The 144,179-nt window shown below is 47.4% G+C and overlaps 2 protein-coding genes across 4 annotated transcripts; one reads left to right on the plus strand and one right to left on the minus strand.

The window, feature by feature from the left end:
* Positions 1-4,286: 4,286 nt before the first annotated feature.
* AP3M2 (adaptor related protein complex 3 subunit mu 2) lies at positions 4,287-16,789 on the minus strand. Its single transcript, XM_044278993.1, has 9 exons — positions 16,687-16,789; positions 13,171-13,484; positions 11,554-11,725; positions 10,727-10,864; positions 8,450-8,535; positions 7,547-7,680; positions 6,527-6,734; positions 6,303-6,447; positions 4,287-5,211 (listed from the first exon to the last, which is right to left on the minus strand). Exons 2-9 carry the CDS (start codon positions 13,441-13,443, stop codon positions 5,111-5,113), a joined length of 1,257 nt encoding a protein of 418 aa, XP_044134928.1. The 5' UTR covers positions 13,444-13,484; positions 16,687-16,789; the 3' UTR covers positions 4,287-5,110.
* Positions 16,790-59,138: 42,349 nt separating this feature from the next.
* On the plus strand, positions 59,139-118,783 carry KAT6A (lysine acetyltransferase 6A). 3 transcript variants are annotated; one of them, XM_044278994.1, is made up of 17 exons: positions 59,139-59,232; positions 60,927-61,745; positions 82,866-82,974; positions 84,155-84,270; positions 84,371-84,452; positions 84,597-84,732; positions 85,449-85,738; positions 85,881-85,987; positions 87,963-88,078; positions 88,548-88,689; positions 91,537-91,698; positions 109,548-109,641; positions 109,791-110,022; positions 110,136-110,334; positions 111,049-111,573; positions 112,489-112,768; positions 112,851-118,783. In XM_044278994.1, the coding sequence occupies exons 2-17, from the start codon at positions 61,152-61,154 to the stop codon at positions 115,382-115,384; spliced, it is 5,718 nt and encodes a 1,905-aa protein (XP_044134929.1). In that variant the 5' UTR covers positions 59,139-59,232; positions 60,927-61,151; the 3' UTR covers positions 115,385-118,783. The 3 variants fall into 3 exon arrangements, with proteins under 3 accessions (XP_044134929.1, XP_044134930.1, XP_044134931.1); XM_044278995.1 differs by having other exon boundaries at positions 111,052-111,573; XM_044278996.1 differs by lacking the exon at positions 112,851-118,783 and having other exon boundaries at positions 111,856-112,617.
* Positions 118,784-144,179: the final 25,396 nt, after the last annotated feature.

The following is a 144,179-nucleotide window of genomic DNA, read 5'->3' on the forward strand; positions in this document are numbered from 1 at the left end:
ATGGAGATGGAACGGAGCCAAACTGATGCATTCTGAGCGGATCCTTTTCCATTCAGAATGCATTAGGGCAAAACTGATCCGTTTTGGACCACTTGTCAGAGCCTTGAACGGATCGCACAAACGGAAACCAAAACGCCAGTGTGAAAGTAGCCTAACTGCCTGTCTTGGGTAATTAGAATAAAAATAAAGCCACCCTAGTAATAATAGATAGCAACAGCAGGAAGCCAACTTGCTGATTGTTTCCAGATAGCAATACATAAAAATAAAAAAAGCATACTAAAAAGTATATGAAAAGAACAATGATTGGGTAAAGGGGTCGGGGTCAATATGGCCGTCTTCTAGCACGTAACCTGGTGTTACAATGAATATATATCAATGAATGTAGAGAGACCACTACTGGCATACATGTATACCTTGGTTACATGATCATCAGCTGATTGTATTACTTGACGTGATCCTGTTAGTTTTATATGTATGAGGTTTGTTTTATTGGTCACAAAACCTTGACAACCTCTTTATATGTACAGTATAAATTGGGGAGTTTTCTGTTTTTTCGGGCTAGCTCCCACTCATTTTATGACTTTCAGTGTTTTCAACACTGAGAAAAGTATTACAATCAATTGTAGTCTGTATTAATTAAAATAGCTAATAGATAGGTACCGTCTTCATATTTACTAGGTACAGTCACATGACATTCACACGTCGGTAAAAGTACACAGGACCATGCTGGACCATGTCTGACGTCAATAGACGCAAGGACTGGCACTGTGGTCCGGGCGATGTCAGATCTGGTGACAGTCATCTATAATGTATAGGCAGACAATGGCCCAGTTGTGAGCGGCGTATTACATTACTGCTCCTGTAGGACACAACAGCTGGATTTAAGCCCATGTGGGAGAATATTAGGTTCCTATTCGACAGCTGCTTCTACAAGATTCAGGCTTGACGATTGCGATGGACTGCTTATGGCGTATTCACACCTGCCTGATATTGTGGCCCTTTTTTTTTTAATGATAATAATTAGGGATGAGCGAATCGACTTCGGATGAAACATCCGAAGTCGATTCGCTCATCCCTGATAATAATCACATAACACTGGATTTTTGCTATAATCATGCAAAAACACTCTCTAGGTGTGTAATGTTTTCACCATATGAGTGAATGGAGATAATACCAATAAAGTTTTACTTGCTGTGAACTTGTGTGTACTGTCGTAACAGCTCGCTCCATAACGTGTGCCACTGCTCTTAGCTCTTTACACCTTCAATTACAACTAAAATGTAAAAAAAAAGGAGTAGCTTTGCAAATAGCTTTAATTATTTTTCTATGTTGTGTGTTTCCATGGTAACAGACAACAAAGAATATAATTGTAGTCTGATCCTTCAGTCACGTCACCTTCCACCTGTCCCCTAATCCTTTCTAAAATCCATTTGGTAGGTAAACAAGAAGTAGAGGACAGATAAAAGGCAACGTGACGGTAGGATCAGACTACACAGGGTTGGTTGTCTGTTACCATGGAAACATATAAGCCTGTCTAAGGGCTGCAGACATAACAGACCAAGTTCCTATTTTATTGAGACTTTCTGCAAAGTTGTTTTATTTTTTTAATTTAGATCTGCCTTCCATCAGAGGTATATGGCAGGAGATATATACACTGTACAGTCTTGGCCAAAAGTTTTGAGAATGACACAAATATTTGTTTTCACAGTTTGCTGCTTATCTGCTTTCAGATCTTTGTTTCAGTTGTTTCTGTGATGTAGTGAAATATAATTACACGCACTTCATACGTTTCAAAGGCTTTTATCGACAATTACATGACATTTATGCAAAGAGTCAGTATTTGCAGTGTTGGCCCTTCTTTTTCAGGACCTTTGCAATTCGACTGGGCATGCTCTCATCAACTTCTGGGCCAATTCCTGACTGATAGCAACCCATTCTTTCATAATCACTTCTTGGAGTTTGTCAGAATTAGTGGGTTTTTGTTTGTCCACCCGCCTCTTGAGGATTGACCACAAGTTCTCAATGGGATTAAGATCTGGGGAGTTTCCAGGCCATGGACCCAAAATGTCAACGTTTTGGTCCCCGAGCCACTTAGTTATCACTTTTGCCTTATGGCACGGTGCTCCATCGTGCTGGAAAATGCATTGTTCTTCACCAAACTGTTGTTGGATTGTTGGAAGAAGTTGCTGTTGGAGGGTGTTTTGGTACCATTCTTTATTCATGGCTGTGTTTTTGGGCAAAATTGTGAGTGAGCCCACTCCCTTGGATGAGAAGCAACCCCACACATGAATGGTCTCAGGATGCTTTACTGTTGGCATGACACAGGACTGATGGTAGCGCTCACCTTTTCTTCTCCGGACAAGCCTTTTTCCTGATGCCCCAAACAATCGGAAAGAGGGTTCATCGGAGAATATGACTTTGCCCCAGTCCTCATCAGTCCATTCACCATATTTTCTGCAGAAGATCAATCTGTCCCTGATGGTTTTTTTTGGAGAGAAGTGGCTTCTTTGCTGCCCTTCTTGACACCAGGCCATCTTCCAAAAGTCTTCGCCTCACTGTGCGTGCAGATGCGCTCACATCTGCCTGCTGCCATTCCTGAACAAGCTCTGCACTGGTGGCACTCCGATCCCGCAGCTGAATCCTCTTTAGGAGACTATCCTGGCGCTTGCTGGACTTTCTTGGATGCCCTGAAGCCTTCTTTTTTTTTTATAAAGTTACTTTTATAAAAAAAAAATCCATTCGTACAGATAGACATACATTAAATATACATTGACGTAAACAAGTAAAGACCCAACTTGGGCACATTAATACACAAAGTACAAACTTAGAAGAGTATAACCCCCCCCCCCCCCCTCCCTAACCTGCACCACACCACAATGTCAGCTCATTTTTCTCCTCCACACACCTTGAGAAACAACTACCTCTGTTTCCACTATACCCCGTTCATCCGTAACATCCCATTATCGTGTTACACTTGACCATAATCTAGGCATCCACCCCAGTTGCAAGGACAGAAGACGTCCAGTGGGTAGTCCTGGCGTTCTCAACCATGATCCCCATATAGACTCAAACTTCTTACTCATACCTCTTTTAAAGTATACCCCCCTTTCATATCTAATTATCACATTCATACGCGCAATAAATTCCTCCTTAGTTGGTACTGTAGTGCTTATCCAGTATTTGGCTATTCATTTCCTAGTTTGATACAGTGTTCTACTGATGCCAATATTGAGATCGGTTGTGAATTCGTCTTGTAACAAGCCCAATACACCCTGAAGCCTTCTTAACAAGAATTGAACCTCTTTCCTTGAAGTTCTTGATGATCCTATAAATTGTTGATTGAGGTGCAATCTTAGTAGCCACAATATCCTGCCTGTGAAGCCATTTTTATGCAACACAATGATGGCTGCACGTGTTTCTTTGCAGGTCACCATGGTTAACAATGGAAGAACAAAAATGATTTCAAGCATCCTTTTAACAGGTCAAGTCTGCCATTTTAACCCAATCAGCCTGACATAATGATCTCCAGCCTTGTGCTCGTCAACATTCTCACCTGAGTTAACAAGACGATTACTGAAATGATCTCAGCAGGTCCTTTAATGACAGCAATGAAATGCAGTGGAAAGGTTTTTGGGGGATTAAGTTAATTTTCATGGCAAAGAAGGACTATGCAATTCATCTGATCACTCTTCATAACATTCTGGAGTATATGCAAATTGCTATTATAAAAACTTAAGCAGGAACTTTTCCAATTTCCAATATTTATGTAATTCTCAAAACTTTTGGCCACGACTGTATGTGTATACACTGCAGCCTTCCATCATCAGAGGTATATGGCAGGAGATGTATACACTGTATCCTATACATCGCAGCCTTCCATCATCGGAGGTATATGGCAGAATATATATACACTGTGTGCCTATACATCGCAGCCTTCCATCATCGGAGGTATATGGCAGAATATATATACACTGTGTGCCTATACATCGCAGCCTTCCATCATCGGAGGTATATGGCAGAATATATATACACTGTGTGCCTATACATCACAGCCTTCCATCATCGGAGGTATATGGCAGGAGATATATACACTCTATGTCTATACATCGCAGCCTTCCATCAGAGGAATATATCAGGGTATCCTCCAACGTTAGCGACCAAATTGAGCCTTACTTCCAGTATACAGCACAGATGCAGGAATGAGATAAATCAGGATAGGCTCTTGATACCTGAGAGACAATAAACTACAGACAGACGTGACTATAATATAGTACCATACCACTCCATCCTGGCAAGAATAACTTTATTACACAAAGGAATTGGTGACTTGTTGAACAATTTATGATGCATCCAGTGGAATAAATCCTACAAACCTATGAAGAGTCCTGCATCGCCAACCCCACCATACAGGAATCCAAGCAACACTTCACCTCCAGCACCTTGTAGAGTATCAGTCCTGCAAAACTCACAATTATTAGCTGCTGTGCCATTTTTCATGCCGGATAATACTGTGCAAGTCTGGATCCAGTAGTCTCTTGTAAGCACTTGGAGGAGTGCAGCGTACTTTAGTAGTCTGAGAATCACACACACATAGGAGAACAATGGACCACAGTCCACTATACAGCAGGTATCTCCTCCTTATGTAAATGCCAGGATGCATGGGGTCAGCAGGAAGAATGGTACACGCCCCATGGAGGTAAACTACAGGCTTTGAACTATGAGGCTCCCTGTTCCTCAGGGGCGGGGTTAACCTGACCTCCTCCTCAAGGCTAGAGGTGAGGACCATATATGCATCTCTTTGACATTAAAATGGAAAGGAGAACACACCTCATTGGGGGCCCAATTTTGAATTCACCAAGTCCTCTCTTTTATTTGTATTCCCCTGGCAGTAGCTGGTGGTGTAAGAGGGGATTCATTTGGGGGCACCTCTCTTAAGACTTGGCTCTGATGATCTATATACAACACAGCACCGCTACTTGTCATCTACGTACATTCACTGCAAAGCACATCTCCTTTTTTACAAGAGTACAATGTGGTGGGAGCATTAGTCATATTGAAACACTTCACAGGCGTTGAGAGAAGCTCGCCGTCCACAGAATCACCTCTTCCTCTATGTTCTGACTTGGAATTTGCCGGCCTTGGTCATGTACTTGATTCCTTTGAAGGGTTTGTACTTTTCACCATACATGTCCAACCTGTTTACCTTCAAACCTACAGGGGGCAGCGTACAAAAAAAAACACCATTTATAAGACTGCTGTCAGCGTTTCATGATGGTCTATCAACAAATATTGACAATAAGGGGGTTATTTCATGAAAATCATTTATCACCAGTCCTACACCCCTTGCATCATGTCAAATGGTTATGTGGCGCGAAAGGTGGCAGGTCACCGTTGCAGCTAGCGATTGGCTGCAGTGGTGACAAAGCGGATGTTGACAGTGAAGACCCGGGCGAGGCAGCTCCTGACAGTAAATAAGTATGCTTCCTTTTGCATGTCTGCCCAGAAGGGGTGGGGGGCTAACTTACCCCCCCTAAAGGTGGCTAGCCCCCTTTAAAGGGGTTTTCCAATAATCAACATTTATGACCTATCCAAATGATAAATGTCTGATTGCTGGAGGCTGCATGGCTGGTTCCTCCACCAGTCGTTAGAACAGGGCTCCCGAAGTGTGGTTGTGTAGTGAGGAGTTTGAATGGAGTGGTGGTCAAGGATGTGACCCGCCGCTCTATTCAACGTCTATGGGAGTGACAGACACCTGACTACAATGCTCGGCAATCTCTATCAGTCCCACAGACTTTGAATGGAGTACCAGTGCACATGCTCGACCACCCTCCAATCTCTACCTTATTGTCGCGAGGACCTGAGTATCCTAGTGGTGGTAAATTTCAATTGTTGAATATGCCCTTTAAAAGGGTCTTGCAGACTGGGGATGCCAATCACTTACTCTAGTTGAGCTGAAGTCCCCTGGTACGGCCCCTACACAGTGGACTGGACCTTTGCTAATGGCTCCCTCCGCTGTGTGCTTTATAGTGCCGGTGGCTGCCAAAAAGGACTGATTGGTGGAGGGTGCTGGGTGTCGGACCCCCACTGATTTGATATTGGTGAGCTATCCTGAGAATAGATCATCTGTTTCTCCAGGCTGGGAAACCTCTTTAAGAATAAGCCGTCCTCAAGTACAGTAACACCAGGCATGGTGTGAAGCCTACGTAAGTCTGAACCCAGAGCAGAAGAAGCATACATCGTTTATGTTTTATGGGGATTGGCTGAGAACATTTTTTGGAGCTGTAGGGTCATCTGGCCTATACCTGAGATGGCTAGCTGCTGGATCTTGAAATTAAGGTTTAGTGTTGGATTCTCATCAGGCTTTGAGCAACCAGCTTGGAGGATCATAGTTCCCTTCAGACTTGGTAACTTCTGAGGATTAATCTTCCCCACGTCCCATGATAATAACTAGAAGAACATATGGAATAATGAGGTCAGCACTTCAGACATTATATCTTAATGTTCATGTATTGGCTGCACAACACACCTTGGTCACAGGATCAAAGACATATGATCCTTGGGATGACGTCAGCGTCATATTTAGGACACCTTTTGGCATCTGTCCAGTGACAGTCACACCCTCTACAGTCTTGCCCATACTCTGCTTGGGTCCCAGGGTCACCTCAAAACGTCCAGAGCTGCTTCCTTCCCGAAAACTGATCCCATGCTTCACATAAACTGGAATGGCCACCAAGCTGCAACGCAAGACCAGTTAAATACCATAGAATGAGCAGACCTTGCATGATATATGGGCACTAAATAAGTCATCAGCTGTAATGCATGGCTGGCAATCAGATTCATACTGCCTAAGCTGTGATGCATGGCTGGCCATCAGGTTCCTACTGCCTAAGCTGTGATGCATGGCTGACCATCAGGTTCCTACTGCCTAAGCTGTGATGCATGGCTGACCATCAGGTTCCTACTGCCTAAGCTGTGATGCATGGCTGACCATCAGGTTCCTACTGCCTAAGCTGTGATGCATGGCTGACCATCAGGTTCCTACTGCCTAAGCTGTGATGCATGGCTGACCATCAGGTTCCTACTGCCTAAGCTGTAATGTATGGCTGACCATCAGGTTCCTACTGCCTAAGCTGTAATGTATGGCTGACCATCAGGTTCCTACTGCCTAAGCTGTGATGCATGGCTGACCATCAGGTTCCTATTGCCTAAGCTGTAATGTATGGCTGACCATCAGGTTCCTACTGCCTAAGGCTGTGTCGCATGATACATCACCGTGTAGCCCTAACCTAAAGAATAATCAAGTGAGTAATTTTAAAGAGGTTTTCCCAAAAATTAAAACCATAGCTGCTTTCTTCCAGAAACAGCGCCACACCTGTCCACAGGTTGTGTCTGGTACTGCAGCTGATAAAGGTAAATGGGGCAGAGCTGCAATACCACATACAACCTGTGTACAGGCATGGAGCTGTTTTTGGAACAAACTTTACATAATTATAATGTCTGCCAAACATAGAAGATTGACGATTTTATTTCCTATGACGCTTCTTACTTCTGGGCGCTGACGTGGTAGGACAGCAGTCGGAAGTTTCCATCCGGAGGAATAAAGGACAAGATCCGTTCTGATTCCCAGCGCTTAAAACGCACACAAGGGTGGAAGCTCACGTCATCCAGGAGACGAGGATTCTGCAAGGTACAGACAGGATGTGACGGTAGTAAAGTATATAACGTGCGGCGGTATGCTTTGTGTACTCCTACCTGCTGCCTATGGAGATCGCATGCATCTGGACAACTCTACTAAGATTGCCCATAGTGGTAGGGTATGACCGGGCACCATGTAGCAAAACTGTACAAGGTTATTCCAGTAAGTCTCAGCCACCACTGGCCAGCACATCCAGGTGGGAAGAGGTTCTGACCATTCAAGTGAATAGGATTGAGCTGCAATACCAAGCACAGCGCCGTACATTGTATAGTGGCTGTGCCTGCTATTGCAGCTGTGACGAGGCTGCAGTTAAGCAACTGATCAACGTGGGTGCCAGGAGTCGGACGACCCCCTGCAGATAGGCCATCAATATCATATTCTTGGATAAACCCTTTAAGGCAGGGATCTCAAACTGCGGCCCTCCAGCTGTTGCAAAACTACAACTCCCAGCATGCCCGGACAGCCTACAGGTATCAGCCTACAGCAGGGCATTGTGGGAGTTGTAGTTTTGCAACAGCTGGAGGGCCGCAGTTTGAGATGCCTGCTTTAAGGGGTGAAATCAGCAGTGAAAATCAGTGGGATTTCCAACACCACCATGAGCATGCTGCGGAGAGATAGCTGCACAGAGATGCATGAGCGGGTCCACATCATCAGAATATCATGTCAGTGTTGCATCTGCTATCAAAAATTGTAATCTACATCCAGTATTGCAACTGGACGGATGTAAATTTGTGTCCCTTTAAATTGTCTTACCATAAAAGACAATGTTAAATCAGGCATCCCAGTCAGCTTCACACAGGCATCGATCACGCCCTGGATCTCAGCGGCCACTGTACAGCCTGTAAAAAAGGAAGAGGGTCAACCAGAAGATCTGCGCACCTAGACCTGATCTCTACCTGAGGCCTCCTTCCTACTAGTGATTATGATAGTCTACTTGCTTCGAATGTCACGTCAGAAATCTCTGAGCCGTGCCAAAGGGCCTCAAGCTCATAATACAGCCCATTTATTCTGGAAATCAATGATGGTGTGAGATTACAGACTTCCGCAACGTGATCTTTATCATATGTGAAAATAATAAATACCATCCGGGGGATTTCCAGAAAAAGGGGAGACCTCCCGGACTCCTGGATTAGCAATTACCTTCATAATTGTAAAAACTCTTTTTTTTTTTTTTTTTTTTAAACAGAGCTCCAAATCCTCTACATACACATGCCGTTAAATAATGAACTCCTGCCTGTCTGCAGCCGCCACTAGAGGGAGCTTACTGTCTACGGTTTTTATTACTGAGTTCAACGTTTTCTGTGACGTCCTAACCTCGCCCCCGGCCCATGTTCTACTCCTCCCTCATCTATTGGCGGATGCGCTGATGTTACGAGTCTGCTCTGCGCATGTACCGATAGATGAGGGAGAAATCTGTGCACAGGATCTGGCCTTAAAGAGGACTCCTCACCTCTCCTGACACGTCTGTTTTAGTGATTACTTGCATCCCCCCCATGTAATAATTCTGGAGCACCTATTATTATGACTCTATGCTGTGCCATCCCTTTATTATTCCCTCTAGAAGTTATGAATGGATTGCCAGCAGTTTGCAATGAAGATCCAGATGGGATTTACCAGTTGGGAGTGTGTCCCTGCACAATCTAACACTGATTGCATAGTGTCAGACTGTGCAGGGACACCCCCCCCCCCCAAGCTGGTAACACCCATCTGGACCTTCAGTGCAAACTGCTAGTAATTGATTCATAAATATTAGCAGGAATAATAGAGGAACAGCACACTATACAGATATAAAAATAGATGCTCCAGGATTGTTATTACATGGAGAATGTACTTAGTTAGGTCCTCTTTAAGAGAGAAGCACAATCCAACATAATAGTTATAATAAAATAGTATAACCCAGATAATGAGATATTATAATATTATTTCTATATTATAGACCTAACTATATATATTTCCCGCATGATTACTGTACCTCATTGCTGATCAGCCAGTTGTCACGGCCTTGGTTTTGTGCGCTGTGACACGTTTGCCGTACCTGCCGGTTGCCAGGGGCAACGCGTTGATGTCGGCTTGTATGTGCTTCTCTCCCCTTCTCCTGGTTCCTCCTCTGTAGGGGTTAACTACCTTGCTGGGTGTGGTCACTAGGTGCTTCTTATACCTGTGGCTTAAGGCCAGGAGTCAGTTGTACTCCAGCCTTGGTGTGTGTGCTGGAGTTCTGCTCCTTGTCTGGATGTTCCAGCTTCCAGTGTGAGGGCCACCTAGTGGGACATTGTTGTCTCCAGCGATGTCTTCCCATTCTATCCTCCATATTCCCCTACCTTACTTGTTTGGTGTGGATTTTTGTTCAGGGTGTGGTGTCTCGTCTTGTTGTTGTTACGTGTCTGGTCAGTTGGTGGTTTATGTCCGGCATGTATGCAAGTCGTACCCTGTTTGTTGTGCCTCCAGAAGGGGGCTCCATGGTTTCCCGGAGGGGTGAACCAAAAGTCAAGTCTGTGAGCTGTTGCTGGAGTGCTGGTTCCGGTGTGTCAGTATGTACTGCATCCGTCTGGTGTTTGGATTGCAGTACGTTTGTATTGGTTCCAGTTTACCTTTGGTGTGGTCTTCTGTTGTGCCGTCCAGCAGCTTTGGCAGGTAAGTTACCATGCCTTCCTGTGTTCTTGGTTCAGTGGCTATCCCCGCCACCGGATACTTACCTGCCACTCCACTTGGCTTCCTCTCCTTGCTGTTAGGCCTGCAGAGACTCCTGCTCTTCAGTGTCTTTGAAGAACAGGTAGTCTCTCCCCTGCTCCTATGTGTGGGATTATCAGGGCAACTTGGGGTCCTAGGTATCCTGGGTATGAGCCGTCCTCCCATCCAGGTCCGCTCATACAATGAAGAGTTAGGGTGAGGATTAGGGACGCTTTAGGAGGTGACCTGATTCTGGCATCCTGGCCTAGCTGCTTCCCCACGTACCCACCTTATCGTACGGTGGGGAGTTCCCCTACTCGCCAACACGACACCGGTATATGAGGGCGTCACCAATATAGTTACCTGATTTATCAATGATGGCATCTATTTCTTCTATTACATCGAAGTAGGCCTCATTGTTGGTATATTTCACCCCTGTCCTCCTCCATGGAACTACTGAGAGTTGTCCTGTGGGGAGCTGGTCACCCACATTTGAGCTGCCTGAAAAAACAGAAGATTGAACCCATAGCATTCAAAAATTAATCTAGACCCTGGCTTATTGGCATCCTGTTAAAGGGATTGTCCACTTTTTTTGGCACATGTACTTAAAGGCTATGTACCCTAAATTTGCATTTGACTAATTTCGGGCTAAAACAATATTTTTTAGTTCGTCTTTATTAAAACATATTCAGCCGTTCTGTCACAAACAGTTAACTGTTTGTCTAGCTATGTGAATCCTACTACTTTTACTTTCACTTTGCACCAGTCATCTAAAACCCCTCATCTTTAAATTATTAAGAGGTCAACACTAAGGGCTGTATTACACCAACAGATATCTGGCCGATTTATGTCCAATCAGAGCAACGGATGGTGGGTATGACAAAAAGATCGGTGTGTAAATGGCCATCTGACCAATGATTATCTGTTGGTGTAATACAGTTATTTAAGCCACATTCTTATCAGTAAGATAAGAATTGAGCTATAATGAATGTTTAGAAGATCAGAGATAAGGAGCCCTCAGCTGAGCTGCCTGACGGAACAGAGTAAAAATACAGAGCCTGCGACTAGAGAATCTCAAGGCTGTACAGAGAAAGGGGCTCAACAATTTTAATGAAGACCAATAGAAAAAAATAGCATAGTTTAAATAGCCTTTAAGACCCTATATAGTGATACAGTCCTGAGAGTGTTACCTGTAATGGTGTTTACCACACTTCGGAGGATGGTTGGGGGTTTGATCAGCTCCTTAAGAATATTAGATTCGGTGGCAAGTGGGAATCCATTATCCAGCATTTCCTCAAGAACCTCGTAGACCACCACAACGTTCTCTTTAATGACGGCTTCTGAGCATGACCCAAAGTAATCCTAGAGGATGAACAGGAATTCATATAGAGAACAAGTAAGGCCTTCTGGATTTCCATGGCTGATTGTACTATTGTGCCCCAAGATAGATAAACGTGTGTGTAGTCAAGGTCAAGGCCATATTACAGAGATTCCACAGAATGATTCATGGAGGGGTCTAGCTAGGGCACTGTAAGGCATTATATAGCTGTTAGTTGGGTACTGTGGTGGCACTATCTGCACACTGTATGGCGGTATTATTAGGGAACTGTATGGCATTATTATATAAAGCATCATAGAGCTTTGTTAATTAGGTACTGTGGTGGGACTATCTGCACACCGTATGGCGGTATTATTAGGACACTGCATGGCTTGATCATCTAAGGCATTATATTGGTTTATTAGTTTGGTACTGTGGTGACACTATCTATCTGCACACTGTATGGTGGTATTATTAGGGCGCTGTATGGCGTTAATATATAAGGCATCATAGAGCTTTGTTAATTAGGTACTGTGGTGGCACTATCTGCACAGCGTGTAGCGGTATTATTTTATCTGTTTGTGCCAATCCCCTATTATTCCTGCTAAAAGAATGAATTGCTATCAGTTTGTAGTGAAGGTCCAGATGGGGGTTACCAATGGGGGGGGGGGGGGTCCCTGCACAGTCTGACACTATGCAATCAGTGCTGCTGCCAGATGGTAAAAACCCATCTGGACCTTCATTGTAAACTGCTGGCAATTCATACATAACTTTTAGCAGGAATAATAAAGGAATGGCACAGCTTGTAGTCACAAGAATAGATGCCCCAGAATTGTTATTACATTGGGGATGCAAGTAGTTACTAAAATAGACATGTCAGAAGAGGTGAGGGGGTCCTCTTTTAAATCGGCAACCCCATTGAAATTCATTGGCCTGGTCCATTACATGCAATCTGCAAGGACAGTAGGAAGTAGTAGGTAGCAGTGGGCCCCATGACCCAATGGGCCCCTATGCGGGTAAACAGGATGTACACATGACATTGACATATTTTACACCTTTCACCTTTAGACGCACGTTGTTTCTTCTTAAGCCACACCTTCTTTGCGCTAAGAGACACTCCCTTGTCAAGCGGGATTGTTCTTCTTGGCGCATTTGCTTCATAAGGCAAGGGCTACACGGCGACTCTGGTCATCGTGGCCAGGATCACTGAGCAGGGGTGATCCCATAGAAATGAATGGGATCACCACGGCAGTCGCAGGAAATCCAGCCATGTTGGATTTTATTGTGACTGCCGTGGCGATCCCATTAGTTTCTATGGGATCACCGCTGCTCATCGATCCTGCCAGCGACATGTGTCGCCATATAGCCCTTGCCTAAACCAGTCTAACACTTACGTTATGCGTCAGAAATGCCCCAAAGATGTATATGCAGTCACATCAATAAATTTGTCCCACTGCGATTACAGCACGCGCCAGGGCGAAAATCTTACCTGAAACGTGTCCACTACGCGGTGAAGGAACTCAATCACAAACAGTGGCGGTACTTCAGTTTGGATGACAGCCACAAAAAAGATGCCATGCCGGTAAACACTGAGTAAGTAGTGGTGAGGTGTAGGGATGATCGGGGGCACATTTTCTGCCTCAGACGCCCTTTCCTGAGCCTCGAAAAAGTAGTCGCAGACAGAACGAGATACCACGCTCTTCCAGTGTTTCTCCAAGAAGATGTCCCCCGAAGGGTTAATGAGGAACAAGCTGTGAATCATGGCTGGTGACAGTCAATGACAAGATTGATATTTTCAGGACGCTAGAAAGGAAAGATAATACACTTTAGTATGATTTCGTTCAGGGTCCACCTGAAGGAATTCATATTATTAATAAAGTCTAATAGGTTTTGATTCAAAGAAATGGACCTTAGTGGCAAGCGATTAGCTCCAAAGGCAGCTCCAAATATTATTTTTCTCCAGAACCTTTGGGGCCTACTATGGCATCAGAGCCTGGGCCCATCAGAGGATCCTCTGGTATTATGGCGGGCCAGTCCAGTGCTGATTTCGTTCCAGCGTTTATAATTGTGCTGATTAGAGAGATTTGTCACCTGCAGCATAATGGCAGCACCCTTCCAGCCAAGAGAAAATGTACCATAAAAATCGCGCCATACAGCTTCAGTGGAGCTTGGGGAGGCGAGGGCCCAACACAAAGCTGGCCCTGTTCACTATGGGCTGTATAAAAATGAATGAAACTGACCTAAAGGTGCCCATACAATTTCAGAGCTAGGTGACAACCCTTCTAAGGCTTCATTCATGTGTTTGGTGTACATCAACATTCTTCTAGGTCAAGGATGCCCAACCTGCGGCCCTCCAGCTGTTGTTAAACTATAACTCCCACCATGCCTGGCTGTAGGCTTATATCTGTAGGCTGTCCGGGCATGATGGGAGTTGTAGTTTTGCAACAGCTGGAGGGCCACAGGTTGGACATCCCTGGTCTAGGTAAATTTGACTCTTTTATGCCTTGACCAGAAATGCCCAAATGCCACTAGGAACCACCCGTGTGTGGGTTGGGCTTACATAAATTCCTCCCCTTTTTCGGCCCTAGACTTCCAAATATGCTTGTATCCGTCTCTAAATATTAGGGACAATCCCTTCAAATGTGTGACTGTTGACAACTATGGGGGAGATTTATCAAACTGGTGTAAAGTTGAACTGATTTAGCAACCAATCAGATTCCTCCTTTCATTTTCCAAAGGAGCTTTGAAAAATGAAAGGTGGAATCTGATTAGTTGCCACTGGCAACTAAGCCAGTTCTACTATACACCAGTTTGATAAAGCTCCCACTATGTGTATATATATGTCAGGAAATGCTCCCTGGGTGTTCAACTAATGTATTGGCAGCCCGAAAAACTGTTTGGCATAGCTCAGTCGCTGGAATTTGGCACAGGCGCTGCCGAGCCCCATCAACATTATAGTGGAGGGAGATCACTACAACAACACTGCTCCCATTGAACTTGTGTATATAGAATAAATTCCACTAGCAATATGACCTGTATTATTAAGTATTCTAGATAGAGAACCTTAAAAGGGGTTGTCCCACAAAAAATATTCTACAGTTTTCAAACCAGCACCTGGATCTGAATCCTTTTGTAATTGCATGTAACTAAAAAATATTTAGTATAATTATTCACTGAAATCTGTCTGTACAGCACCACCTTCTACATTCTCTGTCCAGCTCACCGAGGTGGTCGCACATGCTCAGTTCCATCCTTCAACTGCCACCAGCTGCAGAAGAAAGGACATGCCCCCTAAGAAAGTGCACGCCCCCCTGAGCTGCCAGCTTGAAATAAATCTAGCAGAACAACTGCAGCAATGAATGGGGAGATCTCTGGATCCATGTGAGGCACAGGGCTAGTTTAGAAAGAGATTGTCATGTACTATATGATGTCTGATTTACATTAGTCATGGGACAAACCCTTTAAGGGCACATCCATATAGGACGTATCTGCCTCATGCTGCGGTTTCCCCGGCAAAAACTCGCCTCGTAAACACGTTCTTAGAAAATAAACCCGACATAAAATGTAAAAAACTAAATAAGTGCTCCTATACGTCTATGTAATTAGAGGAATTATTGCGAGACCATGACATCTAGGATACATGCATACCACCATAAGTGTCTTGCGGTCCACAAATCACGGATCCTGGTCCATTTCTTTTTAGTCCTGCAGAAATGTCCTATCCTTGTCTGCAAAAAGGACAAGAATGGCAGGCCGCAGAACGGACATACGGATGCGCAAAACACTGATCCGCAAAAAACACATAAGACGTCCTTTTGGCATCCGTATTGCATCCGTTTTTTTTGCGGATCCATTGTAACAATGCTTATCCTTGTGTGCAAAACAGACAAGAATAGGACATGCTCTATATATTTTGCGGGGCTACGGAACAAACATACGGATGCGGACAACACACGGTGTGCTGTTCACATTTTTTGTGGACCCATTGAAATGAATCGGTCCGCATCCAATCCACCCAAAAAACGGAACACACACAGAAACAAAATACGTTTGTGTGAATGTAGCCTAAGGGCTCATGCACATGACTGTATGTATTTTGCGGTCCGTAAAAAAACGTATACGCAAAAAGTAAAGATGATGTCTGTGTGCATTCCGTATTTTGCGGAACGGAACAGCTGGCCCCTAATAGAACATTTCTATCCTTGTCTGTAATGCGGACAATAATAGGGCATGTTCTATTTTTTTTTGCGGAACGGACATACAGACATACGCAAACGGAATGCACACGGAGTAACTTCCTGTTTTTTTTGCGGACCCATTGAAATGAATGGTTCCGCAAAAAAACACAACAGAATGGACATGGAAAGAAAATACGTTTGTGTGCATGAGCCCTTATGAAGAGCTCGTCTGCAGACATCCCTGGTCAGATGTGCACATCCTGGAAAGGCGTCTATGTGCACAGACCGCAAGTTCAACGATATTTGGAGATGTTACAGTCACGTGACTGGTTACGAAACTCTGACGGATGTCAGTGAATGTGCAGCATGCTCGGGTATATGGATCATTATAACCTATGCTTCTCTGTAGGTAGTCAAAATGAATGACCAAAATAAAAGTCAAAAAATAAATCATCCTTCGTGAACTACTACCCACCCCGGAAAATAGGAGATCGTTACAGATTCCACATCCTGGAAAACAACCATCCATTCACTAAGGCCTTTGTGTTGCTACCTAATGACCAGATGGTAACGAGAGGCCATAAGGTTGCGGATAATGGCTGGTCTGCACACTACAGAGGCGGATATAGGTCTATCTAGGGGTTCATGGGAACCATGTTGCTTGGAGAATGCAATAGTAATACAGGTCTATAGGAGCAGTGAATAGTCTTGTGTGAGATACCACAGTCTATTTCCACATATAACCCTCCCCCCCACCACTTCCCAATTGCTGCCCAATTTTGGGATGCTGCCAAGGTGCACTAGGTGGAGAAGACGTCCAGTCCTACCTTGCTCAGGTCTCCATTACATTGCATACATGCAGTGCAGCTCCTTCCTCTGGATCATATGATGCTTCCTTCCCTCTGGCCGCTCAGCTGACTCCCTCCTCCCTCAGTAGCAGCAGCATTGTGTGCACAGGGGAGGAGACTGCCAGGATCCTGTGTCATGTGCGCTCCTGCTCCAAAATGTCTGCACAATTATCTCATGGATGCAGTGACTGGAGCGCCTGCTAAGGCCCAGAGGGAAGACGCTGTGGCTCAGTGCAGATAATGGAAACTCCACCGATATGAAGGGAAATGAAAGGGGTTGTCTATGATATTATGTGTAAAAATGTAATACTTTATTTTCCTCACTTATATAGCTTTACTATATTCCGCAGCGCTTTACAGACATTAGCATCACGCTGTCCCTAATGGGGCTCACAATCTAGGGTCCCTATCAGTTTGTCTTTGGAGTGTGGGAGGAAACCCACCCAAACACGGGGAGAACATACAAACTCCATGCAGATGTTGTCCTCGGATTAGGACCCCAGCGCTGCAAGGCACCAGCACTAGCCACACTGAGCCACCTCCAGTCCTTACTTTTGACAATTTTTCTTCTTTTTAGATGCCGCTCGTCTCTTGGGCAATCAGCAGACTGTATAAGGCTTCTTTCACACTGGCGTTAGGTTTGTCCGGCAGGCTGTTCCATCACGCTGCGTTTTTTGTCCAGCCGCCTCTCAGCATGTTTGCCGCGCTGCGGCCGCATCTCCGACCTGTTCCCATTATAGTGAATGGGGCCGGAGTGGACTTCTGGCAGCACACGTGTGCTAGCGTTAGTACGGCCAATGTGAAAAACAAGATTTTTGTGAACTCGCCTGTAAAATCTCTTTCTCGCTTAGGTCATTGGGGGACACAGGACCGTGGGTATAGCTGTTTTCTGCCACTAGGAGGCAACACTAGGCTGAAAACTGTTAGCTCCTCCTCTGCCAGCTATACCCCCCTCTTCCCAGCCTGGAGAGAGCATATCAGTTTGTGCACTAGCAGTAGGAGAAGCAGAAAGTACACTGAAAAAACAAACTAGAAACGCATCCCACCGTAGGACCAAACTAGAACCGAGGCCCCAACCGGCAACCAACTGCCCCTACATGCCGCACTAAGAAAATTGGGTGGGTTGGGTGGGTGCTGTGTCCCCCAATTAACTAAGGGTACTTTCACATTAGCGTTTTTTTTTTTTTTTTTTCAGGCGCTGAGTTCCGTCCTAGGGGCTCAAATCCAGAAAAGAACTGATCAGTTTTATCCCCATGCATTCTGAATGGAGAGTAAGGCTACTTTCACACTTGCGGCAGGACGGATCCGACAGGCTGTTCACAATGTCAGATCCGTCCTGCGGCTATTTCGCCGTGCCCGAGGACCGCCGCTCCGTCCCCATTGACTATAATGGGGACGGGGACGGAGCTCCGGCGCAGCACGGCGGTGCACGGAGAAAGCCGCCGGACTAAAAAGCCTGACATGCAGTAATTTTAGTCCGGCGCCCTTTCTCTGTGCACCACCATGCTGCGCCGGAGCTCCGCCCCTGTCCCCATTATAGTCAATGGGGACGGAGCGGCGGTCCGCGGGCACGGCGAAATAGCCGCAGGACGGATCCGACATGGTGAACAGCCTTATCCGTTCAGGATGCATCAGGATGTCTTCAGTTCAGTCTTTTTTTACTGGTCAGGCTTTTCAGAAAACCGTAGCTTGTTGTATTTTTACCTCTGGCCAAAAATCCGGAACACTTTGACTGAATGCATGTTAAACCCCAAAAATGTGCAAAAAAAGTTAAAGTCCATAAATGGCGGATCCGTTTTTTCCAATGTAATTTTTTGATTGTGATCAGAATCCTGATCAGGATTCAAATGTAATCCGTTTTAACATGTTTTTCTGGATCCAGCGGGCAGTTCCGGTGATGGAATTTCCCGCCGGATTCAAACAACGCTTGTGTGAAAGTACCCTGAGCGAGAAAGAGATTTTACAGGTGAGTTCACAAAAATCTTGTTTTCTCGCTCGTATCATTGGGGGGAATCAGGACCGTGGGACGTCCTAAATCAGTCCATGGGGAGAGAAAACCAGAACCCCATGGACAACCACTCCCTCGCGGAAGTTACTACACTGCAGAGCCCAGAGCAGCATCCACCGAGGCCAGAGAATGCACCCAGTAAAATTTTGTGAACGTGTGCAAGGAGGACCAAGTCGCAGCCTTACACAATTGAGATGCAGATGCATGGTGGAAGTGAGCCCAAGAAGCCTTGTCTCGGGAGCGGTATGCCTCGGCAATCGCTGACCGAATCCACCTGGCAATCGTCACCTTGGAGGCCGCCAATCCTTTGAGAGGACCTTCAGGGACTACAAACAAAGAGTCTGTACGCCAAAAAGAATCAGAAACGGACAGGTAGATCCTCAAAGCCTACACCACATCAAGCCGATGGAGCATGCACTCTCTCGGATGAGACGGCTGCGGGCAGAACGAGGGGAGAACAATGTCCTCATTGACATGAAAGGCCGACACCACTTTCGGCTGAAAAGAAGGCACTGGGCGGAGCACTACTTTATCTTGGTGAAACACCAGAAAGGGCTCCTTGCAAGAAAGGACTGCCAGTTCCGAAACTCTCCTGATAGACGTGATGGCCACTAAAAAGTCCACTTTCCAGGAGAGCAAGCGAAGAGAGACTGCACTCAAAGGCTCGAACGGAGCGGCCTGGAGCGAGCCCAGGACCAGGTTCAAGTCCCAAAAATGCAATGGGGGACGATCAGGAGGCACTGTATGAGCCACCCCCTGCAGAAATATCTTGACAAGGCCTAACCCAGCTAGGGAACGCTGGAAAAATATGGACAGGGCTGAGACCTGTCCCTTCAAGAAACTAAGCGCGAGTCCAAATTCCAAACCAGACTGAAGAAACGCCAGAATAGGAGGAAGGGAGAACTGTCTGGGAGGGAGACTGTGTTCCTCACAGAAACGCAGGAAGGACTTCCAAGTCCTGTAATAGATTTTGGACGATGTGGGTTTTTCTGGCCTTAATCATCGTTCGAATGACCGTATCAGAGAAACCTCTCCGACTTAGAAGGAAGGTTTTAATAGCCACGCTGTCAAACGCAGCGTATCTAAACTCTGGTGGAAGACCGGACCCTGTGAAAGAAGATCGTACCTGAGTGGAAGGGGCCACGGTGTGTCCCCTAGAAGAAGAATGAGGTCGGAGTACCACGCTCGGCGAGGCCAGTCCGGGATGATCAGGATCGTCCGGATGCCCTCCATCCTGATTCTGTGTAGAATCAGAGGCAGAAGAGGAATGGGTGGGAAGACGTACAGGAGAGAAAAGCCGTTCCATGGCGACACAAGGGCGTCTACGTCATGCGCCTCGAGGTCTCTTGATCGAGAGAAGATTGTAATTGAGTCTGGACGCCATCAAGTCCACGTCCGGACGGCCCCAATGGAGACAGAGCGCCTCTAACACCTCCGGATGGAGGGACCACTCCCTGCCATCCAATTGTCCACTCCCGGGATGTAGACCGCTGAGATCACCAGAACCAGGGCTTCCGGTCGGACTTTTTGGATTCCTTCATTACCGCAAGGCTGCGGGTCCCCCCTTGGTGGTTGATATATTGTCCGACTGTACCCTGAGTGGACGGCCCTCCAGGAGAGGGGTCCAATGCGGAAGGCACAGATAAATAGCCCGGAGCTCCAAGATGTTGATGGGCAGTTTGGACTCCGATGGAGACCAAAGGCTGGCGTCGGTGGTGATGACCGTCCATATCACTGGGAGAAAGGACTTCCCCACTTCCAGGTGCGCAGGAGCGTTCCACCGTCTGAGTGCCTACCATACCTGTCGAGACAGGTGAATACTCCGATACAGGGATTTGTCCCAGGACGACAATATGGCAGGTTGAAATGACCGGGTGTGGAATTGTGCGTACAGGACCATCACACCCAGTATCCGCATACAATCGCGAACTGACGGGTTTCGGCGCTGGAGGAGCAGACGGACCAACCACTGAACATCCAGCCTCTTGTCCAGGGAGAGGCATACCAACGCCGCGCCCGAATCCAATATCATGCCGAGGAACCTGATGTGTGTGGAGGGACGCAGGGAAGACTTCTGCAGGTTTACCAGCCAGCCGAAGCGAGAGAGAGTGTTCAATGTGATCCGTAGACTTCCTTCGCACTGAGCGACTGTCGGAGCCTTGATCGGGATGTCGTCCAGATAAGGGAGCAGAGTAATGCTCCTGGATCGCAGAAGGGCAAGGAGGGGAGCGAGTACCTTCGTGAATACCCGCGGAGCTGTCGCCAAGCCGAAGGGCAGGGTGACAAACTGGTAATGGCACGACTGAATAGCGAAACGGAGAAAGCGTTGGTTTGCGGCTGCGATGGGGATGTGCAAGTACGCGTCCTGAATATCTATGGACGCTCGGAATTCCCCTTGAACCAACAAAGCAATCACAGCGCGAAGGGACTCCATTCTGAATCTTTGTACACTGATTACCACCTTAAGATCTAGAACAGGGCGGACAGCGCCCTCTTTTTTGGGAACCACAAACAGGTTTGAATAAAAACCCGTAAATTGTTCCTTCAAAGAAACCGGAGTTATCACACCCCGTGCGAAGAGGGACTGAACTGCCTGTAAGATTGCTGCAGCCCGAACTGGTTCCCTGGGGGGTTGTTAGAGGAAAAAACGGTTGGGAGGTGTGGATGTGAACTCGATTTTATAACCCGAGGTTACGACCTCGAGTGCCCATGCTTCCGAGATGTGAGCCCGCCAGGTCTCCTGAAAAAGGACCTTCATGTGGAAGACTGTTTGCCGGAAGAGGAACGTGGCGGCTGAGTGTCACGAGGGTGTCAAGAACCACGCCTGACTCCGTTATACCCGGGGTCAGGAAGTCGCAGCGGTTGGCTGTAAGATGGGGCTGTTTCTTTATGGTAGGTTTGGGTTTGCTTTGCAACCCTTTTTGGCTCACTCAGGGATCCGTAGTTCCTTCTCCTCAGCTGTTCCTTGTCCAGCACTCCCAACCTCCTTATATTCCCCTCTCCCACTTTTCTGGTTGCCAGATATAGAGCTTCCTGCCTGGACTTCTATACTGACCCACTGGAGCTCTGTTGCTGCGTTCTCTGGTTGTTGTTCCAGAACGTTACCCTCCGGATCCCTGTTGGGCCTTTGTAGTCTGCTGTTGTCGCCCACCTGGGATTATATGTTTGTCTGTATTGTCTGTCCTCTCCTTGGTGTTTTCCTCTTAGTGTCAGTGGTGCGGACTAGTGATCCCACTAGTGAATGCGATCCCACCTAGGGCTCATCTTAGGGAAAGCCAGGGTTTAGGCACGTGACCGGCGTACGGGTGAGGAACCCGTCTAGGGATGTCAGGGGAGTCAGGTGCCAGATGCAAGGTGCAGTGGCGGATTACAATAGGGACGTTCGGGCCGGCAGCCCCGGGCCCAGCACCGCTGGGGGGCCCAACGCTGACCCGAACGCCCACATACTGCGGCGGGCACGGGAGCGCATAGCTCCCTGTCCCGTCGCCGATCACCAGCATTCACCGCATAGGCCTCAGGCCTTCTAGGCCTGAGGCCTATCCGGTAGTGAAATCCCGGCGCAGGCGTGCGTGATGACGTCATCGCGCGCCTGTGTCGGGACGCAGCACTGTGACGCGCCTGACTCATCCCGCCCGCCTTCCTCTGCAAGCAAGCGCCTGGCCCTGGACATAGGTGAGTATTTATTTTTCCATTTTTTGTTCATTTTTTTATTTCATTTGCCTACTTGGGGGGGACACCGGAGGACCTATTAGGGAAGATAAATCGATTACATGGGGGGGAATGTGGGGGCTGTATGGGGCCAAATTATTATGGGAGGGAATACTATGTGGGGGCAAATTACTAGATGGGGCAGTGTGGGGCAAATTATTATGAGGGAATACTATGTGGGGGCAAATTACTATGTGGGGGCAAATTATTATGAGAGGGACTACTATGTGGGGGCAAATTACTAGATGGGGCAGTGTGGGGGAAACTATTGTGTGGGGGCAAATTGCTGTGTGGGGGCAAATTATTATGGGAATGACTACTATGTGGGGGCAAATTTCTATCTGGGGCAGTGTGGGGGAAACTATTGTGTGGGGGTAATTGCTATGTGGGGACTATGTGGGGGCAAATTACTATGTGGGGGAAACTATTGTGTGGGGTAATTTCTATGTGGGGACAGTGTGGGGTAATTTCTATGTGGGGACAGTGTGGGGTAATTGCTATGTGGGGGCAAATTACTATGTGGGGGCAGTGTGGGGAAAACTATTATGTGGAGGCAAATTATTATGAAAGGGAATACTATGTGGGGACAAATTACTATGTGGGGGCAAATTATTATGAGAGGGACTACTATGTGGGGGCAAATTACTAGATGGGGCAGTGTGGGGGCAAATTACTAGATGGGGCAGTGTGGGGGCATATTGCTATGTGGGGGCAGTGTGGGGAAATTGCTATGTGGGGACAAATTACTATGTGGGGGAAACTATTGTGTAGGGGAAATTGCAATGTGGGGACAGTGTGCGGTAATTTCTATGTGGGGACAGTGTGGGGTAATTTCTGTGTGGGGTAATTTCTATGTGGGGACAGTGTGGGGTAATTGCTATGTGGGAAAATTGCTATGTGGGTGCAAAATACTATGTGGGGGCAGTGTGGTGGAAATTACTATGTGGGGGTGGTGTGGAGGAAATTACTATGTGGGGGCAGTGTGGTGGAAATTACTATGTGGGGGCAGTGTGGTGGAAATTACTATGTGGGGGCAGTGTGGTGGAAATTACTAAGTGGGGGCAGTGTGGTGGAAATTACTATGTGGGGGCAGTGTGGTGGAAATTACTACGTGGGGGCAGTGTGGTGGAAATTACTACGTGGGGGCAGTGTGGGGCAAATTACTATGTGGGGGCAGTGTGGGGCAAATTACTATGTGGGGGCAGTGTGGGGCAAATTACTGTGTGGGGGCAAACTACTATATGGGGGCAGTTTGGGGGAAATTACTGTGTGGGGGCAAATTACTATGGGGGGATTACTATGTGGGGGCAGTGTGGTGGAAATTACTATATGGGGGTGTTGCTATAGGGGCAATTCTATTATTTCTGGGGACAGTATACAGGGATTATTGCCTGGAGCACAATAGAGGGTGGTATTATTACTGGGGGTCTCTAGGGGACATTATAGCTGCTGTGGACACTATAGGAACATTTGGGGTAATTTATCAAACTGGTGTAATGCAGAACTGGCTTAGTTGCCCATAGCAGCCAATCAGATTCCACCTTTCATATTTGACAGCTCTTTTGGAAATCCAGTTGTACTTTACACCAGTTTGATAAATTACCCCAATTATATCTATCAGGGTCACTATTTTTTCAGCAGTATAGTTCCTGGGGCATTGGGGAGCACAACGGGCACAGTATTGGGGGTGTCAGGATGACACTGTGGGGACACCAGGATGAGGAGGTTGATGGAAAAATTGAGAAATCTAACGTGTCTGTGTTACAAACTGTAGAGACGAGATGCGGCTAAAAGAATTTGCCATGGTGGTCTGGGTCAAATGGAGGAGAAGAGGAAATAGAAGGTCTACATGACAGGAGATGTCACTAGATGTAAGAGGTATGTGGTGCTGTATTCTCCTCCATGTCTTTTTTATTACAATTATATGTATTTTAAATTTGACGACCAAATTTTTCAGTTTAGGACCCAATTTGGGGTATTTTTTTTTTTGTCTGAAGATGTCATATGGCCTAAGAAGAGACTGTGGCGCTCATAAAGCACCGCAGCCTCTTCATACAAAAAAAATAAAAAAATAAACTAAAATGGAGGGGGGGGGGGGGGCAAGTTGGGTAGACAGCCCCGGGCCTATCATGCACTTAATCCGCCCCTGGCAAGGTGAGTCAGGGGTCACCACCTTTCCCTCTCCCTTGGGCAGGGCCTTCCCTTTTCCCTCCCTTTGCGTGACGCCGGTCATTACACTGAGCACGCGGGCGCTAGGCCGGTTGGGGTTTAAACTACGTTTTTTTTCCGCTGGTCCTGTGCGGGCGGCCTGGCAGACATGTTAGCCACCGGTCGGGTGCCAGAGAATCAGCGAAAGGACTGGGAACGGGAAGCTGAAGTCCTAGGACAAAATGTACGCTTTGTTTTTGGCTGTGGAAGATACCCGTTGCTTCCGAAATGATTTAGTCTAGTCGGGTACCAAAGAGTCGGGACCAGGCAAAAGGAAGGCCCGAAAGACATCGCTTAGTGGAGGAAACTGCCTCCCAAACTTTAAGCCAGAGTTCTAGGCGGAGAGATACAGCAAGGGCCGAGGAGCGCGCTACCATAGCCCCAGCGTCCAGGGCCGCCTCACAAAGGTACTTCCCTGTCTGAGAGATTTGAACCGCCAAGAGATTGGAGCTTAGCTGGGAGGAGATCCGCCGCCAAGTCCTGGTTCAAACGAAGGACCCATCCGAGACTGCCTTGGCTACCCAGGCAGAAGATAAATGGGCCGTAGTGCAAAACCACTGGCCGCAAAGACAGATTTGGCGAGAGACTCTATGTGACGGTCCACAGGGTCATGGAGAGAGGATCCATCGGCTACCGGAATAGCTGTATTTTTCGCAAGGCGACCAACCGGGGGATCCACCTTTTGGAGGAGAGGACCATTTCACCACGCACTCAGTGGGAAAAGGATAGAGCAGGTCCAGGCACTTTGGGACCAGAAAGCGCAGACCTGGCTGGTCCCATGCCTTGGCAACAACCACAGAGAAGTCATCGTGCAAGGGGAATGTCTTGGGGGCATGCTTCGAGCGCAGAAAAGACACCCCCTGGTGGCTGGGGGAGGGAAGGTCATCCTGCACGTGGAAAGTGTCACGGACGGCAGATACCAGGCTATCCACCATAAATGCAATTTGGGAAGACTGTTCCGGATTCACCTCCGAGTCCAAATCCGCAATCTTCCCCTCCGACATTGCATCTCCCAGGAGGGAGGATGCCTGTGATTGGGAACCGGAGGGGGTAGCGATATTCCTAGTTCCTACCAGAATGGCCGCCGAACCGAGGTCCTATGTTCCCCAGAGCTGCAGAGATCCGCGGAAGGAGGAAGGAGGAAACGTTCTGTCGCAGCGGGAAAACTAGCCCCTGCCCCCTCAGGATGCTGAGGAGCATGACTGGCGTGAAACTGACAAGCGCATCGCGCTGCAGCCTAGCCACACCCCCGCCATGTTTCGCGCTCTACGCCGCATAGGGATCCTGACAAGACGGTCGGGGGTGGTGAGGGCAGATAATGATGCGCTGAGACAAAAAAACAGTGCCCCCGTTGCCCTCAATAGCGTTGCCGCCAGGAACTAGCCCCGTCCCCCAGCTGGGCTCCAATTAAGACCGGACCCGCAAGTTAAACTCTGCATGCCAGCAGCGGTGTAATGGCGTCCGCCTGAAGTAGTAGAATCGCTACTCCCTCCTGATGACCCCCCACGATGCCTGCTGTCTAAATCTGGGACCAGGCAGAGGGTTGAGAGTGGAGAGGGAGGTGGGGAACGGGAGAAGGATATACTCGCCTGCTTTCATCTGTGTTCTTCACCCTTCCATCATAAACCAGCAGGGCCACCTCTACAGTCGCTGGCACACAAGTGGCAGGGGACTGGTGAGTGAAGGGCTTGGAGACCAGGTGGCCCTTGCGCTGGCGGGAAGCAGGGGAGCGAGGCTGCCCTGGTACACCTTTTCTTCTTGGAGGAGGCAGGGCGGTGGGACAACCGACACTGGCCAGCCTCCCCGGATAGACAGAATGGCAATGCGACTCTGTTCGCCGTCCAGATGTTAAATTGGAGAAAAATCAAAAAATCAAAGGAAGCCACCCTGCTAAGCAGGGAGGTCTGCCTCCTACGACACTAAGCTAAAAAATGATATGCTCTCTCCCGGCTGGAGGGGGTATAGCTGGCAGAGGAGGAGCTAACAGTTTTCAGCCTAGTGTCGCCTCCTAGTGGCAGCAGCAGCTATACCCAAGGTCCTGTGTCCCCCAATGATACGAGCGAGAAAAAGCCTTAAAGGGATTGTCTGTTTCCATCACATTATACACAGCTCATTTCCATGGTTACAATCACCCTGCAGGAGAGGCTGTGCTTGCACACTATAGTAAAAGGGAGCACGTGTAGGTATGCATGCACAGCAACTCTCATATCTGCACTGCAGGGTGGTCGTGACCCCTGGAAATGAGCAGTGTATAATATGAAGGAAAAATGAATCCAGCCAGCAAAGAAGGCAATATGGACAATCACAATACATTAGTAAGTGGCTTATATTAACTTTCCCTACATGATAAATGCCACTTGCAGAAGTGAGATGACGCCTTTAATGGCTTTTTTATGTCATTGGGGAATTATCAGAAAGGAGTGTTCCTGGGGAAATTATGGCATTAGGCATTTCTGGGGGGTGCAAGCAAAGATACATCTGGGGTCCGCCGTTGCACCAATAAGCTTGGCTCCCTTCAGCCCACCAGGGAATGTCCCCTCAGCCAGCTAAACCCCTCTCTCAGCTTAGCAGTGAAGCCTGGCCTCTTCTGCTACGGCTCTACACCTGGGAAGGGCCCCCTTCTTCCATTGTGCAGCTGAAGTGGGTGGCGGTATTGCACCCCTTAGTTTTTTTCTTTCTTTTCGCCAACCGCTTACGGCCAGCAGGGGGCCACCTGATCTTTGGGGCACCCAGCATCTTCCTGGTTTGCATGGTGGTGAGTCCACTACTGCCTAGTTCCTGTCACCTTCAGGGGTTATGATGAATTACAAGCAAACTCAGTCAAGACTTCAGGACGCTGCTTAGGCAAAACGACCGGTTTATACAACGATGGTTACAATTAGGGTTGAGCGAATCGGGTTCAGATTGCTGTATCCAAACTAAATTCTTTTAAAAACTACGTTAAGAATATCGGCTGCGTCCTACTGTAAAATGTATGGCCCCTATGGAGGTCTTTACGAAGTTTCAGCAAATATCGCAAAACTTACGTCATGTCACTGTTTATTCGCATAAACTACTGTATCAAATACAAGCATAGTTCAGCTTAGTATTTTGATGCAGTAGTTTATGCGAATAAATGAAGCAACACGTGATAGAGGTGAGACGAAGTAAGTTTTGCGATATTTGCTCAAACTGCAGAAAGACTTCCGGGAGGCAATACATTTTACAGTAGGACAGAGCCAGTATTCTTAACAAAGTATTTAAAAGAATCGGGTTTGGATACAGAAATTAGAACCTGATTCACTCAGTCCTAGTTACAAGACAAACATGATCAGAAACAAACAGGACATACGGGTAGATAACGGTGCAGTCCTAAACTCCACCCAACCACTGTCCCTATGTAGTGGTCAGAGGGGGAAGAGACCGCAGGTGTCACCACCAGACATCTGAGAAGCTCTGACAGACGTTCTTCAGAACCTCCTCCTTGAGGTTCCTTTTGTTTTGCTTTCGTTTTCTCATCTCGTTAGCCTCTCTCAGCTGTCATGTAGTTGCACTGATTGCATCCCTTTAAATCCCTTCCCATACTGCATCACTTTGCGGTTTATACAACTTCCTGGAGTGTGTGCATGCTGGATGCTACTACTGAGTCTTCTACAGATAAGTTTTGTTCATTCATTTGTGTTTTCCTGTTTGCTGGATCCCAGGTGACCCTGACTCCCTCCGTATCAAGTGTAGGGAGCCGGTGGTCGTGTCCCCTCACTATTATAGGGTGTTCAGGTGTCATACAGTCGAGGTACGTGGATATGCGATCATCTACCATTGAGATTTTTGCATAGGCTGAGCAGTTAGGGAGAGAGCCAGGTCTGTTGCAGGGCTCTCCCTTTGGTTCCTTAGTTTTGGATCCAGTCAGTCGGATCTTCATTTTGTCTCTTCTAGTTTTCTGTACACCTTCCGTGACAACAGGGCAGGGTTCAAATACAGTACAGCAGACAAGGAGGCTGAAGCAGATGCCGACTTTATTAAAGATAAACAAAATATAACGGCTGGAAAATCGGATTAACAGTATTGTGCTGATGCACCAGGGGCGCAATCGACAAATGACAGGAACAGTGATAACAAGTCTACATAAATTCACAGAAAGGATAACTGAAGTATGCATCCAAAAATCACGCTGCAACCAGCAAGCACATAAAAATACAGGCTACTCTCCTCTACTATTTTCCTGTCTGAACCCTGCTACTCAGGGCACGTTGCTACAGCGCACTGACTACAGTATCCTAAGATATATCACAGATTAGCACCGGTGCACACTCACAGTTCTGTGGGCAGCTGCTTGTCTTGGTCTGGTACGTGGAGGCAAGTATAGTCTGGATCCTGATCCAGTTGCTTGCTTGTCCCAGTGCAGTCTTTTTCTCTCTCTGTCTAGATTGCAGGCACAGGCATCCACATAGTTTGGCACTGACAGGATTATCTGTCCTATCACTGGTCTCTGAATTGAACAATGTCACTTCTCTCGGACACACTTTACAGTCTCTGTTGTTCTGTCCCACAGCAGCCTGGAAGAATCACTTTACAGTCTCTGTTCACATCAGACAGAAAAACACACTCCAGCCAGGAAGACACACACCAGACTCAGCCGGGAACTTGAAACTCCTCCTACATCCTCTGGCACAAACAACTTCATTTCTCTCTTACTCAGCGACACAGTGGCTTCTTGTGGCTGGAGGAAGTCATCACAGCCTGTGTGAAATCTAATCACTAGCAATGTAACTTGGTGTTTCTAGGGGCTGACTCTTACACCTACCTACTTGGACACTCTGTCCTAAATGACAGTATACTACATTGATGAACAATCGGGCTGACCACACAAGTCATGGCAGAAGTACAGAAATTCTGGTCACTACCAACTGGTGTACAAAGCGCAAAAACCGGTCGTGCGCCAAAATTATGACGCATGGCTGGATGGAAAAGCGGACCTGCAACACTTTATACATCTAAAGTCCATTAGTAAATGTGCCCCACTGATCTCGTAGACCAGGGGCAGGCAACCTCTGGCACTCCAGCTGTTGTGAAATTACAACTCCAAGCATGCATACTTCCTCTGCTCTTCTCAGAACTCTCACAGACATGAATAGAGCATGCTGGGATATGTAGTTTCACAACAGATGGAGTGCAGAAGGTTGCTGAACCCTGTGCTAGACACACCACCCACAGATCTACAGTTGCAAGAAAAAGTATGTGAACCCTTTGGAATGATATGGATTTCTGCACAAATTGGTCATAAAATGTGATCTGATCTTCATCTAAGTCACAACAATAGACAATCACAGTCTGCTTAAACTAATAACACACAAAGAGTTAAATGTTACCATGTTTTTATTGAACACACCATGTAAACATTCACAGTGCAGGTGGAAAAAGTATGTGAACCCCTAAACTAATGAAATCTCCAATAGATAATTGGAGTGATGTGTCAGCCAACTGGAGTCCAATCAATGAGATGAGATTGGAGGTGTTGGTTAAAGCTGCCCTGTTCTATAAAAACACACACTAGTTCTGGGTTTGCTTTTCACAAGAAGCATTGCCTGATGTGAATGATGCCTCGCACAAAAGAGCTCTCAGAAGACCTATGATTAAGAATTGTTGACTTGCATAAAGCTGGAAAGGGTTATAAAAGTATCTCCAAAAGCCTTGCTGTTCATCAGTCCACGGTAAGACAAATTGTCTATAAATGGAGAAAGTTCAGCACTGCTGCTACTCTCCCTAGGAGTGGCCATCCTGTAAAGATGACTGCAAGAGCACAGCGCAGACTGCTCAATGAGGTGAAGAAGAATCCTAGAGTGTCAGCTAAAGACTTACAAAAGTCTCTGGCATATGCTAACATCCCTGTGAGCGAATCTACTATACATAAAACACTAAACAAGAATGGATTTCATGGGAGGATACCACAGAGGAAGCCACTGCTGTCCAAAAAAAACATTGCTGCACGCTTACAGTTTGCACAAGAGCACCTGGATGTTCCACAGCAGGACTGGCAAAATATTCTGTTTACAGATGAAACCAAAGTTGAGTTGTTTGGAAGAAACACACAACACTATGTGTGGAGAAAAAGAGGCACAGCACACCAACATCAAAACCTCATCCCCACTGTGAAGTATGGTGGTGGGGGCATCATGGTTTGGGGCTGCTTTGCTGCATCAGGGCCTGAATGGATTGCTATCATCAAGGGAAAAATGAATTCCCAAGTTTATCAAGACATTTTGCAGGAGAACCTCTATTTTGCACTGAGAGATTCTTTTACTTCTGGCCTGATTCCCTGAGGAAGTACACCATGACACATCATCATCAGGCCCACTACCACTCCCATCCTCTGCTCCAGTTCCTCAGGGGCTCGCTGCATAAGTCCGTACTGATTCCATAAGGCTATGTTCCCATGTGGTGCAGTTGTGAATTTGCTTTTGGCAAACCTGCAGCATTGTACAGTGGCAGCACAGTAGAATTTGCACATAACTTAAAGTGGAGTACACAGCATATCAGCATATTATGTTGCGGATATCTACAGCGGATTTTACCCTCTGCAATGCAGAGGGTGAAACTTGGGGCAAATTTGCAGCACTTCTGCAACAATTTATTTTTCTGGGGGATTTTCCCCCCAGATTTGTGCAGCCAAAGAACTGTATTTGCCCCTATGACAGCCACAATGCTCCCTATGACAGCTACACTCAGGGACATAGCTAAAGGCTCATGAGTTAAATTTATTTTGCGCCCTCATGGAACTTCTCTTTGTGCTAGCCGCTCATACCTTTCAGCTGCGTCAGTTGAGTGTCAGCTAAAGACTTACAAAAGTCTCTGGCATATGCTAACATCCCTGTGAGCGAATCTACTATACATAAAACACTAAACAAGAATGGATTTCATGGGAGGATACCACAGAGGAAGCCATTGTTGTCCAAAAAAACATTGCTGTACGCTTACAGTTTGCACAAGAGCATCTGGATGTTCCACAGCAGTACTGGCAAAATATTCTGTTTACAGATGAAACCAAAGTTGAGTTGTTTGGAAGAAACACACAACACTATGTGTGGAGAAAAAGAGGCACAGCACACCAACATCAAAACCTCATCCAACTGTGAAGTATGGTGGTGGGGGCATCATGGTTTGGGGCTGCTTTGCTGCATCAGGGCCTGGACGGATTGCTATCATCGAGGGAAAAATGAATTCCCAAGTTTATCAATACATTTTGCAGGAGAACCTAAGGCCATCTGTCCACCAGCTGAAGCTCAACAGAAGATGGATGTTGCAACAGGACAACGACCCAAAGCATAGAAGTAAATCAACAACAGAATGGCTTAAACAGAAGAAAATACACCTTCTGGAGTGGCCCAGTCAGAGTCCTGACCTCAACCCGATTGAGATGCTGTGGCATGACCTCAAGAAAGCGATTCACACCAGACATCCCAAGAATATTGCTGAACTGAAGCAGTTCTGTAAAGAGGAATGGTCAAGAATTACTCCTGACCGTTGTGCACGTCTGATCTGCAACTACAGGAAACGTTTGGTTGAAGTCATTGCTGCCAAAGGAGGTTCAACCAGTTATTAAATCCAAGGGTTCACATACTTTTCCCACCTGCACTGTGAATGTTTACATGGTGTGTTCAATAAAAACATGGTAACATTTAACTCTTTAAGTGTTATTAGTTTAAGCAGACTGTGATTGTCTATTGTTGTGACTTAGATGAAGATCAGATCACATTTTATGACCAATTTGTGCAGAAATCCATATCATTCCAAAGGGTTCACATACTTTTTCTTGCAACTGTAAATAGCAGATTAAGGGCTCATGCACACTACAGTATGTTTGGTCCGCATTGTTTGCGGATCAGATGCAGACCCATTCATTTCAATGGGGCCGCAAAAGATGCATGTGGAAATTTGTTCCGCGGCCCCACAAAACAGATGGAGCACGTCCTATACTTGTCCGTTTGGCAGACAAAGATAGGACATTTCTTCAGAAGTTAAAAAATTAATGGTGGCGTGCCGGGGTCCGCAAAACACTTAGGGTTGTGTGCATGAGGCCTAAGGCTAGGTCTACACGACGACATTTGTCGCCCGTCTTATAGGGCACAACTACATTGCAACATTTGTTGTGCAACATTTTTTATAATGATAGTCTATGGTGTCGCAATGCGACATGAGACATGCTGCGACTACAACGCGTGCATGTTGCAGTGCGACACAATAGACTGCCATTATAAAAATTGTCGCGCGACACATGTTGCACTGTAGTTGTGCCCTATCTGTCGCGCGACAAATGTCGTCATGAAGACCAGGGAACTGTTCACACACAAAAGTCCAGAGCCGGCACAAGCAACCAGCACACATGTAACACGTCACAAGCGCGCAGGCATCCAGGCTACACGGCGGCGCGGTGTCACAGTGAATCGCACTGCGACAGTTCGCAATAATTGCCCTGTATAAAGGCGCCACTAATCACCAAATGAATGAGGAAACGCTCATCCATCCGGTGAAAGCATCAGTGATGTAAACACTAAAATCAACGTTTCATCGAATCATTGAACTATTGCCATTGTTCATCCCCATACAGATTCTGTGTTTCTGGGCAACAAATCCTAGTTCACACAGGACAATCTGCTGCCCAGAAGCAATAAATCTGTATGGGCAGGAGCGATCGAAGTAGTGATCACTCGTCTACATACACAGGAGATAAGAGCAGTTCATGCCTGATAATCACCCATTTAAAGGGACCTTTATTTACTGGAGTCAAGATCTAAGATAGAGACAGCAGTTTGCTGGATTTTGCCCAGTCATTACAGCTACAAGACAGGCATTGAACTTTTTGGTTCATACAAACTTTTTTGTTTTCTATGGTCATACTTTTGAAAAAAAAAAACATTACATCATGATGTCATGGTACATACTGAGACCTTACTGCATCCATGCTCTCATTGCTTCCGCATAGTATGATATTCCCTAGTCCAGTGGCCAGCAACCTCCGGCACTTCAGCTGTGGTAAAACTACGACTCCCAGCATGCACACTTGCCTGGTTGTTATCAGGACTCCCATAGAAGCGAATCGAGCATGCTGGGAGCTGTAGTTTCACTACAGCTGGAGTGCCGGAGGTTGCTGATCCCTGTCCTAGTCTATAATACAATATGTAGATGCACTGCGCAGAACCATTTTAGTCTCTAACATGTTGGAGCTACATGGACAATAGCGTCCTTTATTTCCCTTTATTAGCCAAAGCCTTCATGTGTGTCACTCTGATCTGGAAGACTGCCTGTGGACACTCATGTGTGTCATCCTGATCTGGAAGATTGCCTATGGACACCCATGTGTGAACTCTGATCTGGAAGATGGCCCATGGACACTCATGTGTGTCAGTCTGGTCTTTAAGATTTCCCATGGACGCTTATGTGTGTCACCCTGATCAGGAAGACTGCCCATGGACACCCATGAGTGTCACACTGATCTGAAAGACTGCCCATAGACAGCTATGTGTGTCACTTTGATCTGGAAGACTGCCCGTGGACACCCATAAGTGTCATTCGGGTCTGGAAGACTGCCTATGGACAGCTATGTGTGTCACTCTAATCTGGAAGACTGCCAATTGAAACCCATGTGTGTCACTCTGATCTGGAAGACTGCCTGTGGTCACTCATGTGTGTCACTCTTATCTGGAACATTGCCTGTGGACACCCATGAGTGTCACTCTGATCTGAAAGACTGCCCATAGACTGCCTACAAGACTGCCTGTGGACACTCATGTGTGTCATTCTGATCTGGAAGACTGCCTGTGGACAATATGTATGTCACTCATATCCTGAAGACTGCCCATGGACACCCATGTGTGTCACTCTGATCTTGAAGACTGCCCATGGACACCTATGTGTGTCATCCTGATCTGGAAGACTGCCCATTGACACCTATGTGTGTCATCCTGATCTGAAAGACTGCCCATGGACACTCATGTGTGTCATCCTGATCTAGAACATTGCCCGTGGACACCCATGTGTGTCATCCTGATCTGGAAGACTGCCCATGGACACCCATGTGTGTCATCCTGATCTGGAAGACTTCCCATGGACACCCATGTGTGTCATCCTGATCTGGAAGACTTCCCATGGATACCCATGTGTGTCACTTTGATCTGGAAGACTGCTTGTGGTCACTCATGTGTGTCACCCTTATCTGGTGGAACATTGCCCGTGGACACCCATGAGTGTCACTCTGATCTGAAAGACGGCCCATAGACAGCAACAGTATGTGTGTCATTCTGATCTGGAAGACTGCTTGTGGACACCCGTGTGTCTCTGTGTCAATCTGATCTGGAAGACTGCCTATAGACAGCTATGTGTGGCACTCTGATCTGGAAGACTGCGTGTGGACACCCACTTGTTTGAAAATTAGGATTTGCATTGTGGAGATATGAAGTGATCACAGCAAGTCTCATTGGGAGTCAAAGGCAGCTTCCAGCTCCATGAATTGGGCACCAGGCTGAAACATCCGGCATGATGGGCACAATACAAGATGCTTATGTGTTTAGACTTTATGTGATGTATGGTGTGCGTCCTATTTTCAACAGAAGTGTCGCAGGTACATGATTTGTTTCAAGTAGAACTCCTTACATTCTCCCACGGAGGCACAGAGCATAATGGTTGATAACTGAATGTGAGGCACCTTTTCTTAGGACGAGTTCAAACCATTTCCATTCACATCACTGTGGTAAGGTACTCTCAAGGGACTCGGCGCCTGGGTTTGCTCTCTCATTTCTTTTAGTTTGTTGTGCCAGTTAGAGCATTGCGCTGGCCCGCAGGGGAGGCGTGAGGTGGAGAGCATCATGGCTGTGGCAATAAGAGTGGTTGTAGTCCTCCAGTGCTGTCCAAGGCTTTGTATGAAGTGAATGGAGGTGCACCACCCTTCTTTCCCTCGGGGGAAACACACTGGATTTTGGGGTCTCCTGCCAGGTGGAGGCTTTTCTCAAAAGCTGTATACATTTTTTTCTCTCAAAGGCTGTATATAGGAGGTGGCTCTTATGATGGTGGTCTTCCCTGAGTCTCTCTCTAGGTTCTAACAATATTCCCGAAATGACCAAAGGCATGCAAACTCCCAATAATTCTCTGCTATGCCCAATTGCAGGGTCCCAGTCTATCTCAGTAGTGTGGTGGGGGCGCCAGAAGCAATTAACCCTAACCATGTGCAGTAAAGTCTAGAGCCGTATACATGCGGTACATTTATGATCCTCAACCTTCTGTTAAAATTCAATGCCTCCTCCTCTCAGAAATAAATCCTACGTAAGTCACATTTCTGGTAGTTTACACTCTCAGGAATGGTGTTTTCCCAGGGAACGCTGCCTATTTTGCAGCAGCACAAACCAAACAGGATTTCAGTCTAGCTGGACTCTAATATACAGATAGGAACCAGGCAAACACTTCTGGATCAATATTGTAAATGTAATTATGCAAATCTATATCTCAGATCAAAAAGAGGGACACGTAAGGTCCCAAGAGGGATAGAGGGACTACAGAGGGTCAAATGTAAGGACTGTCCCTCAACATCAGTTGAATACTGTGTACAGTTGTAAATACTTGTGGTGAGGGTGGCAGTATTTTGTGCTGCACTGCAGTATTTGGTTCTGCTGAGGCGGTAATTTGTGCTGCACCAGGTATTGCAGGCCCCGCTTACGTCTGTTGTCCCTGCCCACTTGTGTTGGCCCTATCTTCTGTCAGTTTGGATCCACTTACAACATGGGGCCACTTTTACTTTTTTTCTAGGACTACTTTAAGTTCCCGCTTAGCCCCTGCTCCCAGGCGCTCCATGTGGTCCAGGCCACACACTGACTTTTTCCTGTTTGCCACCTCTATATAGTCTATGGTACTACAGTGGCATCTAGTGGCAGCAAGTAGCACTGCAGGTGTACATTAGAGGCATAGGATTGCATTAGTCAGTGAGAAAAAAAAGCCACAGTGGGGGCACAGAGACATATATAGGGCATTGTAGAATTCTTAAAGGAGCAGAAATAGTCACTTAAACATACACTAACGCAGTGGACGAATAGTCAGGTACGTTAATGGACAGCCCAATGGCATAATGTTTGTTGCCATAACGAGACAGTGGTGCCTTATTCTTGTTTTTCCCAAAAGCAGACATCAAGCGACAGTTAGCCTGCCCCAATATACATTAGAACGGCTTTCTATGCTGCTGCGACTTCCAATTGTGGAGAAACCCCAGCCACACGTGGCAGCCAATGGCTGGTAATGGAGATATTGCCACTGGGCAGCTGGAGTGGATGGGTTTTCCGCCACACATGGCAGCCTCATCGAGAATGAAAAATGCATTTAGATTGTGAGTGCATCTCATCATAGTTGGCAATATCTGCCAAAATGTATCTAATAGGTATAGCAAGTGTATTTACAGTAACCCAGACCTGGGGGGTGTCTGCAAAGTTTGGTTTGTGATGTAATGTTTGTAATGTTATGCCGTGTTTGCACTGTACACCAGCGGGTGAGGTATAGTTGGCATCAGGGATGGGAATAATCACCACATTCCGCCCCTTTTGGTAGGAGTCGGCTGGTTCTAATTCCTGACTGTGAGCAGCGAGGAAGCATGTCTTAGGGACCAGAGAATTAGCTCATCCCTTAGACCACTACGCCAGAGAGACTGAAGGATCCAGAAACTAGAGATACCTGCAAAACTACTGAGTTTTCAGCCAGCACAGTGACCTGCAACCACAGATATCCAGACTTTGCTGCCGGTGAGGGACTACCGCTCAGACACCCATCACATAGATCCCATCCAGGCCAGGCCATCTTATAAAAGTCTGTACATTCACCAAGTGGACACCTACAGCCACAAAGTTATCCAGAAGGTCAGGAGAGAGACTTCAACAAGATAGCATACAAGAGCTGCCATCTTCTGTCACTTTGCCAGACACAATACCTTATCATCTGGGGAGAGAAATTGCACTGTTTACAACTACTGCTGGATGTACTACAACTCCTATTTTGCACTGAGAGATTATTTTACTTCTGGCCTGATTCCCTGAGGAAGTACACCATGACACATCATCATCAGGCCCACTACCACTCCCATCCTCTGCTCCAGTTCCTCAGGGGCTCGCTGCATAAGTCCATACTGATTCCATAAGGCTATGTTCCCATGTGGTGCAGTTGTGAATATGCTTTTGGCAAACCTGCAGCATTGTACAGTGGCAGCACAGTAGAATTTGCACCTAACTTAAAGTGGAGTACACAGCATATCAGCATATTATGTTGCGGATTTTACCCTGTGCAATGCAGAGGGTGAAACTTGGGGCAAATTTGCAGCACTTCTGCAACAATTTATTTTTCTGGGGGATTTTCCCCCCAGATTTGTGCAGCCAAAGAACTGTATTTGCCCCTATGACAGCTACACTCAGGGACATAGCTAAAGGCTCATGAGTTAAATTTATTTTGCGCCCTCATGGAACTTCTCTTTGTGCTAGCCGCTCATACCTTTCAGCTGCATCACAGTCAATGTCTCTTCTATGCCTTTGTGACCAATTAGTGATCTGGGTGACAGGCAGGGAAGGGGTTAATGACAGTACACATGGTGGTCTAGGGCATACCTCCAAACGTTTGAAAAGCACAAAGATGGACAATATGTCAGGGAAATGTTTTCATACTAGGCCACGCCTCCAACTCCGCCCAGAACATAACTATACTATACACACCCAGTCCCCTAATGCCTCCACATAGTAATGATTCCTCCTTTATGCCACCACACACTAGTTATGCCCACATTATGTCCTGTCACAGTAGTTATGCCCAGATATGCCCCCTTCACAATAGTTATGCCCAGATATGTACCCCATCACAGTAGTTATGCCCATATATGTACCCCTTAATAGTAGTTCTGCCCAAACACAGTATGTATCCCGTTCACAGTAATGTCCAGATATGTTCCCCCTTCACAGTAGTCATGCCCAGATATGTGCCCTCTTCACAATAGGTATGCCCAGATATGTGCCCCATTATGGTAAGACATGTGCCCCCTCACAGTAGTTATGGCCAGCAGTGTGCCCCTCACAGTAGTTATGGCCAGATATGTGCCCCTTCACAGTAATGCCCAGATATGTGTCCTCTTCGCAGTAGTTATGGCAGAATATCTGCTCCCTTCACAGTAGTTATGCCCAGATATGTGCCCTCTTCACAGTACTTATGGCAGAATATCTGCTCCCTTCACAGTAGTTATGCCCAGATATGTGCCCTCTTCACAGTACTTATGCCCAGATATGTGCCCTCTTCACAGTACTTATGGCAGAATATGTGCCCCCTTCACAGTATGTATGGCCAGATATGTGCCCCTTCACAGTAGTTATGGCAGAATATGTGCCCCCCTCACAGTAGTTATGACCAAATATGTCCCCCTTCACAGTAGTTATGGCCAAATATGTGCCCCCTCACAGTAGTTATGGCCATATATGTGCCCCCTCACAGTAGTTATGGCCAGATATGTGCCCCCTCACAGTAGTTATGGCCAGATATGTGCCCCTTCACAGTAGTTAAGGCCAGATAGGTGCCCCCTCACAGTAGTTATGGATAGATATGTCCCCCTCACAGTAGTTAAGGCCAGATAGGTGCCCCCTCACAGTAGTTATGGGCACATATGTGCCCCCTCACAGTAGTTATGGCCAGATATGTGCCCCCTCACAGTAGTTATGGCCAGATATGTGCCCCCTCACAGTAGTTATGGCCAGAAATGTGCCCCGGTACTGAAGCCGACTTTGGATTCCTGTTTTTAAATGTTTTTTAAAGTCATAGAATTGCAGCCTGATGTTATTCACCGAAGTCTCATGCGACTTGAATTTTGCCTCGATGAAGCACCTACATTTTATTGCCGTACAGAGACAGGTCGCCGTACAGCATGAAGACAAAGTTTTGGAATGAATCGACTTCGGATCCTGGATCCAAAGCTCGATTTGCTCACCCCTAATTAATGCACTTAATTGATCCTTATAGTATAGGGTGTTGATATATTTCCTATTGGGCCTAATTTGTGCAAGGGTCAAGTTTCGGTTCTTTATTAACAATAAATATTAATGAGTATGAGCAAAAAAGAAAGGAAGATTAGTGTCATATGGCTCGTTACAGAATGTATTAGATATACATGTGCTGGACGTGATAGAAAATTATAATTGCATCAAGAATTACAAAGTATATCAAGAGGAGTAGCTTCCCTTATGCATATTAATGTCGTCATGCATAGGAATAATAATGTACTGATGTCGTTGTGTGCACGAATAATGATGTATCGATGATGACATGTCTGTGAACCATTGATGTCTATGTTCTGCAGTAGACTATGGCATTCTGAGCTATGGTAACGATATGCCTGTGTCATCCTGGGTATAAAAATCTATTGTTTGAGAAAAACGTCACCATACCATCCGACCATCCCTTCATTCCAGACCAGACCATTCTACCACTCCATTTTACACTTTGCGGTCCAGCAGTCTGCCTGCCTTTTCCATCTGCTCTGTAATCCGCTGTAATGCCGTTTGTCTCGAATAAACATATAAGTTCATTCCCAAGAAGAATTGTATCAAGAATCTACTTCCAAAAAGTTATAGTAACCCCTTTACTGCCATAGACTGCTAGTTGTACTGACAATAAAACCTTATTGCCCTAGACCACTGTCATTAACCCCCTTCACTGCCCTAGACCACCATGTGTATGTGGACTGTCATTAACCCCCTTCACTGCCCTAGACCACCAGGTATTCTGACATTAAAGGGAGTCTGTCACCTAATCTGAGCCCTTTAGACCGCTCAGATCAGGTTACAGACTCCTGTGCCCTCATTACAATGGTACCTTTATTTGTTCTGTCCCTCGCCCAGATCTTCAAATAAAGACTTTTAAAACGTATGCTAATGAGGTCTGGCAAGTGCCCAGGGGCGGCGTTACTGCAGCAAGTGCCCAGGACCCTCGGCGATGTGTCCATTAAACCACACCTCTTTCACCCCTCTGGCCCGCCCTTGTTTCCTATTATTACCTCCTTCTCTCCCTCCCAGATCTTGCATCTGCGCCCCCGGCGCATGCGCAGTCCAACTGCCTGTTCCTCTGCCCATAATGGGCACAGCAGTGCGCAGGTGCGGGACAAGTGTGGAGTAGCGCAGGCACGAGATCTGGGAGGGAGAGGTGGAGGAGACAAGGGCGGGTCACATAGGGAGTCACTTACTAATCTAAAATACGCCTAAATTAGGTGTATTTCTGGCGCTGCTATCTGCGACTTTTCCCCGCTCATGCCAGGTGTAAAATTGGCTTTGCGGCGCGGGCGATCTGGCAGGCCCGTCTCATTCATAATTTTTTACGCCTGTTTTAAGGTGTTTTACATGTAGAACTGGCACTGGACTGCACCTCTTCATAACTTCGGCAGAACCACCACCAGCTATGGGGTTTATCAAGATCGGAGTCTAAAATGCCGGCCTTAATAAACATGCCCTGCAGTTTTTTTGTGACATTTTTAGAAAGGTATTTTTACTTGTGTTTTTGCAGCGTTTTTTCTTTTTAAACACCAGCTTCAGTTGTTAGCTGAAAGCCTATAGGAATTAAGAGAAAGTGTTTTTTTACGCTTTTTAACATGTTTTTGGAAACAGACGATTTCTAATGGCATATGTACACAGGCCTGCAATGATACGGTCCCAGTAGCTATTACTCATGCACAAGTCCATGATCGGCCCAGGAAACACAGTCTGTCTATCGGCCGACCGCAGCTACCCTCACCCGAACTGACTGTATCATAGCAATTTATGATACAGTCAGTTTATATCTGATGGCGGGACTATTGCAGTGCCCTCACATCGTCATGGGAGTAACGTACAATAGACCCGCGATCAGATATAACTTACTATGATCCAGTCAGTTCGGTTCAGGGGAGCCACCGTCATCTGACACATGGACAGTGTTTCCTTGGCCGATCACAGTCATGTGCATGAGCCCTAAGGATGAGATCTGTAAAATGTCATCCACTTCCCTGATTAGGGTTGTTTCGATACCAAAATTTTGATTCGGTTTCGATACCATAAAAAAGTATTGCGATACTCGATACCATTCGATACCACACGGAAAAAATAAAATGCCAAAAAAATCCGTCCTGCATTCCGCATTTTATGGAACGTCTGGCCCATAATCGAACAGTCCTATCCTATTTTTTGGGAGGACAAGGTGGCGAATCACGCAGTTTTTCTTTTATTTTTTTTATTTTACGCCGTTCACTGCATAGGAGATATTTTTTAATATTTTTATAGTTTCGACTTTTCGAACGTGGCGATATGTAATATTTTTTTTATTGTTTATATATTTTATATGTAAAATTGGGAAAGGGGGTGATCTATACTTTCTGTGGGTTCTTTTATCCTTTTTTTTTTTTTTCAGTTTATTTAATAACTATTCCCCCCCCCCCCCCCTTAGTGTCTAGAACCTGGGATCTTTTACTCCCTTGTCCTATTCACCATAATAGATCTCTAGTAGGGTGAATAGGACTTCACACTCTCCCTGCTGCCTTGTGCATAGTACACACAGCAGCAGGGAGATCACCATGGCAGCCAGGGCTTCAGTAGCGTCCTGACTGCCATGGTAACCGATCGGAGCCCCAGGATTACACTGCTGGGGCTCTGATCAGAAGCTGCCACTGCACCCCCAATGAGAGGAGGTGAGGGGACTCTGTAGCCACTGCCACCAATGATTTTAATACTGGGGAGGGGGGGGGGGCACACTGCACCACCAATGTTTTTAATACTGGGGACGGGGGGAGGGCGCAGTGCTAATTAACGTTTAATATACAACTACAGCCAATGTTTCAAATACTGGGGACGGGGGGGGGGGGGGGGGGGGGAGGTCGCACTGCGCCACCATTGATAAGTGATGTTTAATACAAATACAGCCGGAGGCAGAAACACATTGCCGACACCTTGCCTCTGACAGGGCGCTGCGATCCACGGCAGTTAACCCCTCAGGTGCGGCACTTGAGGGGTTAATTGCCGCCAGTCACAGCGCCATGTCAGAGGCAGGGTGCCGGCAATGTGTTTCTGCCACCGGCTGTATTTGCATTAAACATAACTTATCATTGGTGGCGCAGTGCGACCTCCCCCCCCGTCCCCAGTATTTAAAACATTGGTGGCGCAGTGGCCACAGCCCCTCCCCTCCTCCTCCCCTCTGCGCTCTCATTGGTGGCAGCGGCACAGGGGGGAGGGAGAGATTGCTTCCTTCTCCCCTGTGCTGCTGAGGGAACATGGCCGCGCTGAGAGCAGCGTGCGCCATGTTCTCTGATACAGCCTAGTATCGATAAAAGGCAAATCCCGGTATTATATCGATACCGGGCTAAAAGTATCGATTGGGTATCAAAAGTTTGATACCCGAAACAACCCTATCCCTGATACCATACAGTAAATGCTGTATCTCGTGGAAACATAATCTAAAAGTCACTAGAAAGAGCAGTTTTCCAAATGAAGGCTATCCCATGTCTCAAATTGCTAAGAAACTAAAGATATCTCACAGAGGATAAGCCGTCTGTTTGGCTGACAACTATTCTTTCCGACTACCCCATATACATTTACGTTCTGATTCAGCTGAGCATGCATGTGTATGGAGAGGAGAATAAACCACAGCCAGGACCTTCTGGTGGCGGCTTATCTTTCTTGTGAACTAAAGGATCATGAATGTTGAAATCCAACACATCTGTCCTTTTTTCCAGTGATATCTGCGGTCGGTAAAATTGGTTAAGCCGATAGTCATCTAATGTGTGTCCTGAGGTTAGGTCATCAATCTTAAAAGCCCGAAGAACCCCTTTAACTAGATGTCTAGGCGGAGAATTTTTTTTGCAATAGGTTCCCTACAAAAGTATACTATGCATATAATACACAATCCTAACAATTCCACATATATCGTATGTTAATTGTAGCATACACGGCCATGTAAATAGTGCATACAGTGCCCATATAATGCATAAGCCAGCAGGTTAGTAGGGTAAATAGTTAAAAACTATGCATATAGTAGTAGTAATGCTGTGGACGTTGTATATAGGGTTATGCACATGGTTGGTTGATAGGCTAGACCCGGTGAATGCCCATAGGTCCTAAATACCGCCCTCGGTCTCTATTCTATTGTCCATAAATCAGTAGAAGTATCAGACTGCTGTGATCAGTGATATACACATCTGATATGCCTTTTATATCACCGCGAGCACTTGTACGATATATTTAAATAACTGCATTCATACTTCCGCCAAGCGTTCGCTCACATTATTGCCATGGTAGCAAGTTCTTCTAAGGTAATCGTCAAAGTCTTTGACCAAAGTCTCTATAGACACTCCTGTGTGGTATTGTATGGATATTGCTCAATTAGAGAGGATCTCAGGAGGTTGTAAGATAACGATTTGCTGGTCTCTAATTAGAATGATAAACAAAATAATAAAATGGTAGCAACACGAGGACCAGGGGTGTTACCACAAAGGAAAGGTATCACAATCCACAGGATAGTTGATAAATGTTTGATCACTGCTGGGACCTAGAACATGTCTCCGTCAGCTCTACAGACCTTGAATGGAACAACAGCGAGCATGCTCGTCCCTAAGAATGGCGCGGCGGATGAGCATGCACACTGCTGCTCCATTCAAAGTCTATGGGACTGGCGGAGACAGATCCTAAAATAGAGCAATTTGGCAAAGTATGGACAGGACTAAGTTGGGTTATAAGATCCGCAACACACAGGGAAACACAGTGCCACAGGTCTAGGAGAATGGGGAGGATGAATGTGGGTTAAGAGTTACATTTGCGGCACTGTGATCGGGCTGGCACAGTATTTTTGCCTGTGATATCGCCAATGGACTGCTCCCACTATCAGCAACCACTAAGACTGGAGAAATCTTGAATACCGATCGTTTATCCCTTTTGATGCTGTATTTAATAGCTATACCAGCATCTGCAGGGAGGGATGACTAGGACTTCCTGGCGCTTGCGATTTTCCATTGTTTTAAGTTTTTTACTCCCTGTCTTCTTGGAGCCATAACTATTTTCCATTCACATAGCCGTATGAGGTAATTGATCACAGTGGGGTTATAGGAGAAGGCTGTCGTGGCCTGGTATCCCATCATGAAGGTTGGAGGTGGTGGCAGTCCCAGGATCAGTGGCTCCGGTTGGGCTGTGGCTTCTCTTGGATTCGGAGGCCTCCCTCCGCGGTCTCCTGGGGACAGCGCACGCGGCCTGCCGCTGCTGGATCCTCCTGCCAGCACTCAGCTGCTGGCATAGGGACCAGAGGCTTGGTCAACAGGGTCACCTTAAGAGAGCTGGGCGTGGGCCATCACCTCCTGTGGCACCATGGGGCTCAGCTGGGCAGAAGGACAGCTCTTCCTGGGCGGCGGCGTGGACGCTCCAGCTGCCTCTGCCATACCAGCCGGCCCGGCGGACACCTTGGCCTTTTTTTTCCGGGTTCCGATGTACTTGCGCGAGTCTCACTTCTTCAGAGGTGACTTCTACTTCAGGGTCACTGTCCCACACCATCTCTCCCCAGTTAGGCTTGAGAGAACGCGCCATCTTGTCTTCCTCTTGCTGGCTGGGACACACTGGGAAGGGGGGCGGATTCTTGAGGGTGGAGTCTTCACTCTCTGCACTTAGACAGGGCGGTTCCCGGTGGGCAGGGCTGTCATTTCCCGTTCTTGTGGTACAAAAAGAACATACGCCATCACTGGCAAAGATGGCGGATTAACCCCTTGGCTGCCAACACACAATCCGGCGCCTGTTAATCTGAAACAAATGCAGCAAAGTCATTTTTCATGGGGTTTTCTGTCACATCTGTAGGCTTGTAGCATAAAGAAACAAAAGTAAATCCTGTTTGTGATGCGAAAAATTGCAACGGGTGCCTCCCCCCAGGGCCCTCCTATAACGCGTCCCAGGTGTAGGAATGGTAACACATGGACTACTCATTGTGAATCCATGTTAGTTCATACCAATAGATTATTATTAAAGTGTAATAAGAAATAACAGGAGGACTGTCTATAAACAGCTTTACCCTCCAGCTGTTGGGGAACGTCACCCTGTACATATCAGCTCTTCTTAATTTCAAGAGACATCCCCAGCTTTTCTATATTTGCCCCAGGACAAAGGCTTCTTTTTGAAAATCTCTCCACTTCTATGATTTCCCACAGATTCTAAATTCATAAGGTGACAATTCCTTAAAGGGATTTTCCAGGTATACCATGGTGTTTAACAGATAAGCTCATGGAGTTACTTACCTCACATACATGCTTTTTTTTAATGTTTTCTAGACTCTCCTGACCAGTTTTCACCATGTAAACCCAATCCCTATGGTTTGTTTCCATCCCATATGTAGCACTTCCTGTTGCTGTATCCAACCAAACCCATAATGCACTTCTCCTTCCTCTGCCAAAGCTCCAGCACCACCCCCAACAATGCCCAGCTAGTTTATAGCTCCTCCCACCAGCTAGTTATATTGACACTCCCCTATCACTGCCCCTAACAACATGGAGCTAGTTTATAGCTCCTCCCACCCAGCTAGTGACAGACACTCCCCTATCACTGCCCTGCCCATGGACATAACATCGCAGGAAGTAAGAAAGAGCTGCATGGACATGGTCATGTGACCACAGCCTATATCAAGAGATAGGAGCAATAAAAGGAATGGAGAATGGAGAGGAAGCCGGGTATGTCCAACGCTCTCCATTCACTTCAATAGTGTTTTCCAAAAATAGTCAAGCCCTATAAGCCCAATTTGGGAACGTCTTCTGGCATGTGACTGTCTGATTTAACATGGGTTCCCATTAAGACTTTTAAATATGCTTTTATACTATTTTGAATGATGCTTTTGTTGATAGGTATTCTCTATCGTAATCAGACTGGGTGGGTAGACAGCCACAGGAATTTTTACTTTTGCACCAATGTATGTACCAGTTAAAACTACAGCTTGTATCACGAAAACAAGCCCTCACATTGCTCCATCCATGGAAAACTAAACAATGTATGGCTCTCAGAATATGGCAACTCAAAAACAATCGTTAATTTCTAACGATAATTTGTTTTCCCTTAGTCCTAACAGCAGCACAGATGGGGTTAACTGCCCCTGTGGACTGGTAGGACCGGCGGAATTTTAATGAGCCCAAGAACCAATAAACGATCTTCAGCTCCCTGAAAGGGAGGAGATCACCCCCCAGCCCACCGTGTCTTTAACAAGTATGATGTAAGTTAGGGAGGGATATTTGTGTGCTGCTGTTAGGACTAAGGGAAAACAAATTATCGTTAGAAATTAACGATTCCCTTACGTCCTACCAGCAGCACAGATGGGGAGATAGCAAGATAAAACCCCTAGGGAGGGTCCTCATGCCTGGCAGAAGTAAGAACTGTCTGCCCGAAAGCCGAAAACTCTGCCATCCTAGCATCTATCCTATAATGGGAGATGAAGGTTGACTCAGAGCTCCAGGAGGCCGCCTTACAGATCAACTCTAAGGGGAGAAGGCTTCTTTCCGCAACCGAGGTGGAGACCGCCCTAGTAGAATGGGCTCTCACAAACTCGGGAGGATCTAAGGTTTGGGAGACAAAAGCTTCCTTAATGGCCTCCTTGATCCAGCGACTAATGGTGGCTTTAGACGCTTTACGGCCTTTAGACTTACCGGCAAACAGGATAAGGAGATTCTCATCTATCCTGAACTCTCTGGATCTATCCACATAGATCTGGAGGCATCTAGAAATATCCAGCGGATCTCTAGCTGGAGTATCAGAGGAGGAGGCTGTAAACAAAACTGGTAAGGAGATTACCTGGTTGATATTCTGAAAAGTAGGCACCTTAGGTCTGAAGTATGGTAAGAACTTCAGGAGTACTCTGTCCTGTAAGAAAATAATATATGGATGAATTGCAGAGAAAGCCTGCAATTCAGAGACTCTTTTGGCTGAGGCTATAGCCAGAAGAAAGACCATCTTTAGAGTTAAATATTTGAAATCAACCTCCTCCAAAGGCTCGAAGGGGGGAGATGCTAGACCCCTGAGCACTACTGAAAGATCCCACTGGGGAATGGGTTTCAGTATAGTAGGCTTTAGTCTTTCCGCTCCCTTCAAGAAGCGTTTGATGAGTGGGTCCCGAGAGTATGGCCTGTTGAGACAGGCCGAGATGGCACAAATTTGTACCTTCAAGGTAGCTGGAGATAGGCCTCTATCTAATCCGTCCTGAAGGAAATGTAGTATCGCAGGAAGGGGCGGATCTGCAGACGCCACCTGTTTGGAATCACACCATGCCACGAAGATTCTCATGATCCTGGAGTAGGCCTTGTTTGTAGACTCTGCTCGGGAATGCGACAAAGTTCTCAGGACCGACTCGGAAAGCCCTTCTATGTTGGGAAGGGGCTGATCAATCTCCAGGCTGTCAGGTTGAACCTGTGCAGATCTGGGCAGAGGTGAGTGTCCCACGACACCAGGGTCTGCTCCGGGGGGAGTCTCCAGTATTGTCCCCGACTCATCTGAATGAGCTGGGTAAACCAGGATCTTTTGGGCCAAAACGGTATGATGGCTATTACCGAGGCCTGATCCTGACGGATTTTCATCAATACCCTCGGTATCATGGAAAAAGGAGGGAAGATGTAAGCCAGCCTGAACCTCCACGGTATCGACAGAGCATCTATCGCCAGGGGGTTGTCTTCCCGGTACAGGGAACAGAACCTCAGCACCTTGGCGTTGAACCTGGTTGCCATGAGGTCCACCTCTGGCATACCCCAACTGTGAACTAGCTGCCTGAAGACCTCCGGATGCAGAGACCACTCCATGGTCGGTAATCCTCGACTTAAGCGGTCTGCTATCATATTGAGGGAACCTCGGATATGAACGGCAGATAGATGGGAAAGGTTCAGCTCTGCCCACCGAAGAATCACCCCGATCTCTGATAGAAGGGGTAATGACCTTGTGCCTCCCTGCTTGTTTATATAAAGAACCGCAGTCATATTGTCTGACTGGACTTTCACCGCTTTGCCCCGAATCTGAGGGGCGAAGTGAAGGAGGGCTAGCCGGATAGCTCGCATCTCGCGAAGATTGGAGGAAAGATGCCGCTCCAGGGGGGACCAAGATCCCTGCACTTGGGATCCGTCCAGGTGAGCGCCCCAGCCTACAAGGGACGCGTCTGTAGTCAATATGACCCAAACTGGTTGGGTCATAGACTTCCCTGCTGGCAGTCGAAACCACCATCTGAGGGAATTCCGGGTTTGACCGGACAGGGAGCACAGGGAATCTAGCCCCGCAGGGCTGCCGTTCCATAAGTGTAAGACCTCCGACTGAAGAGGACGGAGGTGCCATAGCGCCCAAGGGACTGCGTCCGCAGCCGCTGACATGAGCCCCACCATCTTCATGAGAGTCCGAATAGAGACTCGACGAGGGACATGAAGGACCTTTGCCAGGTCCTGAATCCGCGCTTTCCTTTCTTGAGTCAACCGGAGGGACATCTCCACAGAGTCGACCACGAATCCTAAATAATGGATTGAAGATGATGGGCTCACATTCGACTTCTGCCAGTTGATGATCCAGCCTAGGCGGAGAAGAAAGGAGATTGTGACCTGAAGATGGTGGGTAAGGATCGGAACTGAAGAGGCTATGAAAAGCCAATCGTCCAGATAAGGAATAATAGTCAGCCCTTGAAGTCTCAATGCTGCCACCACCGATACCACCACCTTGGTGAAGATAAGGGGGGCAGAAGAGATTCCGAAGGGGAGCGCGGTGAACTGAAAGTGCCTGCGAACCCCTGAAATCTGGACCGCGATCCTGAGAAATTTCCGGAAGGCGGAATGGATCGGAATGTGAAGATAAGCATCTTTGAGGTCCAGAGTAGCCATGACATCCCCGAGGTTGAGGATATGGGTGACTGACCTTATGGTTTCCATGCGAAACCTTGTTTTCCTTATAAATCGATTGAGAAATCTCAAATCGATGATAATCCAGAGGTCTCCCGTCTTTTTGGGAACCAGGAACACTGGTGAGTAAATGCCTAGGCCTCTCTCCCCTGCCGTCACCTCCTCTAGGGCTCCCTTGGAGATATAGTCCTGGATGTAAGATTCCAGGACCACTTGTTTGGCCGGCCCGAAGTTTCGTGTAGCGACGAATCTCTCTGGGGGGAGAGAGAGAAAGTCTACCCGGTACCCGACGGAGACTAAGTTCAGAACCCAAGGGTCTGCGATCAACTGACTCCAAGAGTCTTTGAAATGGGAGAGACGGCCCCCCACGGGCGTTTGGGGGAGTGGTATGGGAAAGTCTAGAGGAGACACTGCAGGGACAGCAGGGCTTATCCAAGAGCCTCGACGAGGCCCATAGTCAGGAGGGTTTTGCCTCCTTAGCGGGTTTACGGGAGCGCCTCGAATACTTACGAGACGGTCCCCCCAATCTTTGCGCCTAGATTGCTGCCCCGGGCGTCCTTCGCGCTTGTTTCCCTGCCTGGGGCGTCCCCGAAAGGGCTGCTGGGGGAGGCTCTTCCCCTTTTTGTCGGAGAGCCCCTCCATTATTCTATCCAATTCGGACCCAAACAGCCTGTCTGGTTCGAAGGGGAGCCCACAAAGATTAAACTTGGACGCGTTGTCCGCGACCCAAGGTTTCAGCCAGAGTGGTCTGCGGGCAGCCGAAACTAAGGCCATGGTTTTGGCGGCCAGCTTCAACTGCATCTGGGTGGAGTCGACTAAGAAATCCATCGCCAGGTTGGCTGACTTGAAAGCTGCTAAGATGTCATCCCTGGATACGCTCTGGTCCACATCTGTCTGGATCTGATTGAGCCTAGAGCGTAGATAGGTGGCCACTTCAGTGGCCGCAATCGAAGTTGATGCGGAGGCAGCGGCCGCCGCATAACTCCTTCTGAGGGTGCACTCTGCCCTCCGATCTAGAGGGTCCTGCAGACTAGACCCATCATCTGCAGGGACTAGAGTGCGCCGGGACAACTTGGCTATCGCCATGTCCACCTTGGGAATGGAACCCCACGATTCCACCAAGGGTCTAGCCATCGGGTACATAAGTTTGAATTTTCTAGTGAGAACTGGGCCTTTCTCAGGCTTTCGCCATTCTGTGCGCATCACAGAAAGAAGGGTCTCATCCGCTCTGAAGACACGCTGTGTCCGTACGGCGGGATCGGAGGACTCCCCAATGTCAACATCATGGTCCCCCGACCTGATGGACTTAAGTAACTTCTGCGTCTTTTCTGGAGGGAAAAAGCAAGAAGTGATCTCTTCTTCCTCAGAAGAAGACCCCACCGAACAGGGGGTGGGTCTTTCGGGTGGTGCGACTGGAGCGCCCACATCCATGGGAGTCTGAGAGGGTCCTGGTAACCTCTCATTCAATAAGCGCACCACTCCCTTAATGGAATCATCCACGTATGTTTTCGTCCACTGAAACATCTCCTGCATCGTGGGTTCCGTGGACGCCGTGCGACAACTCTCACACCTAGAGTAGGGACAGCCGTCGTCTAAGGGCGTGTTACAATCAAAGCACGCCAAATGCTTCCTCTTGGCCCCAGATTTTCGCTGATCCGGATCCTTGGGGGAAGCCATAGTCTGTAATTGGAAACAAAAAAGACAGGTCATAACACCTACAAAAAAATTGGAGGTGGAGAAAACGAGACCTTAAGGGGGCCCACAGCACTAGAGATATATAGAGCTGCAGAAGAGGAACACACAAACCCACGCTAGCAATATAAGGATATCACAAAGGCACAGGGAACTCTGGAGCTAGCTTGTCAAAGCAATGCAACCAGAGCACTGAATAACAGGCTCTGGGCGCTTAAAAGGAAGAAGCCCTGCCCCCTGGGCGGGTCCCAAATCGTAAGTATCCTAAGATATAAGAGAGCTAACCAAACTAGCTCAGCCTGCTTTGGATAGCTGCCCCGGGTCATCCTGGATCACAGGATATCTATCGGAAAGTAATTCTTATAAAGAGGGTGAGGATAGGACCTCAGCCGCGCTGCGAAAAAACCGGAAGTGACGCAGCGCAGCTAGTGCGCGTCACTTCCGGAAGATGGCGGCGCCCATAGCGCCACGCGTGTGTGGCGATGGAGGAACGGGAGACCAGGAGAAACTGAAAAGGAGAGGGGAGGGGGACACCCCGCTCCCCGCAGTCCCCAGGTATAGAAAAATCGCCGCGATCCGCCTGAAAATAAAGGCAAAAAAGAGAGCCATGTAAAAAAACGGGGCGATCCTTTACATTAGAAAGAAAAAAGAAACCCCTAACTCTCAGCTCCAAAAAGGAGCGATACGCCAGTCCAACCTGTCCAAAGGACAGAAAAAAACACGGTGGGCTGGGGGGTGATCTCCTCCCTTTCAGGGAGCTGAAGATCGTTTATTGGTTCTTGGGCTCATTAAAATTCCGCCGGTCCTACCAGTCCACAGGGGCAGTTAACCCCATCTGTGCTGCTGGTAGGACGTAAGGGAAGTAATTTAAAAAAAAAAGTGTATTGATGTACAAAAGTAGTAAAACATTAGCTGTGTACATCTTTGGAGGCAATTTTTGTTTATAATTGCATATTATATTGCATTTTTGGCTAAAAATATATTTTTTAATTGCTCTTTATTAAAAATATTGAGTCGTTCTGTCACAAAGGGCTGTTTTTCTAGCTGTGTGACTGGTACTTTCACTTTCTGCTGGTCATCTAATAAACCTTATCTCTAAACCACTAAAAGGTCATAAACACTTATTTAAGCCAAATTCTAATCAGTAAGATAAAGACTGAGCTATAATGAGTGTTTATAGGATCAGAGAGCAGAGATAAGGAGCCCGTCAGCTCCTGGTCTGACGGAAAAGACAGAAAAGCCAAAGGCTGCTTCTAGAGCATATCAGCTCTGTACTGAAAAAAGGACTTCATATTTTTTAATAAAGACCAATTTAAAAAATTATTTTTAGCTCAAAATGAGTACAATGGAATAATTTAAAAAAAATTGCCCCCAAAGGTGTACATAGCCTTTAAAAACAAAACTGTTAAAATGTACTATTGCAGTGAAAAAGCAGCTCCACAGGACAATTTACATGTGAATTTATATCCACAGTGTCGGGATGAGATTTGTTTAAACCTCATCCGCTTTGCTGCTACTGTAATATGATGCCTATTATCTGCCCACAAAACCTGATGGAAAATCTGCAGTGTAACTGCTACATGTGAACATAACATAATGAGGGAAATAAGGGTAAACAGTAAATCAATATATAACAGTGTCTACTTTCACACTCGCGTTTTGGCTTTCCGTTTGTGAAGTCCGTTCAGGGCTCTCACAACACGCGGTCCAAAACGGATCAGTTTTGCCCTAATGCATTCTGAATGGAAAAGGATCCGCTCAGAATGCATCAGTTTGCCTCCATTCCGCTCTGGAGACGGACACCAAAACGCTGCCTGCAGTCTGATGAAACTGAGCCAAACTGAGCACAATCTGGCACAATAGAAAACGGATCCGTCTTGGCTATGTTACAGATAATACAAACAGATCCGTTCTGAACGGATGCACGCGGTTGTGTTATCCGAAAGGATCCGTCCATGACGGATCCGCACAAAGCGCGAGTGTGAAAGTAGCCTCAATGGGAAAAAAAACTGTAAAAAGAGTTATATTTTTAATATTTTGCAATTTGTTTTTACATATATAACCTGGCTGCAAAGAAAAACAAGAAAACTATATAAGGCCACTTTCACACTTGCGGCAGGACGGATCCGACAGGCTGTTCACCATTTCGGATCCGTCCTGCGGCTATTTCGCCGTGCCCACGGACCGCCGCTCCGTCCCCATTGACTATAATGGGGACGGGGCGGAGCTCCGGCGCAGCACGGCGTTGCACGGAGAAAGCCGCCGGACTGAAAAGCCTGACATGCAGTAATTTTAGTCCGGCGGGCTTTCTCCGAAATAGCCGCAGGACGGATCCGACATGGTGAACAGCCTGTCTGATCCGTCCTGCCGCAAGTGTGAAAGTAGCCTAACAAAAAATAAACAAAAAATACTGGAATTCTGAGAGGCAAAAAATAATAATACTGGACTGATTTTGTTAGTTATCATTTTTATTGCCACCAATCTGGCTCTATGTAATTTAGAAAATGAATAGCGTTGGTGAATAAAAATCACACTTATTTTACTTTTTTGGAGTGCCGTGGATTAATAATTTTCAGCATTTTTGGAGATTGGATCGCTTTAACATCCGCTGGCACCCATTTGTCTTTGTACTTGCGGTGCGGTTCACACTCTTATTTTTGCTGTCTATGTAATTTAGGATAGTTTCAGGCTGCGGGCCGCAGTTTTTGTCCGCCCGATTCTAGTAATGTTTGCTGGGTTGTGAACGGATCTCCACCGGTCCCCATTATAGTTTAATGGGACCCGACATACCGGATCCAGAGAACACCTGTCGGATCTCACAACGCTAGTTTGATACTAGCCTTATTAAGGCCTCATGCACACGACCGTTGTGTGCATCCGTGGCCGTTGTGCCGTTTTCCGTTTTTTTTTTCGCGGACCCATTGACTTTCAATGGGTCCGTGGAAAAATCGGAAAATGCACCGTTTTGCAGCCGAGACCGTGATCCGTGTTTCCTGTCCGTCAAAAAAATATGACCTGTCCTATTTTTTTGACGGACAACGGTTCACGGACCCATTCAAGTCAATGGGTCCGTGAAAGAACACGGATGCACACAAGATTGGCACCCGTGTCCGTGATCCGTGGCCGTAGGTTACTTTCATACAGACGGATCCGAAGATCCGTCTGCATAAAACTTTGATGTGTTTTGGGGGGGTAAAAAAAACAGCAATTCCGCCATTGTCTTTTCAATATTTTTTTTTTTTTTTACACCATGTACAATAAATGGTAACTATATCCTATAGGTCCTTACAATTATATTAATACCAAATATGTAATTTTTTTTTTAGTACCTCTGCATAATTGAAGCATGAAAAAAAATGGTGTCACCTTTTCTGCGACCTAGCCGTATAAGGAATAAAAAAAACTGCATTTTTTATGTTTTCCTGCTATTTAGTATTTTTTGTGATTTAACTATTTTAAAACAATATACCATAAATGAAATAAAAGGGTTTATTTAATAGTTGGGGAAGTGAGTTTTTTTTAAAATTATTATTAAGCTTCTTTTCCAACTCATGCACACGAACGTATTTTCTTTCTGTGTCAGTTCAGTTTTTTTTGCGGACCGTATGAGGAACCATTCATTTCAATAGGTCCGCAAAAAAAACGGAAGTTACTCCATGTGCATTCCATTTCCGTATTTCCGTTCAGCAAAAAAAGAAAACATGTCCTATTATTGTCCGCATCACGAACAAGGATAGGACTGTTCAATTAGGGGCCAGCTGTTCTGTTCCGCAAAATACGCAATGCACACGGACGTCATCCATATTTTTTGCGGACTGCAAAATACATACGGTCGTGTGCATGAGGCCTTAATTTCACTTATTCTCCCTACTAGGGGGACTTACAACTACGCAGTTTGATTGGTTACTTCATGCTTTGTCAAGCTGCTTTCACATGTAGGATTTTGCGGGTGTTTTTCTGCACTTTTAAATTTTTTATGGTGTTTTGCTTTTTTTTTTGTAAAAACACAACATCCATTTGTTAGCTGAAAGTCTATGGGAAATATGAGAAGCAGGACACACAAGCATTTTATTCTTCCTTTATTCTTATTCTTGTTCATTGGGTGTTTTTATTGTCTTTCTAGTCTCTTTTCAAAAGGGCAATATGCTGGAGCTCTGGACCTTTTTTAATAATTTTCACATCACCTTCTCTCTGAGGAAAAACTGCCATGTAGAAGACCATAGTGGACAAACATATTGTTTGCGAAAAACCACCAGGGCAAACACGGCAAGAACACTGGTATTCAAAATAAAAATACTGGGGGGACATTTATCAAAACTGGTGTAAAGGAAAACTGGCTAAGTTGCCCATAGCAACCAATCAGATTCCACCTTTCATTTTTCAGAGCTCCTTTGGAAAATGAAAGGTGGGATCTGATTGGTTGCTACGGGAAACTAAGCCAGTTCTCCTTTACACCAGTTTTGATAAATCTCCCCCGTTGTGTGTGTATAAGTGGGCTGACTCGGGTAGACTCTGTGGGGGAGATTTATTAAAACTGGTGTAAAGTAGAACTGGCTTAGTTGCCCATAGCAACCAAATAGGTTCCACCTTTCATTTTCCAAAGGAGCTCTGAGAAATGAAAGGTGGAATCTGATTGGTTGCTATGGGCAACTAATACAGTTTTCCTTTACACCTTTTTTGAAAAATCTCCCTGTGTCTCTGTCAAGCTCCTTACATGCATACTTACCAACGTTTTAGGCTACGTCTACACGACGACATTTGTCGCGCAGGGCACAACTAGACTGCAACATTTGTTACGCGACATTTTGTTGCACCAATGTCGCGCAACAATTTTTATAAAGGCAGTCTATGGTGTCGCACTTCAACATGCAATATGATGTGACTGCGACGCAAGTCGCAGAAAAATCCATCTCAAATGGATTTTCTGCGACTGTTGCGTCGCAGTCGCAGCATGTTGCAGTGCGACACCATAGACTGCCATTATAAAAATTGTTGCGCGACATTAGTGCAACAAAATGTCGCACGACAAATGTCGTCGTGTAGACGTAGCCTCAGGTGGTAAAATCGGGGCATGTAAGCCATGCCCGGGAACAACAATTTATGGGCGGGATTTGCATTAGCTCCATCCATTTTTAGCCTGGGACGCCTGGGACTGTCTCTAAAAATCAGGGACAGTTTCGCCAAATTCGGGACAGTTGGCAACTATGTACATGCCGTAGTGGGTATTCCCCCTGGCATCTTAGGAGGCTAAATGCCTGGGATCAAAGCTTCTGTACCCACAACACCAGGGAGTAATATTCAGTCCTACTGCAGGTACATGAACGTAAGGGCTCATTCAGACCACCATATGTGTTTTGCGATCTGCAAATTGCAGATCCGCCAAACACGGATAGCGGCTGTGTGCATTCCGCATTTTGCAGAGCACACAGAGCCAGCCCTATATTAGAAATGCCTATTCTTGCGTTGACAAGAATAGTTCATGCTCTATCTTTTTTACGGATGCGAACAACACACGGTGTTCTGTCCGCACCTTTTGCGGCCCCATTGAAATGAACGGGTCCGCATCTGTTCCGCAAAATTGCAGAATGGATGCTGACATACAAATATGATCATCTGAATGAGCCCTAATGAGGATATAATACGCCTTTTGCTTTAAGGGATTAATGGGGTCATTCACCTTAAATCCCCTGCTGCTGCAGTCCCTGTGGTCCCACCTTGCCCCCTGGTCTCTGTGTGGCAGCTGTGATGCCCGTATGTACGGCACATGATCACTCATGGGATTATTTTGCAGCTGCTCAATTTAGTTTTTCTTTAAAAGCTATTCTACCCCTTTAAAACAATAAGCAGGGGGCTGTATTTACCCGCCGCACAACCAGCTATACAGAGGCAGCAGGTGGCACCACTGAGTTCACCCGGGAGGATATTTAGCAGGCACCACAGATGGAGGCACAGATGCTTTCACTCTCGGTTCACAGCTGGCAATGGGCTGCCCCTGCATCAGTCAGTCTGACTGTCGATCCTCTTCAGGATCACTGACCGCAGTGACGACGACAAGTCGCCAAGATTTTTTTTCCCCTTGAATAGTAACATAAAAACATAAAAAAGTTAAATCAAAGAGCTGTATAAAGCAATCAAAAAATTAATTTTTCTTTAAAAATTTTTTCATTATCAATTTAAAACGTATCGGAAAATCCTAAGCTCCTCCCTACGTTGGTCATCAATTCAGTTTTTTCGCGCTGGAGGCTGCATTTCTCAGCTGCTTGTCCGCTTTCACACGCACGACCGTGCCTGTTTTGCGGACCGCCAACCACGGATCAGCAAAACATATCTACCGGCCATATGCACTCTGGATCCCATTGACTTCAATGGGTCTGCGATCCGAAAGATGCGGCCAAAAATAGGCTTCCATAACTTTACAGGTCCGTGTCTCCGCAATGAAAAAGAAAGACGTGCCCTATCTTCAGTCGCATCTTGCGTATAGCGGACCCGCATCTTGCATATCGCGATGCGGAGTGCACGCGGCTGGTGTTAATGTTTTGTGGATCCCCGGACGGGCACGGACGTCCAATCGTCGTGTAAATGTGACCTAACCCCATACACCCTGGGATATAACAAGCGCGGGGTCTAATACAAGCTATCCAGACTATAATGAGGTCCCTTTTTTGGGCGACAAAAAAGTCCCGCATGCACCCCTTTTTGGCGGAATCGGTGATGGAGGTGCCTGAACTGAGCCTCCAATGCAGATGTGAACACGCCATTATGCACGAGTGGCACATGATCCACGTCACTTGTGCTGCGTCTTGATTGGCTGTAGAGGGAAGACGGATGTTCTACGCAGAGCGCCGGGGGGAGGAGCCTGACAAAATATACCAGAAGCTGCGGCAATAATGGTGTCAGGCGGGTGCAAGCGGTTGTTTTGCGCTAATAGGAGCACTAATTAACGCTTATAGCTGAGAAATAATAATCATCTTTATTTATATAGCGCCACCATATTCCACGGCGCACGTAGAAACCAACATGGACATCGCAGGATCACAGGCTAATATGTTCGCAGGAGCTTACAATCTATGGTGCCTGACTGCGCCAGGAATTGCTGACAACTGACAACCAGAACCATAGCCAGCCATTATATAACTGACAGGGGGTGCTGTTACTTGTAGTGCCCCCTGAACATGCACAGGCTCCCTGTAATGGAATCTAATCATGATAATAGGCTTAGCACAGCTCAGCCCATCATGGAAGCTAACGTTGGAAGATGGATGACCGCTTCTGTAAACGTGCCGAGCCGACAACTACGGCTTCCTGACTATTCCATGCACAGATATGCAAATGCATCCTAATATTAATAAATAACAATGCATATGCATGAAGGGAGGGGTTATGTAGGGTAACGCCACAAAGCGCGGGGCACGGGAAGGGTTAACAAGATGGACGTCCTTTGTTATGCCCACAACCAGCATGGCGTCTCGGCAGCGCTGCCCTTCCTCGGTCACGTGGTCTTCGCCCGCTACCCCAAGCGCCTTTTCCCTGGCTGCACTCTCTGCGCTATTCCACTCACGTCCGCCCCTCCCTCTCTGACTCACTGAATCCCTCCAACAACAACCGTACCGCCCCGCCTACGAATGACGTCATGCAGCCAATCCGACACCGGCTTCGGCCGCTGTTCCCTCACTGGTTCTCCCCCTGACCTACTCTACTCGCGGCTCCTCCCACCCAATTGCAGAGACCCGGTTTCCATGTCTGAGGCAACGCCCACAGAGTGACATCCACACAACATCTCCGCCCCTTGTTCCGGCTCTTCCACACACCCCCGCCTCTATCCGTCTGCGCTCTTCCGGCTTCTTCCCTGCGCCCCCGCCGCGCTCTTCCATTCACCTTTGAACCCGCCCTCCGCGCTCCTCTAATCACCGAAGCGTCCTCCCTCCGCGCTGTTCCAGGCTTCGCCTTACCTCCCCGGGTTTCACTTTTCAAGATGGCCGCCGCATCAGCCCGGGGTGTCTCCGCGCTCCGTCGCTGCTGCCTCCTGGGACTCCCGGTAAGAGAACAGCCCTATCTCGTTTTCTTTCTCTTTCTCCCTGACCGTTGCTTCTCCCTGTATCCCAGGGAATCTCCGTGTAACCGCCCGACTCCACCCAGAGCCGCCTTCCGACCTCTTGGCAGGCCCTGGCCTAAGGCCTACGCCGCCTGAGCGAGCCGGGGACTCGCGTAGAAGTCTCGGCCGGCCTGGTGCACGGGGGGCCGGTGTGGTTTCCAGCTTCAGACTATGGGGGGATGGGGGATTGCCGGGTGACACCCGGATGCCGGTGAGTGTGCGGCTGTCAGCAGGGAGCCTCTGATGGCACTGTGCACTGTATGGCTCAGACCTGACCATGTAGGACTGGCACTACAAGTGTCAGCATGCCCTGCGGGTACTGGTACTGTGCCCCTTACCACCTGCCTGTCCTGTGGGTACTGGTACTGTGCCCCTTACCACCTGCTGCTGCTGTTGTGTCTGGGGGGAGAGGAACTGTTTTGGACATGGCGTATTTGTAGCATTTCTCCTCTTTTTAGTTGCGATATTTGGCGCCTTCTACCGCACTGGTGGTTTTTATAAACTTTTACGTCTTGGCTTATATGTGGCTCCTGAGATTTGTTATGGCAGCTGCTCGCTGTCACTTACCGGCGGGTATCTGCCTGCACCTGTATAGGATTGGGGGAGCAGCCAATCACAGGGAAGCTGAACCCTCTGCTATTGGCGATGGTGCGGTCATGTGCTTTTCTGTCACCCGCTCCTCGGTTGTGGTGCTGTCTGCGTATCGTTTCTGTCACCCCTGCGGAGAAGCAGCTTCCTTATGGCGTTTCCTTTTGCAGCACTTGTTTTTGTTTTGTTTTTTGCGTACAGTCGTGGCACCAGGAAACCGTGCAAAATGTCTTGGGTTTGCGGAGAGAGCCATCTCCCCATACATGTTCATGTAACCGTCGGTAGTATCGGCGGTGGGTTCTCATTGGATCCCGTGCCTGGCTTTGGCTGCAGTATCTCTAGGAGGCAGAATATGAAATGACAAGTGAAATACGCTCATCTGTTTGACAGCTGTTCTTTTAGACCCCCCTGCACACATGCATACTCGGCTTGGCAGAGTGTGCATGTGTGTGCGCCTATCTCATTGGAGCAAGCGGCTGCCGGACGACGCTGAATGAAAGCATCTGCTTGCTCGATCCTTCTTTCGCTGCCGCATACACGTAAGGTAGTCAGAGGGTTTGGTCGCCGTCTATACTTGTGTAGGGGCGACGTATTGGCTCAGTTTACACGTTACCGACCCCTCGTGTGCAGTAGTGATGCCCCTCTGCTCCTGATAATGGGATAGATTGTGGCAACGACACGGATTGTATTAAATTGCACCCCAAATGTCCGCCCGTCTCCTGATGCATTGTCTGTGCGCGGTTCTTCTCACACTAACGTTTCCATTGGGAAGATTTCATGACGGTTGTCTCTATAGGCACCCATTCATCACCCATAGGCACCCATGCAAAAATAAAGGGGGGTAAGGGTATGCCAACCTGACTGAGACCAAAGAACAAAGGCCTCGGTCAGGTGAAAGTTGACATAGGAGCTGGGAGCTGAGCCTAAGAAAGACGAATGGCGCCAGATGTGGTAGGTAGTCGCTGACCATTTGTATCGGCAGTCTGCACGTGTTGTTGCGTCTCCCTCTATGCGGTCTGGTCTCACCGTCTTGTGTTTTCTCCTCGTAGGTTTGATCATCTCGACGTCGCTCCTGCTCAACGCCTGCAGCCGTTTGTGTCTCCCGCTAGGACTCTCCTAAGGTTATCGTCACTCCATACCAAGACTGGTGGACTTTGGTGAGGTTGGCTTGAGAGGAGCTTGGTGTGTGCTATGGTGAGCCAGCCTCCGGGCAGCGCCAGCCTCCTTTCCTCCCTCCAGGACCAAGGATAATCCTCTATGGATATACAGTCATCATGGTGAAGCTGGCTAATCCTTTGTATACGCAATGGATCCTGGAGGCCATCAGGAAGGTGAAGAAACAGAAGCAGCGCCCCTCGGAGGAGCGCGTCTGCAACGCCGTGTCCACTTCGCACGGCCTGGATCGCCACACTGTCTTGGAGCAGCTGGAGCTCAGTGTTAAAGATGGAACAGTACTTAAGGTTACCAACAAGGGGCAGAACTCCTACAAAGACCCTGATAACCCAGGCCGCCTGGCACTACCTAAGACTGTCAGGAACTCGGGGCGGCCCGAGGGTTTGGACTGGCAGTGGCTCTTGAGGAAGGCACTAGAGGGTCTCTCCGAGCCTGGGGGCTCTTCTCTGAAGAGCATTGAACGCTTTCTGCGTAGTCAGAGGGATGTGGTGGCAACCTATGGGGGCAATACAAGTCCAACTTCAGCTTTCCACCAGCAGTTACGACTTGCTATCAAGCGGGCTCTGGGCCATGGGAGAATTATAAAGGAGGGCGCTTTTTACTTGCTGAATTCCAAGCTAATGGAGGTCAAACTAGGATGGGAATCATTGGCCTCGCTGCCGCCAGTGTGTTTACTGCCTCATGAAAAAGACAAGGTGAGTGATACTTGTCGGCTGCAGCCTGTGGACGCCTGGTGTCGTAGGACCCGTTCAGAGTGACCGCAGGGGCCAGGTCTACGGTGGGGGTGAAGGGGACTCTATCTGTTCCTATTCACCGGATGCATTGGTTCAGTGTGTAAACAGGAGCTGTGCTTCTTCTAAACTCTAAAATGGTCTGTCCTTAAAGGGGTTGTTAAGGACTAGAAAAACATGGCTGCTTTCTTCCGAACGCAGCACCGCACCAGTCCACCGGTTGTGTGGTTGCAGTGCAGCTCAGCCCTGGTCACTTGAATAGAGCTGAGCTACAATGCCAGACACAACCCACGGACAGGTGCTGCTCCGTTTTTGGAGGAAAGCAGCCATATTTTTTGCATTCATGACCAGCCCCTTTAGGGTACATTTACACGTTCAGGATTCATGTGCGGAGAATCCTTACTGAAATCCGCAGGTGTTTGCAGGCAAATCTGTGCGGTCAATCCGCATCAATTGGTGTGGATTTGCTTGCAGATTTTACTAAGTGAACGAAGAAAATCTGTTCAGTTAAAATAAATTGACATGCTGCAGATTTTAAAATCCGCACGGAAAAAAATCTGCATCGTGTGCATTTAGAATTTCAAATTCTCATAGAATACAATGTACATGACCTACGGTGCGGATTTTCCGCACGCAAATCTGCACGCAATCCTGATCGTGTGCACTTAGCCTTGAAGTTTGTGCCACTTTTCCTTCATTGACTTCCACGAGGAAAGCCCCAAGGAAAGACTACTGCGTGTGCTTTTCATCATGCAGCATTGCACACGCAGTTTTCAGTACAAGCATTTGTGTGACTTAAAAAAAATAAAAAATAATTCCTAAAAGAAAATACAGGTAACTTGCAACATCTAGACATACCCTTCAAGTACTGGCAGGCTGAGTCCATCTTTGCAAGCAATTTTTATGGTTCCGTTGCCTCGAAAATGTGTAATGAATCAACTCCAGAAATAGGGGCAATATGAAAGAAAAAAGAATAACTCCATGTGTGTCTCCGTGGCAACAGGCTACAAACAGACCTTGTGTAGTCTAATCCCTCAGTCTTCCCAGCACCTTCCATTTGCCCACTTCATTTTCAGCTGGCAGATGTGTTAGCACGAAGATGGCAAAGGTGAACGTACACGTTCCGGGTGTGTCCATGTGCGACTGAAATGCTGCAGTTATTCTTAAAAGGGTTATCCAAGTACAAATGCCACCTGTCCCTCCTATAGCTGATACCTGCGTGGTCCACGGCACCTGTGTTCCTCTGGATCCCTGCACGGCCACCGCTGCATCTCCCCGTCGAATGGATAAAAACATCTGGTTATTCAATCATGGCTGCTATTAAGGCTGGCCATGGATGTTTTGATCCACACGCTGGGTAGATTCAGCAGTGGTCGTGCAGGATCTGAAGCGACGCATGTGTAAGTATTGTCTATAGGAGGGGCCCTGGCATTGAAGGGGGTATTGGTACTATTGGATAGCCCCTTTAAGTGCCCGCACACGTAGCATTTCTCCTGGAATATTTTTTTTGGGGTGTGGAAATGCTGATGTAATGCAGGTTTCATCCTTAGCAAATCCTCACTTTTCAGTCACTTGTGAACATCCACTTATTATTGGGGGTCATCTGGGCAGGGGAGCGATCTTATGTCATCCAGCACAGGTTTTATTTTTTTTTTTATATCCTATGTCTACATGTGACTGAAACGTTGAGGATTCTCATGCGGAAGATCCACAGCATTGTACCACACCAGCAAAATGAGGGTATTTTAAGAAATCTCATCCACAAGCTGCTTAAAAAATTAAGCGTGGCATAGATTGACGTGCGAATATAAGGTCAGCACCATGTCAATTTATGCCGCGGATCTCCAAGATCTCCGGATCTTTTTACGCTGTATTTTCAATCATGTGCAGCTGGAGCATTAAATGGGTTTTCCAGGATTTTTTTTAACTGATGACCTATCCTCTGGACAGCTCCTCAGTGTCTGATCGGTGGGGTTCCGGCACTGCGCTGCGGCCTACTCACAGCTCACCAACCACAGCACCGTACATTGTATGGCGGCTGCGGTTGGTATTGCGCTCAGCCCCATTTACTTCTAAGGAGCTGAGCTGCTCCTAGGCCACGTGACTGATGTACGTGACGTCACTGGCCTAGGGAAAGCTGAGAGAAGACAGGAGCTCAAACAGCTGATCGATTGGGGTCCTGGGTGTCGCACCCTCACCAGATACTGATGACCTATACAGAGGATAGGTCATCAGTATAAAAATCTCAGAAAACCCCTTTAATGTATTATTTTTGTTTGTTTGTTTTAAAGGGACATTTCAGGGTTTTATTGTTGATGACTTATCCTCAGGCTAGATCATGATGATCTTTGTGATCAGCGAGGGGTCCGACACCCGCACCCCAGCTCCATCCGCTGTTTGGTAACTTCGTGGCCGGAATACACAGCTCCATCCATTGAGCAGTGGACGCAGCTGTGTAGTTTGGGCACCGACTTCTGGCATCGGAGCTACTGCAAATCGGCTATCCTGAGGCCAGGCCATCAGTAATAAAGTTCTGGAATGCCCCTTTAATTGTTTAAAAAAAAAAAAAGGGAAATTACTCAGCTTTATAGCTCTGGGTATTTGCCATGAGGTAGAGGATGGATGTATTTTTTTATATATGGTCAAATTTGCCACTGAAGTGATCAGGTGGACTCCTAGAATCAGTGTTTCATCCTGGATGCTTGGAGGACTATTGGCCGGTGGATGCGTGCATCCAGATTGAGTTCTGCGGGGAGCACGGAGAGAGCCTGTGCACCTGGCCTCTCGCGTGCGTTATTTCTCAGCGGGGAAGTAGTGCAGCAGGCAGTAAAGGAAGGCTGTATTCATGTCGTGTGCGCAGACACGGGTGAGTCATCCTTTCTGCTCCGTTCTAGGAACAGAAAAACAAAGGAAACCAGCGGTGCCAGATCCGTCAAGTGATGGAGCCGTGCTGCGTCCGATTCCTGACTATAATGGGGTTCGTCAGGTTTCTGTCAGGGAGCCCAGCATTTTACTAGACAGAACAGCTCAGCGCGCTACGCCGTTTTTCTCTTCTAATGGTATCTGTGACCGAGGTCCCTTACTAAGCCTCCGACGCAAATGTGAACGTACCCGAACATGCAGCTGTTGATAAGTCCAAGGCAAATGGAGCTGCTTGAGGAGGAGCGGTCGCCTCTCCTGACATGTCACTTACAACGTGACCGCTCTGTAGCCGTTCTCTCAGAACTCTGGTTTACGCCGTTCCTCTGTTACTCTTTTTGTAATTGTATTGAAATTGGAAGCGCAGAAGATGCAGCGGTTTTCAGAGCGCTGTACGGATCCATAGAAAGTATGGCATGTAGGATCCGTACTCTGCCGAGCTGATGCAGAGCCCTCTGTACGTCTCGCACTTTGACTGAAGGTTTAGGTCCCCTTTAAATGTTTTAGCCCACAGTACATCGATGTGGGTGATGGGTCGGTTCTTTGCCGCTGCCCCCCTCTGTGATACGTGGACTAGTTGTGGTTGTACGTATCAGAAGGCAGCACGTTGTAGGATATCCCTTAATCTTGCACTTGGGTTTCACTCGTGACGTAACGTAGAAAGTCTGGTCCTATCGGTACACCACCAAAACATGGAGTACATGGTGTGCACTGAACGTGTGGATGGATGGCGTGTGTTGTGGGGTTGATCTCCTGTGAACTGCCAGCGCCGCTTCTCCTATCATCCACCAGTAAGGAGCAGAGCAACATCTTACAGAGTCCATGTTCCAGGAATTCACAGACTGAACATAACCCTGTTCATGGGATTATAATAGAATTAGGTCATAACATACGGGGGTATCACAGTGAAACCGTAAATTCTAAAACATGACTTTTAATATATTCAATTAAAATATTTTGACCCTTTTGATACATAAATAAACAATAAACAAAAAACAAAAATTAAAGCATAAGCTACAAATCACTTGTTTCCAATATAGCAGGAAAACAAGTGGATAATCTATAGGGACAATCACCCTAGTGTTGCCCTTTAAATGTTAAGGCCCTGCCTATGAACGGAATGGCCGCCCTGGTAAGGGCGATCCCGTGTCTCGTGCCTCCTATATACCCCTGCAAGACCCTATTACGGGTGGCGGGTAGAGCTAGTCCTAATGGAAGGCTGTTGCTGATCTACAGGTTGCCAAAAACAAAAAAGGGTTAATTAGAATAGAGGAACACCCAAAACCCATATAATGGGAGTAGAATTTAGAAAAAGCAGTAGATAGTTATGACTGAAAAAGACGTCCCGACGCGTTTCGCCCAGTTGATGTTGGGCTCCACAGGGGACCAAAAACCAAAGAAATGCAGAGTGTCCAAAACCACAAATAAACAATAAAAAAAAACAACACAGATGACACATATGTGACCACAATAAGTGTAGCTTAAACTTAAGGTCACCAATTGTATCTAGATGTCTATAAATATATAAGACCCCTAGTCCTTGATATAGGATACTATTTGGGTCTTAGTGTATCAGACTCCAGCTATATGAAGAGAAAGTAATATAGGAATGGTAATGTTGATCCAATCGTCAGGTTATTACCATATCATCATAACACGCCCTCCCACTTCGAGGGCGTGTAAAAATCAACATACTGTACAGTAGACAGTCAGTACACAATGGCCGCAACAATCTCTGTAAAGAGAATATATATATATATATATATAATACAGTAGAACCAATGGTCTGAAGTGTCTATTCTCTGATGATACAGAGGTACTTGCGTATCCAGGTAGGTCACCAACGCTGTTCAGTCACTATGGAGGATGTCCACACAGATAGGAAACTGTAGGTGCTAAGGCTCGAATGTCCCGGCGTGACCGCTGTCTGGATGGAGACGCAGCACTTCAGACCATTGGTTCTACTGTATTATATATATATATATTCTCTTTACAGAGATTGTTGCGGCCATTGTGTACTGACTGTCTACTGTACAGTATGTTGATTTTTACACGCCCTCGAAGTGGGAGGGCGTGTTATGATGATATGGTAATAACCTGACGATTGGATCAACATTACCATTCCTATATTACTTTCTCTTCATATAGCTGGAGTCTGATACACTAAGACCCAAATAGTATCCTATATCAAGGACTAGGGGTCTTATATATTTATAGACATCTAGATACAATTGGTGACCTTAAGTTTAAGCTACACTTATTGTGGTCACATATGTGTCATCTGTGTTGTTTTTTTTGATTGTTTATTTGTGGTTTTGGACACTCTGCATTTCTTTGGTTTTTGGTCCCCTGAGGAGCCCAACATCAACTGGGCGAAACGCGTCGGGACGTCTTTTTCAGTCATAACTATCTACTGCTTTTTCTAAATTCTACTCCCATTATATGGGTTTTGGGTGTTCCTCTATTCTAATTAACCCTTTTTTGTTTTTGGCAACCTGTAGATCAGCAACAGCCTTCCATTAGGACTAGCTCTACCCGCCACCCGTAATAGGGTCTTGCAGGGGTATATAGGAGGCACGAGACACGGGATCGCCCTTACCAGGGCGGCCATTCCGTTCATAGGCAGGGCCTTAACATTTAAAGGGCAACACTAGGGTGATTGTCCCTATAGATTATCCACTTGTTTTCCTGCTATATTGGAAACAAGTGATTTGTAGCTTATGCTTTAATTTTTGTTTTTTGTTTATTGTTTATTTATGTATCAAAAGGGTCAAAATATTTTAATTGAATATATTAAAAGTCATGTTTTAGAATTTACAGAGTCCATGTTCCTCCTGGTGGTCTTCACACACATCCTTACAGTGCACACCTATGATCGTCTTCCTACCAGGTTCTTCTCCAATAAAACTCCTGTGGCCCTACGTGTTTTTGGAGAGGTCGGCTGATGGTCAAATGTGTATCGGGGGTTCCTGACTCTCCCCGATGGGTAATATTGGGAAGAGGAGGATGATGTTGAATTTTAACACTCGGTCCTTTTGTTCTGGCAGCAGCTTTACCTCTCTTACCTCTGAAAAAACATGCATCCTCTGCTGAGCATGTATGTATACGGGCTAGCTAGGAGAGACAGCTGTCTGCCAGACAGCTATTAAAAATTGTATTTTTAAAGGGTTATTAAGTGGTCTTTAAAAGGGTATTCTGGTTAGTGAAAGTTATCCCCCTATCCACAGGATAGGGGATAACTAGTAGATCTGTGCGGGTCCTTCCCCATACCCAGTGGAGCCCCTCTGAAATGGAAGGAGTGGCTGGTCAGAAATGTGCGCCAGCGAGCCGCTCAGTGTATTTCAGAGTGGCTCCACTGGATACGGGGGATTGTGGAGGGTCCCAGCGGTAGGACCTCCACCGATCTAATACTGATCCCCATCCTGTGGATAGCTGTTGGAAGATTAGCTCTTGGTAAAGGCCATGATGCTGCGGAGAGCGCTGCGGCCCCTTCTCAGCTCACCAAGCACGGCGCCCTCCATTGTGTAGTGGCTGTGCCTGGTATCGCAGCTTAACTCCATTCACTTGAATGGGAGTGATCTGCACATAGTCCCGTGACCAATGAATGCGACGTCGCTCGCCGAAGAAGAGGCCAACATCTGATCGGCGGGGCTGCCGGGAATCAAACCCCCACCGATCAGATATTGATGACCTTTCCTGAGGATAGACCACCAGGATATAAATCCCGTAAAACTCTTTTAAATTCGATTGATAGTCCTTGAATATAATGTTGGACAGCCCACCTTCGGCTCCCCTGCTGTGTCCACATCCTTTTCACTGTTTTCCAGGCACCTACTTTTAGTGTCGACTGTACCCGGGAATGCGGTAATATAAGGTACAGCCGATATTTAAAAGTACGGAGCTGTGCCTGGTAAATAATGAAGGGGGTGCAGCATTTGTTAGGAGGGCCACAGCGCTTTCAAATAGCTGATCAGTAGGGGTGCGGAAAGTGCAGTCTAAGCATATGCCATCACTGTTTGGAAAACCCCTTTATTTGTTGCTGAGGATGATTCTGATGGGTTCTGTTAGACCAGCATCTACAGGACTGTCCTGGCCCACAAGCCTGGGGGGAGTGGGACTGTAAGGGATGTAGATGTACAGCATATCCACAAACACCTTTACATAAGGTGATCTTGTAGATCTAGAATTAATTGACCAGGCTAAACTGCTGTGTCAGCACTAGGTAGGGGCTGAGGTGAGCAGGAAAAACATACCTTTTGTGGAGCTTTTATAATCAGGAGTAGTGTGAATATAAAGTTTTGTTCTGCCCCAAGAGGCGGAGCTTCACTGTGAGATGCTCTCTGCATTGAGCTGCGTCTCAGCCCTGCCCCTCTACTCTGAATGAAAGCTGTGGTGTTCTCCTGGTTGGATGTTTCTGCCAACACTCGGAGTAGAGGGGACCTGACAGAATAAAACTTTATATTCACACTACTCCTGATAATGAAAGGTTTCTACTGCTTACCTAGTGCTGACAGTAGTTTAGCACGGTCAGAACTGCTGACAGAGTGGTGACTGATGCCCTGTAAGTACCACTATATACAAGTCTGTTTCACTTTGGCCTCCTGGCTTTTAGTCTGTTATCTAATTACCAGATGTAGTAGGTCTGGGTCGACCTGACTTTCGCCTTCAGTGGGACTTGTCCATTTCTGCGGAGGAGTCGTCTCCTGGGCAGATGTGTGCACAGACATCCAGCATTTTGGAGCTGATAGGAGGGTAAATAGGCTTTGGAAATCTAAACAGTTGGGGCTGGGGTGCTGGTTGGGCCTCCTTCCTCCTCCTTCGTGCATTGCTTCCTTCCAGTCTCCTCCAGAGATGTGATAATGAGAGGCATATGACGATTTGGGTGGGGCATCGAATATTGCTCGGAGTTTTTGGCATTTGGATACTTCCCCGCCCCCTCCCCCCTCTCTCTCTCTTGGCAAACAGTTTACTATGAATTTCCCACCAATATTTTTATAGACTGAGGCGCCAACATTTTACTTTAAGGCTGGGTTTTCCATGTTCAGATGTTTTGTTTTTTTTTGTTTCTGAAGCCAAAACCAGGGGTGGATCATGAGTGAAAGACGCATAAACGAAGAGTCCTCTCCTCTATTGGAACCTACTCCTGGCTTTAAAAATTGCAAAAATCAACCTGAATGTAGAACCCCAGCCAGAGGCTCCATGCACGCGGACAAAGACGGCACTGGGGATGAGCGAATCCATTTCGGATGAAACATCCGAACAACAAAGTGGTACCTTGGAGCCAAAATGTTTTTTCACACTGCAAATTAATTTATGAAGTTATTACGTGAGGTCTTGCGAGACTTCGCAAAGCAATAACTTCAGCTCATCGGAGCCAATACATTGTAATACTGTACGGAGCTCTTGCTCCGTACAGTATTAGGCTACATGCACTCGACCGTATGTGTTTTGGATCCATTGTAATAGTGCCTATCCTTGTCCGCAAAATGGACAAGAATTGGACATGTTCTACAGAACGGACATACTGATGCGGATAGCACACGGTGTGCTGTCTGCATTTTTTTTGCGGACCCGTTGAAATGATTGGGTCCGCATCCTATCCGCTAAAAAACGGAACGGTAACAAAATACGTTTGTGTTCATGAGGCCTTAGAACGAAGTTTTATGCAAATTGACTTTGGAAGTTTCATCTGAAGTCGATTCGCTCATCCCTGGACCAGAGATTTCTGCAGGAGTAAAAAAAAAACTAAAAAAAAACCGCATGCACCCGTCCAATATTCGTGCTCTGCAGATCTGCGCAAAACATTTACGGCCATGTGCATGAGCTCTTAAGGTGTCTGTACATGGTATGGTCCATGCCGAAGGGATTGGCACGTGGTTGAATGTAGTTACCAGTGCAGCCTGGCAGTTACTGGTAATCCGCCTATCTGACAGGTGAAGTGAATGGGACTGATTGTCTCGGGGCCGACACCTGTGAAAGGGGAATAAGTTAGGCACAAAGTGAGCGACTATCACAGTTTGACGAGACGACTGGATCAGAGCTTTTGCTAAGGCCTCATGCACAGGCCCATATCCATTTTGTAGTCTGCAAATCCCTGATCCGTGGACTTGCCCGGCATGAAACCGCTTTGATCGTGATGTATAAGGCCTTTTTCACACGAGCTTGTCCGGATAAGGTCCAGATGCGTTGCGGCAAACCCGTGCGAGTAGGTACGCAATTGCAGTCAGTTTTGACTGCGATTGCGTTCCGTTTTTATCGCTCTGGTGCAATGTGTTTTGCACGCGCGTGATAAAAAACTGAATGTGGTACCCAGACCCGAACTTCTGTGAAGTACAAACCTTTGCGTTCAAGGTTGTGTAGATTGTATTATTTCCCCTTATAACATGGTTTATAAGGAAAAATAATGGCATTCTGAATACAGAAATCATAGTACAATAGGGCTGGAGGGGTTAAAAAAAAAAAAAAAAAAAAATATATATATATATATATATATATATATATATATATATATATATATATATGCTCATCACATGGGCCATCACATGATCCATCACCATGGTAAAAGATCATGTGATGAGCGCAGTGACGTCATCAAAAGTCCTTTTCCTCAAAGAAGAAGACAGAAGAGAAGCCAGGCTGCGCGAACAAGTGGATTAAGGGGATATAGATATAGATATATATATATATCTATATCCCCTTAATCCACTTGTTCGCGCAGCCTGGCTTCTCTTCTGTCTTCTTCTTTGAGGAAAAGGACTTTTGATGACGTCACTGCGCTCATCACATGGTCCATCACATGATCTTTTACCATGGTGATGGATCATGTGATGAGTATGTATGTGTGTGTGTGTGTGTGTGTATATATTGTACTATGCATTCTGTATTCAGAATGCTATTATTTTCCATTATAACCATGTTATAAGGAGAAATAATAATGATCGGGTCCCCATCCCGATCGTCTCCTAGCAACCATGCGTGACAATCGCACCGCATCTGCACTTTCTTGCGGATGCTTGCGATTTATACGCAGCCCCATTCACTTCTATGGGGTCTGCGTTGCGTGAAAATGAACAATATAGAGCATGCTGCAATTTTCACGCAACGCACAAGTGATGCGTGAAAATCACTGCTGCACATGCTGTGGTCATGCTCGGCACTGGAGGGTTTTTGGCCCACGGTGCTGCACCCCATTAATTCGCTGGATGTGACTTCATTTGTCTGTATATTGGGGTATGTGGAGGACTTGCCAATCACTGAACCCGGGAAGATGGCAGTGGCCAGAATGTTGTATATGGCTCGTAAGCTGATTGCTCTATGTTGGCTGGATGAGGGTAGTCCTAGTAAAACCGAATTTATAGCCAAGATTAATTGGTTACTTAATCTGGAACGAGGGGTCTATAGGAAGAGGGGTGCCATGGCCAAATTTGAAAAGCTCTGGACTCCTTGGATTGATGCCCCCGGGCTGGCGTCCAGGGAACTTCAGAGATACCGTCTAGGATTAGTGTGAGGGTACGATCGCTTATTATACATATATGGCTCGGTTATTGGCGATTTCTTACAGGAGGCATGGAATGTTTCTACGCTATGTAATGTAAAGTGGGGAGGTTATGTATATTCCAATTATAAGATCACAGCTTTTCTTACAATATTTTGTGGGATTGTTGTAGGGATGGGGCCTGTGCTTGTGTAATTATCATGCGGTTGTGATGGTGTAACCGAATGATGGAGGGCATCACAATGATGGTTTGTGGGGAGAGGGTATGTGGGGGTTGGGGCCTTATGTTTGTATTATTAAAATGCTAATAAAAAAATTACTTAATTTAAAAAAATCACCGCTCATGTGCACAGCCCCATAGAAATGAATGGGTCCGGATTCAGTGTGGGTGCAATGCGTTCACCTCACGCATTGCACCCGCGCGGAAAACTCGCCCGTGTGAAAGGGGCCCAATGGTATTCACCCGATGGGCCGACACCTTTGCCGACCCAGGAGCGAAGTGGGTCTGTAAGAATCACATAGCGTAGGATCTTCACCTGGTGCAGGAATCGCAGCTATTCTAGATGAAACGCCCTACGTTGGGTCCCACAGATATATCTCCGTCTCCATAGGCCAAGCAACACGGCCATGTTGTATGTGGCTGACTTAAAGACCCCGTGATGCCTGGTTCTCCCAGTAAGTGAGGGTGTCGGAGGTGGCACGCACCTAGAGCTCAGGGTTATGTTTCTGTTGATGCTTATGGTTGGTTCCTGAAGATTGTATCCCTGGCCCCCATGTGGTTTTGCACTCCAGAAGTAAACCCTCAGCACTCTTAAAGGGGTATCCCTGCTTGGTCACCTTTCTGCCTCGATGTGGTTGCTGTTTCTTGATGGACCGTGGATATGGTTTTTGTATAAATGCCCCTATAAAAATAGAGTGAACCACAAAGTCCTCTCTCCTGAAGCAAGGACAGACAGTGTGATACGCAAGCGCTTCTCTCTCCTTGTTTAAGTAACCGGCAGGGGTCTGTGCACCCGGACCCCCACCTATCAAAACTCGCTGTGAACAATCAAAAGTATTTTAAAGTACAGAGACGCTTTAAAGCCTGCCGCACATTCAAGATGGCTGTCCCAACTCTGCTGTAATTGTGCACACTCAGCGAGCTGAGCCGAGCATGCATGTTTATACCGGGGGGAGTGCTGCTGCAAGACTCCTGGAAGCAGCATATCCCCATGGAAAAAACGAATAAATAATATAACTGCACGTTCCTTCTTTCTCCTGACATCTACCAGCAGAGGGTAGTTGGGAGGTCCCAATGCACATAAGTTACTTAGCCAATTCAGCAGAAATCGGGTTCAGGTTGCTTTTGTTTCAAGTGTACGGAGATTCTCTGTCCCTGGCGGTAAAGGTGGCCGTACGTGAGACGGCTGTCGCTCGTCTGTCCGTCGGCTATCTCTCCTGATCCATACGTCTGCATGCTTGGCCTAGCACAGTATGCATCTGTAGTGAGGGGGGCAGAGCTTAAATGTAGGTGTATTAAATTTTGCTGCTGTCGTGCACCTTATCAGGTCACCCGATAAATGTTGTTCTTCGGGGATTAACTTTTTGTCTGGTTGTAAACGCTACCTTTTCCATAGTGCAGTGCAGCAGAGATTTTGGTGTGATGCCCCCTGCTGGTGTTCTAACTGGAGATCAGCAGATATGCCCCCATGGGAGTATTATGTATGTATTTGGTGACTGGAACTGAGCCAAAAGTTTTCTGCACGTTTCGTGTGGCTATGGGGTTGCAGTGAAATGGGCGTAGCACCAGCGCGGTGGCGTTTAGCGACTTGCCTACAGCGGCTGGAATGTAAAGGCTGTGCGCTATTCCAAGAAGGTAATTTCTAGCTTTGCAGTCAGGAGGTGCTAGCAGTACGGAGGATATTTATATCCTCTGCTTGCTGTGTGGGTGTCCTAGAGAAGCCATGCCAAACGCTTCCTGTTTCCAGTGTGTGACGCTTCGCACTAATCCTCGCACTGCGGATGGCGACATTATGTAGCTGGACCACCTCCACACAGCAGCGGCTTTCAAATGCCTAGCATTCCTTTTATTTAAAGGGGACTTCCTCTGTGTCATGGTCACAGGGTCAGCTCTGCAGCTTCCAGGTTCAAGATCTTCCCCGTGTAATATTTCATGTCTTCCTGAAAACAGAAAAAAGTCAATGTCTAGTGTTCATTCAGCTGACTATTAAGATGGTAGAGTCTTGCACCAACCTAGATTTGTGAAATGCTAAAATTGTCTCCCCGCAGCCACCACTAGAGGGAGCCTACTGTATACTGCCTTATCGTCGCGCTTCAGTGTATGGAGAGCTCTCGGTTAGCTCCCTCTAGTGGAAGAGCTCTTTCAGTATGGCGAGGCCATTTGTGTTTGGTAGGACTACTACAGCTTGGTCGCATTCACACAGGTAAAATCCCACCCGGTCGGTCTGGTTTTGTCCCCCAGATTGTTGGTGGATGCCACTCATTAATGAATGCAGTGTCTAATGAGCGACCCCACTGGTGTAGGCATTGGTATTGTGTGCAGGAAGCACGGGAGGGCATGGTAGGAACTTAAGATCCTTCTCAGTTTGGATGGTTATGGAAGGTATCTAGGCTGAACTGGCCATGGCCAGTTTATTATCCTGAGGATTTGGTGTTGAAGATTTAGGGTTGTGGTGATGAGTTCTGGTCCTTTCCCTGTCCGGCTGGGAGGCAGGAACCTTCACTTTTATGAAGATCAAAAAGAAGAAGCCAAACCCTAAATGTGGAGTCTGGCTTCTCAGATTTCCACCATCCAGTAGTCCCATTCAAAATGTGCAGGTTTTGCGCTTGGATATATCTGTGTACCACAGAGAGAGGCTGTCCGATACAATTTTGATGGTGCTATATAGCTCCGACCATGGGGCCCACACAGGACAGCTGACTGTGGGGGTGCACTCCGTCTATCGTGAAGAAAGGGCATCACTTAAAGGCTACACCTTCGGGGCAGTTGTGTCTAATTCCTTTGCGGGTATAAATCATTTTTGCAATTGGTCTTCGGCAGTTTTTGTGATACGGGGTCGAATTTCAGATTGTCACTTTTCTGTTTGCTCCGAGTCCTGTCAGTTGATGGCTCTGATCTCCTGACCACTCATTAGAATATTGCTAATGAGTGTTTAATGCGGTCAGGTATATAAGAGCTCGCAGGACTAGAAGCAACAGAAAGTGACAGTCTACAAATAGACCGAAATGTAACCCCTGTATCACAAAAACTGCTGGCAATGTTCAATAAAGACCAATTAAAAACCTTTTTATTTTTTTTTAAAGCTTGAAATGAGTAGAATGCAATTATGAAATAAAAAGTAAATAAATAAAAAAAATCCCCCTGCCTAATCTCTGAGCCCATTGACTTTGATGGGACTTGTCAGCTATCTTATGTATATGGGGTTGACCCAAATTCCCCTTATGACAGATGGTGAGGGATAAAAGACTTGAGCTTTTAGATATCAACAGGCCTGACTTTTGTTCTCAGGTGAGGTAAGTTGTTGCCAGACTCCTCAGGACATGCATGCTCGGCGAGTGCTTTTATTGGGGGGGGGGGGGGGGTCGGGGGTCGAGAGGTGTAATTGTCAGCCAAGAATCAACTCCTTGGCAACAGTGTTGCCCGTTTATCGTATGTCTATAGTCCCTTAACATCCCTCGTAGAGGTTGTACATCAACCCTCTTGGTGAGACAGAGGACACTGATCAGAGTGTGATGTCTCCGGCGGCCGGGGATCTCTCGGCTGATAAACAAGCGTCTCGTATTCCTGGCTCAGGTTCTCGCCTCTTCTCTCTGCAGATGGAGGACATCTGCTGCGAGTGGTGACACTTAACCAGGGAGCGGGGGACAGCTGGGAGCCTGGCCAGACCTTAAAGCGGCATTGTACCCCGGCAAGACATGGCCGCTAACGACTGCTGTAGATGTCACGTCTTGGGCTGTTTCATCCTACATTTATATTTATTTCCCCACATGTTCATATCCGTTCATCCATTTTTAATGGGAATGCAGTGACTGCTGTGTGGTCTGTGCGAGGAATTACGGAGCCGCATCCCGATAGTACTCCACGTTTGAACGGAGGGGAGGGTGTCGGCACCGGGGGAAGTCTCTGACCTTCCTGTTAGGAATTCCGTCCAGCACTATGCAGTCCGCCTGATAGCGGGGAACAATGGATCAATGTAAGGAAACCCAGAATGTGATAAGACCTGGCTTACTGGTCCTATCAGGGCTCCGAGTGGAGTTTTACGTTTTTATTAGTTGTTTTGAAGCCCCTTGCTTTAACCCCTTAGTGACCACACACACTTTAAAAATAAAAATAAATCTCATTCAAAGAGCTGTAACTTTTTTTTTATATCAATGTACTTATTTTTTTGCAGGACGTTATAGTTTTTAATGCACCATTTTTCGGTACATGATTGATTAACCCTTTCACGCCCAGTGCCGTATGGCGCTGTGCAGGTGTTTAAAGATGGCGCCCGCTGGGGGTGGCATAGCCACGGTTGGCCGCCTGCTTCTTTTAGCAGACACCCGCGGCTCATTTCCGCAACCGGCAGTAATGCTGATCGCGGACATTTAACCCCTCAGATGCCATGGTCAATCCTGACTACGGCATCTGAGCACGCTGAAACCGAAAGTGCGCACTTTTGGTTGTGCTCCGGCTCCCCCGTGTGACGATCAGAGGAGCCGGAGCGTGTATGCAGCAGCCCCTGTCTTTATGAATGACAGGAGGCCGCTGCATAGTATTTTTACTATGGAGCCCTTGCCTGTAATAGGGCTCCATAGGAAAGTAGTGAAATCATCATGGATTCCAATGCTAGTGCATTGGCATCTATGATAGCAATCGGATGATTGCATCTCATAGTTCCTTATGGAAACTAAAAAAGTGTAAAAATAAATAAATAAATAAACAAAATTTTTTTTTTTACAAAATAAACATTTTTTTAATTTTTTATTTTTTTTATTTTTTTTATTAATTTTTTGAAATTTCACCCCATTTGGATTTTTTTTTTCCCCACTTCCCACTACATCATGCAATATTAGGCTACTTTCACACTAGCGTTCGGGTGTCCGCTTGTGAGTTCCATTTGAAGGCTCTCAACAAGCGGCCCTGAACGCATCCGTACGGCCCCAATGCATTCTGAGTGGATGCGGATCCGCTTAGAATGCATCAGTCTGGCAGCGTTTGGCCTCCGCTCAGCAGGCGGACACCTGAACGCTGCTTGCAGCGTTCGGGTGTCCGCCTGGCCGTGCGGAGCCAAACGGTTACGTCTAGACTTACAATGTAAGTCAATGGGGACGGATCCGTTTGAAGATGACACAATATGGCTCAATTTCAAACGGATCCGTCGCCCATTGACTTTCAATGTAAAGTCTGGATGGATCTGAACAGATTTGGATCTGGATGGATCTGAACAGATCCCATCGTCTGCATTATAGGAGTGTATCCGTCTGTGCAGACACCAGACGGATCCCCTCCGAACGCAAGTGTGAAAGTAGCCTTAAATTGTGGCGTTGGAAAGTACAACTTGTCCCGCAAAAAACAAGCCCTCATATGGTTATCTGAACAGACAAAAAAAAAATAAAATTGTTATGGCTCTGGGAAGGCACGGGAGCGCACAACGAAAGCACAAAAAAAAAACAACCTCTGCTCCTGAAACCGCCAGTTGTTCAGCTAAAACCCCCTTTGTTTACGTCAGTCAAAAGGCGTATTTGTGGTCACTAAGGGGTTAAAGTGGTATTCCGGTTGTAATAAGTTATCCGCTATCCACAGCGCTTGAAAACGGGGACCCCCTACCCTGCATGAAATGAATGGAGCTGCAGGTGGAGCCTGCACACTGCCACTCCATTCCTCTCTATGGGACTGGTGGAAATGGCTGAGTGCTTGTATTCGGGTATCACTGTTAGTCCCATAGAGGGGAGTGTAGCAGCCGTGTGCATCCTCAATGGGAGGGGGAAGCGGGGTCTCTGTCGATTGTTTGGAGTTTCATTAGTCTAATCAATGTCCCCTTCCCTTTTGAATATGGGAGAACTTGTTAAAAAAAAAACTGAATACCGTTGTGTGGAGCTGTGCTAGGTCCAGTGTTTACCTCTGGGATGTTTGGACATTTTGCACTTCCGTTATCCAGTACTGTTTTTGCAGTTTTGGCATGTACAAATTAGGGATCAACCGATATACATTTTTTTTAGAGCCGATACCGATAATCTGTGAACTTTCAGGCCGATAGCCGATAATTTATACCGTTATATATTCTTAGAATTTTCATTTGTGAAAATAAAAAAATAAAAAATTCCTACACATCTGCTGAAAATGAATGTTTATTGTTAATATGTAGTTTTATTTTTTGTAACTTTCTTTCTTTTTCTTTTAAACTTAATACATATATATATATATATTTTTTTTTTACACTAACTTTTAGCCCCCTTAGGGGCTAGAACCCTTGTCCTATTCACCCTGATAGATCTCTATCAGGGTGAATAGGACATCGCACTCTCCCTGCTGCTCTGTGCTTTGTGCACACAGCAGCATAGAGCTTACCATGGCAGCCAGGGCTTCAGTAGCGTCCTGGCTGCCATGGTAACCGATCGGAGCCCCAGGCTTACACTGCTGGGGCTCCGATCGGAACTGCCACTGAGGAGGAGGGGACCCTGTGGCCACTGCCACCAATGTATTTAATACTGGGGTTTGGTGGGGCGCACTGCGCCACCAATGAAGATAACTCTCTCATTAATTCATATACAGGAGGCGGGAGTTGGCTGCAGAATCGCATAGCCGGCTCCCGACCTCTGACAAGTAGCTGTGCTCCGCGGCAGTTAAACCCTCAGGTGCGACACCTAAGGGGTTAACTACCGCGGATCGCAGCTACTTGTCATAGAGGCCGGGAGCCGGCTACGTGATTCTGCAGCCAGCTCCCGCCTCCTGTTGATTGAGTCAACATCATTGGTGGTGCAGTGGCCACAGCCCCTCCCCTCTGCGCTCTCATTGGAGGCAGCAGCACAGGGGGAGGGAGACACTGTTTCCTTCTCCCCTGTGCTGCTGAGGGAACACGGAGAGCGCTGAGAGCAGCGCGATCCTTCTTCACCATACGTTATCGGTATATCGGCAAAATAGATACAGATAACGTTCAAAATCCTTCATATCGGCCGATTAATATCGGTAAAACAGATAATCAGTTGATCCCTAGCAAAATACAACCTAAATTACAAAATAATAAACCTAACCCCTCATACCTATACGTTATCTGAAATTAGACACCCGGCAGATAGTCAGAATGGCGCTCAGCACTGTATACACACACAGACGCCTTCATGCAACTTTGCGTCAGAGTGTAATGTGATAGAAAAATTGCATAAACGTTGACATTAGGTGGTAAAAGTATAACTCAAGCGAAACAGATCTCCTAAAAATAAATGTTAAATGTGCGCAGAGCTCGTACATACCATTTAGGCCTAAAGTTCCGTGCACTTACCTTCATAAAAATCGCAATGAAAAAATCTGCTTTTAGGATGGAAATTTTAAAATACACGAATTACCACCCTTGAAAATTAAGGGGGGCCCTCCAAAACATATATTTCATAAAAGCACCTGATGATGGCAGATTGTTGGCAACCATCTCCACCTTCATGTAACTTTGCGGCAAACAGAAATGATAATAAAATTAATGCATCAATACAAGAATTTGCACAAAAAAAAAAGCGTAAATATAGTATATTAAGGTGTGCAGATCTCGTATCTTACACAAACCTATTCATCAACAAGCGCTTGTGCCCTGAAACACACCGGCCGTGTAATATGTTACCATCTTCTACATGTGAGCTGTATCCGTCAGATTGTTCTAGGAGCGCAAAACATACTGGAGGGCATTTGTCATAGCTGGTCTGTGATCTCCCTTGCGATGCCGGGAGATTCACGTCATTTATGACGAGGTGCTCCTCCGGCAGTCCGTGCGCTGACATAGATTTCAGTCTTTTTAAGCCACAAAAATAGAGTAAAAAGATAAATGTGCCGCTCCGCCTCCTCCACACCCTCGCCACGGAACGTACGCCCCATAATAGAGCAGTTCTGTCCTTGTCCGTAATGCAGACATGTTCTATTTTTCTGCGGGGCCACAGAACGGACGTACGGATGCAGACAGTACACGGTTTGCTGTCTGCATCTTTTGCAGCCCCGTGAAAGTGAATGGGTCTGACCTGCAAAAAATGCGTATCAGATGCGGACAAATACTAGGGCCGCATGCATGAGCCCTTAGAGACAGAATATCTGCTCTGATCTTCGTGCGGATTTCTCTCCGTTTCAACACCCAAATTCACGCCAAATATTGCACATGTTACGCCTGGCTTTTGGTTCGGTTTTGCGCCAATCTCACTCTTTTGTATTGCAAAATGTGAACTCCAAACTAAGAATCTGCACGAAAAAAAATAATAATTGAAACGTGTACGTGAGATTTGTCATCTCATTCACTTTGCCAGTGCTGTATTAAGCCAAAAATCAGAGCGGAAATCTTATCTAAGTTCAGTTCAAGAACGCGGCAAGGCGTCCCGGCGCGGTGGTTGTAGTAACTGCCGTTGCATCCAAACATCACTGGTAATGGGGTGGGGGAGCTGATCGTGGAATGGTAGTGACTCGCTGGAGCAGACACCTTGTGTGACTGGTACATAAGATGACGCTTTAGGCTACTTTCACACTCGCGTTTGGTGTTGAACCGTCATGGACGGATCCGTTCACATAATGCAACCGTCTGCATCCGTTCAGAACCGATCCGATTGTATTATCTGTAACGTAGCCAAGACGGATCCATAATGAACTCCATTGAAAGTCAATGGGAGACGGATCCGTTTTCTATTGTGCCAGATTGTGTCATTAAAAAAAGGGATCCCTGGGGACGGATCCCCCCTTTTTATTTTTTTTAGGACACAATCTGGCATAATAGAAAACTGATCCGTCTCTCGCAGTTTGGCTCAGTTTTGTCAGATTGAACGGAGGAAAACTGATGCTTTCTGAGCCGATCGTTATCCATTCAGAATGCATTAGGGCAAAACTGATCCGTTTTGGACCGCTGGTGAGAGCCCTGAACGGATCTCACAAACGGAAAGCCAAAACGCCAGTGTGAAAGTAGACTAATCTAAAGGCGCATTTAGACGCTGCAAGGAGCAGCCGATTATTGAGAAGGAAGCGTTCCTTCCCGACAGTCGGCTGCTCATTAAGTGGAGGCGAAGCTCTGTATTTACATAGAGCAATCTCCTCCACAGTATGCAGTTGAGGGATCACTAATGCATCGCTCCTCCCCATACAAAATCATTGCTCCTGGGCAGCGGAGCGCTGTTTAGACACCACAACCTGCCCGCGAATGAGGATTGAGGTGCCAGAGTCCGAAACGGTGAACATTTAACCCGATGAACGAGCGGTTCACTCGTGGGCAAGGCATGGGCGCTGTGGTAACAGCCTGACATGAACTGGATTGCAGAGAGCCGCATGCATAGACGCCCACCTCTGTTACTCATCACTCCTTTCTGGAGTGCCAAGTGGGGGTCAAGAGACCCCATTCTTCTGATATATGGGGTACCCCGAGTACTTGCTCCAGAGGTGTGTGCAGATGGACAGGGGTCTTCTTCAGGGGTCAGCCTCTATACTCCCTGCCTGTATACTGTGTAACAAAGCCAGTAAGCAGATGTTGCATAGCTCATTATCTGTGGTCCCCAACTCCATCCTTTAAAAGGGGTTATTCCATTAATGAATTTAATTTTTTTTATCAGACATCGTTGTAAAACTACAAATCCCATCATGCCCTGCTGTAGGCAGACTGGGCATACTGGGAGTTGTAGTTTTACAACAGCTGGAGAGCCGCAGTTTGCCCATCCCTGATACAGTACATGACAATCTCTTTCTAACACAGCCAGAACCACCCCTGTGCCTTTTATGGATCCAGAGATCTCCCATTCATTGCTCCAATTGTTCTGCCTGATTTATATCAAGTTGGCAGATAAGTGGACGTGTCCTTTCTGCAGCAGCTCTCTTCCTAACACAGCTGGGGACTGAGCATGTGCGACCACCTCAACGAGGCGGACAGAGAAAAAAGAAAAAGACCAAACAGCAGGTGGCGCTATACTCATGCATTTTATGGAATAACTCAGTGGCTATACTACATTTTTAATTACATGCATTTACAAAAAAAACTGCAGAATATTTTTCATGGGACAACCCTTTTAAATCAGCAGAATCATTCCTAACCTGCTCTGAAAGAAGCCTGCAGCCTAACAGTGTATTATCTGCATAGTATTATATAACCATGGGGAGCCTGGAGGCTGTATACACAAAACGGTTTTTATTTTAATGTAATGTTTGCTTTACACGTCATTTTAGGTGCAGTTGAGCAGTAAAAAGTCCTTGACTTTTGTGCAGAGTCCGTGTCCTAGCTGTAATGGGGAGCCATGCAGTGATGGTCACTATAGTCTGACCTTCTCGGGCCGCTCCTTTTTGTGACCATTTAAGCCAGCGAAGAAGCTGAACTATATAGCTGTATGGTGCCTGGATGTACTACAGGTGCCAAAATCATACCCTGCTGTATTCCCGTTTATGTCCATAAGGTGGCGCTTGACCAAGGAAATTTTTTTACTTCTGCATGTTTTGACCTTCTTTTTGCTTCTCTTGTCTCCTGCAGCCGGTCGCTGAGCCCATCCCAATATGCAGTTTTTGTCTAGGAACAAAAGAGCATAATCGAGAAAAGAAACCAGAGGAACTCATATCATGTGCGGACTGCGGAAACAGCGGTAAGTCGCACATACGGGACCACTAAGTGTCTGCCCTTGGTGAATGTCTCCTGCTACCTTTTCCCGATTCTTCCTAAGCGAATCCAGTGCTCTGTTCCTGCTGAGGCCACTTTCACACATGTTTTTGTCTGATCCGGCAGGGATCAGCAAAAACGCTTCCGTCATGATCATACAACCGTCTGCATCCGTTATGAACGGATCCGGTTGTATTATCTGTAACATAGCCAAGACTGATCCGTCATGAACTGCATTCAAAGTCAGAGAAACTGCATCCGTCCCCGTTGACTTGCATTGTGGGTCATGCCGTTTTGCTCCGCATCCCATGACTGAAGGGAAACCACAGCTTGCTGCGGTTTGCTCTCCGGTCTGGGAACGCAAAGTAACTGAATGCATTTTGGAGCACTCCGTTCTGTTCAGTTCCGTTTTGTCCCCATTGACTATGAATGGGGACAAAACAGAAGCGTTTTTCTCCGGTATTGAGACCCTCTTCCAGGTCTCAATACCGGAAAAGAGAAACTCTAGTGTGAAAGTAGCCTAATGCAGTCCGTCGCCAGCCATCGAAACTGCAGGGGTGTAAGAGTCACAGATGTCAGATTGCCCCCGGACTGACCCTGTAGTTGCCCTATAGCAAGCCAGGTGCATGTTTTCCATGGGCTGACTCCTTCAATGGTGAGGTCTGTTGTAGGGTAGTGTTAATATGTATTTCCGTTGTCAAATATTTGCCAAAAACTTCAGAACCTAAAATCCTATCCTGAAGTGTCGTATCCTGTTTTGCCACTAGGTGGCTCCCTGATGTAGGGAAAGAAGCTTCATGCTGGAGACTTTGATCTTCAGGGAAAGCAAGAAGTCGCAGCTCTTTAACCCACAGAATGGCTATGCGTTGGCATCTGTCAGAGATTCGTATAGGGAAGTCGCTCCGATATACGCTTCCAGCGTGCACTGCACATGTAGTGTGCCTAGAACCGTATCATGCATGTCATGACAGGTCTGTCAGGTTTCTGCCATCATTAGGTCCAGTTTGTCCATGCTTGGCAGTGCCTCACTTGGCATCCCACATCCCTGAGTGTTACAGGATACTGTGTGCAAGTCTATAGGAGCACTCTGGCAATTTAGATGCTGTTTTATGCACTTTTATGATCAGTATATCTAACCCTTGTGTTTTTTTTATTTTTTTCCATAGGTCACCCGTCCTGTCTCAAGTTCTCTCCAGAGCTGACAATACGTGTTAAAGCCCTGCGCTGGCAGTGTATTGAATGCAAGACCTGCAGTTCGTGCCGAGATCAGGGCAAAAATGCTGTAAGTCTGTCTATACTATAAATATGGGCTGGGGCCGTGAAACCGGCAGAGGGGAAAATGGCACAGTTCTGCATTATTTTATTTTTTGTATATTTCTTAGGACAATATGCTATTCTGTGACTCGTGTGACCGAGGGTTTCACATGGAATGCTGTGAGCCGCCTCTTACAAGAATGCCGAAAGGTAGGACCGCCTGTAGCGATAGGGGTGCAGATGAAGCCATCTGGACCCAGCCCCATTGTGATTGACCCCCTCCTCCACATTAGAAGACAAGTAAAAAACGGGAGACCTTCATTATGTCCTGTGTCACCCTGTTCTCTACCGCAGGCATGTGGATATGTCAGATTTGTCGACCTCGGAAGAAAGGTAGAAAGTTACTTCACAAGAAGGCCGCGCAGATCCGCCGACGTTACACTAACCCCATAGGGCGCCCCAAGAATCGTTTAAAGAAACAAAGTGCAACGTAAGTGTCCAGCGCACACCAGAGGCAAAGTGATTAATCTTTGCGAACCATTGGTTTCACATTTATATATATATATATATATATATATATATATATTCGTTATTATAATTTTATTTTTTCTTTTATTTATACATCGGTCACATGGCTTAGGTGCAGATCAGCCCTGCTGTCCCTACAAAGTGTTTTTTTTTTTTTTTTTAAATATCACTCTTACGCCCGCTGTGCCCCCCTGCAGTTTTCTCGCTCAGTATGTTAATACTGAGCATCGGCACATGGAGGAGACACCAGGGTTTCTCCATGGGCATCTCCTTCTCCATGGCTGTGCCGCGATCCAATCACAGCGGAGAGCGTCACAACCAGGGAGAAAAACCCGCCTTCTCCCTGGCTGTGTCGCTTTCCGCTATGTGCTTCATGCACACAATTAAATCTATATTTTAGTCCACAAACAATGGACCCACAAAATACAGATGGCCTCTGTGTGCATTCAGCATTTTTGTCTCGCTCCCTTCAATAGAATAGGCTATTCTCATCCACAATACGGATCAGTGTAGGACATGTTGTATAATTGCTGGAGCAGCCACACAGATCCACAGAAAAAACTCAGCGAACGGGTCAGTGTGCTATCTGCAAAAAAAGGTGAACAACACGTGAAAAATGCAGTGCACATGAGGCCTTGATGTCATTGCCCCCTTCCCCCCCCCTTTTTTTTATTAAAGGACTAAAAACCCTTTTGGAAAAGGCCGTGGCAGCCAAGGCAGAGGGAGGAAGCGCAAGATGTCGTCTTGTACGTCCTCGTCATCAGACGAAGATGGCAGGAGCTCCGAGCCCTCGCATCGCTCCTCCGGTGCCCTTCCGTTCAACAAGAAGACAAAAGGTCTTATCGATGGGCTGACAAAGTTCTTCACCCCCTCTCCTGATGGACGCAAGGCACGGCCAGAATCCTTGGACTACTCCTTACAGCGTTCACGCAAGAGAGGACCACGGAAGTCCGGACAGGCAGATTGGGGTAAGAAGTTGGGGAAAGTCTGCTAGGATTGGGGTGGGTTGGGGTGATGGGGGCATAATCAAGAACTTGTGGGCCAAGATTATATACAGTCTTGGATACTGGCTTCTCTTCAACATTAACCCTTTGCTTTCATTATGAACAGACAATCACGACGGTTGGGATAACAGAGGGGATGGGGATGATCATTTAGCAATGGTTTCAGATAAAGAAATAGAGCTCTTTGAAGACATCCAGCAGCAGGCACTGCAGGTAAGTGCTTCCTCTTCGCTGACGCCTCTCTGATGCTCTGTGGTGTAGGGTGACACACAGGCTGTAGGGCTGATTCCAGTAGAAGCCAATTGAGATGTCAGTATGCTTTTAGAGTGTGGGAGGAAACTCTTACAATACAGGAGGCATGCACACACCTTGCAGGTGACGCTCTGGACACCAGTGCTAATTACTAAACCTCTGCGCTGCCCTCTGCATCAGCTATCTTTCATGTATATATTCTGCTTCTTACAGGAGTTGTGGAGCGATACTTGCCCCCAGAGCTTCACTGGCATAAAGGGGTTGTCCGAGATGATTCAAAATCTTGGACAAACCCTCCAGTAGCCTATAGTAAAAAATCATGTGATACTCGGCCTTTCTGCCGTGACGCTATATGGTATCTGGCAAGCAGCCAATTGCTGTCCTCAGTGTTAGACCTACATTTAGTAAACAAGCAGCGTCAGGAGGAGCGAACCGGCTCTGGAGGAAGGAGTGACTATTGCGTGATTTATTAATTTGATGTCTGAGATTTGTAATCCTCTCTGACAACCCCCTTTAAGAAGATTTCACACTATTGAGGTCTAGCCTGCTATGGCCATGACAGGTCAGCCACATGGGAATCTTTTATAGGTTATAAAAAAAATATATAAAAAAAATGGTTAAGGGTACTTTCACACTAGCGTTATTCTTTTCCGGTATTAAAAATACGGTAAAGGGGCTTAATACCGGGGAAAAAACTGATCAATTTTGTCCCAATGCATTCTGAATGGTAAGCAATCCGTTCAGTATGCATCAGGATGTCTTCCGTTCCGTCCCTTGTACGGTTTTTGACCGGACAAAATACTGCAGCAAATCCCGGAACACCAGCGCACTTGCCGTAACCGGCATTAATTTCCATTGAAATGTATTAATGCCAGATCTGTTACCAAGTGTTCCGGTCTGCGCATGCACACTTTCTAGCTTTGAAAATATTTATTACCGGATCCGTTATTCAGGATGATACCGGAAAGATGGATCCGGTATTTCAATGCATAAGTCTAATGGATCCAGATCTGGAAAAAAAAGATATCAGTTTGCATATGGATTTCCGGATCCGTCAGGCAGTTCTGGCAACGGAACTGCCTGCGGATTCTTATAATGCTAGTGTGAAAGTACCCTTAATAACGTGTGTTGCTGGCACGGAGAAGTTAAAATGTTACTTGTTAATGTGTAGCTCTAGTGGCAGTAAAGTTGTGACGCCTCATACACTGCTACCATAACTCCCAGCATGTCAGGTTGTCGGCTGCCGCAGTACTATGGGCACTTGGTCAGTTTCCTGGTATCCAGTTGGTTAACTGCAGTGTCCCTGCGGCTGATCACAGCTGTGCTTATACCCACAGGAGAATTGAGTACTGCTATCACCTAGGCACAGGCTGGAAGGGGAAGGAGCAGGGAGGAGAGTGCCCAGGGGAAGGAAAGAGACAAACAAGTGCAATGATCAGAGAACTAAAAAGGGGAGGGAAGGGAAAGCGCCTTAGGTGCCCTCGCCCCCACGTCCACTTATTACAGAGCTATGTGTAAGCAGCTCTATTGGAGTCCTGGGACCACTTTGACCCTGGGCATTCAGCTGGAGGAAGGTTTGGGCATAGAAGTCAGTTCCCAGTGTGTCATCACTCAGGTTAGTGAAGTCTTTTCGTCTTCTGACTATTCTCAGTGCTGCTCAGCGGGCATAGTTCATGGGCAAAATGAAATTACAAGCCAAGTAACTGATAGAGAATCCATAGCCGCAGCTTTTGTGTGACTCCTTACACCCCATACGCTTGCAGGGAGTTCTTTCACTATCCAGCTTTGCAGTCGGACAATATCACAGTGACATACGCTTTGAAGGTGTTTTTTTTGTTGTATTCCACACCCTTTTAGTACCTTAGAATGTCGATGTCTTGTGAGCTTTTCTTTGTCTTCAGTCTCTGACTTGTCTTTTCCCTGGTTACTTTTGCAGAAAGTTGGTGTCAATGGCCCCCCGGACCCACAGGTTCGCTGCCCGTCAGTCATAGAATTTGGAAAATATGAAATTCAAACATGGTACTCCTCTCCATATCCACAAGAGTACACAAGGTGAGTGCAGCTTAGCCGGTTATGGGCGGCGATGGCGTCTACCTCTGGGAATGAGTTTTAACTCTCTTCTTGGTTGCTAGTACGCGTCTTATCGCTCTTTCCTGGAGCAGGAACTGGTCCATTCTACTCAAAAGAAGCCTCAAAACCTCTGCGCTTGTACACCTCATTTAAAGGAGTTGTGCTAAGTTAAGTGTGTAGTCTAGCCTGGCTTCTGGGATCCTACAGCCTGTCCTTTACCATCCCATTCGCCCTCTATGAGACTGCAGCTGAATGAGTAAATGACTGTTTAGCCAAGAATGTGCACAACCTGCTGCTATATTCCTAGAATGTTTGGACCCCAGATAGGGGATACATTTTGTAAAATGGTTCAAGCCTTTTCGGTTTTGATGCCTGATGACATTTTGAAGATGGTGATGAGTAGCTGTAAAGACATGCAGTATGTGACCACTCTCATCAATACTCTTTTCAGGCTTCCCAAGTTGTACCTATGTGAATTTTGCCTCCGTTACATGAAAAGTCAAACCATGCTGCAACAGCACAAGAAAAAATGTGGCTGGTTCCATCCGCCTGCCAACGAAATCTACCGCAAGGACCACCTTTCCGTCTTTGAGGTAAGTAGCCCTGTGGAGCTCTCATATTATTTGCAGCCATATGATCCTTGATCACTGTTTTACCTGTCTGACGTTAGGCCACTCTTTTCAACTCCCAAGTCAGAGATACAGCTGTTCTGTGCACGCTTCATAATACGTTCTTTAGCGACTTTGCGAGTCGCACGACCATAGACTGCCTTACTACATAATGGCAGTAAATGGGGTTGCAACGTGCAAGTTACTGTGATGCCATAATTGTACAAAAAATAATGTATTGAGTGGGAAAATGCTTGAAAAAAATACCACCTCCAGAGCATGTGGTAATATGGAAAAACAGAATGCCAAGGGATCAAACCCAAAAATAAAAATGACCTTTCAAAAAAACTTGTTGTTTGTAGGGGTGTTATTCCTGGCTGTGAAGTCCAGGAGGCGGTCCTATCAGTGACTGACAGCCTTCCCTCTATGACCGTGTATACAGAGAGAGCTGTCAGTCACTAATAGGACCGCCTCCTGGACTTCACAACCCAGAATGAGCAGGAATATAAATGTATACATTACAAATTTTACTGAATCTTTTCCCATAGAACTATATATCAATCTGCTCAGCTCCTCCTGCTCTGACATGCTGCCTGCAGCTCAGACACAATGTTCAGCGCGACAGATTCCCTTTAAATGTAAACGCTGAGTAATAAGGGTTTATTCATACGTCCTATTCCTGTTGCAGTGTTTTTAGCAGTTTTCTGAAATCGCAATTAAGAGCACGACTTGTAAATATATAACACTACTGCTTATTGGGGTTTTAGCAATACAACTTAAGGGCCCTTAACACAGGCTGAGAATCGCAGAGATTATTGCTAACCAGAGTTCATAGTAAATCTCATTAGCGATGATCGGGAGCTGTTAATGTACCACCGATCTGATGAACAATCGCACTCGTTCATCGGGTAATCCGATTGTGTGCGCGCAAAAATGATCGTTTACCAGCAGCAGGTTGCGCTATGTAAAGACCATCTGCTGCCGGCAAACGAGTCCTTATGGGGAAGAGCGATGGCATTAGTGATCACTGCTCCCCATACTGTGGAGGAGATCACCATGTAAATACATCGGTCTTCTCCGCTGGCGATCAGCAGATTCCTTCCCGACTATCTGCTGTAATATCGTCCGGTGTAAAGGAACCTTTTATATAGCAGACCGCTGTTCCTCCCCACTCCCCATTTATCTGCACACTTGCCTGAACGTGCATGTGTTTCCAATAGGGAGAGCGGAATAAGCTGCGGCCAGGCACCTTTTGATGGCAGCTTATATTCCTGAATGGGCATGTTGAAATCCAGCATATGACATATGCCTTTAGGGGCGTAGGAGGATCAGGATACCCTCATACACATTCGATGGATGGTCTTGCCGACATTCAGATAATGTGTATGGCCTACTTAAAGGGGTTCTCTGGGCAGTTCAGCCAATCTGTAGTTGGTGCTAACCTGTGGAAGGAAGATGGTATTTACAGGTCCCTTGCTCCACCGATGCTGCCATTTCTGCCGTGATGATTCAGGATTGGACGCCTCTTTTCCTGTTCAGCTGCATTTACTACTTTGCAACTAAACAGTAAAAGGTGTCCCATCCAGCAGGGTCCCTGGTGAAAGACCACTGGCAGAGAAATGGTGGAGCAAGGGTCCTATAAGTACTATCTAAAACAGTGGTGCCCAACCATTTCTCGTCTGAGGGCCGCACTAGACATGGTATAAATTTTGCGGGGCAGAACCAGGTAGCTTTGCCAGAGAGAAATGCAAACACTGTGAAGGGGGCACGTGGGAGCATTACTACTGTAAAGGGGTCACGTTAGCATTACTACTGTGAAGGGGCAAATATCTGGACATTTCTACTATGAAGGCGACACATGTGAGCATTAGTACTGTGAAGGGGGCACTTTCTCTACTGCCAGCCACAGCGCAGACCACCGCTACCAGTGTCACAATTCCAACCAAGACCAATGAACACCACTCATGTGGTTCCCTTCTTACCCCTCAAAGACATGTACTGCTGGACTCCCTGCCACATAGATACCACTGGCACTTCAGGATATCCCAACTCTCCTTACTAAGGTACTAGCGCCAGCCACACTCACAGGGGGCAGCCCTCCTGAAACCACAAAGACCATTGCCGCCTGTGCCCGCCATTAAGAGTCAGTCCTTCCTTCCTCCGTACAGTCCGTTCACAAGGACCAGCACAGCGCACGAATACAGACACAGCACTTCCCCAACATAGAGAATTGTGAGCCCTCCACAGCACAGTAGGAGCCCAGCACTGCCCTTACAAACAACTACCCACGGGAACGACAGCGGTGAGACACGCAAACAACACTGTACAGTCACAGAGCTTATTACACTTACATTCCTTCCCTGATTTGCCTCCAGGATCAGAATGGTACTGCAGCCGCCCAGGCGTGTACCACCTTCAACTGTGTGCAAGCTCCTCCTTTAGACACTGCGCATGTGGCCCGCGGGCTTTAGGTTGGGCATCACTGATCTAAAATATCTTCCTTCCACAGCTTAGTACCAACTATGGATTAGTTGAAATGCTTGGAGCAGTACTATGTAAAACCTCTTCCCTCCACAGGTTTATACCAAGTACGGATTAGCTGAAGAGCCCAGAGGACCCCTTTTAAGGCATTATTACTGAGGATTTCTAGGTCGGGATCCTGATGTTGCAAGAAAATGACAAACGTGCCTTTTGTTCTAGATATAATTGGGGGTCTCAATGAGACCTTGACGCTATACTATTCTTGTATGGAGCGCATTCCCAGTTTGGCTGAGCGAGTGATTTTTGGGTGTAGTGCAGTGCGTTGTGTGATTTCATTCTTTTTGTCTTCAGGTGGATGGAAAAGTGAGCACCATCTACTGCCAAAATCTCTGTCTTCTGGCCAAGCTCTTCCTGGACCACAAGACCCTGTATTACGACGTCGAGCCCTTCCTCTTCTACGTGCTAACGCAGAATGACGCTAAAGGATGTCACCTGGTCGGCTATTTCTCCAAAGTGAGTAGAAGATGCCGGCCGCTGAGCTCCTCTCTCCGGGGTTGTAGCTTCTGATTTGTAAAAGATTACACGTGTGTAGCTTTCTTCTGATGCCATACCGACCGAAAAGAGTGACATGTGCTCGTGTCACGTTGACCTCCTCACGTGCTGTTCTGTAGCACACGGTGATCTGATAACGGACCTCTGCAAAATTGTTTTAAAGGAATTTTCAAATTTTTAGATGAAAGTGTACCTAAACTTATACTTTATTAAAACTTATTCTAAATGTCATAAAATGAATATTTGTAATATACTTTATTTTTATTATTTTTTTTCCTTACAAAATGGGCACCAGAAATTCTTGTCGGCAGTATATGGCTGTATAGTTTCCCTTGTGGTGCCGCAGCAAGCGACGTGCAGGCAAGGAGCACACATTGCTGCTCCCGCCTGCGCTTACTCGGCTCTGCTGAAAACCTTGCATGCCACATCGGCACAGGCTTTTAGCAGAGCGGAGTGAGCACAGGCAGAAGCTCCATAGCACATCGGTAGACCGCTCCTGCCCATACATCGCTGACTGCGCCTTTACAATGGAATCCATACATTGTGTATGAGTGTGTGAATTCCAAAGCACTATAGACATCTGAATTTCAGGTCCCTATTTTGTAAGGAAAACTTAAAAGTATACTATAGATAATTAGGTTTTAATGAAGTGCATTTGAAAGTTTAGGTGCAAGTTAAAATCGGCGGTGTTGCTTTTCCATGCATGTCTCCTCCAAAGGTATTGTACCTCTGGAGGGGCATAGTGACTGCTGCTCTAATCTGTCAGCGTGGAAAGGCTATTGCAAGTTATTCCTAAGGCTGCCGGCTTTCAAGGTTGGACTGCTGTGTCTTTAAATGTACAGCTGTAGTCTTCTGTTAACCCCTTCAGGGCCCTTTCATTTTTCACCTTAAGGCTTATGCACACGAGCGTATGCCCTCCGAGACACACGAGCCAGATGTCCCAGAGCGGCATACATCGTGCACACGGGAGCGCACAGCATCATAGGTTACTATGATACTGTGCTCTTCGGGCCGCCAGCGGGACTATTGTCCTGCACTCATATGAACACGGACCGTACGTCTCGGAGGGCATACGGTCGTGTGCCATGAGCCATAAGGACCAGGCCATTTTTTGCAAATATATGACGTGTCAGTTTACGTGGTAATAACTTTAAAATGCTTTTACTTATCCAAACCATTCTGAGACTGTTTTCTCGTCATGTATTGTACCGTACTTCATGACAGTGGTAAATTTTAGTCAAAATATTTCATTTTTCTTTATAAAATAAAATACCAAATTCTCAATTTTCAAAATTTCTATTTCTCTGCTTTTAAAACAGTGATACCTCCTTATATAGTTATTACTTTACTTTCCCCATATGTCTACTTCATGTTTGGATCATTTTGTAAATTACATTTTATTTTTTGGGGACGTTAGAAGTTTAGAAGCAAATCCACTTTTTAAGGACCAGTTCAGGTCTGAAGTCACTTTGTGAGGCTTACATAATAGAAACCACCCAAACATGACCCCATTTTAGAAACTACACCCCTCATGGTATTTAAAACTGATTTTGCAAACTTTGTAACCGTTTAGGTCAGGCATGGCCAACCTGAGGCTCTCCAGCTGTTGCAAGACTACAACTCCCACCATGCCCTGCTGTAGGCTGATAGCTGTAGGTAGCCTGGGCATGCTGGGAGTTGTAGTTTTGCAACAGCTGGAGAGCCTCAGGTTGGCCATCCCTGCTTTAGGTGTTCCTCAAGAATTAAAGGAAAATGGAGAGGATAGTTCAGAATTTCACATTTTTGGCAGACTTTCCATTTCAATCCAGTTACAAAGCGAGGGTTAACAGCCAAACAAAACTCAATATTTATTGCCCTGATTCTGTAGTTTACAGAAACACCCCATATGGGGTCGTAAACTGCTGTATAGGCACACGGCAGGGCGCAGAAGGAAAGGAACGCCATATGGTTTTTGGAGGGCAGATTTCACTGGGATATGCCATGTCCCATTTGAAGATCCCCTGATGCACCACTAGAGTAGAAACTCAAAAAATAAAGCCCCGATTTTGGAAACTACGGGATAAGGTGGCAGTTTTGTTGGTACTATTTTAAGGTACAGATGATTTTGTGTTGCTCTACATTACACTTTTTGTGAGGCAAGGTAACAAAAAAATAGCTGTTTTGGCACCGTTTTTTTTTTTTTTGTTATTTACAATGTTCATCTGGCAGGTTAGATCATGTGATATTTTTATAGAGCAAACTATACCAAATATGACATTATATTTTTTTTTGAGTCTCCATATTCTGAAAGCCATAGTTTATTTTTTTTATTGTCTTAGGTAGGGGCTCGTTTTTTGGTATGAGATGACTGTTTGGTACTATTTTAGGCTGCATATGACTTTTTGATCCCTTGGTATTACACTTTTTGTGATGTAAGGTGACGAAAAAATAGCATTTTTGACACCTTTTTAAAATTTGTTTTCTCGCCCAGTTTCCTTGGGGGACACAGAAGACCTTGGGTATAGCTCATCTCCATAGGAGGCGTGACACTAAGTGAAGACTGTTAAGCCCCTCCTCCACAGCTATACCCTCAGCCTGGAGAGAGAGACTGCCAGTTTTTTGCTTAGTGTCCAAGGAGGCAAGACACTCCCTGCTCTGCAGGGCTCTTTTCTCCTTGTTTAAATTTTTGATTTTTACTTTTTTCTTTTCTTTTTGTTCCAGATCATCAGGGACAACAGAGACGCACTAGACCTCTCTGTTTCTCCCGGGGTTGAGCTGCGCCAGTGCCGGTCATCCGCACTGCTGCCTCCCCCACAGAAGGCAAGGTGGACCAGGGCAGCCCAGCTCCCCTGCATCCCGCCAGCGCAAGGGTCGCCCGCACGCACGCCAAGTCCCTCTCCAGCGTCCTGCCACTACGGTGCCAGTAGCTGAAGGGGCGACCCTGCTGGAACGGACGGAGGGTGAAGACGGCTGTGGTAAGAGAGAGGCTTCTCCAGCCCTACGTCCCCCTCCCTGGCCTCCTGCGTGCTGGACTCCCATGCTGGTCCCGGCTGGACCTACGCTGACCCCTGGTGCCGTAGGTGAACAGCCATGTTTCTGACTCCTGGGCTGTCGCTCATTTCTAGCTGTTGCCTAATAATTATATAGCCCCACACCACCACTATACTGGTGACCGCAGGGCGACAATACAATGCCCCTCCATAGGGGATTGCACAGGGGTGAGCATGGCATTGCTGTGGAGGAAATAGAGCCAGAGACCTGCTCCTAGCTGCCCCTAACACAGGGGTTATGCCGACTCTCCCCCTTGCCGGTCGCAGTTCAGTACAGGGGGCCGGCGCTAGCTGCCCCTGTCTCTCCTCTACGGGGGCCTGTCCATTGGGGCAGGGGGCGCAGTGCTGGACTCCAGGGTCTCCCTCCTTACCGGTGTGCTAGGGCCAAAGGGCCGCTCCAGACGCTGCCGGACGCAGGACCTCGCGGCCTGCATGTGGAACGCGATGATCCGACAGGCCCCGGCCGACTGCTGATGCATCGGGTCGGCCGGGTGCCGCGATCTTTGACCCAGGCTTTGGCCTGCTGTTCCGGGCTTCTGCCTCTGCCGGCCCGCGGGGTGGGCACCCGCGGCCGTTGGTACATGGGTCAGCCGGCTCCCTCCAGGTCTCGGCTCGCCGTCGCTGCCTCTTGGCCGGCCGGGCGCCGCAAAACTCTAGGCCCCGGCTTTGGGACCTACTAGGCTGCAACATCCCGGCCTCGGTTGGAGGGGGCGGGAACGTCTCGCGGCGCGAATTCTTCCCGCCCGCACGTCCCCCGCCCCCCAGGGGATCGCAGCGCCGCCCCCCCCTGGTCGGATCTTTGTTAACCTGTTGGGTGCCGGCCGTCTCCAAGGGCCGGCTCCCATCTGGAGGACCCCCTCTATGTTCTGGTGGGCTTCCTAATAAGCCTGTACAAGGCTGTGTCCCTGTATGGAGGACTTCCATGGCGGAGTTACTAAATAACGGAATGGCTGCGCAGGACGCTGCAGCATGATACAGTAGTGCTTGCTGCATGCTGTGCCCCCCTTCCGTAGGCGACATGTCGCGCTCCCCGGCTGTGGTGCTGGCCGGCTGCAAGTCTCCTTTTTAGGCGGACCCTTGCCATCTCCCGGGATACGGCGCTAGCCGAGTGTAGGCGCCCCTCTTCCGCCCGTTCTATGGCAGGGCGTCACCTTCCAGTATGGTGCTGGCCATGGGCATGAACCCCTGCCTCAGTGGAATTCTGCGCTCTCTGGCCGCAGGCTGGCCATGTGCATAGCCCCCTTCTATAGGTGGAATACTACATTCACCGGATCGGTGCTGACCATGGCACGACACCCCCCTTCCTTAGGGGAACGCTGCACTCACTGGATTTAATGCTGGACAGGTGCATGTCCCCCTTCTGGGGCGGAATAATTGCACTCTCACCGGATTCGGTGCTGGCCATGTGCACGACCCCCCTCCTTAGGGGAACGCGGCACTCTCACTGAATTCCCTGCCGGCCATGTGTGTAACCCCCTTCTTAGGCGGAACGCTGCACTCTCACTGGGTTCGCTGTCGGCCATGTGTATGAAACCCTTCTATAGGAGGAATTCCAAATTCTCGCCAGATGCGGTGCTGGCCATGTGCACGTCCCCCTTCCATAAGCGGAACACTGCACTCTTACTGGATTTACTGCCGGCCATGTGCATGACTCCCTTTCATAAGCGGAATGCTGCACTCTTATTGGTTTTTGCTGCCGGCCTTGGGCATGCCTCCTTCTCTCAGGAGGCATACATACACTCTTACTGGCTTCTCTCGCGGTAGGTTGCTGGCCACGTGCCTGACCCTCTTCCATGGTTGGGTGCTTGCACTCTCACCGGATCCGCTGCCGGCTATATGCATGGCCCCCTTCCGTGGGCGGTGTTCCGCACTCTCGCTGGATTGCTGCCGGCGTGGCCATGCCTCCTCTCCTCAGGCGACATTCATGCACTTTCACTGACTGGGTGTCATTGTGCCAGCACGTTGCCGGCCAGGTGCATGACCCCCATCCATGGCGGATGCTCGCGCTCTCCTGGGATGCCATGTGCACCCCTCCCCCTTTTTGGGAGGATCACTGCACTTTCACCAAATACGTTGCGGGCCGTGAGCATGGCTCTAACAGGGGTGCGCTGCTTGCACTCCCTTTAGAAATGGTGCTGGCCTTGTGCATGACCACTTCTCATTCCATGGGCGAAATTTTGTACGCTCACGAGATTCACGGCTGTCCTTGTGTATGCTGTACTGGACGTTCCCCCTTCTTGGGCGGAGTAGTTGCACTCTCACGAAATTCGGTGTTGGGTGGATTATTGCACAATCATTTAATGCTAGGATAATCAGGTGCATGCCCCCCCTTTTCAGGGCCTTTGCACTCTTGCCATCAGAGTTGCCAGGTACCTTTCCCCCCTTTTTTTTTTTCCGGGCGGGCTACTTGCGTTCCTTCGCATGCCGGTGCTGGTCTTGTGCATAGCTCCTTTTCAGGTTGCACTTTACACTTCCGTGGATACTGTGGGACGCTGTGGCTGTGCGCTCTGTGCGTTGTTTGGGCCGTGTATGCCTTCTCCTCCCGTGGGTGGGTTGGCCTTCTCGCTGCCTGCAGGGTTGCTAGTACGTATGCCTCCCTTCTTCCTGCGACATACGTTTTTCTCTCTGGGGTGGGGTTGCTTGTCGCAAGCTTTGCACTCTTCTCTGTGGAGATCTTCTGTCCACTTGTGAGCCTAAGGTGTTGTTGTCCAACACGCAACAATGAATGCTCAATGTATTCACAGCTGTATATCTTGTATATACGTAGACGAGCTCTGCTGGCTCGCTACTGCACTGAGCTGAGTGGTACCCATTCTCCGGTGTGGTCCCGTTGTTGTCGGCACCCACCATGTTCGTTGGCCTTTCCACCTGGGGAGTGTTCGGGGTTCCTTGATGCGTACCCATTCGTCATCTCGTGACATTGTTTCCCTACGCAACCGGTCGGGGTCGAGAGTGTTGTCTGCAGTGCCGCTCGACCTCTACGTTGGCTCTGGCGGGACTACCTTGCCTACTACCATTTCCTCCTCTCGGATGCAGTGTGGTGTGGGTCCTTCCTATTGGCGCCCTTTTCGCTCCAGTCTGTTGCTACCAGGTTCACACTGCTCCTCTCGGGTAGATCGCCCAACTCTTCTTGGGTGCTTGATTATCCAGGTCCTGGGGACCTCCACTTTGGTTTCTTCAGGGTATTCGCCTGCTGCGAGGCGGTGTGCAGGTCGTCTCACAGAGTAGAGGGGATTCGACTCTGCCTTTCCTCGCCGGCTCGGTTTTTGGGCTTCTGCTCTGGGTTTGTCGCTCCAATGTGGCTTCTGCCCCGGCCAGGCCTCAGAGGCTGTTCCGTCGTTGCCCCCCCCCTCCTCTGGGGTGAGCATGGTTGTTCAATTGGATGGTTCCGGTGTTACTTGCGGTCTCGTACCATCTCCCTCGTTCTCGCTGGTAGTGCTAGCTGTTTGCCGGGCCTACCGCGTTTTGTCCTCCCACTGGGTGCAGATTGCTTTTCCGTCTGGGCGTATGGTCCTGTGGGACTTACTTTCTCGGTGACTTGGGAGGACTGCCCTTCGGTCAAGGTTGTCCTTGGATCTCCCACACGGGGCTGTAGAACTCCTTCTTTGGTGGCTACATCGACTTAGATTTGGCCTGTCTTGTCTGGGCGTCTGTCTGATGCTGGGCAGACCCTTCTGGGTTCTTCCGTCTGTCCTTCTGCTCCCCCACGCCGGTTGGATGCGGGGCTGTGTTGTTCGGGGGCCGACAGGACCGTGGTTTCCGATCCTTCGGCCGTGTTGCTGGTCTGCGCCTGATCGCTTTGGGTTTTCTCCCGCTTGCTGGGTGATTCCTGCGAGCACGCTAGTGTTCGCTCCCGACTGCTTAGTCCAGGTTTGGTTGTCGGACTTAGGGTTCTTACCTGGGGGTTTGTGGGTAGCGGGGCATTCCCCCACTCTGCCTTTCTCGCCCTTGGTTCTGTCTTTCTCTAGTCCAGCCTGACCCTGGGACTGGGACTCTGTTACTTGAAGTGTCAAGTGTCGGCGCTGTCCTTCCCCTTCCAGCGTTTCCTGGGCCTTGTCATGACCTTCTTCCACAGAGTGGCTCTTTGGTTCCTCCTTCTCGTTTCCTGGTTCCACCCTGGGACCTACATACTGAACTCTCGGCGCTCCAATCTTTCCCTTGGAGCCGTTGCGGAAGTTCTCCCTACTCCTTCTGTCCTGTACAGTTGTGTTTCTGTTGTCATCATGTCTGACGGGTGCCTGATTGGCGGCCCTTCGTGTTCTGTGCCTTCTGTCCTTTTCCAGGACGGGGCTGTTCTCCGTCCTGTCCCTTCCTTCCTTCTGACGGTGGTATCTGCCTTCTTGTCAACGAGGCTTTCGTCCTTTTCTTCCCATCGCCGGGAACGGTCGCTTATCGTTTGGAGGTTGTGGGGCCTTGCAGTTGTTTGCTTGGAGATCTCCGACTCTGGTCGGCGTTCGGTCTCTTGTGTTTCCAGGAGGTCAGTGCAAAGGTTGATGGCCTCCAGGGTGGCTTCCTCCGCTTTCTCAGAGTGGCCTTTGCTGTGGTTATCGCACCAATGGCAGGGTTCTGCTTTCGTTGTCACCGTTCATTTCACCAGAGCGGTCGGTGCCTCCTGGGGCGGAGGCGTTAGGTTTCGGCCATTCATTTGTGCAAGGCGGTCACTTTTTCCTTGCGCACCTTACCGAGTTCTACAGGGTGCATACTCGGGCTTCGGCGTATGCTGCCTTGGGCCGCCTGGTCTGCAGGCGGTGGTTTCTTGATTCCTTCGGGTGCTTCGCCTTGGTGCTGTGGTCCCTCCCCTCTTGGACTGCTATTGAACGTCCCAAGGTCTTCTGTGTCCCCCAAGGAAACTGGGCGAGAAAACGAGATTTTTGTATAACTTACCAGTAAAATCTCTTTCTCGCTCTTTCCTTGGGGGACACAGCACCCACCCATTCTTGTTTTTTCCTTACACGGTTTCCGAGTTTTTTACCCGTTGGGTAGTTGGCTTCTTGGTTCCACTTTTGGACTTTGCCTTTTTTCACTACTTGGACACGCAACTGGCAGTCTCTCTCTCCAGGCTGAGGGTATAGCTGTGGAGGAGGGGCTTAACAGTCTTCACTTAGTGTCACGCCTCCTATGGAGATGAGCTATACCCAAGGTCTTCTGTGTCCCCCAAGGAAAGAGCGAGAAAGAGATTTTACTGGTAAGTTATACAAAAATCTCGTTTTTATGGTGTTCACCTGAGGGGTTAGGTCATGTGATATTTTTATACAGCAGGTTCTTACTGACTCGGCAATACCTAAGGCTACTTTCACACTAGCGTTCGATCGGATCCGTTCTGAACGGATCCGATCATATTAATGCAGACGGTGGCTCCGTTCAGAACGGATCCGTCTGCATTATATTGGCAAAAAAAAAGGCTAAGTGTGAAATTAGCCTGAGCGGATCCGTCCAGACTTCTACATTGAAAGTCAATGGTGGACGGATCCGTTTGAAGATTGAGCCATATGGTGACATCTTTAAACGGATCCGTCCCCATTGACTTACATTGTAAGTCTAGACGGATCCGCACGGCCAGGCGGACACCCGAACGCTGCAAGCAGCGTTCAGGTGTCCGCCTGCTGAGCGGAGCGGAGGCTGAACGCCGCCAGACTGATGCAGTCTGAGCGGATCCGCATCCATTCAGACTGCATCAGGGCTGGACGGAAGCGTTCGGGTCCGCTCGTGAGCCCCTTCAAACGGAGCTCACGAGCGGACAGCCGAACGCTAGTGTGAAACTAGCCTAATATGTATACTTTTTTTATTTATTTAAGTTTTACACAATAACAGCATTTTTGATACAAAAAAAAAGTTTTTAGTGTCTCCCTATTCGGAGAGCCATTTATTTTTTATTTTTTGGGGGGGCCATTGTCTTGTAGGGTCTCTTTTTTTGCTGGATGAGATGACTGTTTGGCACTACTTTGGGGTGCATATGACTTTTGATAGCTTGGTATTACACTTTTTGTGGTCTAAGGTGACAAAAAATAGTTTGTGTTTTTTTGCAGTTTTTATTTTATTTTTTACGGTGTTCACCTGAGGGGTTAGGTTATGTGATATTTTTATAGAGCCGTCATATCGGACACAGCAATACCAAACATGTGTTTTTTTTTTTTTTTTTTTTTTTTTTTTTTTTTTTTTTTCGTTCCACTCTGGGACTACAATCTTTTGGGGGTCTGATCTCCCTTACAATGCATGACAATACTTCTAAGTGTAATACACTTACAGCTTCCTGCCTGTGGGATCCAGGGGGCTGGATCTCACAGGCTCTCACAGAAAGCAGCCACGATGCTTAAGGAAGGCATCGGGCTGCTATCTGGTCCCGGCAGGATACTTCACGTGCCGCAGTCAGTGCTGACTGCAGCAGTGAAAACACCGATGCCAGCGCATCCCATAGGAATTAATAGAGGGCGGCAACGCATGCGTGATGCTGGCTCTGTTCTAAATATACTTATCAGATATTGGGGGCATTTTATAGCGATATGCCACCAAGTCCAATTAAGTAGGAAAAAAGTCTTAGGGCTTATGCACACAACCGTGTTCACGTAAGAACTGGACCTTGATACAAAACGTATCTAAATAATTTCTGTTCCTGGAGCCCCTGCCAAGTAGCTCTCATACTAGATGATGTATTAGGAAATTGCTCATGCAGTTCCTCCCTTTTCCTGGAGAATATTCTTAGGAATTAGTCCGCACGCTGCAGCCGTAAACTGGCTGACAGAGGACGGAGAAGGTCTGCAGTAGGTGGTGATGTAAAGGGACACCAACCAAAGACACTTGTGGGAAATCTACTAGGAGAAGATGTGGAGAGCAAGCAGAACATGTTTCTTCCGTAGAATACAGGTCCTTCTCAAAAAATTAGCATATTGTGATAAAGTTCATTATTTTCTGTAATGTACTGATAAACATTAGACTTTCATATATTTTAGATTCATTACACACAACTGAAGTAGTTCAAGCCTTTTATTGTTTTAATATTGATGATTTTGGCATACAGCTCATGAAAACCCAAATTTCCTATCTCAAAAAATTAGCATATTTCATCCGACCAATAAAAGAAAAGTGTTTTTAATACAAAAAAAGTCAACCTTCAAATAATTATGTTCAGTTATGCCCTCAATACTTGGTCGGGAATCCTTTTGCAGAAATGACTGCTTCAATGCGGCGTGGCATGGAGGCAATCAGCCTGTGGCACTGCTGAGGTGTTATGGAGGCCCAGGATGCTTCGATAGCGGCCTTAAGCTCATCCAGAGTGTTGGGTCTTGCGTCTCTCAACTTTCTCTTCCCAATATCCCACAGATTCTCTATGGGGTTCAGGTCAGGAGAGTTGGCAGGCCAATTGAGCACAGTAATACCATGGTCAGTAAACCATTTACCAGTGGTTTTGGCACTGTGAGCAGGTGCCAGGTCGTGCTGACAAATGACATCTTCATCTCCATAAAGCTTTTCAGCAGATGGAAGCATGAAGTGCTCCAAAATCTCCTGATAGCTAGCTGCATTGACCCTGCCCTTGATAAAACACAGTGGACCAACACCAGCAGCTGACATGGCACCCCAGACCATCACTGACTGTGGGTACTTGACACTGGACTTCAGGCATTTTGGCATGTCCCTCTCCCCAGTCTTCCTCCAGACTCTGGCACCTTGATTTCCGAATGACATGCAAAATTTGCTTTCATCCGAAAAAAAGTACTTTGGACCACTGAGCAACAGTCCAGTGCTGCTTCTCTGTAGCCCAGGTCAGGCGCTTCTGCCGCTGTTTCTGGGGAAGGCGGCACCTGTAGCCCATTTCCTGCACACGCCTGTACACGGTGGCTCTGGATGTTTCTACTCCAGACTCAGTCCACTGCTTCCGCAGGTCCCCCAAGGTCTGGAATCGGTCCTTCTCCACAATCTTCCTCAGGGTCTGGTCACCTCTTCTCCTTGTGCAGCGTTTTCTGCCACACTTTTTCCTTCCCACAGACTTCCCACTGAGGTGCCTTGATACAGCACTCTGGGAACAGCCTATTCGTTCAGAAATTTCTTTCTGTGTCTTACCCTCTTGCTTGAGGGTGTCATTGATGGCCTTCTGGACAGCAGTCAGGTCGGCAGTCTTACCCATGATTGCGGTTTTGAGTAATGAACCAGGCTGGGAGTTTTTAAAAGCCTCAGGAATCTTTTGCAGGTGTTTAGAGTTAATTAGTTGATTCAGATGATTAGGTTAATAGCTCGTTTAGAGAACCTATTTATGATATGCTAATTTTTTGAGATGGGAATTTTGGGTTTCTCGCCCAGTTTCCTTGGGGGACACAGAAGACCTTGGGTATAGCTCATCTCCATAGGAGGCGTGACACTAAGTGAAAACTGTTAAGCCCCTCCTCCACAGCTATACCCTCAGCCTGGAGAGAGAGACTGCCAGTTTTTAGCTTAGTGTCCAAGGAGGCAAGACACTCCCTGCTCTGCAGGGCTGTTTTCTCCTTGTTTAAATTTTAGATTTTTACTTTTTTCTTTCTTTTTTGTTCCAGATCATCAGGGACAACAGAGACGCACTAGACCTCTGTTTCTCCCGGGGTTGAGCTGCGCCAGTGCCGGTCACCGCACTGCTGCCTCCCCCACAGAAGGCAAGGTGGATCAGGGCAGCCTAGCTCCCTTACATCCCGCCAGCGCAAGGGTCGCCCGCACGCCAAGCCCCTCTTCCAGCGTCCTGCCACTACGGTGCCAGTAGCTGAAGGGGCGACCCTGCTGGAATGGACCGAGGGTGAAGACGGCTGTGGTAAGAGAGTGGCTTCTCCAGCCCTACGTCCCCCACCCAATGGTCTCCTGCGTGCCTGACCCCCATACTGGGCCTCTGGACCCTTCCCCTGCTGGACATAGGCATGGGGTGCTGCTGTGCGGCAATCTGCTCCCCTTTTCTCCTGGCCTCATAGGACATGCTGCTAGTGAGGGGACTATATCCTGACCTCTCCGTCTCTGGGTCCCCCCCTGGCATCTGCGCTTCCCCCCATCTCGCCTAATCACATTGGGCTTACCGGAGGGGCAGGACGCTGCAGTGGAGTAAGGAGGACCCCTTACTCTTCCGGCCGGCGGGGTGGGCTCCCGCGGCCAGCGAGCCGCTATTCCGGCCCTCCTGTCTTTTCTGGCGGCGGGGTGGGCTCCCGCGGCCGGCAAAACCGCATTCCGGCCCCTGTTTTTGCCGGCCGGGTGGGCTCCCGCGGCCGGCAGAACCGCCACTCCGGGCCCCTGTATCTTCCGGCCGGCGGGGTGGGCTCCCGCGGCCAGCGAGCCGCCATTCCGGCCCTCCTGTCTCTTCTGGTGGCGGGGTGGGCTCCCGCGACCGGCAATGCCACGTTCCGGCCCCTGTCTTCTCCGGCCGGCCGGGTGGGCTCCGCGGCCGGCAGAACCGCCACTCCGGGCCCCTGTCTCTTTCGGCCGGCGGGGTGGGCTCCCGCGGCCGGCATTGGGCTTGACTATGCCCCAGCAGGTGCCGGTCGGCGGGGCTCCGCTAATTGGTCCCAGGCTTCGCGGCCTGCTGGGCCGCAATCCCGACCGGCCCGCGGGGTGGGCTCCCGCGGCCGGTTTGAACCGCCATTCCGCCTCAGGTCCCGGCGGTATGACGGGCCGGACTCCGCAAATTTAGCCCCCGGCTTCGCGGCCTACTAGGCCGCACTTTTCCGGTCTCTGGTGGAGGGGGCGGGAACTTCTCCAGGCGCGATTTTTTTCCCGCCTGGAGGTTCCTCCGCCCTCAGGGGATCGCACGCCGCCCTCCAGGCCGGATCCCTGTTAACCCTTTGGGTGCAGGCCGGCTCCCACAAATGGGTCTGTATAGTTGGCCCCCCTTTTTTTCTTTTTTTCTCCTCTCTCAGGGCCCCTATATAGTGGCTCCCCTTTAGCCTCAGAAGCTGGGTTTAAATGAAATTTAAAAAAAAAAAAAATATTTTTTTTTATAATGATGCAATAATTAATAATAGATCATGATTTCTATTGGGCTGCGCAGGACGCTGCAGCCTCATCAGTAATGCTGCATGTCTGCATGACCTCTTTCCTCAGGCGGCATGGTGTTGCGCTCCCAGCCTGCGTCGCTGCTAGGGCATTTCCCCTTTTAGGCGGTTTTTTCTTGCCTCTTCCAGGATACAGCGCTGGCCAAGTGCATTCGGACCTTCTGTAGGCAGCATTCATCGTCTCTCCAGTTATGGTGCCTGCCATGTGCATTCCCCCCCCTCCTAGGCGGGCTACTGCACTCTCCCTGGCTGGCCATGTGCATGACCCCCTTCTTAGGCGGAATACTGCACCTTCACCGGATACGGTGCTGGCCATGTGCACGACCCCCTTCCATAAGCGGAACGCTGCACTCTCTGGATTTGCTGCCGGCCATGTGCGGGACCCCCTTCCTGGGCGGAACGCAGCACTCACTGGATTCGCTGCCGGCCATGTGCGTGACCCCCTTCCTGGGCGGAACGCAGCACTCTCACTGGATCTGTTGCCGATCATGTGCATGACCCCCTTTTTTAGGCGGAATACTGCACTCTCACCGGATACGGTACTGGCTATGTGCACGTCCCCCTTCCATTGGCGGAATGCTGCACTCTCGCTGATGTGCTATGATGTACTTATGTACTATGTTATTGTGCTGCACTCTCACTGGTTTCGCTGCCGGCCATTTCTTGGGCGGTATGCTGCACCCTTGTTGGATTCCCTGCCGGCCTTAGGTATGCCTCCTTCCCTCAGGCAGCATACATACATCCCTCTGTCGTTGGTTGTTTCCTCGCAGGTACGTTGCTGGCCACGTGCATGTACCCCATACATGGCAGGGTGCTTGCACTCTCGCTGGATCCGCTGTCGGCCATATGCATGGCCCTCTTCCGTAGGCGGTGTACGCACTCTTGCTGGATTCTCTGCCAGCCCGGGGCATGCCTTCCTTCCTCAGGCGACATGCACACATCCTTAGTGACTGTGTTTGTCTCTTGCCGGTACATTGCTGGCCATGTGTATGACTCCCATGCATGGCGGTGTGCTCGCACTCTCCCTGGATGAGATGCTGGCCATGTGCTTTACCCTCCCTTTTTCTGGGCGTTGTGCTACACTCTCACCGGATACATTGCTGGCCATGAGAATGGCCCTCTAACATGGGTGGAACGCTTGCACTTCCATTGGTTACGGTGCTGGCCTTGTGCGTGACCACCTCTCACTTCAAGGGCAGAATTTGGCACGCTCGAGATTCACGGCTGTCCTTATATGGCTGTGCTGGACTTGTACATGTCCCCCTTCGTTGGCAGAGTAGTTGCACTCTCGCTGAGTTCAGTGTTGGGTGTATTATTGCACACTCATTTAATGCTAGGATATCCCTGTGCATGTTCCCCTTTCGCTAGGTGGACCTCCTGCGTTCCTGCTGGTTTATAGGGTAATGTCCTGCTTCTCTGAAGTAGGTACGGCCTTAGGCATCACTCCCTTTTGGGACGGGTCTTTGCACTCTTGCCGACTGCTGTTGGCCAGGTACAATTTCCCCCCTTTCAGGGTGGACTGATTGCGTTCCTTCGCATGCTATGCTAGGTTTGTGCATAACTCCCTTTCAGGTTGCACTTTGCAATTCCGTACATGCTGTGGCACTCTGGGACGAGCCCCTCCTTTTTTCTAGGTGGGTTGGCCCTCTCGCTGCTTACGGGGCTGCTCGTACGTATGCCTCACCTGCTTCCTGCGGCATACCTTTGTTTCTTGGGAGACGATGCTTGCCGCCAGCCTTGCACTCGTCCCTAGGGAGTTCATTCTGTCCTCCTGACCGGACAGGCTCTTTTGCTCTCTGCTGTACCGAGCTGCCAGGGAGTGTTCGTGGGTCCTAGATGCATGCCCATGCGTCCTTCTGCGGCATTACTTCCCTGCGCTAGTGGTCACATGGTCGAGAGTGCTGTTGTCTGCAGCGCCTCTCGAATTCTTCGTTGGCTCTGGCAGGACTGCGGTTCCCTTGCCTGCTGCAATTTCCTCCTCTTCGGATGCAGTGTGGTATGAGTCCGTCCTCTTGGCGCCTCTACGCTTCTGTCTGATCTGCTACCGGGTTCGGGCTGCTCTTCTCGGGAAGGTCACCCGACTTCTCTTGGGTGCTGGATTGCCCAGGTCCGGGGACCTCCGCCTTGGGTTCTTCAAGGTATTCGCCTTCTGCGAGACGGTGGACCGGGCGTCTCACAGTGTAGCGGGTTCTGCTTTTGAGTCCTATGGCTTCCCTGTTGCCCACTCCTCCTCCTTTCGGTTGGAGGGTGTTTTGTCGGCCTCTGTCTCGACGGCCTTATCTCGCCGGCTTTGTTCGGCTCCCGCTCTATACGAATCACTCCGATGTGGCTTCTCGCCAGCCTTCGGGGGCTGTATTTTCACTGTCCTCCCCTCTGGGGAGAGCATGATTGTTCATGTGGATGGTTCCGGTGTTCCTTTTGGCCTCGTACCGTCTCCCTTGTTCACGCTGGCTGTATTAGCTGTGTGCCTATTTACCGAGTCTACCGCGTTCTGTCCCCCCACTGAGTGCAGATTGCGTGGCCCGTTCTAAGACGATGGTCCTGATGTAGACTTGCTTTTCTCGATAACTTGGGGGGACTACCTCGGTCCAGATAGTCCTTTGATCTCCCTCACCGGGACTGTACAACGTGGTTGCATCAGCATGGACTTTAGCCTGCCTTCCCCTCGCGTCTGGCGGATCCTTTGGGTTCTTTCCCTCTGTCCTCTGCTCCTCCACTCGGGTGGATACGGGACAACGTTGTTCGAGGGCCGACGGGGCTAGTTTTGTCGACCCTTGTGCCCGTGTTACTGGTCTGCGCCTGATCACATTGGGTTTTCGCCTGCTTGCCAGGCGACTGTCCACTCCTGGCTGGGTTTCGTCCAGGATCTGTCGTAAGACTTAGGGTTTTTTTGTCTGGGGTTCTGTGGGAAGCTGTGCATTCCCCACTCTGAAGTTCTTTCCCCAAGGTTCTGTCTTTTCCTTGAGGTGTCAAGTGTCGGCGCTGTTCTTCCTCTTCCAGCGTTCCCGGCCCTCTGGCCTGCCAAGACCTTCTTCCTCGGAGTGGCTCTTGGTTCCTCTGTACTGTCCTTCGGTACCGCCCTGGGGACTGTATTCTGAGCTCTCGGCGCTCCAATCTTGTCCTTGGAGCCGTTACAGGAGTTCTCTCTATCCCTTCTGTCCTGTACGGTTGTGTTCCGTATCAGTCGTGTCTGACGGGTGCCGGAATGGCCCCTTTTTTTGTTACGAGCTTTCTGTCTTTTCCAGGACAGGGCTGTTCTGCATCCCGTTTCTTCCTTCCTTCCTTCTGAAGGTGGCGTTTGCCTTTCGCTTCAACACCTCACCTATTTGGACGTTGTTTGGGCCTTGCCGTTTTTACTTGGAGATCTCCGACTCTTGCAGACGTTCGGCCTCTTGGGTTTCCAGGAGGTCTGTGCATAGGGTTGACAGACTCCAGGGTGTTTTTCCTCCGCTTGATCAGATTGGCTGTTGCTGAGGTTACCGCACCTAGGGCAGGATTCTGTCTTTGGTGTCACCGTTCCTTTCACCAGAGCGGTCGGTGCCTCCTGGGCGGAGGCATTGGGCTTCGGCTGGGCATTTGGGCACGGCGGCCACAGGTCTGCCTTGCACGCCTTACTGAGTTTTACAGGGTGCATACTCTGGCGGATGCTGCCTTACCCCGCCTGGGTTTACAGGCGGCGGTTCATTGATGCCTTTCGGGTGCTTCACCTTGGTGCTGTGGTCCCTCCCCCTTTTGGACTGCTTTTGAACGTCCCAAGGTCTTCTGTGTCCCCCAAGGAAACTGGGCGAGAAAACGAGATTTTTGTATAACTTACCAGTAAAATCTCTTTCTCGCTCTTTCCTTGGGGGACACAGCACCCACCCATTCATTGTTTTTTCTCTGTGCGTTTTCCGAGTTTTTGTTACCCGTTGGGTAGTTGGCTTTTTGGTTCCTTGTTGGTCTTTGCCTTTTCTCACTGCTTGGACACGCAACTGGCAGTCTCTCTCTCCAGGCTGAGGGTATAGCTGTGGAGGAGGGGCTTAACAGTTTTCACTTAGTGTCACGCCTCCTATGGAGATGAGCTATACCCAAGGTCTTCTGTGTCCCCCAAGGAAAGAGCGAGAAAGAGATTTTACTGGTAAGTTATACAAAAATCTCGTTTTTCATGAGCTGTATGCCAAAATCATCAATATTAAAACAATAAAAGGCTTGAACTACTTCAGTTGGTGTGTAATGAATCTAAAATATATGAAAGTCTAATGTTTATCAGTACATTACAGAAAATAATGAACTTTATCACAATATGCTAATTTTTTGAAAAGGACCTGTATGTTGAACATGTGATGCTCCGACAGGTGAGGGTCCAACCATCTGGACCCCATTATCTGTCCTGTTCCTTCAGCTACATTTATTCTTGTCCTCCTCTGGGGCTCCATGTTCTCAGGAGTGCTGTGGGCCCCAGAGATGACTTTTATCCCCCTTAAGATCTAGTCTGTTGTTTTTCTTTCATTTATCCTAATTCATTCTCTGCTTATTCTTAAGCTGGCCATACACATTAGCTGTTCTGTGTGGCAAAAAATATACCAGGTGGATGGAGGTCAAAAAGACACTTTTTTGTCCCCTACCTCATGGTACATTTGATGTATGTGCTCCAGGAGCTTTCCTGATGCATTCTGCAGTATGTAGCATGAAACCACTATATGTACCAGTTGCCTCTAGTGCGGGGGATGTTTTTAGCATCTGTCTTTGTGTAGGGCCTGTAAACTGAAGGTCTGCTGTAACATTGTCCCTCTCATTTTCTCCTCAGGAGAAGCACTGCCAGCAAAAGTACAACGTGTCCTGCATCATGATCCTTCCGCAATACCAGAGAAAAGGATACGGCCGCTTCCTCATAGACTTCAGTAAGGAGAGGCAACGGGGAGGGAGGGAGCAGCGTCTACTCCAGAACATGAGCAGGAGCTGAGAGATAGAAGTGGTCGGCAATGCCGCGACCTGCGTATGGCTGCTTCTCCCTCATTAATCTCTTGTCTCTTTTGTTTGCCCTTTTAAGGTTATCTTCTGTCTAAACGAGAAGGCCAAGCCGGGTCTCCCGAGAAACCACTGTCTGATCTTGGCCGACTGTCGTATATGGCTTATTGGAAGAGCGTGGTGCTGGAGTGTTTGCACCACAACCGGGAGCAGCAGCTGAGCATCAATAAACTCACCAAACTGACGGGCATTTGTCCTCAGGACATCGCTGCCACGCTGCAGCAGTTGCACATGCTGGAATTGCGAGGGGACCGGTATTTTATTTTATTACAATTTTTTCCTTTCCTTCCCTTGATCATTTAGTAACCCACATGTCCTTTGCACATATTTACATATACATATATATATTATATTTTTCCCTGGATAGCATTGTGCTGGTGCGACGAGATCAGCAGATCGACGCACATATGAACAAACTACAAGCCCGGCCACGGCAAGTGGAGGTAGATCCAGAAGCTCTGAGGTGGACCCCAGTCATTGTCAGCAACTCTGTCGTTTCTGATGCTGAAGTGGAATCCGACGAGGAGGAAGAGGAGACAGAAAGGCAACCAATCAATAACAGCAATGTACGTTTCCCAGTATGACTGCCAAATTCTGGATAGCTAGTTGGAAGTGACGTTAGGCTGTAGGGTATATTTGCATCTATGGCAGCAGATCCTGCAGGGTGTTTGCCAGATCCAGCTTTGCAGAATTATGCAATTCACCGCCGGATGGCCATTGACTATAATGGGATCCAGCGGTGATCCGGCATAAATTATGGGTTCCGGCTGGCCACAAATAGTTGCATGCAATGGTTTTTGTCCAGCCGACAGCTGGCATTTGTGTTGGCATGCCACAAATGCGAACGTACCCTTAGGGGTTGTATTAGATTCGGAAACGGCCCCACCCTTGTCCATGAGTTCCATTTAAGTGACCTGACTATAAGGATATGTTTCAGCCAAACTGGTTATTTCTATGAACCTCTTAAGTTCTTGATCACCCCGCCTGGATATGACTGCTCGCTGTTAAAGGGGTTGTCCAGAATTAGAAAAACATGACTGCTTTCTTCCAGCAGCTCCACCTCTGTACAAAGGTTATGTGCGGCATTGCACCTCTGCCCCATTGACTCCACTGACACGACCCATGGACAGGGGTAGTGCTGTTTTTGGAAGAAAGCAGCCATGTTAATCTAATCCTGGACAATCCCTTTAATATGTTAATATCCGTGCATGTCCCATACTACCGCCTCCATGTCCTTTTACATTTTGGTTTGCGTTACAAACCTGTCCTATTCTCTCCAGCAGCCAGTGTTGAGAAGTATGACCTTAGAATACAAGGAAAGAGAAGCATGTCACACGCTGGAGAAAGAGAAGAGCCCACCAAGCTGTCCTCTCAGTCCGTTATCTTCAGAGCCCTGCTTCCCACACCCCCGTCAGTTCCAAGACTTAATATGCAGTTTGCCGGCTAACAATCGACCAGCAGGTAGAGGGCGACGAGGGAGACGTGGAAGAAGGGGACGAGCATCCAACCGAAGCGCTGACCTGTTGCGGTTACTGGCGAGGGAAGCCCCGGGACCTCCTAGACGGACTGGTGAACGTGGCCGCTCCGGCTCTCGCAGGGGGAGGCTGAAAAGGCTGGCAGATTCTGTGCTGCGAAGGGACTTCTTGGAACATCAGCAAAGGCTTTCCCAGCGCTACGAGACAGAGCGCCCTCAGCTCAGACGGTTCAGCGAGAGCAGCGAGGAAGAGGAGGATGAGGAAGAAGAGGCTCACAGTCTACGTTCTGACTCCCCACCAATACTGACCAAACCCACACTAAAACGGAAGGTGAGGAGGCACACTTGCTTGATACATAGCCTTACTGAAGGCAATCGTTTCCAGAATATTTGCAGTATGTGGCTGGTGGAGGATGGGGAGAGAATTGCGATGTGTTTTGCTGGGATTGGCCTCCATCTTAAAGAAATTGTATGTTTTTTGTTTTGTTTTTGTATCCCCCCCCCCCCCCCCCCCCCTTTTTCCAGGAACACCACCTCTCTTGTCCTTAGGCCTTGTCTGCTATTGTATCTTCAAGGGGTTGTCCCACGAGTAACTGTTGTGTTTGTTGTGCAGATCATGGAAAATTGACAATGTTTGCCGATATACGTGCAACAATCCGTTGAAGGGTTATGACATTTGCTGATATGAATTGTCAGGGAAGGAGCGCAGCAGTGTACCGCAAAGTGGAGAAGACTGCTTCAGAGGAGAGACTTGTGATTTATTTTCACTGCTCCCAGACGGTTTGGTTCAGTTAATATAGAACAGTCTGCAGTTTAATTTACTGGGGGCTATATTTAAAGCTGCCAGAGGGGTAAGGAGGCTGACTGGAAATATACTGGGGATTACATTTACAGCTGCCAGAGAGGAAGGAGGCTGACTGGAAATGCACCCCCTGTACATTTACAGCTGGCAGAGGGGGGAGGAGGCTGTTGGTGATGTGAGAAGGGGGTTCCTGAATCCTCCTTTCACCTCTATGGGAGTTGTAAGAACAGCTGAGTAAGTGTGCATGCTGGGAGTTGTAGTTTCACAGCAGCTGGAGTGCTGAAGGTTGCTGATCCCTGCTCTACTCTATAGAGGCGCTGACCTCTCTAATAGGGAAATACCTGGCAGGAATGCAGTCTCGCTAGCCCTTATAAGTGTGGCTACCAAGAAACCTCCAAGCTGAGCTATTGTTTATGGTGACTTTTTCCACTCTTCTCCTTCCAGAAACCTGGACCTCATCGCAGGAGACGTGTGAGGAGGCGCAAGCACCATCACAACAGCAGTGTTGTTACAGAAACCATTTCTGAGACCACCCAAGTTTTGGATGAGCCATTTGATGACTCTGACTCAGAGCGTCCGATGCCAAGACTGGAGCCAGAAGAAGAAAGCAATGGCCGTGGTGGCCCTTTACCACCAGATTACTTCCCCTACCTCACACCACACACCCTGCTAAGACGAAACCGCCCATTAGGCAAAAGGAGATCCATCAGTCAACAGTTACAATGTGAGATTCTAGGATCATTCTTATTTAACTCCAGTGTGTAATTGTATGGCAGTTCCTTAATGTCTCCTGTCTGTCATTTCAGTGTCGTCAGTACAACCGCCTGCTGCAAACCTGAGGTCTGTAGAAGAAGCAGTTACTTTGCCGGATCCTAATCCTCCTCCTCCTGTAAAGAAGAAAGGATGGCCGAAGGGCAAAAGCAGGAAACCTCTCCATTGGAAGAAGCGACCTGGACGTAAACCAGGATTTAAGCTGAAGCGGGATCCACCACCAGAACCAGAGCCTACACCACCTGCTCCTTCCAGACCAGGACGCAAGCCCAGGATTAGGGAAGAAGAACCACCTCCTGCAGAAGATAAGGTCCCTGAAGTAAAGGAACCTGAGGAGGAGGAAGAGGCACCAGTGGAAGATAAAAAAGCTAGTGAAGAAGAGGAGCCAGCCATTGCTACTGTGCAGCCAGCATCGCCATCTGAAAGCAGCAGTAGCAGTACCAGTGGCAGTGATATTTCCTCCCGGGAAGCTGAAAACCATCCGGCATCTCCAGAACCACAGAGGGACACCATTGAAGAGCCCCAACCTATTGCTGAGGAAGCAGAGCCGGAAGAGGAGGAGGAAGAGAGGGTGGTTGATGAAAAGGAACCCATAGTTGTACCAGCATCTAACCAACAGGAAGATCATGATGCAGATGATGAGGATGAAGGGACAAAAGAGGCAGATGAAAGGGAAACGTTACCACAGGATCCTGTGCATGAGGAACCTGAACAACAAGAACCTAGTTTGGGAAGTAGTGAAGAAGAGGAGAAGGCGGATGGTGAGCAGGAACCAACCGAGAGCAATGATCAGCCTTCATGTTTAGAAGAGGAAGAGAACAGCCCAGAAAAGATAGAAGAGGAACCCAAAGAAGAAGAGGAAGAGGAGGAAGAGTACGGTGAAGAGGAAAACCCCCACACAGAGCTCGATTTAGAGACTGTACAGGCAGTGCAATCACTGACACAGGAAGAAGGGAGTGAGCGTGATGATGGGACCTATGGGGATTGTGAGGATGAGACTCATGCAGCTTGCCAGACTTTGCAGAGTTTTACACAGGCTGATGAAGATCCGCCGCTGGGTTTGTCCGACGAGTGCCATCCCTCAGCACATGACAGTCCAATCTCCTCTGTTCACTCACACCCTAGCCAGTCTGTGCGGTCAGCAAGCAGCCCAAGTGTGCCTCCAGCTCTGGAGACTAATGGAACAGGCGGGTACCCTCAAATCAGCCCAGATGCAGGCTCCCTCTCTGCTCCGTCTATGCAGAATCTGGAAACGACCAGTCCAATGATGGATGTGCCCTCCGTGTCGGACCATTCACAGCAAGTGGTGGATAGCGGCTTTAGTGACTTGGGCAGTATTGAGAGCACAACTGAAAACTATGAAAATCCCAGCAGTTATGACTCCAGCATGGGGGGCGGCAGCATTTCCTCACAAAGCAGCTGTTCATATGCCAGTAGTGGAAACGGCAGCGGAGCAGGGGGGCTGCAGTCTTCTGCCAGCTTGGCGCAGAACGGTTGTGCCGTGAGCCAGCAAATGGCTGGAATGGCAAGCATGTTGCAGACAACCCAGGCTTGTAGCATAAAGTCTCCCCAGAGTTGTGCCTCAGAACGTCCTCCTAGCAGCAGCAGCAGCAGCAGTAACAACCAGCCGCCGCCACCTCCCCCTCCACCACCACCATTGCCCCCGCAGCAGCCTCAGCCGCCACCACAGCAACAGCCCCCAATGTCACAATGCAGCATGAACAACAGCTTTGGCCCCGGACCAATGATCATGGAAATACCAGACCAGAACAATGGCAGCAATCTCAGCATCTACCCAGGGGATTTTGGGGCTGGTGGCTATTCGCAGCCCTCAGCCACTTTTAGCCTGGCAAAGTTGCAGCAGCTTACCAACACTATCATGGACACTCATCCTATGCCTTACAGCCACGCTCAGGCCGTCACCTCCTATGCAAACAGCGTGTCCCTTTCAAATTCGGGCCTGTCCCAGCTCACTTCTTCACACCCTTTGGCAGGGGGATCCCAAGCACAAGCCACCATGACCCCACCTCCTTCTATGAACCTACTACCGTGTAATATGTCGGCAGGCAACCTTGGCATCTCCCACAGCCAGCGTATGCAGAGTCAGATGCCTGTCAAGGGGCATATCTCTATCCGCTCTAAATCTGCACCACTTCCTGCTGCCCCATCCCCTCACCAGCAGCAGTTGTATGGGCGTAGCACGCCAGGTATGCAGCCTGCCTCTCGGGCACTCGCCGTCCAGCGGAGCATGAACATGGGAGTCAATCTTATGCCCACCTCACCGTATAATGTCAACACCATGAACACATTGAATGCCATGGGTGGCTACCGCATGTCCCAACCTATGGTCAACAGTTCTTATCATAGCAACGCGGCCTATATGAACCAGACAACACAGTACCCCATGCAGGTTGGCATGGGCATGATGGGTGCCCAGGCCTATACCCAACAACCTATGCAGCCGAACCCCCATGGAAATATGATGTACACACCTCCTACTCACCACTCCTATATGAATTCCCCTCCTGTCCCCAAACAGACTCTTAACTCCCCCTATATGAGGAGATGAGGGGGGCATCGGAACTACCCCAAAAGTTGTCCTCTTGCAGACTATAAATACGGCCTTTTATACTGACAGGACTTTTATCCCCTGTTCCTTATATCCCTTTGCTGTAGATTTAATATTATGTTTTTTATTGTTATTTTATTTCCCCTTCCCCCTTGCAAAAAAAAATATCATTTCGAGGGTTTTTGTTCCTGTTTTTCTCTCCATTTTCGTGTTCACTCTCCAGTTTATATGAAAGAGTCGGTGGATTATTTATTTTTTATTTTAATCCCTTCCCCCTTTTTTTTTTTTTTTTTTTTTTTTTTTTAAGATAATGCAAAGAAAAGACAAAAAAAAAATGCAGGCAAAACGGTTGTAGCGGAAAAGCGCACGGAAATAGGAAGATGACAAATCTCATTTTTAGAAATCAAATTTAAAAGTAAAAAAAAAAATATAAAAAAAATACAAAGACAAAAAAAAATGTAACCCTGTAGCCTTATTCCGCCGGGCTTTCACTGAGCCACGGCAACTGTACACATTAACCGTGCGTCCGCTACTTTTTTTTTTTTTTTTTTTTTTGTGTTTTGTTTGCATTCATTTCCAGTCTCTAGGATGAGGGTTGAAGGGAGATTTAATTTTTTTTTTTTTTTTGAGAGCTGATAAAGGGGGAAATACTTAGATTCCTTGTCTCCTGCCATGGTAAAGTACAGATAGAGGAGGCCATTGAGCCATATACAAGCTATGGTACGTAGCATAAGGAGTTGCTCTGTGCCACACACCTGCTACACCGTATAGCTTGTACACTTTTCAGAGTATACCCTCTGTTGGCCTAATCCCCCTCTTTTGTGTACCACTTGGGCTCATTTACCTCTCATCCCTATAATAAGCACTTATTGCCGCAGATGCATAGGAAAAATTTGTCGATTGTTATCAGACCGATTTTCATTTGACTGCCCGTGTAGCTTGAGTAGTTGACGCCAGAATCGCCACATCAGTCACCCCCCCCCCCTCCCATTTGTCTCTTACCGCCAGCGCTGATCACATCGTGTTCAGGTACAAAACCCTGTGCTTAATATATCTTTATGGTGGCCAGAGCGCAGTTTGTCTATGCAGAGGATTGATTTGGAGCTCTGTCAGAAATTCAGTGATAAAATTCTGCCTGCCGTCACCACTAGGTGGAGCTCACAAGCTACTTTGTGAGCTGCCAGGCTTCCTCTAGTGGTGACTGCAGGCATCATGGGGTTTGTCATTCACAGCTATATCTATGCAGGGGTTTTTGAAGCTGTGGCCACCATGCAGGGTATATTAAGAAATCGGCAAATAATTTTTTTGGAACTATTTTTAGGTTGGGTGTAAAGTTTGATGGCTCCTTGATCCATAGATGCTGTTCAGTCTCTGATACTATGTCATTCCGTACATGCACGCCCTCGTGTACCGTGGTGGAAGTTGATCACTACAGAGATAACCTTAGTGTGAAATGGTAGAAACTATTTTTTCATACTTTATATATAATTTTTTTTCTTCTTCCCATCGTTTAGATGCAAGACCCTCCCCTTCATGTATATATTGTGATTATATATTGTCACTGTTTTCTCGAGCCGGATTCTTTTCAAAGGGCAAGGTTCACATTTTAATCCATCTCCCTTTCCCATATAGGATAAAGGGAGGAGGGATTATTACTATGTAGTATGGTGATGCTGTTGACATCGGTGCTGATTTGTGCCTTGTCATAGCCATAATGTGTGCCTGCCCCCTGTAACGCCCGCAGATGTGACGTGACAGCGGCCGGCCGAACCCACGTCCTCACAAGACCAGTGCCTCCATACAGACGCTTTATGTTCCCACTGTAATACTCATCTCCTCCGCTTCCGTTCTCTTTACTCCCCCCCTCGCTCATTCTCATCCCTGGCAATGCCGTCTTAGATAGATGCGTCAGGCTTATGTAGGAATACATAAAAATATGATCACGTTTTCAAAAGTTGTTCAGTTCCTTTTTGCCTGCACGAAGATCAAGACATAGACAGAGACCTCAGTCACTTTTCTGGTTCGACGGGGTAAAAGCACTAAGACTGGTGGTAAAGACCGGGTAAAATTGGCGCCACAGGTATTACATGGCAGCTGAAATGTAAAAAAATTATACATTTTATCTGTGCGCGCCAGCATAATGGGTCGCACTGCGGTATTTCTGCCAATCTTTGGTTGGAGGAGGTTATTGGCCAAATTTGCCATCCGGTCGTTTGGCATTTGCCTTTGTGACTATTAGGATGGTCATGGACGCAGGATAGTGTTTTCACTTCTGATAGGCCTTTTTCAGTTTGTCTAACTTGCATGGAGTAACACGTGCCGCTTATCTCCAGGGAATCGGTTATATGGGGGTCCTTACTTTTCCCTGCAGCCAGTCTTTTGAAGTAGGATTTGCTACCCTCCCCATAGATGTTAGATTGCCAGTGGATTCAATGGGCAGCAAAGATCACCAGCATAAAGGAAGTATTGCCATCATATTGGGGCTAGGATATGCCATCACTTCATGATCAGTGAGGGTCCAGCCTGTGGGACACCCTTCGATCACCTGCAGAATTCCTTTGTGGCCCCTTTTGTTCTAAGGGGGTTGTCGGACTGCACCATCAGAAAGTGAGGGCATTCCCTAGCCTAGCTGATACCCATTCAATGCGTGTTGGTGGAGCCCACCAGTGCCAGCAGGAGCCACCAACTAAACGTAGGATCAGGCATACTAAATGTCAACTTTTTTTTTTTTTTTTTTTAAGTTCCTGGGAGATAAGTGTCTTCAAATGTGTCTAGCAGCCACTGATCTCCATCTCCTTATGCGCATGGTTATGGTGTCCAGCTGACGGCCCGCAGGAAGTAGTACTTGTGCCCGACCATAGGATGAGGTCGCCTTGGCACAATCGGTTTGTACATAAGTTCTACAAGGAGCAGTATTTATAGAGTCAAGGACGCAGCCGCCATGAGATGGTCGTCTGTTGTGTGGCACCGTGACGCATTCGTCCTCCACCCGTGCATACTAGCGCTCTCCGTTCCCGTGACTTCTCGACACTGTGACTCCCTGCTGGATAGCACTCTTTAAGGAAGGCAGTCAGTCCATAAGACCTGTACACAGACTCGTGTCTCTTCTCCTCTACATTTCTAGGGTTTTAATAACAGCTGTTTCTTAAATGGGTTTCTCCTCCTGCCTCATATTGTAATTGTATTATTATGATTATTATTATTATTTTTTTATTTTCCTTTCCTCCGGCCTTTTCTTGACGTTGTGGGGTTTGAACGGCCCCGTCTGGTTTGTATGTAATAAGACTTTCACCCCAAGTCCCCGGTTTCCCCCCCTCTCCCTCCTTTCTAGTAAGTGCTTTCAGAAAAAAAACTGTACATTTTAACGTTAAAAAAAATAAATTATGTTGAGACATTTTGGAAATGCGGTGTTAAGAGTTTTTATTGGTTATCTAAATCTCATGACGATAATTTATCAAGGCCACCAAGGAGAATTCCACATGTCACTGGCTCTATGAAGAATTGTTCCTTTTTAATAAAACTGTACAACTGTGACACGTTTCGGGCTTGATGATCACGCTCCGGCAATTACTTTTTGGCTTAGGGCCGTGCACTCTATTTTCTTTGAGTACATTTGCCAATTATGTACAAGAAGTTAACCCAAACCCCCGCATCTACACACTTCTGCCTTCAGTTTAGTAGCAACAGGAGTTATCTGAGACAGAATGTGATGCCTGACGATCCCATTGCCACCATTGAGTGACTGACCACCTTAAAGGAAGTTGTCCCGCGAAAAATATTCAATTTTCAAACATGCCCCTGGATCTGAATACTTCTGTAATTGCATGGAATTAAAAATGTAGTATAGTCCCTGAGTTATTTACTGTCTGTATAGCGCCACCTGCTGTTTGCTCCTTTTCTAATGTCTCTGTCCTGCTCACTGAGATGGCCGCACATGCTCAGTTCCATCCTTCAACTGCCACCACCTCCAGCATTAAAGACACGCCCCCTAAGATACCAGCTTGAAATAAATCCAGCAGAATAATTGGAGCAATGAATAGGGAGATCTCTGGATCCATGTGAGGTACAGGGTTTGTCCTAGCTGTATTTGAAAGAGGTTATCATGTGCTAGATTATGTATGATTTTCAGTTTCTACGTTGTTCACGGGGATAGCCCCTTTACGGGCTCTTTCACACTTGCGTTGTTCTTTTCCGGCATAGAGTTCCGTCGTCGGGGCTCTATGCCGGAAAAATCCTGATCAGGATTATCCCAATGCATTCTGAATGGAGAGAAATCCGTTCACGTTCAGGACCGGAACGTTTTTTGGCCGGAGAAAATACTGCAGCATGCTGCGCTTTTTGCTCCGGCCAAAAATCCTGAAGACTTGCCGCAAGGCCGTATCCGGAATGAATGCCCATTGAAAGGCATTAATCCGGATCCGGCCTTAAGCTAAACGTCGTTTCGGCGCATTACCGGATCCGACGTTTAGCATTTTCTGAATTGCGTCCTGGCAGCCATGGTAACCAGAATCCTGTTTGCCATGGTAAAGTGTAGTGGGGAGCGGGGGAGCAGCATACTTACCGTCCATGCGGCTCCTGGGGCGCTTCAAAGTGACGTCAGGGCGCCCCATGCGCATGGAAGACGTGATCGCATGGATCACGTCATCCATGCGCATGGGGCGCTCTGACGTCATTCTGGAGCGCCCCGGGAGCCGCACAGGCGGTAAGTATACTGCTCCCCACTACTACTATGGCAACCAAGACTTTAATAGTGTCCTGGCTGCCATAGTAACACTGAAAGCATTTTGAAGACTGATCCGTCTTCAAATGCTTTCAGTTCGCTTGTTTTTCCGGATACGGCGTGTAATTCCGGCAAATGGAGTACACGCCGGATCCGGACAACGCAAGTGTGAAAGAGGCCTAAGCATTGTTGGCGGTGGAATTTTGTTCTTTACACAGTGGTGAAGAATCGAGCTTTGGCAAATGTGCCTGAATAGATCAGCTTTCAGAGGTAAATGAGGAGATTTCCAATTCAATGACTGCAAGCAGAGGTCATAAAAACAAGTTTTAAAAATCCTCTGAATCGAGTCTCATTCAGATGGCCACATTTTAGCATCCCTATAAGGCCTTATGTAGAAAAAGGGCAACAGGAGCCGCACTGCGTAAAATGATGTCAGCGGAGTGCAAGCGGCTGTGAAGGCGGTCCCCCTCCAAAGCATATAACAAAAAGAAATTCCGCAGCACTTCCAAAGCGTAAAATGAAAAAATAGTACTTTAAAAAGTACTATTTTTTCATTTTACGCTTTGGAAGTGCTGCGGAATTTCTTTTTGTTATAAGGCCTTATGCTCACGACCATTATGTATTTTGCAGTCCGCAAAATCGGCATGACATCTGTGTTGCATCCTTGTATTTTTGTGAACCCATTAACTGCAGTTTGCGGCCAAGTATAGGACATGTTCTATCTTTTCCAGAACGGAAATGCAGATGCGTCTCCATTTAGCAATAAAGAACATGCCCTATACTTGGTTGCCAAATACGGACCCGTTATAGTCAATGGGTCCCAAAAAGTAGGATGTAACTCGGACGTCAACTCTATTTTGCGGACTACAAAGTACATAACGGTCGTGTGCATGAGGCCTTATACCTACAGCAGGTCCTAGATCCCGATGCTGCTGCCAGGCTGGGTCATTAGTACCTCTGTGTCTACAACCCTCAGCATGTACAGTATATCATACCATGCAGAAGCCTACTGAAGTTCCTGGGCGCCAATACAAAATCTGCGGTCTACAATATTGTTGTCGTCTCAGGTAGCATTGATGTGGTGGGACCCCTCTGGCACAAGGGCCTGGGTGCAGTTTCTGCAATGAAAACCTTTACTCTTTGGACGGACCTAATATGTAAATTAGCTCCAAGAAGAGCTACCCATCTGCCGACAGCTGGTTCAGGGTTTTTGCCACTGGGTAGTGTTTGGCTGAACTGGCACTGATGAGAGGCAAGAACCCTGAAACGGCTGTCTGCAAATGGTCACTCCTGCTTTTGGAGGAGTCTCTGGTTTGGCTGATGTCAGGTAAGGCTTCACCCACATGACTGTATGTATTTTGCGGGGTTGTCAGACCGCACCATTGCATCCGTTAAATTTTTTGCAGACCTATTGACTTCAATGGGTCCGTGGACCGCATTTTGTGGCCAAGAACATGGCATGTTCTATCATTTGTGTAAGGGCTTGTGCACGCAGCAGTTGCCCGGCTGTTCTGTGCATCGGGGGCTGCAATATGCGGTCCCCAATGCGCAGGCATTATCCATGTAGTTTCCGCAGATGGATCCAGACCCATTCAACTTGAATGGGTCCATGAGTCATCTGCAGCGCAAAAAAAAATAAAAAATAGAACATGTTCTATTTTTTTTTGTGGTATGGAGGGAAGCACAACGTAGTGCTTCCGTGACTCCGTTCCGCACTGCACTTTCCGGATTGCGAATGGATCCATATCAGTCATATGGTGTGCACACGGCTGGTGCCCGTATATATTGCAGGCTGCAGTATGGGCCCGGCTGAGACACACTCGTGTGCATGAGCCCTAACGGACATATAGATTCAGAAGGCATGCGACTCATCCGTGTCCTTTCTGCAAAAAGTTAGAACATATCCTATACTTGGCTGCAAATTGCTGGCCATAGACCCATTGAAGTCAATGGTTCCACCCAGAAATGGATGCAACACGGACGTGAACCGTATTTTGCAGACCGCAGAATGCATATGGACATGTGCATGAGGCCATTTTGTCCCATGGAGCATTGCCTGAAATCAAGTTACCATCAACCATTCACCCACTGAGTCTCTTTAATTAGAATCAATAACCCCCCCCCCTCCCCCTCCCCAAAGACAGACCTACACGTGGACGGTTACGTGGAGCTTCACATCAGCGAGAGGTACTGCTACGTTCAGAGCGCCATCTTGTACTTCAGGCGTAAACATTTAACAAGCAGGGGAATATTGACTATTATGTCCTAGCGTAATGTACGGAGACGAATGCGAGGAATAAATGGCTGTGTGCCTCCGTACTGCTATAGGAGCGGTGGATACAAGGGACTGTGCAGGGGAGAGGTGCTGCAGCAGTGTGCATGCCTCTTCTCCCCCTCTCCGTGACTGATCGGCTGCTATAAATATCCATAGAAATGGCTGAGCTAGAACCTGAATAAAAAGCTGGCGAGAATTCAAAGAGCAAGTTATGGATCGCGCTGCGTTACTGCTATAAGCAGGTTAATATGCAGCACTTTACAGAGCGGCGGATATGATGTAGTGTAGGCTGCGGACAGCAGTTTCTACCCCCTGTATTATCCAGAGTACAATCTACTATTCTGGTAGTGGCAGTATACACAGGGTATGTGTAACATATGGGATTGATCCCCCAGAACCCTACACATGGCTGTACCCATAAAGCTATAGGACCCTAATAGAGTGATGTATAGTAACAGTATATAAGGCTGAAAAAAATACATCTGTCCATCCAGTTCGGCCTGTTATGCTGCAGGTTGATCCAGAGGAAGGCAAAAAAAAATAACTGTGAGGTAGAAGCCAATTTTCCTCACTTTAGAAGAATAAAAAAATTCCTTCCCGACTCCAATCAGGCAATCAGACTAACTCCCTGGATCAACGACCCCTCTCTAGTAGCTATAGCCTGTAATATTATTACGCTCCAGAAATACATTCAGGCCCCTCTTGAATTCCGTTATTGTACTCACCATCACCACCTCCTCAGGCAGAGAGTTCCATAGTCTCACTGCTCTTACCGTAAAGAATCCTTTTCTATGTTTGTACAAACCTTCTTTCCTCCAGATGCAGAGGATGTCCCCTCGTCACAGTCACAGTCCTGGGGATGAATAGATGATGGGAGAGATCTCTGTACTGACCCCTGATATATTTATACATATTAATTAGATCTCCTCTCAGTCGTCTTTTTTCTAAAGTGAATAACCCTAATTTTGATAATCTTTCAGGGTACTGTAGTTGCCCCATTCCAGTTATTACTTTAGTTGCCCTCCTCTGGACCCTCTCCAGCTCTGCTATGTCTGCCTTGTTCACAGGAGCCCAGAACTGTACACAGTACTCCATGTGTGGTCTGACTAGTGATTTGTAAAGTGGTCGGACTATGTTCTCATCATGGGCATCTATGCCCCTTTTGATGCAACCCATATCCTTATTGGCCTTGGCAGCAGCTGCTGGACACTGGTTTCTGTAGCTTAGTTTGCTGTTCACTAAAATTCCTAAGTCCTTTTCCATGTCAGTGTTTCCGAGTGTTTTACCATTTAGTATGTACGGGTGACTTGCATTATTCCTTCCCATGTGCATAACTTTACATTTGTCAGTGTTAAACCTCATCTGCCACTTATCTGCCCAAGCCTCCAGTCTATCCAGATCCCTCTGTAGTAGTATACTGTCCTTTTCTGTGTTAAAAGGTTTCTACCACCAGAGTTTGAGATTTTTCGCTGACTGACACTAGCGATCTGCACTACCTAACAGTGCTCTTGTATCACCTTTGTCTGCTGTCATTAAGCTTAAAAACATACTTTTATTGATATGCAAATGAGCCTCTAGGTCAGTGGTGGCGAACCTATGGCACGGGTGCCAGAGGCGGCACTCAGAGACCTCTCTGTGGGCAGCCGTGCCCTGGAAAAAGTCTATGGTGTACCAATATGCCTTTTCCTGCCATGCATCAGCACAGGGCGCACTATGAACAGCGCAGGCAGCGCATTGAATGTAGGCAGCTATTATAGCTAAAGGAAAAAGTACTTGAAAGATATACTGTATTAGTAGTCAGGTTAAATTGCCACGTTGGCACTTTGCGATAAATAAGGTGGTTTTGGAGTGCAGTTTGGGCACTCGGTCTGTAAAAGGTTCACCATCACTGCTCTAGGTGCTATGGGGGCATATTTTCAGCACCTAGAGGCTCCGTCTAATCACTATTTCTGCCGCCCACCGTGTCCCTCCAGCCCGCCCCTCTCGTCTAGATTGACAGCCAACCTCGCTCCATCTCGAATTCCAGCACCTGCGCCCGTGCACTTCTGTATTCGGCGCAGTGACTGTCGGACAGCATTGAAGATGCCTGGCGCAGGGAGCGGTCCGAAAGTCAAGCGCCTGCGCCGAATCTAGAAGCCTACAGCGCAGGTGCTGGAATTTGAGATGGAGCGAGGTTGTCTGTCAATCAAGAGGAGCGGGGTGGGCTGGAGGGACGCTGTGGGCGGCAGAAATAGTGAGTAGACGGAGCCTCTAGCTGCTGAAAAGACTCCCTCATAGCACCTAGAGGCTCATTTGCATATCAATAAAAGTATGTTTTTAAGCTTAACGGCAGCAGACAAAGGTGATACAAGAGCACTGTTAGGTAGTGCAGATCGCTAGTGTCAGTCAGTGAAAAATCGCAAAATCTGGTGGTAGAAACCTTTTAATTACTTTACACAGTTTAGTGTAAAAATTGATACTTTACTATGCAAGCCTTCTACAAGATCATTAATAAATATATTGAAGAGAATAGGGCCCAATACTGACCCCTGAGGTACCTCACTAGTGACAGTGACCCAATCTGAGTGTGTACGATTAATAACCACCCTCTGTTTTCTATCACTGAGCCAGTTACTTACCCACATACAGACGTTTTCTCCTAGTCCGAGCATTCTCATTTTATATACTAACCTTTTATGTGGTACAGTGTCAAATGCTTTGGAGAAGTCCAGATACACGACATCCATTGATTCGCCGCTGTCAAGTCTAGAACTTACCTCCTCATAGAAACTGATTAAATTAGTTTGGCATGACCGATCCCTCATGAAGCCATGCTGATATGGCGTTATTTGCTTATTTCCGTTAAGATGCTCTAACATAGCATCTCTCAGAAAACCTTCAAACAGTTTACCCACAACAGATGTTAAACTTACCGGCCTATAGTTTCCAGGCTCTGTTTTTGGACCCTTTTTGAATATTGGCACCACATTTGCCATGCGCCAATCCTGTGGGACATTCCCTGTCAGTATAGAATCTGCAAATATCAGAAATAAGGGTCTGGCTATGACATTACTTAATTCCCTTAGGATATGGGGGTGTATGCCATCCGGTCCTGGCCATTTCTCTATTTTAATCTTTTTAAGTCGCTGATGTACTTCTTCCTGGGTCAGACAGGACACTTACAATGGGGAATTTATTTTTGCATTCTGCATGTCATCTGACAGTTTATTTTCCTCAGTGAATACATTGGAGAAAAAAATATTTAACAGCTTTGCTTTCTCCTCGTCGCTCTCTGCGACTCCCCCCTCATTACTCTTTAAAGGGCCGACACCTTCAGATTTATACTTTTTAACATTTTATATAATTGAAGAACATTTTAGGGTTAGTTTTACTCTCTTTGGCAATTAATCTCTCGGGCTCTAGTTTGGCCGCTTTTATTAGTTTTTTTACATGTTCAATTTTTTTCCTTATTGATTTTCAGTGTTTCCGTGCGACCCTCCTGTTTTAGTGATTTATATGCTTTCTTAGATTGGCACTTATACACAATGCAGTTACTAATGGATTCTAAATACAGAAGACTGGACATTGAGTTTATCAGTTAAATGTTGTGTTAGATAGGGTGACCATATTTTGGGGCAGAATGGTTGGCAGCCGCTGGTAGAGGTCCTTCTGTCCTCTAAAGCTGTACTAATGATCAAGGTCAGGACAAGGTATTTTTGTGCCCCAGGCAGAGCAGGCAAATTGCGCCCTCCTTCCACCGAATCCATTCAAACTGAACCCTCTTTCTAGTAAAGACACAGTGTGGCTGCTGGAAGAAGACCAAGCAATACACTCACCGCTCTCTGGCTCGCAGCTCCTGTGTACTCAGGAGCTCTTCCATTATTTTTAATACAATAAAAAATACTGGCCGGACAGTCACATTAGGCATTGTTCACACATTGGTTAATATTTTGCATCTGTTTTTGTAAGCCAAAACCAGGAGTGGGTCCAAAACACAGTCTTTCCATTAAGGCTCATTCACACAACAGTTGCCTGTTTTGTGGTCCGCAAATTGCAGATCCACAAAACACGGATACCGGCAGTGTGCATTCCGCACTTTGCAGAATGGAAACGGCCAGCCCCTAATACCGCACTCCTATCCTTGTCCGTAATGTGGACAGGAATAGGACATGTTCTGTAATTTTTTTCCGGATGGCACACTGAGTGCTGTCTGCATCTTTTGCAGCCTCATTGAAGTGAATGGGTCCACATCCGACCAGCAAAAAATGCGGACGAAAAATACGTTCATGTGCATGAGCCCTTATACTTTTACTCTGTAGGTTCTGTTCCTGGTTACAGCTTTCAGATACTGCTGTGTGAATGAGGCCTATCTCATGTGCCTGCAACTACCACTAGAGGGAGCATAGGAGCTCACTGAACACCGTTTTATGTCTATGCCGTAAGCCCCCTCTGGTGGTGGCTACAAGCTGACCAAAAGTTGATAGCTGGCTTAGCTATTTTCGGAAGACGCCTCATGGTTTAATGGAGGTATGGCAGCAGCCTGCTCTCCATTCCCTGCTATGCGACTTCTTAAAATAACCGAGCCCTCGTCTGTTTTCAGAAGTCCCATAGCAGCGAAGGTTGAGTATGCTGCACATGCGCAGTGTGCTCTCTATTTACTTCTGGGCGCTGTATTTGTGATAGAAGTGGGCCCCGGAGATGGGTGCAGCAGTGTCTTTAGATGCGGGTGATAGCAGTTCACTCTGCTGTCTAGTGTTTCAGGACTTCACTTGAGGCTTCGAATAAGTTGCTCTCTCTGGAGAATCCTATTTAGGAGCAGGAGCTCAGGCTTGTGCTTCCTCTCCAGGAACTGCCCCTCCTGGCAGGAAGAGGGACCAGCCAACTCCCACCACGAGGGGAGTAACAGGGTCTTCAACACTTGCCGTCCTCATCCTACCTGGAAGATATGGCCAAATTCATACAATAAAATACATAATAATATAATACAATAACTATATACCCCCCAGGTCTGGGATACAAAATCTGATCAGAGGACTTGAGTTTAAGGTTCCTTGGTGATGCAACATTGTGGAATTACTGCATCTGTAAGGAGAGAAGGAAAAAATTACCATTGCAAAAAAAAATTCAAACATATTGGAAATGTTATCACTTTTCCTACTTGGAAATATTGAAGTCCTGGCAAGATTAAGATCTTACAATTGGGAGCTGTAGTTTTGCCAAACCTTTGGATGGACATTGGTGTAGAGTGTCTGGCATGGTAGTTGGGTGGTGGGACCACATACTGCTGATCAGAAAGCTTCAAGCGCCACCTCCGCCTGTACCGTCAGCAGTGTATTTATAGATGCAAATAATTTATCAAGATATAAAGCATTATTCTTCCCATATTAAGGACAGGATGATGTAGTAAAGCTGTGTCCTCGGGCTGCTGACTGCACCTCCTGCTGCTGATTCAGCTTCAGCAGTACCTCATTAGTATTATGTATGAGAAGGTTACCATATGTGTTGGTGCTTTAAAGGAACACTAAATACACACAATACTCCAAAAGTAAAAAATTGGTCAGCATTTTTTCGGATGGACCCATTCATTTTAATGGGGCTGCAAAAGATGCAAACAGCACACCTTGTGTTGCCTGCAAAAAAGATAGAACATGTCCTATTCTTGTCCTTTTTTCCGAACAAGCATAGGACATTTTTACAGGGGTTGCATGTACATGGCCGGGATCCGTGCTTTGCGGACCACAAAACACATACTGAGAAATATATAAAGTATTCTGCTATGCATGGTCCTGAAGTTCTTCATTCTTAAGATACGTCTGACTGTAAGGCAACTGGCTGCAGAGGAAGCCCTCCCCCTACTGCAACAGACGATTACAAAATATTAGACTCTGCCCCTCAGCTGAAAAACGGATGGCATCAAGAAGAAATGAACCCTTATGTTCTCTGCAGGAGGAGCCACCTCATTCAGAGGGGCAAATTGTATTTTTTTCAAAAGCAGTGCCATTTTTGTCTATGTGTTGTGTCGCAGCTCAGCCCCATTCAGTCTATTTCTAGGTCTTTGGCCATGCCTAGATTTTTGGGAACCAGTGTTAAAGGAGCTGTCCAGCCGAACTGAAAAAAATTAACAATTGGGCGGTAATAAATAATAATAATAATAATAAAAATGATCATTCACCTTTAGTGACCTTATGAACCTGCCATTCTCGGACCTATGGCTCCAGTCCCCAGCATTTCCAGAAAGTGGTGACCGGTGCCAATCACTGGCCTTCGTGTCATATGCAGGAGCTGCAGGACATTGAGGAGGTGAGGGATGTTATTTTAGTAATAATTATTGTATACAGCTGCATTGCTGTAATTAATTTTTCAGTTTGCTTAGATAACCCCTTTAATGTCACCAAGTAGCTGGTGATGTCTTCGAGTCTAGGTCTCCAGTATGTCAATGTCCTTACCGTTCGGTCTGTGGTTCCAGTGCGGCTCCTGGCATATTGTGCTGGCTCAGCTCTCACAAGTGCCTGTGACTTCACGGCATCTAATCTTAGACAAGAGTCCCCGGTGGCTGAGGTCGCTGCTGTTCTTGGCATTGGGAAAGAAAAGTACACTTGTGGTTACACTTCAGAAGCATCATCATTTCAGATGGAGACTACAGAATTGTACTCTATGGAACAAAGCAGATAATAAATTGTCCATTGTACACCATTGTCTTCATATTTGTCAGAGGAGCCTTGGGCCCCCTCAGGCACCAGGACAAGGCACCTAACAATGGCCTCCAGGCCTGTCATGTACACATTAGGGCTACCTTTTGGCCATATGGCTACGCTGACAGTAAAATAAAAAAGTTATATTGCTTTTGAAATCCAGATTTAAACATCTGTATATCTAGAAAAAAAATATATATATAAGAAACATGCCAAATACTACTTCCATTCAATGGCCACAAAACACTGCCGTAAAGGATCAAAGTAGTTCTACCATGTACTGCCCACAGAACACTGCCATACATTATGCAAATAATGGTACCATATAGTGTCCACATAACAGTGCCACACAGTATTTGTTAATTTCTAACGATAATTTGTTTTCCCTTAGTCCTAACAGCAGCACAGATGGGGTTAACTGCCCCTGTGGACTGGTAGGACCAGCAGAATTTTAATGAGCCCAAGAACCAATAAACGATCTTCAGCTCCCTGAAAGGGAGGAGATCACCCCCCAGCCCACCGTGTTTTTAACAAGTATAATGTATTTAGGGTGGGATATTTGTGTGCTGCTGTTAGGACTAAGGGAAAACAAATTATCGTTAGAAATTAACGATTCCCTTACGTCCTACCAGCAGCACAGATGGGGAGATAGCAAGACGAAACCCCTAGGGAGGGTCCTCATGCCTGGCAGAACTAAGAACTGTCTGCCCAAAAGCCGAAAACTCTGCCATCCTAGCATCTATCCTATAATGGGAGATGAAGGTTGATTCAGAGCTCCAGGAGGCCGCCTTACAGATCAACTCTAAGGCCTCGTTCACACTTCAGTGTTTGGTCAGTGATTTCCATCAGTGATTTGTGAGCCAAAACCAGAAGTGGAGCCTCCACAGACATGAGGTAGAAGGGAAAGATCTGCTCCTGTTCTGTGTTTAGAGTTGCACCTGGTTTTGGCTCACAAATCACTGATGGAAATCACTGACCAAACACTGAAGTGTGAACGAGGCCTTAGGGGAGAAGACTTCTCTCCGCAACCGAGGTGGAGACCGCCCTAGTAGAATGGGCTCTCACAAACTCGGGAGGATCTAAGGATTGGGAGACAAAGGCTTCCCTAATGGCCTCCTTGATCCAGCGACTAATGGTTGCTTTAGACGCTTTACGGCCTTTAGACTTACCGGCAAACAGGATAAGGAGATACTCATCTATCCTGAACTCTCTGGATCTATCCACATAGATCTGGAGGCATCTTGAAATATCCAGCGGGTCTCTAGCTGGAGTATCAGAGGAGGAGGCTGTAAACAAAACTGGTATAGAGATTACCTGGTTGATATTTTGAAAGGTAGGCACCTTAGGCCTGAAGTATGGTAAAAACTTCAGGAGTACTCTATCCTGTAAGAAAATAATGTATGGATGAATTGCAGAGAAAGCCTGCAATTCAGAGATTCTTTTGGCTGAAGCTATAGCCAGAAGAAAGACCATCTTTAAAGTCAAAAATTTGAAATCTACCTCCTCCAAAGGCTCGAAGGGGGGAGATGCTAGCCCCCTGAGCACTACTGAAAGATTCCACTGGGGGATAGGTTTCAGTATAGTAGGCTTTAGTCTCTCGGCTCCCTTCAGGAAGCGTTTAATGAGTGGGTCCCGAGAATGTGTCCTGTTGAGACAGGCCGAGATGGCACAAATCTGTACCTTCAAGGTAGCTGGAGATGGGCCTCTGTCTAATCCATCTTAAAGAAATTGTAGTATCGCAGGAAGGGGCGGATCTGCGGACGCCACCTGTTTGGAATCACACCACGCCACGAAGATTCTCATGATCCTGGAGTAGGCCTTCTTTGTAGACTCTGCTCGGGAATGTGACAAAGTTCTCAGGACCGACTCGGAAAGCCCTTCTAAGTTGGGAAGGGACTGATCAACTTCCAGGCTGTCAGGTTGAACCTGTGCAGATCTGGGCAGAGGTGAGTGTCCCACGACACCAGGGTCTGCTCCGGGGGGAGTCTCCAGTATTGTCCCCGACTCATCTGAATGAGCTGGGTAAACCAGGATCTTCTGGGCCAAAACGGTATGATGGCTATTACGGAGGCCTGATCCTGACGGATTTTCATCAATACCCTCGGTATCATGGAAAACGGAGGGAAGATGTAAGCCAGCCTGAACCTCCACGGTATCGACAGTGCATCTATCGCCAGGGGGTTGTCTTCCCTGTACAGGGAACAGAACCTCAGCACCTTGGCGTTGAACCTGGTTGCCATGAGATCCACCTCTGGCATACCCCAACTGTGAACTAGCTGCCTGAAGATCTCCGGATGCAGAGACCACTCCATGGTCGGTAATCCTCGACTTAAGCGGTCCGCTATCATATTGAGGGAGCCTCGAATATGAACGGCAGATAAATGGGAAAGGTTCAACTCTGCCCACCGAAGGATCACCCCAATCTCTGACAGAAGGGGCAATGACCTTGTGCCTCCCTGCTTGTTTATATAGAGAACCGCAGTCATATTGTCTGACTGGATTTTCACCGCTTTGCCCCAAATCTGAGGGGCGAAGTGAAGGAGGGCTAGCCGGATAGCTCGCATCTCGCGAAGATTGGAAGAAAGACGCCGCTCCAGGGGGGACCAGGATCCCTGTACTGGGGATCCGTCCAAGTGAGCGCCCCAGCCTACAAGGGACGCGTCTGTAGTCAATATGAGCCAAGCTGGTTGGGTCATAGACTTCCCTGCTGGCAGCTGAAACCACCATCTGAGGGAATTCCGGGTTTGACCGGACAGGGAGCACATGGAATCTAGCCCCGCAGGGCTGCCGTTCCATAGGTGTAAAACCTCAGACTGAAGAGGACGGAGGTGCCATAGCGCCCAAGGGACTGCGTCCGCAGCCGCTGACATGAGCCCCAGCATCTTCATGAGAGTCCGGATAGAGACTCGACGAGGGACGTAAAGGACTTTTGCCAGGTCCTGGATCCGTGCTCTCCTTTCTAAAGTCAACCGGAGGGACATCACCACAGAGTCGACCATGAATCCTAAATAATGGATTGAAGTCGATGGGCTCACATTCGACTTCTGCCAGTTGGTAATCCAGCCCAGGCGGAGGAGAAAGGAGATAGCGATCTGAAGATGGTGGGTAAGGATCGGAACTGAAGAGGCTATGAAAAGCCAATCGTCCAGATAAGGAATAATAGTCAGTCCTTGCAGTCTCAAAGCTGACACCACCACCTTGGTGAAGATAAGGGGGGCAGAAGAGATTCCGAAGGGAAGCGCGGTGAACTGAAAGTGCCTGCGAACCCCTGAAATCTGGACCGCGATCCTGAGGAGTTTCCGGGAAGCGGAATGGATCGGAATGTGAAGATACGCATCTTTGAGGTCCAGAGTAGCCATGACATCCCCGAGGTTGAGGATATGGCTGACTGACCTTATGGTTTCCATGCGAAACCTTGTTTTCCTTATAAATCGATTGAGATATCTCAAGTCGATGATCATCCGGAGATCTCCCGTCTTCTTGGGAACCAGGAACACTGGTGAATAAATGCCTAGGCCTCTCTCCCCTGCCGGCACCTCCTCTAGGGCTCCCTTGGAGATATAGTCCTGAATGTAAGATTCTAGGACCACTTGTTTGGCCGACCCGAAGTTTCGTGTGGCGATGAATCTCTCTGGGGGGAGAGAGATAAGGTCTACCCGGTACCCGACGGAGACTATGTCCTGAACCCAGGGGTCTGTAATCAACCGGCTCCAAGAGTCTTTGAAATGGGAGAGACGGCCCCCCACGGGAATCTGGGGGAGGGGTACGGGAAAATCTAGAGGAGACACTGCAGGGACAGCAGGGCTTATCCAAGAGCCTCGAAGAGGCCCATAGTCAGGAGGGTTTTGCCTCCCTGGTGGGTTTACGGGAGCGCCTCGAATATTTACGAGACGGCCCCCCCAATCTCTGCGCCTAGACTGCTGCCCTGGACGACCTCCGTCTTTCTTCTCTTGTCTGGGGCGTCCCCGAAAGGGCTGCTGGGGGAGGCTCTTCCCCTTTTTATCGGAGAGCCCCTCCATTATCTTGTCCAATTCGGACCCGAATAGCCTGTCCGGTTCGAAGGGGAGCCCACAAAGATTGAACTTGGACGCGTTGTCCGCGATCCAAGGTTTCAGCCAAAGTGGTCTGCGGGCAGCCGAAACTAGGGCCATAGTTTTGGCGGCCAGCTTCAGCTGCATCTGGGTGGAATCAACTAGAAAGTCCATAGCCAGATTGTCTGATTTGAAGGCTGCCAGGATATCATCTCTAGACACGCTCTGGTCCACGTCCGTCTGGATCTGGTTGAGCTTAGAGCGTAAATAGGTGGCTACCTCAGTGGCCGCAATTGAAGTTGATGCGGAGGCAGCGGCCGCCGCGTAACTCCTTCTAAGGGTGCACTCTGCCCTCCGGTCTAGAGGGTCCTGCAGACTAGACCCATCGTCTGCAGGAACTAGAGTGTGCCGGGACAACTTGGCTATAGCCATGTCCACCTTGGGAACGTAACCCCACGATTCCACCAAGGGTTTAGCCATCGGGTACATGAGTTTGAATTTTCTGGTGAGAACTGGACCTTTCTCAGGCTTTCGCCACTCTGTGCGCATCACAGAGAGAAGGGTCTCATCCGCTCTAAAGACACGCTGTGTCCGTCCGGCGGGATCGGAGGACTCCCCCATGTCAACATCCTGGTCCCCCGACCTGATGGACTTAAGTAACTTCTGCGTCTTTTCTGGAGGGAAAAAGCAAGAAGTAAATTCTTCTTCCTCAGAAGAAGACCCCACCCAACAGGGGGTAGGTCTTTCGACTGGAGCGACTGGTGCGACCACATCCATGGGAGTCTGAGAGGGTCCTGGTAACCTCTCATTAAGCAGTCGCACCACTCCCTTAATGGAATCATCCACGTTTGTCTTCGTCCACTGAAACATTTCTTGCATCGTGGGTTCCGTGAATGCCGTGCGACAACTCTCACATCTAGAGTAGGGACAGCCGTCGTCTAAGGGCGTGTTACACTCAAAACATGCCAAATGCTTCCTCTTGGCCCCAGCCTTTCGCTGATCCGGATCCCTAGGGGAAGCCATAGTCTGTAATTAGAAAGAAAACAGGTCATAACACCTACAATAACTGGAGGTGGTGAAACAAGACCTTAAGGGGCCCACCAGCACTAGAAGAAATAGAGCTGTGAAAGAGGAACAACAAACCCAAGCCAAGCAATACTACAAGAATATCTCAAGGCACAGGGAACTCTGGAGCTAACTTGTCAAAGCGATGCAACCAGAGCACTGACTGACAGGCTCTGGGCGCTTAAAAGGAGAAAGCCCCGCCCACTGGGCGGGTCCTCGATCGTAACTAGCCCAGAGATATAAGAGAGCCTATACTGGCTCAGCTTGCTCTAAGTGACTCCCCCGGTTAATCCTGGATCCCAGGATGTTTGTAGGGGGACAGTTTAAATAAAGGTGGTGAGGTTAAACCCTCACACCGCAACGGCTACGAAAAACCGGAAGTGACGTAGCGCACCCAGTGCGCGTCACTTCCGGAAGATGGCGGCGCCCATAGCGCCGCACACATGTGGCGATGGAAAAAAACGGGACACCACGAGTTGGAAGAAGAGGGGAGGGTGACACCCCACTCCCCGACGGTACCCCAGATACAAAATTCGCCGCAATCAGGCCTAAAATAAAGGCAATGAGAGCAAAAAACGGGGCGATCCTTCTAAGGAAAAAAAGAGCCCCTAGCACTCTTCAGCTCCCTGAGGGGGAGCGATACGCGAGTCCACCTGTCCAGAGGCCAGAAAAAAACACGGTGGGCTGGGGGGTGATCTCCTCCCTTTCAGGGAGCTGAAGATCGTTTATTGGTTCTTGGGCTCATTAAAATTCCGCCGGTCCTACCAGTCCACAGGGGCAGTTAACCCCATCTGTGCTGCTGGTAGGACGTAAGGGAACCAAATAATACTATTACAAACCGGATTCCAAAAAAGTTGGGACACTAAACAAATTGTGAATAAAAACTGAATGCAATGATGTGGAGATGGCAAATGTCAATATTTTATTTGTAATAGAACGTAGATGACAGATCAAACGTTTAATCCGAGTAAATGTATCATTTTAAAGGAAAAATACGTTGATTCAAATTTTCACGGTGTCAACAAATCCCCAAAAAGTTGGGACAAGTAGCAATAAGAGGCTGGAAAAAGTAAATTTGAGCATAACGAAGACCTGGAAGACCAATTAGCACTAATTAGGTCAATTGGCAACATGATTGGGTATAAAAAGAGCTTCTCAGAGTGGCAGTGTCTCTCAGAAGCCAAGATGGGTAGAGGATCACCAATTCCCACAATGTTGCGCAGAAAGATAGTGGAGCAATATCAGAAAGGTGTTACCCAGCGAAAAATTGCAAAGACTTTGCATCTATCATCATCAACTGTGCATAACATCATCCGAAGATTCAGAGAATCTGGAACAATCTCTGTGCGTAAGGGTCAAGGCCGTAAAACCATACTGGATGCCCGTGATCTCCGGGCCCTTAAACGACACTGCACCACAAACAGGAATGTTACTGTAAAGGAAATCACAGAATGGGCTCAGGAATACTTCCAGAAACCATTGTCAGTGAACACAATCCACCGTGCCATCCGCCGTTGCCAGCTGAAACTCTACAGTGCAAAGAAGAAGCCATTTCTAAGCAAGATCCACAAGCTCAGGCGTTTTCACTGGGCCAGGGATCATTTAGAGTGTGGCAAAATGGAAGACTGTTCTGTGGTCAGACGAGTCACGATTCGAAGTACTTTTTGGAAATCTGGGACGCCATGTCATCCGGACCAAAGAGGACAAGGACAACCCAAGTTGTTATCAACGCTCAGTTCAGAAGCCTGCATCTCTGCTGGTATGGGGTTGCATGAGTGCGTGTGGCATGGGCAGCTTGCATGTCTGGAAAGGCACCATCAATGCAGAAAAATATATTCAGGTTCTAGAACAACATATGCTCCCATCCAGACGTCATCTCTTTCAGGGAAGACCCTGCATTTTTCAACAAGATAATGCCAGACCACATTCTGCATCAATCACAACATCATGGCTGCGTAGGAGAAGGATCCGGGTACTGAAATGGCCAGGCTGCAGTCCAGATCTTTCACCTATAGAGAACATTTGGCGCATCATAAAGAGGAAGGTGCAACAAAGAAGGCCCAAGACGATTGAACAGTTAGAGGCCTGTATTAGACAAGAATGGGAGAGCATTCCTATTTCTAAACTTGAGAAGCTGGTCTCCTCGGTCCCCAGACGTCTGTTGAGTGTTGTAAGAAGAAGGGGAGATGCCACACAGTGGTGAAAATGGCCTTGTCCCAACTTTTTGGGGATTTGTTGACACCATGAAATTCTGATTCAACATATTTTTCCCTTAAAATGGTACATTTTCTCAGTTTAAACTTTTGTTCCGTGATTTATGTTCTATTCTGAATAAAATATTAGAAGTTGGCACCTCCACATCATTGCATTCAGTTTTTATTCACGATTTGTATAGTGTCCCAACTTTTTGGGAATCCGGTTTGTATATAATGCTCTTATAACACTGCCACACAGTATCCAAATAATACTATTATATAATGCTCTTATAACACTGCCAAACAGTATCCAAATAATACTATTATATAATGCCCTCATAACACTGACACACAGTATCCAAATAATACTATTATATAATGCCCTCATAACACTGCCAAACAGTATCCAAATAATACTATTATATACAGACGTGGACAAAATTGTTGGTACCCTTTGGTCAATGAAAGAAAAAGTCACAATGGTCACAGAAATAACTTTAATCTGACAAAAGTAATAATAAATTAAAATTCTATAAATGTTAACCAATGAAAGTCAGACATTGTTTTTCAACCATGCTTCAACAGAATTATGTAAAAAAATAAACTCATGAAACAGGCATGGACAAAAATGATGGTACCCCTAACTTAATATTTTGTTGCGCAACCTTTTGAGGCAATCACTGCAATCAAACGCTTCCTGTAACTGTCAATGAGACATCTGCACCTCTCAGCAGGTATTTTGGCCCACTCCTCATGAGCAAACTGCTCCAGTTGTGTCCGGTTTGAAGGGTGCCTTTTCCAGACTGCATGTTTCAGCTCCTTCCAAAGATGCTCAATAGGATTGAGGTCAGGGCTCATAGAAGGCCACTTTAGAATAGTCCAATTTTTTCCTCTTAGCCATTCTTGGGTGTTTTTAGCGGTGTGTTTTGGGTCATTGTCCTGTTGCAAGACCCATGACCTGCGACTGAGACCAAGCTTTCTGACACTGGCTAGTACATTTCTCTCTAGAATTCCTTGATAGTCTTGAGATTTCATTGTACCCTGCACAGATTCAAGACACCCTGTGCCAGACGCAGCAAAGCAGCCCCAGAACATAACAGAGCCTCCTCCATGTTTCACAGTAGGGACAGTGTTCTTTTCTTGATATGCTTCATTTTTTCAGTCTGTGAACATACAGCTGATGTGCCTTGGCAAAAACTTCGATTTTTGTCTCATCTGTCCACAGGACATTCTCCCAGAAGCTTTGTGGCTTGTCAACATGTAGTTTGGCATATTCCAGTCTTGCTTTTTTATGATTCGTTTTCAACAATGGTGTCCTCCTTGGTCGTCTCCCATGTAGTCCACTTTGGCTCAAACAACGACGGATGGTGCGATCTGACACTGATGTTCCTTGAGCATGAAGTTCACCTTGAATCTCTTTAGAAGTCTTTCTAGGCTCTTTTGTTACCATTCGGATTATCCGTCTCTTAGATTTGTCATCAATTTTCCTCCTGCGGCCACGTCCAGGGAGGTTGGCTACAGTCCCATGGATCTTAAACTTATGAATAATATGTGCAACTGTACTCACAGGAACATCTAGTTGCTTGGAGATGGTCTTATAGCCTTTACCTTTAACATGCTTGTCTATAATTTTCTTTCTGATCTCTTGAGACAGCTCTTTCCTTTGCTTCCTCTGGTCCATGTCGAGTGTGGTACACACCATATCACCAAACAACACAGTGATTACCTGGAGCCATATATATAGGCCCAATGGCTGATTACAAGGTTGTAGACACCTGTGATGCTAATTAGTGGACACACCTTGAATTAACATGTCCCTTTGGTCACATTATGTTCTGTGTTTTCTAGGGGTACCATCATTTTTGTCCATGCCTGTTTCATGAGTTTATTTTTTTACATAATTCTGTTGAAGCATGGTTGAAAAACAATGTCTGACTTTCATTGGTTAACATTTATAGAATTTTAATTTATTATTACTTTTGTCAGATTAAAGTTATTTCTGTGACCATTGTGACTTTTTCTTTCATTGACCAAAGGGTACCAACAATTTTGTCCACGTCTGTAATGCCCTCATAACACTGCCAAAGTGTTCTCATAACACTGCCATAAGGTATACAATTAATACTACTATATAGTGTTCTCAAAACAATGCCATACAATATCCAAATAATACTACTATATAGTGCCCACATAACACTGCCAGAGTATTCAAATCTGAAATAAAATATACAAGAATACTACTGTATACTGTTCTCTTAACAGTGCCATGCAGAAGTTCAGGTTTGGGATCGGGGTTCTGTAGATTGTATTAGTTTCCCTTATAACATGGTTATAAGGGAAAATAATAGCATTCTGAATACAGAATGTATAGTACAATAGCGCTGGAGGGGTTAAAAAAAATAAAAAATAATTTACCGTATTTTTCGCCGTATAAGACGCACCGGCCTATAAGACGCACCTAGGTTTTTGAGGAGGAAAATAAGAAAAAAAATATTTTGAACCAAAAGGTGCACTTTTGGTGGGTTTTGAACTAATTGTGGTCTGTGGGTGACGCACTGTTATGGGGGATCTGTGGGTGACACTTATGGGGGATCTGTGGGTGACTGTTATGGGGGATCTGTGGGTGACACTTATGGGGGATCTGTGGGTGACACTTATGGGGGATCTGTGGGTGACACTTATGGGGGATCTGTGGGTGACACTTATGGGGGATCTGTGGGTGACACTTATGGGGGATCTGTGGGTGACACTTATGGGGGATCTGTGGGTGACACTTATGGGGGATCTGTGGGTGACACTTATGGGGGATCCTCTCTGGATGGCACTGTTATGAGGATGAGGATCTGTGAATGACACATATATAGCATCTTATGCTGTCATCCACAGATCCCCTCCATAAGTGTCCCTGTAGTGAATGGGGGTCGCATCTGCTTTAATAATGACAGCGGGGCCCGTGCAGTGACTATTCTACTACACGGGCCCCGCTTACTGTATAATCATATCTCTCTAATAGTTAATTGTTGTATGCATGTAATCGCATAATGAGCGCTAATGAGCGCTGTGTATTACCGTACTTAAAACTAGCAGCGCTCGCCGTTCGGAGCAGAGAGGAGGCAGGAGGCAGGCCGGGAGGACGGGCGCTTGCAACGTGAGTCATACGTCACGCGCCTGCGCCGCCTGCTTCATTCATAAGTGGGCGGTGCAGGCGCGTGACGTATGACTCACGCTGCAAGTGCCCGTCCTCCTGGCCTGCCTCCTGCCTCCTCTCTGCTCCGAACGGCGAGCGCTGCTAGTTTTAAGTACGGTAATACACAGCGCTCATTAGCGCTCATTATGCGATTACATGCATACAACAATTAACTATTAGAGAGATATGATTATACAGTGAGCGGGGCCCGTGTAGTAGAACAGTCACTGCACGGGCCCCGCTGTCATTATTAATGCAGATGCCGCCCCCAGCCCCTCCTCCCTCACAGCTGATACACCCGCCGCGCGGCATCGCGGCGGGTGTATCATTGAAAACTGGGCAAAATCAGCTACATTCGCCGTATAAGACGCACTGCTATTTTCCCCCCACTTTTGGGGGGAAAAAAGTGCGTCTTATACGGCGAAAAATACGGTAACTCACCTTAGTCCACTTGCTCGCGTAGCCGGCATCTCCTTCTGTCTTCATCTTAGCTGTGTGTAGCAACAGGACCTGTGGTGATGTCACTCCGGTCATCACATGATCCATCACCATGGTAAAAGATCATGTGATGGATCATGTGATGACTGTGACGTCACCAAAGGTCCTGTTGCTACACAAAGCTAAGATCAAGACAGAAGGAGATGTCGGGCTGCGCGAGCAAGTGGACTAAGGTGAGTTAAAAATGTTTTATTTTTTTTTTAACCCCTCCAGCGCTATTTTACTATGCATTCTGTATTCAGAATGCTATTATTATCCATTATAACCATGTTATAAGGGAAAATAATAATGATCGGGTCTCCATCCCGAACGTCTCCTAGCAACCGTGCGTGAAAATCGTACCGTCTCCGCACTTGCTTGCGATTTTCACACAACCCCATTCACTTCTATGGGGCCTGCGTTGCGTGAAAAACGCACAAAGAGGAGCATGCTGCGATTTTCACGCAAGCAACGCACAAGTGATGCGTGAAAATCACCGCTCATGTGAACAGCCCCATAGAAATGAATGGGTCGGGATTCAGTGCGGGTGCAATGCGTTCACGTCACGCATTGCACCCGCGCGGAATACTCGCCCGTGTGAAAGGGGCCTAAGAGAACATGTATCTTTCCAGCTTCCATTCTGAAATCAATAGTCTACAAGTTTCATCAAAGCGTCACCGTCGTTATTTCTCATAGCCCTGTAGAAGTGCACCTGTGGTTTCAGCTACATCCCCAGAGACGGAGTCCTGGTGAACTAAAAGCTGGAGATACACTTGAAAATGGGCCTTTTGGTTTTGACAAAAATGAATGAATTCTACTGTGGGAAAAATTCCAGGACCGGCCAAGCTCATTAAATTCCTGTAAATTTCTGTCCTCCGTGGGCAGAGGTTAAATCCGCACACCACCCTACTACTACTGTGTAATGTTTGTCCTGAGACTCAGCGTCTGCAGAGGATCTGTCCGTTCAGCACCTTGAGACTCATGAATTATTAAGGGTTCTCTTGGTTTAAGGAGAGCAAGAATGGAAAAGATCAAAAAGGATGAGGAGCGGTGTGGGCAAAGGCTCTATATAACAATAAGAAGGTTGCGAGGACCAGCCGTTCCAGTTTGCACAGAGTAATAGGCCATTTAGGTCAATACTAGACCCAGCCTGTGAACAAGGGTGGCGCTGTTTTCCTCATACAAATCTTTATAGATGTTCATGACCTATGCTCATTATAAGTGGTCAGTTGGATTGTACAAGTCATGGTGTTGGTGGCCACACACATTAGATGAATGCGGGCCAGGCCCACCAATTTCGGTAGGATTGGCACATCATGTCATATCTTGGAGATTCATGCCTCTCCCCTGATGGCAGAGACCAGGAAAAAGATGGGTCGGACATGTTTGAATCCAACACACTTTTTGTTCTCAAGTGAGATTATCTATCGGCAGTGGTGTTTGGTAGCTAATCTCAGTCAAGCCAAGCATGCATGTGTATGAGGGGTCAGGAGAAATAGCTGTCAGCCATACAAGCATTCATAATGGTTTTTTTTATGTCATACACTGTTAGACCAGCAAATGGCGTATGAGTGGCACTGGGAATGGAGCTAACCACTCAGTGTCCCCCTCCCCCCTTGATCAGAGTGGGATGGTACTACTTCTTGTTAGGAGAGCTGGATAGGCTATTGAGGAGACAGGGAGCACGTCCAACAACTCCTGCTCCATAAGGCCTTAGGACCAGAAAGCGGCTGGTCTGAGAGGAACACTGCTTCAGGGAGACATAAAGGTGCAAGGGCTGCAGAAATCCATCAAAGCTACGGCATACAAGACAGCAGAGTGGCCAGCTATCAGAGCTTTTACAGACCCTGCTGCAAGGTGAGGGAGAACAAGTTAAGACACCCAACACCACAGTTGAGGACGGGCAAACCCTAAAGCCTTCATTACATAGTGGAGACCTACAGCCATAGTAAAGGGGAATCAGGAGAGAGACTTTGTCAGCTAGAATATTTCATCTAACCAGCCACCATACCTCTGGTAACTGAAACTGCATCTTGTACTTAATATTGCTGGATGTACCACAAGTTATCCTTTGCATTCCTTGAGACGTTTGATGTTTTCCTATGTCTGCCTGATTGCTTCACTCCACCTTTTTACTGCATTGAACCCCAGGAAGCGATGGCCTGAGGGAGTACACCGTAACACATCTCATCAAGGCCACTACCACTCCCATCCTCAGCACCGGCTCCTCAGGGAATCACTTCACCAATGTCATCGAGATAGAGACCAAGTCTGTTCTAGCTTAAGAGATCTGATAAATGTGGCATAGATGGACCACCCCCCTTTGATTGTGTCCCAGAAAGTTTCTGAAAGATGATTGGTGCCCGTACCATATATAAAGGACCCTAGACCTTTTTGCCTATTTTTAGGGCAAGAAAGCACAATTCAGCCAGCAAAAATCAAGCCCTCACATAGTTGCCACAACCTAAAAATATAAAAATTATGACCACCAAGAAAGGCAAAATCAAAAAAATTCTTCAGACCAAGTTTCAAGGTCAAACAATTAATTGTTACCGGCCCATGTAAATGTGTTGGGGATCAGATCGTTAATGTGAGCATGAAAGGACAGGCTGTTCGGCAGCACTTCTTTCCGTGTAAATGGGGGATGTGGGGCCGACATAGTGTAAAAGTATGGGAAATCAAGGATCATAGTAATGATTACGGGTCCTCCAAGCACTTTCCATTGGCCTTCGTAAAGGCCTTTTATAAAAATAGCTGATCGACTGGTTTTCTTATCGATCGGCACTTGATATGGGCCATGAAAGAACACCCTAATTGTGACGCCCCATAGGAGACACTTTGCAAACATATGACTTAATAACTGTAGGTCCAAAAAGGAAGAAAACTAACCTTTACCATAAGACTGTAAGACTATCGTCAAAGATTTGACAAAAATATTCTATATCAATCGCATGCACTAATACCTTAGAGGAGCTGTTACTTAGCGGGGCCGACAATCACACCGAGATCTCGAAAAAGTGAACTCTCTTTTCTGTTGCCTATAGGAAGGATTACAGTGTGTCAGAGGAGGGCAGCCTTGGCCACATATCGGATACGAATCTGTCTATGGGGGGGGAATTACAATTATGGTATATGGACGGCTGAGATTCTTTTTGTAAAATGAGGACCTTACAATTTGAGTCTTCCCGGTTACTTGGACCAGAGCCTAACTCCACTGCAGAGGCTGCAGGATCTAAATTGACTTATCTTCTTGTAGCTCCTGTTTAAGGTTTTCTGCTGGCGGTGGTGCTCAAGGTTGCCAGGAAAGCACCTATCGTTTCCTATATTATTTCCCGCCAAACGTCACACTCTTATTTTTGGTCCCTGTTCATTCACTCAACAGAAATCATTAGAAGATAGAAAAAGACAGCTTTAGGTGAGAGCAACTGGTACACCAGGTCATCATCATAGGGCCCCATATTGAAACCTACAATAGTTCCCACAGAGGGCTTTGCCCTTCTGGGACATTGATGGCATATCGCTAGGATGTGTTATCAATGTCAGATAGGTGTGGGTTTCACCTCTAGGACCCACTCCTATCTCCAGAATGCGCGGTAACCTTTCATTCACAGTTATGGGAATTCCAAAAATAGCTGAGCACTGGCTAGGCTATTTCTAGCAGTCCCATAGCGGTGAATGTAAAAGTGGCTGCTTTTGCATTGTGCGCTCTCCATTCCCCCATATGGGACTTTTGAAAAATGCTTGCTGTTTTAGGAACTCCCATAGCAATGATTGTAGTGTGCTCTCCTAAACTTTGAGGCTTTGTTCTGGAGATAGGAGCAGGTCCCAGAGGTAGGACTCACACCAATCTGACCAGTCCAGAATGTGGTCCCCTATGTTGCGGGCTTTCTGTAATCTGCAGGATTTTATCTGTATCTATCAAATCTCTCCAGGCAACTCTACGACCTGTCTCCACCAAGCTCCATCATCCTTGTTCCTCTGTATGTCCTCCATGCATAGAGTGCTGCTGAATATATCATTTCTGCCTTTAGAGACCCTGAGTGCAGTGATATGGTAGGTGAGTCCATATAATGATTATCTGAAGTGCTATAAAACTCCCCTGACTTAATTGCCTGTCTATACTATCTGTGCGTGCTGTGTGCAGAATCTCAAGTGTATTTCTATGAGACACAGC

This window comes from Bufo gargarizans, chromosome 2, assembly GCF_014858855.1.
Source record: "Bufo gargarizans isolate SCDJY-AF-19 chromosome 2, ASM1485885v1, whole genome shotgun sequence".
NCBI lineage: Eukaryota > Metazoa > Chordata > Amphibia > Anura > Bufonidae > Bufo > Bufo gargarizans.

Coding starts and splice junctions, on each gene's coding strand:
- AP3M2 (XM_044278993.1), bottom strand. CDS start 13,443: ATGATTCACAGCTTGTTCCTCATTAACCCTTCGGGGGACATCTTCTTG. Junction 11,726..13,170: donor GCGTAGTGGACACGTTTCAG/GTAAGATTTTCG, acceptor TTCATCCTCTAG/GATTACTTTGGGTCATGCTC. Junction 10,865..11,553: donor TGTGGTAAACACCATTACAG/GTAACACTCTCA, acceptor CTGTTTTTTCAG/GCAGCTCAAATGTGGGTGAC.
- KAT6A (XM_044278994.1), top strand. CDS start 61,152: ATGGTGAAGCTGGCTAATCCTTTGTATACGCAATGGATCCTGGAGGCC. Junction 85,739..85,880: donor GTCCGGACAGGCAGATTGGG/GTAAGAAGTTGG, acceptor CATTATGAACAG/ACAATCACGACGGTTGGGAT. Junction 88,079..88,547: donor TATCCACAAGAGTACACAAG/GTGAGTGCAGCT, acceptor TACTCTTTTCAG/GCTTCCCAAGTTGTACCTAT.